The 115,089-nt window shown below is 31.5% G+C and overlaps 2 protein-coding genes across 2 annotated transcripts; both read right to left on the bottom strand.

Annotated features, from left to right (window-relative positions):
- Positions 1-15,261: 15,261 nt before the first annotated feature.
- Positions 15,262-18,024, bottom strand: LOC128200146 (uncharacterized). Its single transcript, XM_052892550.1, has one exon. It carries the CDS (start codon positions 18,022-18,024, stop codon positions 15,262-15,264), a length of 2,763 nt encoding a protein of 920 aa, XP_052748510.1.
- Positions 18,025-18,167: 143 nt separating this feature from the next.
- LOC113519045 (peroxidase-like) lies at positions 18,168-112,717 on the bottom strand. Its single transcript, XM_052892549.1, has 14 exons — positions 112,587-112,717; positions 110,920-111,059; positions 110,408-110,572; positions 109,168-109,352; positions 108,667-108,850; positions 106,898-107,098; positions 106,085-106,229; positions 105,042-105,198; positions 103,798-103,965; positions 103,418-103,616; positions 101,810-101,922; positions 59,307-59,525; positions 20,048-20,245; positions 18,168-19,169 (listed from the first exon to the last, which is right to left on the bottom strand). Exons 1-14 carry the CDS (start codon positions 112,715-112,717, stop codon positions 18,168-18,170), a joined length of 3,207 nt encoding a protein of 1,068 aa, XP_052748509.1.
- Between the last annotated feature and the right edge of the window lie 2,372 nt (positions 112,718-115,089).

Below are 115,089 nucleotides of genomic sequence, written 5' to 3'. Positions count from 1 at the left end.
ACTTTTTAATATTACTTTTTATTACAGGGCCATTTTATTTTGTAACGACTTTTTATGCAGTGTAATACAAACCAAATTTTATATTGTTAACATGGCTGGTATTCAAGATAAACTTTTATGTTTATTATTAAAATCATGTGGTGAAAGTTTCTCATTGAAATTTGATTTAATGGTAAAGAAATTGTTTTCGAAAATACTAACGTATTTTTTCAACTGACGTCGAAAAAGAAGCCTTTCAATTCGGTTGTATTATTTTTAAGTTTGTTACCTCCTAGCTTCGTTAGTTGTAAACCGATTTGAAGGATTCTTTTTTATCGGAAAAGATATACTTAGCCCCATAGAAATTTTATCAAAATCAGTTCAGTAGTTTAGTTTTTAAATCAAAATAAGTGGTGTTGCCGAAATTGAAATCGTTTTTTTTTTTAATATAATCCTCAATTATTTACAATTTAATTTATGAATCAATATAAATTACAGTCGACGTAATTAAATTCAACAAATGTGTAATTGAAAAATATTCTGCATTTTTGAGATTTAATTCACTGTACAGATCGGAAACATATCGGAAATTAATATGGATAAGTACCCAATAAACGTAATAGGTACAATTCAGTAAATAATAAGAACATTATGTATTTCTGAATATTTTTACGGATCGTAATAATTTATGAGCCCGCACGAATTTTCCTTTATAAGAGGAGCATATAGTCTACAATTACCACATTGGCCAGGCGGTTTGGCATAAAGTTATATTTTGAGTTTTCCCTTATAATAAAATCCATATTACTTGTATATTACAGCTCTACAGTAAACTATGGTGCATTATGCTGTTTCCTTTTATGACATTACAGAGACGAAACCAGAGGGAGACTTTGCACAAAAGTCGATTGTTTGGGTACCTCTATCCCATTCGTGTTTCAACCGTAAAGCAATTGTGTTTGCATGGCTGTGTTTCGGTTTGAGGGGTGGGATATGGCGTGAATTTACTGGCTACGGAGGAATAACACCTGAGTCCTCAGGGATGGCAACGCATGGGGGGTATCATGGGCGAAACAGTATACTCTGTTATGTCCATGGTACTGCTCATGTCTATAGGTGACGGTTACTACTTTCACTCAGGTGGGCCGTCAGCTTGTTTGCCATTCTAAGTTGTATAAAAAAAACGAAAAGAAGTGATGACACATTATATACTTATGTTATCTCAAAATGGAAATAACATTTTAATGGAATGCGTACAATATCGCAATATAACCTTTAAAGTACCTTCCATATAATTGTAATGATGTTTGCTACTGAAAGTATATTTAATGTACTTTCAAAAATTAAGGAAACCGCCCAAACCAAACATAACCTCGACGGCACACAAACTTGAGAGGTTTTCCTATTCATTTTTGATCATTATGCGTAAATATTTTAGAAGGACCGCCTCGGCTTACATACCTGCGAGTTATATATGTATCCCAATATTCAGAGACATGTAATATAAAAATATAATAATTATTGAATTTGTTATATATTCCATTTATATTATTTTATTGTTCAATATAACAATACTTATACGACGTAAAGACATGTTACTCAAGATAATACTATACCTACATATCTTTGGAACGTACTAAGTTCCTTTAATACCAATAATTAGTTCTATCAATTGAATTTGATCCTATATTAGTAGGACATGTAAGCAAGGAGATTAATATGACTGTGTATTTTCTATACCTACATTTAATTAATTTATACATACCTAGTGTAGATTTTAAATAAAAATTCTCTTAATTGTCAATATATTTTTATGGGAATGGGCATTTAATGTTATAATAAGATACCGCAGGTCAAATTGGATCTGCTTTTTTATGCATTGAAAACTGTTATTAAAAACATTTATTGCACAAAGCCACACTAAACAATTACTTAAATGACAAACGTGTATGGTGTTAGTCGATTATGCACAGGCTTTTTAATGAATGATAAAGTTATACATAGCGCTTTTAAATAATTATATATGTACTTATAATATACATATGTTAAAAGAGATTTAAAAAAGTAACTGTTGAGTTCGTTGCGGGTTTTTCTCAGCAGATAACACTTTTCCGATCTTTGCAGTAGATTTAAAAAATAATGACTAGGTATTTTAATAATGCTTGTAAACAAGTTTATTTAAATAAACAGAGAAGAATAAAGATGATTTGAATTTGAAATTACATGACAAATATATAGGCCTCGTTGCAACAAGATTATATTTTTATTTTTTATTAGTGTGCCCGCTTGTATCCACATTTAAAGAATTAAATAGACGATCCAAAATATCATATATACTTTTACAGAAATGGAAATAAACCAACAAACCGAGTGAAGTTTTATGATCTCATAAAAACGTGCATTCGGGTCTATATCGCGTATCTAAAATTGATTTTATTCAACGTACTTAGATATTGAGTGAGTTATATTTTACTATTTGCAGGTTTTATCAGCGTACTTTTTATAATTTTATACATACTTTTTTTTCTTTTCATTTGCTGATTATTATTTTATTTATTTGTTTTTGTAAAGAAAAAACAACAGCTAGAAAATATCATAAAAAAAAAATAGTAAATCAAAAAGCCAATTACAGGTTTTCACAAATAAAATCAAAACTTAACTAATGGAAATGACATCGCTAATACTTACAATCAATTAATTAAACTTAGAGTACAAACATTATAGGTGGACAGTTATACAATATGAAAAATTGAAATCACATGTTCAAAGACGAACCATCAAAGAACCACTGACTTAGCACACATTTTGCGGATTTAATTTAGAATTAAATAAATCTAAATCGACATCTTTAGATATTTTATTAAAATTATGGTTAAAATTTGCTTATTTTATTACATTTAATATAATACTAGATAATATACATAATCTAAACGTGACAACACAAAAATTAAAATGGTTTTGATTCAAATACCTGAAGGGCCGAGACGTCGTTATATTATTTAAGTAAATTTAATCAACAAAATATTACGTAACAACAAAGACTGTCGAAGGAACTTTAATAAAAGGTAATAAATAAAAATGTTATTATATCAACAATACTGCCAATTTTAAGGAAAACCACCAGCGGAATTGTATGATATTCTCAGGAGCGATGTAATTTATGTGCAATGTTTTCATAAGGAAAATGTATAGAATGTCTTAAATATGACGAATATAATGAACTCAATATTTGAATAGGCATATTTGTCAACCGACTTAAAAAAGAAAGAGGTTCTTAATTTGGTTGTATTTTTTTATGTTTGTTATCTCATAACTCCGTCAGTTGTAAACCGATTTGAAAAACAATTGAAGTTTTCTTTTATGGAACAAAATTTAATTATTGTTTGAAGTATCCCACATTTTTATTAGATATTACGTATTTCAACTCGTATGAAGGTTATGCCCTCTGCAGCCAAAAGTTTCTTTCATTCATCCAGAGGAACTGGAATTTGATCTTGAGATCTCCAAACCGTAATCAATAGGGGGGAAAGAAATTATTAGTAGTGCGGACTACCCGTTTAATTGCTAGCAATATACCTTATCAGGTCGACCTCCACGTGGTCCCCTCTGGAAATCATCGTGCTAAATTCCAGGTGTATTCATCACGGTGGGCTAATTAACCTGCTTTTATCGTCACCTATCATCCCTCACTGGTGTCATGCCTGCGTGCCCTGCGTATACCGTTAGCGCAGGTGGAGTTACCATTTCATTATCACCCACTTAAAAACCGTAGTCAATAAATACCCGATTGACTGAGCTAATATCACCGCTTATGTTTGGAATATACCTGAAATTAAACAACACCGGATATTTGATTGATCTGAAATAATAACAAATTGAAATTTAGAAAATGAATTTCAGACTCAACTTGTTTATTTGCTAGTATTTCATATTCTGATAGTGGAAACAGTCCTCGCTCTCACAAAATGAGTTGAATCATACAGGAAATTAAGTTCATTGACATTGAGTTCATTGGTATAATCTCTTTCGTACATTGACTAACCTGGGTTTATCTACATTTTAATTGGTTTTCAACAAGCGTCCGACGAAGTTTATGGATTAAGCTGAATTATATACCTTAGTACTTGATAGTTCAATGGTTTCACTATTACTTAGAGTTGTATGATGTATATTTTTAAAAATCAATAATAACAAACAACAAAATATATACCGTTATAAAAGGGGGACCAAAGGAAAAAAACCATGACGGATCGAAATGGAAGAAAAAAAATTCACCAGTATTTTCCAGTGAAACTCCAAATTTGTTCTGAAACTGGCAGAAACCGAAATAGACAGTTCGGTGGAATACTAAAAAAAGGATTTACATGAAGTAATAGGTATGTCTTATGTTATTGGCACATATAAAAAAGGTTTACTTTACCATAATAATAGTTTTGTGGTCTGTGGCCCAATTCTCGTAAAATATCTTTTAAATATTGTTGAAGCCGTTCGAAGCTTTACTTTATTTGTCAACTAAAGAATAAAAAAATATTCTAGTTATAATTCTCTGCTGTCAAGTTGTAACATATAAAAATACTTTAATATCATCTGATATTACTATATCAAAGAAATAATGGAATATATAGGAATATATAGATGTAGAATTAATATATCTATATTAATTCTTGTCACAAAGTATATGAATCTATACATATGAATTAATTTCAAAGATTTTACGCATATAACAAAGTCTTTTAAAACTTGACTGTTGAATTGCTTTATTGGTATTTTAAGGTTTATATTAAAACCTTAATTTAGATTTAGTTAGCATCAAAACCTTTAAATTTTGCACAATACAGTATTCTATGAATATGTTCTGAAATAATTACAATACAGCTTTTAAAGTTTCGAATATTTTTTCCCGTAAATGAGAACTAGCCTCATAATGTAAAATAAACTTACAGTGAATGACAGTAAGTTTATTTTGAATTAAGACTCTGTTTTCAATTCCACCATTTTAATGAGAAACTGTGACTAGGCAGATGTAATTTTAATGAAAAATATTAAATAGTTCTGAGAATGGAAAAATGTTTATTATTTATTATACGAGACTGGATAGAAACATGTCAAAAGATAAAATTGTTTGTTCTATATTTAAAAATATATTAGGTAGTCATTCGTACGGTGTTGAAGATAGACACTTCTTTATTAGGCCGACGTAAAAAGGATACTCGGTGGCGTTATTCTTTTTGGCAGTCAGTTTGTTTTTAGATTTATAAATATTTTAATATATCGCAGTACCTACTTTTTATTTTGTTTAATCGTTGTTACAGATAAATATAAGTGTAAACATCAAAAGCTAAAGTAGATTCAGAATAGACATCTTCAGCTTTGTTTTGGTTATAATTTTTTTTATTTTTTGGCTGTAGATTAATCCCCTTAGTTACAAAAACTAAAACCTAGAAATTTACTTTATTTATTATACTGTTTATTTTTCACTTTCATTCAAATTGAGAATTTGGCTCAAAAAAGAGACAAAATAGTTCAATAGCTAAAATAGGTTTATGAGACGTTTGATGTTTTTGTGAATAAAGTGAATAAAGTGCAACAAAATTTTGACTTCATTTTTACATGTATTTTAAATGTAATACTTTAAAAGTTTAGAATAGGCCACCTTTTCCTTTCCCATTGATGCCGTAAGAGGCGACTAAGGGAGCTTACGGTGGAGGGATGGGTAGCAGTGTTCCTTGTCAAACATCGCCAAAAGCCTTACTGCGGTTGCCAACTCGCCTGCTAAGCAACTACTGGCCAAAACCAGGGGGAAGCTATGATCAGCAGTAGATAGTTAACGGCTAAAAAAAGTTCTATTAATTTGGACATGCCTATAAACTATACAGAGTCTAGAATTCATATAAAAGAGATATATTTAACTAGTATTCCCTACCAATAATCTATAACCTATAAAACGGTTATATAGGTAGTAAAAAAAGCTAGACGTATGAACAGTAACTTAGCAATTTATTACGACGTATATGCTCGATATATGCAAATGGCTCAGTATCGTAGCTTGTGGCGTGATATGAGAGAGACCTATGCTCAGCAGTGAACAGTGAATAGTAGTGATGATGATAAGCTGCACGAATTTTTTGCATGCAAATCTATATAATGAAAAAATCACGCGTCTTGATGGTAAGTGACTACTGCATCCATGAGTACCCGCCGATATCGTTTAATTTAGTTTCGGCTCTAGTTTCGCTGCATAATAGAATAAAAAAAAAAATCAAAACGAACAAGGTCGAGAAAATTATAGAGTTCATTGGGGCATAAAGCCGAAGATACAATAGATTGTTCATATAGCTCGAACCGATATTTGATGAGAAAGAGGTAACTTCTATAAATGTAGAATAGTGCAACGAGCTTATATGACAATTACAAAGATGATTGATGCCACCTGCACGAGTATTTATCTAGGCAGTTCTGAAACGTGTGTCAGTCTATGAAGGAAATAGTATTATAATTTATAATAGTGAATAACTTAAATAATTACGATTAATTTACGAACGAAGTAAAGGGCGTTAGCTAGTTATTAAATACTTACAAGCGACACTTATGAAAATACAGCTCTCGACTAAATGCCTTCAGCTACGATTACTTAAAACGGCAAGAGATAATAAAAAATCCGTTATATTTTGCACAGCGGTAAAGAATATCTCGCAAATTGCCCTCGGAGGCATTTCGCGATTTCAAATTGTAGGCATTATGTACGCGAAAACGTCGCTATCTGTGTTATTACATTCCGCCGTAAGCCCCTCTTGGTGTACCGAAGAGCATGCCACGCCGACATATTGCAATATTTGGGAATCAGCGAAAATATTGCATTATCATCGTAACAAAATTGAAGATGAAATTGGAATCGAATAAACAAGGGATTCAGCGAGGCTTCCACGTTCGAGTTTCCTCGATTTATCTGAAGTTATTAGTTAGATTGCGGTTATATACTTATGTATATTATTTCGAATAGGCACATCTGGCTTTCAGTTCACAGATGTAGGTGGAAACAAATGACGCATCTACCTTAATTTATAGAATGACTAAATATATCATTACTAGGTACACTTATTATTTTATTACAAACTTTTGTGATTTTACAATATTTATTTATTGATATAAAACTCCTTCCACACTGAGTCATTTCCATTAAATTATTTGATTCTTTTTTTTCTATATAGTATAGTAAGAATATATGATATTATCTCTTTTCCTTCTTAAGATCTTATAAGAAGCAGCTAAGAGAGTGCAGTAAAATATACACATAAAGTGTTGTATTTATCAATTATTGTAGTATAAGAAAACGTAAACTTGAAATAATACACTACGCTACACCGTCTGATTACTGTAATAGCGCTAGGTTCATATACTCTTCTTCTATGAGAAACAACCAGCAGCATTCGGCAATTCATTGGTTAGGTACGATAAAGATGCCATTTTGTTACAGAACCCTAAAATTGTCATACTTTCAAAAGTACTTATACAATTTTCATCTCTTTGATTTCCATTGATTATAAACGTAAATAATTATTATTTTTTCGATTTTTATTCAGAATACGTTTCTCTTATAAGCGTGATTTGTTTCGATCTATACAAGAAAAATGTTTAACACCCAGTTTCCAATGTATTATGATATAAAAAAATATTCGACAGCGACAAGAACTTAATTGTCCATGAAAATGAAAGTTACTAATATCATTTGCGCTTGTCAACTAAGAACTTACAAATTCCATTTCGTTGAAGTTATGACTATAATATTAGTCAAACTAAAATATTTAGTTTAATATTTATTTATTTAAATAACATATTTTAATAAAGAATCTAGTAGTCAACCTTGAGAACCCGAAAGGAGAAATAGCTATATATCTAAATTTAATTAACTCTAATATTTATTGTTTTGCATACATGCACTCCAATTTCATTTAGGTAAGCAGACAAAATCATGGATTTTAAGTGGCAAGAGGTCTTGCACATTCGTTTCTTGTTTCATTTACTTTTAGAACTTATCTCATGCGGGGAGAAAGAGATTGTTAATAAAATGGGGTGTAAAAACCTCATTGCTAGAAATATATTCAATCATATCGACCTCCGAGTGGTCTCTTCTAAGAAATATCGTGAACTCGTTAGGAAGGGCATAATAATCTGACTTCATTTACACTCCAATCATCATTCATTGATATTCCGCCAGCGTATATCGATAGCACTGGTGGAGTAACCACTCTACTTTCATTCCAAAAAAAAAAAACTCGTCTTATGTTTAAACGCTGGTTGGAATAGTTATGTTTACTCATTTTTTTTATACAACTTAGAATGGCAAACAAGCTGACGGCCCACCTGATGGAATGTGGTAACCGTCACCCATAGACATGAGCAGTACCATGGACTATTAATATATCTTTCTGGAATTAAATATTTTTAGTAGACTGGTAGTGATATCACAAAAATTAATAAATAATTTAAATGAAACCTTAATTTTACCGAGTGTCAAAAATCCACAGAGTTTCACCTTCCAACAGCATTTATTTACTTTGATGTAAAGTCAAATTTAAAATAACGTTGAAACGAAGTTAAAACAAATTTTCACCGCAATATAATAGGAACTCTTTCATGAATACATAAAAATGAATTACTGAATGCGATTGCGACCACGAATGTAGAGTGAAAATATTTTTATGCGACCAGAAATTTAGCAGACTCGTCTCACGAGAGCTTCAATGCACTGTTGGTTATTTATGATAAAAGTTCCGGCTTGTGTTTAACGCATTTTGTATTACAATGCGCAACTCTATTTTATTGTTTTATTATACAAGTGCTTGCGGAATTTTGGTCTAAATAAATAGTCTAAGCAAAAGCGAAGGAAGCGTCCATTAATAAGGAAGTGAGCTGGAAGGTGGTCAGGGGTCTGGAAAATTGTCACTAAATCTCATTTACAGGGTGGGGGATTGACCTGATGTTCGTTTTTTATTATCCTCTACTACAACTACAACTAAGGGTGTCCCTTAGGGGTCAAAGGTTTCTGGGTACCTACTACTTTGACAAAGACCTCTGATATTGCTTACCAGACGACGGCTTTACCTTCTAAATCATGACGCAAGTAATAATCAAATAATTCAAACATGAATTTAAAATTTTAGACGCTTTGGCTGGGATTAGATTTTCGGATTGCGATTACAGTATTATTTCACTGGTATAGTAGTTCCTTATTAATATTATAAATGTGGAAGTGAGTTTGCTTGTTTGTTTGTTTGTTTGTTTGTTTGTTACCTTATAGTAGTTTAATGGTTTAATTAATTACTATAAAATTTGATATACAGCCACTATATTAAATGGAAAAAGATATAGGCTACTTTTGTCAGTAAACGTACCACCACGGACTACCCAGTTCTCAGAGTAAAAGCAAAATGTATTATAATGAAATGAAACATATTTAAAATGTACAATATATACAACATGTATATATTTACATAGATATACGAGTATTGTACAAGTACAATATATATATATGTAAATATATAGATATATAATTTATTTGCATTACTTACAGCACACAAATAAAAACAGATATAGATACATTGGCGAAAAAAGAAAGAATACATATACAAAAAAAAGGAAAATATATAAAAGAAGTAACAATTTTCATTTTGTGCGTTTACTTGCTTTGCTCTCAAAAGAGCAAAACATGAATATTCTGTTGTGGCAGAATGTAATTTACCTATGTACAGGTGAATGAAGTAAAATACATATCTAATTAGGAGGTTTATGAATATTACGTAAGTGGCAACTAGCAAGTTTGATTATTGAAGCAGTTGGGTCATTCGATAGTCAGTAAATTGATTTTAGAGATCCATGAAAATTGTTGCTGATAATTCGCAAGCAGTATTCCAAAGTCTAAGGCAAGACTTTGCCTAGAAGCATAAGATTTTGTACAGGAATTCTTTAAGTAACGTATATCTAGCACTAAGAAGGGATTTGCCAGAAGTTTCACAGAAGATATCGAGTACGCGTGAGCAGTCTCGGGTAATAGATAGTAGTATTTTTGAAATTTTTAAACAAGCAAAAGAAAATATATTTTATTATGCACAGAATATTTTATTTTAGCGACTGTTAGTGTTATTAAGTACAGTTACAATGGTTTAAACATCTTTGCTTTTCCGAAGAGAGCGATGATAGTAAAATGCAACGCGACAGAATTAGAATTTATTCATAGTTATGTAATAAAACAGGTCTTTCCTTCATTTTCATAAAGTTTGTGGTTATAAAGTGTCGGTATTTGAGCGGGGGTTCCGGCGATTTGGCTTGGGGCCAGCTGTTATATTGCTGGCCAGAAGAGCGCTAAAAGCCCCCTTTATTTTGGCTTATTGCGTTTTAATAAAGGCACTTAGATTTTTCGGGGTCGCTTGTTCTTTTTGTTTTTCTACTAAGCGAATTTTAAATGCAATCATAATGTTAAAATACTAATATATTTTACGTTTACGTAAATATTATAATAATAAATCCATTTAATTGAGTACATTTTAATTAAATGGATTAGCCTATCTTGACTAAATGCCTACTCTACGCATGATCAAGAACAAGACATTTCAACTTGCTATTTCGTTTTTTATAGAAATAGTAGAGGAACGTCAAGCAATTTTACGTTAATTGTTTAGGGTGTTGGAGCCATTATTTATATTGTCAAGAATGTTCTATCCTCTCTCTCTCTCTCTCTGTGAATCTCTCTATTATAGGCATACAGTAAAAATAATCAATTCATTTCAAATTTTATAAAATTTATATATATATATATATATATATATATATATATATATATATATATATATATAAATTAATATGCTTATCCATGTGATTTTTTTTCAGAAAAACAAAACATGTTTTATGTCTTTACACAGATACAAATTAAAGATAGGCACCATTACAAATTATTATGCACTTTATTTTGTTCTGTCAAATATTCGTAAGAACTTTTATGTATATAATATATATATATATATATATATATATATATATATATATATATATATATATATATATATAATTGACTAGTAATTGTGTGTGTGATTAGTATTATATGTGTGTATGGTCACTATACGGCCACCACATTTAGTCACACTGTCATCACGTCAGTATAAGTACTTCGACGTATTTTCTCGTCGTATTTTGACCGGCCCGTTTTATTACATTGGGAAATTCGCCAAGGACGACTATGAAGTACAGCAGAAACCGTATAAATATAAATAAGTACTTTGTATTCCGTTCAGAATAAACAAGTTGGATAAGATTATGTTGTTAATATCGACATTTATGGGAGTTGTGAGCTTATGTTTTTTTACAGAATCTTGAAGCACATGGGACATTCTTGTTCCTTTTTCCTTTACCATTAACTATTTAGCAAGCAGTTTCAACTAAAGCAAACTGATAAGTTGAAAGTATAGATTTTAGAAATAAAATGTAAATTTTATTAATAAATGTATTTTTTTTATTAAAATTTTCCAAACTATTGTAAGTTCCCTAGGTATATCAAATTGTAGGATAATGTCAATACTACCCAATTTGTAGATTTTTTTATAGAACTTAGAATGGCAAACAAGCTGACAGCCCACCTGATGGAAAGTGGTAACCGTCGCCTATAGACATGAGCAGTACCATGGACATAACATAGGTTGATGGATTGTGTTAAGTTGACACCTATTATAAGACATATGAGTATCAAAGACAAAACATCATACAAAACGCTTAGTATCTATCTGTTGAAGTAGTTTAACTTGGTATACAGCAGTAAAAGAGTTCGGATATATTCGTATATAAAGCCTATTTGCCCTCTCCAATAGTACAGCAGTAGACGGCATAATGGCTTATAGAACTTAAACACGAAGGATCTGAACATCTGTCGGCAGAATTATTTTTAATTTATGTGAAAAAGTTTTTTATTGGCAAGTTTTTATGGTTGACCCATGCAGGATATGCTTTGTTAGCATAGCAAAGAAGTCGTAAATTGTATCAGTGTATTTTATTGTAGTCAAGAATGATATGAGTTGCTTCAAGGATTACTGCCAATTCTTGTTTGTAAGATTTATACGAGAATTAGGAATAATACGAAATGCCAACTTGTAAAATATAAGTCAAAAAGTAATATATTTTCGGAAAATATAATTGCTTATTCTCTATAACTAAAAGTTCATAGTATCTAGATAGACAATATAATTATTATACCTTTACTAGCTTTCATCCGTGACTTCATCCGTGTAACCGGATTGTCTATTGATCGGAATAAAAAGTAGAAAAAAAAATATCTTTCTTTGTCCCATATAGTACGTGATTGCTTAAGTTGGTAACAAACAAACTCACTTTGACATTTATAATATTGGTAAGAATTAAAATAAATATAAGATAAATGCATAATTAAGGTTACATTGCAACATGCATATCCACATTAACTCTTGGAAATGAAGAGAATAATAAAAGACAGAGAGAGAGAGAGAGAGAGAAGTATTTTGTTTTCAACTTAACATAAATTTAGTCAGTTATTTAAGTTATTAAATTTTTTACGTAAAATAATATTAAATTTATAATGAGGAACTCTTACTTTTTTATATCATTTACTCAGTTCAAACTCCTAAGTAAACGAAAATATACAGAATTATTAATATAATTTTTTAAACTTTCTTTTAGGTATAATAATAATTACAGTTAAGAACAAACTTTCTAAAAATAATATTGTAAGAGAAATTTTCAATCATCGGAGTTTGAGATATTGCAACGGAATGTCGACCTTAAAGTATTGGAAATTATAATTGTATTGTAACTGAAGATGTTAATTTGTACCTTAGATCCCGAAAGACAGTTTGTTGATTTAATCTTTGGACCCTTTTACCTGAACCCATTAATCTTTCGCTTTCTTGTAACGAGTTTCCGATTCAAGAATATTTTAATTTTACCAAATTGTTTTCTGAAGATCTATTGTTTGGCAGGCGACTCATTTTTTCCTTATTTTAAATGAGTTGAAAATGAAAAATGCATCTACAATATTGTTATTATACACACAGCAACATCAAACTTTTGATAATATAATATATCCATAGTTAAAGGACGAAAAGGGGTAGAAGTGTAAGTACATACATATGTATATACATTGTATAGGTTGCAATAATTCATATTATGTATAGTAGAGTGAAAGTTTAGTTTAATCTGAGCCATAATGTTTTTATAGTAATAAAAAGTTACTTTATAATTGTTAGGTATGTAAGTTGATTACATATTAGTACCTATTTTGTAAGGTAGGTTTTATTTCCCTCCCAAATAATGTGATTCGTACCAGACGTGTCTTTTATATTAATAATGTTTGATTGATTTTGAAATAAATTGAATGTATTGATAAATTAAACTAATATTACGTAGAGGACATATACATCATCTTAGAAAGCTACATTATCAGAGAGATATACATTAACATAGGCATTATTCCATTAAAAAATAGATTACTTCTATCTATCCACCTGTGCAAAGCTGGGGCGGGTCGTTAGTAAAATATATAAGAAAACTTATATCGAAAGAATGTAAGCGAAGCCATAGGAAAAAGCTAGTCTAGTATATATATACAATACCTACGAGCTTATCATGTTTCTGTATATATTCATTACATTTAGTACTTTAAATCCTTGGATTAATCGATTTCGCTGGAGGGTTAGTGTCTCAAGTTACGTAAACCATATTCTGAAACAATTTGTACTTTGAAAAGCGATATTGCCACAGCAATCGGTAACTGAGCACGGGAATCCATAATAACCTTCTAATGTTACATTTGAGATTTGTTTATAATTCAATTAATTACTCGAAGCTGTGTTTATTTTAAGTGATACGTAATATGAGTACCTAATTAAGTAGTGGTAGTTGATCAACCTAATTTACTTTATTACGTATAATATAAATAGCGATTCTGTTTAAACAGAGAACAGGAAGCGATAACAACAATGTGTAATTTGTCTATATACATGCACAATGGGAATTTAACGAACTTACTGTGTTTGTCGTTTCCGACAATTGCTTCGACTTCATCCGGAAGTCTTCTTCGGGGGCGTATGGCGATTTGCGCCACAGCGTCTCGCTTCGCACTCGTTAATGTAATTTATCACATGTAAAAATATTTTCAATTTTGTTGTAAAAAAACGGTTATTACACAAAAAAAAAAGTGATAACAAATATAACACGAGAATAAATACTAACCAATTCAAAAAGAAATATAATATAACCAGAGAGACTTAGTACAAAAGTCGATTGCTTGGGTACCTCTGTCCCATTCGTGTTTCTACCGTGAAGCAGTTGTGTTTGCATGGCAGTGTTTCGGTTTGAAGGGTAGGATATGGCGTGAATTTACAGGCAGGAATAACATCTGAGTTCTCAGGAATGGCAAGGCATGGGGAGTATCATGGGCGTAACAGTATACTCTGTTATGTCCATGGTACTGCTTATATCTATAGACGACGGTTACCACTTTCCATCAGGTGGGCCTTCAGCTTGTTTACCATTCTAAGTTGTATAAAAAATTAGGAATTTTTCTTTTTTGAAATATTTTAAAAACATTTATGTATTTAAAATTAAATACTTGTAGTATTTGCTGCAATAAATGTCAGTTTATTTAAAAAATATAACTTTAATTAATTTATTTAATACTGCAAGTATTTGTTGCAACAAATCTCAGTTTGTAGGGACACCGTTAAGCGGTGGAAATACGTTTGTCCTTACTTCTGATAATGAGGATGAAGCGATTACAATATTTAAGAAGGTACGTGCACTTACTTGAAGGAATCTCATGCGCCGCACTGCTTTCCACCTTTGACTGGATGCTGTTATAAATTCTTGATTGGTAGGCCTACACAAATCTTTAAATACACAATATTTTATCTGTAATTTGATGATCTCCTAGATCACTGTTCGGTTATGCTCTTGATTCGCGACGGTACGTGATCTCAAGCCGAGTGCAAGGACAAGTTCACTAACTGCCCTCCAACTTAATAATAATGTAATCGCTTCATATCCGCGAGGTGTGGACATTCGATTAAGAATCGAATAATCGATCGATTGAAGCGCCGTTTGGGACGATACATAATTCCGCCCACCAAAATTCGATAGTAATTTTCTTAACAAAGACAAAAACGATACTATAACTTAAGATTGAATACAACGATATGATACATACACTACTTGTTCATAATAATATATAATTAAATAAATAAATATATGATAAACGAGAATAATTTACTAGAATGGTTCATTTGGTAAAGGACATAGCTTTACTAGAGGTCTCTTGATCAAATTGTTCTTGTCCGTTTTTATAGTGGCTACACGAACCTGACCATCTGGTCCAGGATGTAATTCTACAACTCTTCCTATTTGCCAGTGCAGAGGTGGATGATTATCATCCTTGATAATGACCATTGAGTTAAGTTCTAATGGTTTGGAATCTTTCGTCCATTTGGCTCGTAAGGTTAATGTATGTAAATATTCATTCCTCCACCTATTCCAGAAAGAACGTTGAAATGTCTGAATTAACTGCCAACGATCTAGTCTATTGATATTAACGTGAGTTGAATCCGTATCCGGAACGGACGTCAATGGTTCGAGAGTTAAAAAATGCCCTGGCGTTAAAACCTGGAAGTCGTTTGGGTCTGAACTCATTGGATACAAGGGACGCGAATTCATGACCGCTTCGATTTGAGTAAAAAGAGTGGTGAGCTCTTCGAACGTCAATACTTGGTCACCTACAACCCGATATAAAAGTGTTTTTGCCACTCTCACTTGGATCTCCCAGACACCTCCGAAATGCGGTGCAGAGGGTGGATTAAATTTAAAATCAATTCGCTCACTTTTAGATGCAGTTTCGGTGAGAGACACTAGTTGATTGCGAGCACCGATAAAGTTTGTTCCACAATCCGCATGTATTGTCGAACACCTGCCTCTCCGAGCAACAAAACGGCGTAAGGCGGCAATGAATCCATCGGTAGAAAGAGTGGATACTGTTTCCAAATGAACAGCCTTCGTAGCCAAACAGATAAATAAACAAAGATAGGCCTTGTCTATTTTAGCTCCACGATATGGTCCGGTTTTAATGCGAAAAGGGCCAGCGTAGTCAATTCCTACCACAGAAAAAGGTTTTACTTGATTTACGCGATATTTAGGAAGGTCACTCATGAAAGGTTGTAACGGTTTAGGTTGAAGTCGAAAACAATTAAAGCATTGCGATAAACAGCGTCGAATGACCCGTTTAGCCGATATTATCCAAAATTGTTGTAATATTAAGTATTGTGTAGTATTTATACCACAATGACAATTGTTCAAATGAACCGATTGAATTAATTTTGATGTAAACAAATTATTAGATGGTAACAATGCTGGATGTACCTGTTCGTATTCGAGTCCAGAGCGAGAAATCCTACCGCCCACCCTGAGCACCTCCTGGTTATCAATGAATAGATTGAGCTTACGATACGATTTAGACAACGATTGTCTAGAACGAATTTTCTCAATTTCGATAGAAAACGACAAGGATTGAATATATTTTACGAGCATAAGAAGTGATTGGTGTCGCTCATCGCTTGATAACACTGAATCTGTAGTATCAGATTTTCGAATGACTGCATAGGCAATTTTATCAATAATAGCATCTAATGATAGATCGCTATTGAGTAATTCCTCTAAAAAAGGATCGAGATTTGGATTAATCGATGCGGTTTGTTGAATTAATAACGTGGTGTTTCGCCTTATCTCCGAAGATATTATGTTATCATCAATGTCAGTGATAGATGAAGAAGATGATGGCCACTCGGTGTGTGGTTTACGTAACCATGTGGGGCCCGCCCACCATAAAGTATTATCAACAAGTTGTTGAGGAAACTGGCCTCGTGAGCAAATATCTGCGGGGTTGTCATGTGTGGAAACGTGTCGCCATTGATCAATAGGCGCTATACTTTGTATGTGGCTAACTCTGTTCGCAACAAATGTAGTCCACTTTGATGAATGTGCTCGGAGCCATGACAGTACAACAGTCGAGTCACTCCAAAGAGTAATAGAGAAATTGATACGCGGCATGTATGTCTCCTTTACGAACTTTAATAAGTCTACTAATAGCATTGCTGCACATAATTCCAGACGTGGTAAGCTTAGTTTTTTCAAAGGAGCGACGCGAGCTTTGGAACATACAAAATAAGTATGTATACGATCACTATTGACTGTAACACGTAAATAAATGACAGCGCCATAGGCCTTCTCCGAGCTATCGCAAAACCCGTGAAGCTCATACGATATTGCGTGATCAACAGTACAACGACGGGGTACGATTAAATTTTGAATGGATGGTAACTGTTGTACATAATTTGTCCACATACGAACAATATTGTCAGGTGGTGTTTCGTCCCATGCTACGCCAGCTACCCAAAGTTGTTGGATTAAGATTTTGATGTGAATAGTCACTGGAGAAAGAAATCCCAACGGGTCGAAGATGCGACTAACCTCACTCAATATGGATCGCTTGGTACAAACTTTGTTAAGAGGTTGCACGTGAAAGACAAACGAATCACGCAGTGGATCCCATTTAAGACCGAGAACCTTGAGTGTGCAAGATTGTGCATCGATAAAAGATTTAGCTTCTACAAGACAATGCTCTGGTGGAATTTCTTCCAGCAATTCTGGTTTGTTACTAGCCCATTTTCTTAATTCGAAATTGCCAGATTTGAGCAAAGCGATAACCTGCGACTTCAACTCGCGAGCTTGGAACATAGTATTGGTACCAGTAACAATATCATCAACATAAATATCGCATGTGACGGTTTCTTTTGCTAGAGGAAACGAATCCCCTTCATCTCTCGCGAGCTGCTGAATAGTACGACAAGCGAGATAGGGAGCCGAAGAAACACCATAAGTTACGGTGTTTAATCTATATTCAGATACGTGTTGGTCTGAGTTAGACCGCCATAATATCCGCTGGTATTCTCTATGGGCTGGAGCAACAAGAACTTGCCTATACATTTGGCGTATGTCTGCCATGAAAACAATAGCATGTTCCCGAAAATGTAAAAGAACCCTTGTAATATCAGTTTGACACTTCGGACCAACCCATAGAGATTCATTTAAAGAGTTACCCCGATTATCCTTCGCAGATGCGTCGAACACTACGCGAAGCTGTGTTGTAGGACTGTCGGCCGTATAATACAATGATGCGGAATATAGTATTTACCGCGACGATTTTCTGAAACAGGTACTAATGACATGTGACCGCTTTGAATATAGTCTTGCATGAAATTAACGTATTGACATTTTAGGTCAGGATTCCGAGACAGACGCCGTTCAAGTGCATAAAAGCGCCTCTCCGCTATTTCACGAGATCCCATGAAAACAGGTTCACATGAGTTTTTAAACGGTAAATATACCTCATATCGACCAGACTTATCTCGAGTTGTGGTTGCGACATATTCTTTCTCACAAAGAATATCTTCAGGAGTATATGAATTAGCTTGTGATACACTATCGAGTTCCCAAAATTGTTCAACCAATTTCACAAGACGTTCTGATTCAACATTCGATTGCAACGCGGCCAATGATGAACATGATAACAAAGTTTTGCCTAATAATAACCAACCAAACACTGAATTAAATGCTGGTGGCTGCGATGGACCGCCCTTAATGCGTTCGGTAAGGAGCGAATCCGCGAAGACGTCTGCACCAAGTAACAAATCCACAGGGCCGGGTATGGCAAACCCAGGATCAGCTAGATTTAATGATTCGATGTGTGACCACCCAAAAGTGTTTAGTTTCGCAATGGGTTGATCACAACAGATCTTGGGAATGACGTGCATGTCAAGTTCAAATGACACTTCAGTGTTATTTGCCGATAAGCTTCCAACTACACAGCGTACTATACCGCTAGTTGCCGCCGACACGTCACCCAAGCCTTTAATTGAGTAAGAAGAAGAAACTAAATTAAGATTCAAACGATTTACTGCTTCTTCAGTAATAAAATTATTCTGACTGCCAGTGTCAAACAATGCACGAAAAGTTTGAATGTTACCGAGACGGTCCTTTACCGTAACAATCGCTGTTGCTAGCAGCACAGTTGTATTGACACTCGAGTTATGTGTCAATAATGATGCAGTATTGACCGATTTTATTGTGTCCTTATTAACAGAGTATGATGTTTACGCTTACATTTCTGACAGGTAAATACAGAGGCACAAGTTTTTAACTGATGCGAAGATTTCAAACAATTGTAACACCATCTTTTGTCATTGACTATTGCCATGCGTTCGTCAATAGATTTATCGATAAATGATTTGCATGAAGCAATCGAATGAGCCTGGCCACAATATGGACAACCTTTTGTTGAGCTGGCAACACTAGATGATGCACTAGTACCCTTGGATTCATTAGTTGCAACGAGTGTGTGAGAAACATTTACACGCCTTGCATGCATACCGACATGAGTATTCGACGATTCATGATGATTGTAATGCGGTTTATTTGAGTCGGTAAAGTGTGTATCACGACTGTGTGCTTCGCATTTCGAGTGTAAGAAATCTCTAACTATTTTATAAGAAGGTATTTGGATATGTGAATACTTTTCCTCAAACTCACGACGTGTCTTAGTATCAAGTTTCGATAATAGATGATAAATAAGAACAAAATCCCACTCTTGAACGGGTAAATTTACCTGTCATAATATATTTAAGTTCTCATCGATCATGTCTAGTGAGCGACGAAACTCCTTTACGTTATTAATTTTAAATTCCACATTTAAAATTTCACGCCAACAGGTAAACGCTAAATCACGCTTGTCCCTATAACGATTAACTAGTGCGTTATATGCGTCGATATAATATTCACCGGCTACAGGGTAGGCTCGTATCAACGCTAAAGCATCGCCTGAGAGTGACGATCTCAAATAATGAAATTTTTCCAAATTACTTAATGAGGTATTCTCGTTTATTAAAGAATTGAATGTATTTATGTATTTTGTCCAGCATTTAATATTGCCTGAGTACGTGGGAAGAGTGACCTTGGGTAATTTTATATGTGAAGAACTGTTCTGTTCCGGTTCATTCCGTACCTTAGGTTTAGTATATGTACGTTGCAAGGCTAGAACATTAAAATACATATCATCAAAACTCTCACGAACACCCTCATCATCGGACTCTGAATCATCATGTAAATCCAGAATAAGGAGATGTGCATTCTCGAAATCGGTAGAAATTTTCTGTAATTCATTACAGTACGATAAAAATAAATCCAACTTAGTTGCATCTAACTTCGCGTCATTGCCTATTTGCAATGCCTTAGATAAACGATTAAACGCGATAGTACGTTTTCTTCTTAATGATGGCAAATCACGAGTTGTGTATTCTTCATACTTCGATTTACTGCGCTTTGACAGACTAAGTTTACGTTTATTTGTATTAACAGACATCGTGCAAAAACGATCAATTTATAAGTTGTTTACAAATTTAAACAATGAAGAACAAGTCTATAAATAGATCAAAAATATCAAAAAATAAAAAAAATATTAATAATTTGAGGGTAAATGTTAATTTCTATAGTCAACGGAACTTTATGTAGACAGAATTTATTACGAGAATATTTTATCAATAGAATATTTATAATTCCACAACAGATATTAAGTTTATTTATATATATCTATAAGTTTTCAATATTAAATTCACTATAAATATTACTAAAATATGCACTAGTTACGAATGAAATTCCTTTTGATAATAATATTTTACAATAATATAACTTGTAAACGAATAAATTTACAGAATCGATGAAAATATTAATATTAAGTCACTATTAATGTAATAAGAAATTTGTCTGTTTGTTTTGTTCACTAAAGACTTAGAATATTACAGTACTTATCCTATGGTAATATGTATTCAATAACTATTATGAACCGATAAGTAGTTATATAAGCACGAATTAAATGAGATTGCTTATATGATTTCACAAAATTAGTAAATACCTAGACAATAGATGGATGATCATTACGATTTACGTTTAATGTTCGTGTAAGCCGATAAATTATAAAAACACCGATATAAATAAGATTGTTTTTATGATCCTACATAAACATTAAACATCGATACAATGAAAACTAGGAGGAACGAATAAATCACTATAAAATAGTAAAATTAAGCCTACTCAATGCACTGGCAATGGCAAAGTTACAATTCCGCGCGGACTACCCACTTGTTTCAGGAATGTGAATTCCGATTTCTAATTAAGGTTTTAATGATAAAATATGATTTAAAATATAACGAAATTAATAAATATGAGTATTAATTTATATGTAATCGGAATATGTAAAGTCCCAATGCAACGATAATGATCTATACAGCCGATATTTAGATATTACGAGATTTATCTCCCGGGTTTCGGCACCAAAAAGAATGTAGGGACACCGTTAAGCGGTGGAAATACGTTTGTCCTTACTTCTGATAATGAGGATGAAGCGATTACAATATTTAAGAAGGTACGTGCACTTACTTGAAGGAATCTCATGCGCCGCACTGCTTTCCACCTTTGACTGGATGCTGTTATAAATTCTTGATTGGTAGGCCTACACAAATCTTTAAATACACAATATTTTATCTGTAATTTGATGATCTCCTAGATCACTGTTCGGTTATGCTCTTGATTCGCGACGGTACGTGATCTCAAGCCGAGTGCAAGGACAAGTTCACTAACTGCCCTCCAACTTAATAATAATGTAATCGCTTCATATCCGCGAGGTGTGGACATTCGATTAAGAATCGAATAATCGATCGATTGAAGCGCCGTTTGGGACGATACACAGTTAATTAAAAAAAAAACTTAAATAATTTCTTGAATAAAGATAATAATTAATAGACTTTTTTTGTATATATTTTCCATGTCTGACTCTAATAGATTATATTATTATATTCTCCAATTGGTTATTTCTTAAGGTAAACGAGACTATCATAGGAGATGCTGCAAGATACAGCCAGTACAATATGTAGAACATTTTTGCTATCAGCTTTTGCGTTGCAGTTGTATGCAATCTACGATACTACAAACGGATTTTATTAGCATGTAAATTTGCTCATCAATTAGGGTACCGCACGCCTCGTGTTTCGCGTACATTTCATGGGAATTTGCATAATGAAATTGGCCCCGTATGCACCGACCTTACCGGTATTACGAGATCAACCATTTTTGTTTTTACATTTACCCCTTAATTTGGTAGCATTAATTTTATATTTTGTGAAGACTGTTAAAATTTTTATATAATTTGTATTTATACTTTTTTTTTATACTATCATAGTGGAAAACAAGCATACGGCCTATTTGATGATAAATAGGGATACTGTAATCTAAAGATGCTTGTAACACTATCGACCCCTAAGATTTTTTTTACGCTCTTTTTGAAGAACCCCATACTGTAGTCTTTAGGGAAAACCTCGACACGAAGATCCACAATAAGAACGTTCGCGGGAAGAAGCACGTCTGAAACCTTTTTTTTAGTTCTAGAGTCTGAGGATGAATTCCCTGCCGATAGAGGTGCGATTATTAAAGCTGGCTGCAAGCATCATATTGAAGAGTTCTTTAGAATACAATCCGTTATATAGATGATAGAAGGTGCAAAGAGATGCAGTCTCGCCTTGAATTAAGGGGCTCGATTCCAGCTGTTAGCCTAAAATCGTCAAGAATTTTCATAGGACGATCTGAAACTTGAAATGTTTACTAAGTAGATGTATAACATGTGGGTTGGGTACTGACTTTTTGATAAGAAAGGAATTCCTAAAGCTCCTATAGAAACCGAAAACAATGAGAAATGCCATTAAATTCACGGTAATCATCTAATCATAAATTTAATATAAACAGGTACATTATCATGTTTAAAGGTCAAAGTAAATTTATTATAATAATGTAGACAAATTTAATTAGACAATATTAATTAAATTGTACAAGTACTGTGGGTACTATTGTCGGGCTATGCTTACATATCTTTGGTACGTACCTACATGGGAATCGTGTTTCTACCGTGAAGCAGTCGTGTTTGAATGGCTGTGTTTCGGTTTGAAAAGTGGGATATGGCAGTGAATTTACAGGGTACAGAGGAATAACACCCGAGTCCTCAGGAATGGCAGCGCATGGGGGTGTCATGGGCAAAACAGTATACTATATTATATCCATGGTACTGCTCATGTCTATAGCCGACGGTTACCACTTTCCATTAGGTGGCCGTCAGCTTATTTGCCATTCTAAGTGTCATAAAAAATATAATTAATTGTTATTTTTTTACAGACATTAGTTTAGCTTTATTGACAACAAATACTTGTCATTTTTGTTTTGAAATCACTTATTTATTTATACAATACATTTTTACCGTATTTATATTGCCACAACATAAATTACCTTATTGGAGAAACAAAATAAAACGAATGTAAGCGTTTAACGTGTTATCTACGTAATATAAAAGGGTTGTTTAGAGTATAAACCCTTTTAATAGCTGTTAGGGGAGCATGTAAAGGACTTGTGTTAAATTGTTATACCCCTAATTATTTTATTCTTCTGGTGTATATATATATATATATATATATATATATATATATATATATATATATATACACTACACCTTAGACGACCTTACTTCTGTAGACATTTATACAATTTTTTTTATATGTTTGCGCATTCAATTCCTGTACAATGAAAAAAATTTTATTTATTAGTATATATATAATGAACTGGGTGTTTAATAATAATTCTATGTAACTATTCACAAGAAATTATTTATATCTTTCAATTGTCTAATGATACAAGCTCAAGTTTATTTCAGCACAGAATATTCATAAATAAGTTTGGGATTAGATGATGTTTCTTGATATTTGCTGCTGACAAATAATATATTTTACTTAGAACTGCTCTATTAATATATTTTTGCTCTATTTTGCAACAACTTTCTTACATGTAATGTTAGTGTATGGACTATAACTGTACATATAGCTCAATCAGCTTTATTAGTTATATATTATTGTACATTAATATATTTTTTAATTATAATATCCTTTTTTCCACGCACAACCACTCTTTGGAATCAATTTCCAGCAGCGGTATTCCCGAACCGATACGACATCATAACTTCAAGAAAAGAGCATATTCCTTTTTAAAAGGCCGGCAGCACAGCTGCAATGCCGTTGGTGTTGTGGGTGATCATGGGCGGTGGTAGTCACTTACCATTAGGTGAGCCGCATGCTCGTTTGCTCTCTGTTTTGTATAAAATAATACTAGTCTTTACCCGCGCTTTCGTCCGCGTAACTGCCATACGTTTACTGACTAGGATAAAAAGTAGCCTATAATCCTCTTAACCCTATATACCGAACTTCATAATAATTGTTTAAGTCGTTAAGACGCTCTCTTTCACATTTATAATATGAATTAGGGATTATCAGCAGCGTCACAGTGTATGTATCATACAGTTAGTAAAAAATGTAAGTATATGTTAATAAAATTTGAATCATTCATAACTCATTCAAAATTGGTATTTTTAATTGATACAATGTGTGATACAACATTGTTCTACATAGCACTGTTAACGCGCATATTTTTAATTGTTACGATCTAGTAAGTTCCAGTCTTACTTTAAAACGACTTACAACTCATATAACTACATTTTAGCTTAAGTACTCTCTATCTATTAAGTACATCAATTTACGCGAATGAGTTTGTGATTGTGTGTGTGATATAGTATTGGAAATAAATACTATTATTATTTTTACTAATAATATTAGAGAAAGTAAATTTGATTCTTATCATTTGGCGCCATAGCAACCTATTGATCATCATATTAAATTCTGGCATGTGTAGTATTTGGAATGGAAATAGGCAAAATTTATCTTGACCTGATTTCGTCCACGAAATTGTAGGTAAAATTTAAAGTAACTGCGCTACTGCTGATGACAGGTCTTATCTTACAAAAGGGCACATTATAATATAGCCATCAAGAAAGAAAACGCATGACGTATGGAAAGTGAGTTTGTATCTTATTTGGAGCCTTAGCAACCTACTGATCGCTATGTTAAATGTTGGCATGCGTAGGATTTGGAATGGAAATAGGCAATTTTTATCTTGATCATATCCACATGATTACATCTATGTAATAATAACTGAGCTACCGCTGGTGATAATTCTTGTCTTACAAAAGGAAGTATTATAGACACCAAGAAAGGAAACGCAAACAACATTTTAGGATAGCCGCCATTCCCCTTGATCTGTGCACGATACATTGACTCTATATCCGCCCGATGAATATGACATCTATTTATGTGGGTTGCATGTCCAACGTAAGATTGCATGTAATCTGCGGCCCCTACTATTAGTTCTTCTTTAAAGTTGGTTCCATGCAGCAGAGGTTAAACAAATATGATGTGGATTTGGCTACAGTGACGGATGAAGTGGTATTTGCGACAATTGCGATTCATCGAAGGAGATGGAGAAACGGAATACGCAGTGGGTATTTTGACACAACCTTCTATCATTTCAATGCGATGAAAAAAAGGAATACTTTCTCGATACTATGGTGAAAAAATGTAATACCATGAGTTTTTTTTTTACAACACAGGGAAGTTGATTCCAAAGAGTGGTTGTGCGTGGGAGAAAGTGCCTTAAAAAACGCACGGTGGAAGACCGCCACTCGTTCAGATGATTGGGATGAAACTATACTTTGTGGCGGGTTGTACGGTGGTGAAAATCAGCAGCAGGTATCAATCCGAACAATTCCTCAGAACACTCCCCATGATAAATTCGGTAGAAGATGCACAGAGATGCAACATCTCTGCGCAGTTTCAGTGGGTGAAGTCGGACAGTGTTTTAAAGGAAAAGAGTCCCACAATTGTCTATTTAAATTTGAACAGTTCTTCTGATTAAAGAGCATACTGAAGAGTTCAAGTTCTTGTTATTTTTGTATTTTACTGACTGTGCCCTGGGGTTCATCTGCATAAATCGATATATTAAATACTCTATATGTCAAGGTAGAATATTACTTATCCATGTACTTTGCGTTAATGATTCAACTAATTGTAAATATAGCATCTATTTCTTTTAAAGCATACAGAAATACTTTCCCGATAAATAAAAAATATTATTAAATTTTTATCGTGGTCCTAGTAATGACATAAATTCATTCACTCATACAATTTACGATTGACGTAATCAATTCAATAAATAACAATTGGTCGTTTCAATGATAATTACTCGATATCTCTTTTTGTTATTGTATCTGAAAATCCAATTCTGAAATCGTCCTGTCAATTTCTGAATCGGATTTTCGTTTTCATAATGTTATAAATGCGTAACATTTTTCATGATTACAATTTTTATGGATGTGTTGGAATGGATGTAATGTGTGGGAATTGTATCTCCACTGAGTATTATCAGTGATCTTTCTTTATGTGAACTGTAGATATACACGCACAGACACAAACACACACGTAAGTTCGTACCCAGGCACACACACGCACTCAGTTATTTATATGTTTGGTACAATAGATTTATGCACTATTATGCATTATTTATATTGCATATAGACTATTTTAGATTGTATATAGTCATCGCACAGCGGTAACATATCTTCATATCGCTTACTTATAGGATTGTGCTTAGGAGGCTGAGGAGGGTAGTCTTGCTTTAATACGAATAACAACGCAAGAGGAGTATACATATATACATAGATCTCACAGTGTCTCACTACGATGATAATGGCGGTTACCGTTTCCCATCTAGTGGGTTGTGAGAATAAAATACCCATATATAGAATAGGATAGAAATATTCTGTTTTCTCTAGGTACATAAAAGGATACCATATCTATTTATGTAGTAAATTTTATTCTAATCCATTCATTTGTTCAAATGTATATCTAAACATCTTCATATCTTTACAGGTTTTTATATTTATAATTATAGTATTTTTATTACTTATTTTAGGGTGGTGTCCTCTGGTGGTAACAATTTAGGCCGATTCCTTTATAAATGTTATAACTTCTGAATTTTATATTAGTAAGTATTATCTTTACTAGTAGAAAATTTACTAAACGTCTGAAGCTTGCATATTTAATTTGTGGAGTTTCAGCGTCGATTAAAACTTGTACGGAACCTCGAGATTTTACGTCTAGAACTTGTTAAAACAAGCCCGAGGGTGAGGCATCATGAGGTAGCTCTAATTTCACTCCAATAATTTTAGAGTCTTGGGTTCCATCAATCCCTTTATAAAGACCTGTATATTAATATCTATTGTTTCTAATTCCGGGAAGGTTTTTGAAGACCGATATTTGTTTGCTCAAAGACCATTTTAAAGGTACACTAATTTTCTATCAAAATGTCTGACATGGTTCGACTTTGAAGCGCCATTATTGCTAACTTTAAAAGTAACATTTTAATTTGATATTACAGAGAAACCATTATTCTGAAAACCGGTATTAACTAAAATTTATAATTGAAATAAATCAGTATTATTTTAAGTTTAGTAGGTACTTGATGGTCTGTAATATAATACAGCCCAAGACCTTTATTGTTGTTTTAATAAAAAAAAAATTGATACGACAAAAAATAATAAATAGAATAGATACTGATAGATCTTTGCTATGAACAAGGATAAATTATACTATTTGTAGTAAACAACTGGGTATCAGCGTTTTATCCTTGCTTTGTTTTAAAGAGACAAATTTTAATAAAAATTTTTCCATTGCGGTATAAACTTCACTGTACAAAATGGAATGGAAATCTTAGCATCCATTTAATTAAGTCTACCATTACCACTCTACTCTGAAAGTCATAATTTCCCCTTTTTTTTATTTTATACAACTAAGAATGGCAAACAAGCTGACGGCCCACCTGATGGAAAGTGGTAACCGTCGCCTATACACATGAGCAGTACCATGGATATAATAGAGTATACTGTTTCGCCCATGATACACCCCATGCGTTGCCATTCCTGAGGACTCAGGTATTATTCCTCTGTACCCAGTATAATCACGCCATATCCCACCCTTCAAACCGAAACACAGCCATGCAAACACAGCTGCTTCGCGGTTGAAACATGAATGGGACAGAGGTACCCAAGCAATCGACTTTTGTACAAAGTCTCCCTCTAGTACGGATACATGGGTCAAAATGACAAAAATTTTGATAGTGGGACGTGCCGAATTAATAGCACATATGGGAGATTAAATATTTTTTTGGAGAAATTATAAGATTTACTGGTAGAACACTTCCTACTACTAGTACTGTAGTGGATGTCGCTCGCTGGAGTTAAGTGATTTTAGATAATTGTAAGAATTTTACTCCCATTACCATCCAACAAGCCAATTTACAGAAGACAGATCCTGGGGTAATTGCCCCTAGTGATGATTCAGGGGCAAAGGGGTTTTTTTTTGATGAGTTAAAATGGTATGGTAACCCCGCCTGCGCTAACGGGATACGCTAGCGGAGCACCAGTGAAGGGTGATAGATGAGAATGAAAACAGGCCAGTTGGCCCATCATGATGAATTCACCAAGAATTAATCATGATAGTTTCCAGGGGGAACCGCAAGGAGGTCGACCTGGTTGGGTATATTGCTAGCAATGGGATTCTCAGTCTCCATTTCTAACAATCCCTTTCCCCCCGGGGCAAAGGGGTTTGGCCTGAGACCCTCATCTCAGGGTGAGGCTCAGAAGGCTTGGAGGACTGGCATAGTAACGAATGCCTCTAACGTAGCTTATCAGACGACAGCTGATAAGTTACGTTAGACGTAACTTATCGTTTCTACGTATCACGTAGCACTCTAATGCACGAAGCAAGTTATAATTATTTTTAAATAAACCAAATATAAATTTAAAAATTCAGACATAGGTCTGGAGAGGCTGGAATTTGCTCTTGAGATCTCCGAGAACACTATCCTATTTAGATACTAAATTTAGATTCGAACACTGCTTCGAATCTAAATCATAAGCAATATAATAATATTACTGACAATGAAAATGTTGCATATTGTCTTTTCATTATAAACACATCCTAAATAAACTGGACCTTATGTTCAAATTAACTATCACTTTAATAAGTACAGAAGCTCATGTGTAGGGTACGATAATTAAATAAGGCCGCCGACGGTAAATTGTGGGTAATACGAGGAGTTACTAGTTAATTATGTGTCTCATAAGTGCTTTGATTGATACCCATAATATTGAGGTTGATCAAGTTACAGTTAGTTGGAAACTTGGTGTCAAAGTTACTGTTCAGGCTGGTTGGGTTCTCTTTCATTTGATTGGATACGACAAGTTGACGGTTTTAGGTAAATTAAATAGATAGATACTTGTCCGATTTGTACCATAAAGGTATTTAAATAAGTTATATCGTTTAAATAAAGGAATAGTTTTGTGTATTAACGTTTCAAGTAAAATCACGGTCACTCATTGCAATGAGATTTTCACAGTAATTAAATAATTTTATAAACGTGAAAGTGAGTGTATTTGTTACTTCTTACGACCTTAAAGGCTAAAAGAATCACTATGAAGTTTGCTAGACACGTACTATATACGACGGGGAAGGTCTTTATTTTGGTCAGTGAACACATTCTGCTTACGCGTAAGAAGTAGCAAAAAAAAGCTAAGCTAGCTGAAAATGTGAGTGGTAATTTTGAGACAAAGTAGAAAAGTGGGATACCGAGATTTGTTTTACAAGTGTAATGGATGTACTGGTCTTAGATTATATAGATAGAGCATCGAGCTTCAAAAACGGGTCAACTTTTTGTCAGTTAATTGTCAAATTAGCGGATTCGTTTTTTTTAATCAGTGTTCTCTATACTTACGCATACAATGTATCTTGATGTATTATTTAATAAATAAAATGAGTACGAGTATTAACGTATTATAAATCATGCAAAATTGTATGAAAAAGTTGACCCGTTTTTCTTGAAGCATTTGTACGGAGACACTCTATCTACTCGTATATAATTTAAGGTACTGGTGTATTTATAGTCTATGTGAACGAAGTCACAGGCGCAACCAGTTTTATTAATATAATACAATACCGTGACCTAAATTAAATATTATTCATATGACAACAGTTGATAACACCTTCGGTCCCGTCATTTACATAAAAATCGCATCAATCGTCCGCCACAACCTCTGGAAAAAAGCACCTCGCCTTTCCTTTAATAAATAATTTTATCTCTTCTAAAGAATGACTAATGAAGACGGAAAGAATCCCTAAGAATGGAAATAAAAGATTAAAGTAACAATCTGCTCGGAGAGAATTTATGCTTTAGAATGGCTAATTCTCATCACTTTTTGTGTAATTTTATTAGTAGTCAGGCAATGTACATACAGATAATCTCTACTTAAATCGAGTTTAATTAAATGTTTTATACATGTTTAAGTAGATTACCGACCTATTAAAATACCCGTTTGTTGTTTTAAGGCAAAAAGTTATGGTTCAATGGTTTGAAGATAAAACAACGAGTAAACTGATATATAATCTTCTTGAGAATAATTAGGAAATTAAAAGAAAGGAGATGGTATATTCATGGTATATATGAGGTTAAACACTGTCTCGGAAGATTATGAGATAAAGAGTTAGGCAAACTCATCGTATGAGTCACTTGATAGCTATATTTTCTGATGAAAAGTAATAACCGTAATCTAGACTGATGAATTGTATCAGCATGCGTTACTATTCTTGAGTATCACGGTAGCTTTTGTACTTTGTTATTTCATTACCATATTTTACTTTACAAATTGAAATATAATCATAAAAGTACAGTCGCTAGTGGAACAGAGGGACTGAAACAGATAACTAATGTACAAAATCTATCTATCTATCTGTCTTCATGCTAAGTCCTTTGCTAAGTAGGCAGAGAGAATCGAGTGCTAAAAATTTTTATCCTTACATACATCTCTTGCTTCCTGTACTTTCATAACTCGTCTCATGTATCCACACCAGTTTCAGAGACTTTTGATTCTTCCTTCAGAAAGAATACGGTTTATCTTATTATAATACGTTAGTGTGGGTCTCCTCGATATTTACATTCATCCACATTCACATTGTATATCTGTTTTGTTAACCTTTTACCTGGCATTATTTCCACATGCCCGAACCATCGTTGCATGCCCTTTCTCATTTTAACTTTGACATTTTCTTTCAGACCAACTTGCTCACTCTTTAATTACTTACGAATGCGGTCGACGAGCTTACCTGCAAATTTTGTGTAATGCTCGCATTTCGACGAAATTTATTTTAGTTTTATTCTTTTTCTTAAATACTCAACTTAAACAACAATATTAATGTTGTACTAAATCTCTTTATGGTAAATACTCGTATTATACACTGATATGTGTACAGTATAGACATGAATTGTTGAACTATAAAGTTTTAATTAGCCAATTCATAATCAGGTAAACAGAATCTGAAATGAGGGCACCAACCCCAATAGAACCCTGATCGTCCCTACTAAATGAGGTCCAGTGATGCGTATTTATGTTCATCTCTCTGCTCTGATGTAGTGGACTACCGTAATGGAGCGGGTGCAACTGTCGCCAGATTAATAGCCACAACGTGACCTCCGGAAGTTATGGCTTTTTGAACATATGCGACAGCTGGTCACGTTGAAAACGGTTATTCGTTGAATACACTTTGAACAATTTTAACGAAATATAACTTTTATATAATATTAACAGTTGCCTGGCGGTTTAATGGCTAACATTGAAACACGTGAGTGTTTTTCTAACCAATACTTCTATGATGATAAACATTGGCAATAAACCGTTAGAATCCATTATGTTTAGCGAAATTTGGGTGAAAGATCGATTAGACGGTTCACCACAACAGCAATAATCGACAAAAAGTAATCTTTGTGTGTCAATTTAAAATTGTTTAGTGATGAAGAATATCAAGAACAAATCATGCTAATACAAGAGTTGACGATAGGTTATCATTTACCACTACGGTGCCGTCGAAAATACATCAGATAAATATGATATATGGCACAAAAATCGTGCCATATATTAATTTATTTTTAACTTGCTGTATCTCACGGCTTCGCCTGTATGATTCATTATATAAAGTATTCTATATGATATGTTAGGATATAATTTATCCGGGTACTAAATTTCATTTAAATCTGTCCAATAGTTTTTGCATGAAAGATTAACAAATATGCATCTAACTATTTTAAACTTTCGTACTTATTATATCAATAGAATTAATAGGATATTCAAATAGGTACGGTACTAGACATATAATGTACTAAGAATATGTAGATGAAAATATTTCGCGGCTAAAGTGGTTTGGATATCCAATCCCTATTTCAAAGGAGAAATTCAAATTCGGTTGACATATTTCGTTCTGTATCAAAATAGAAATGCCTATCGAATTGCTTGATTTTGTTTGATCGCTCTACTATTTTATTGAATTAGTAGATTGGTCTTATAAAGGACACTAAAAGGTAAAGGTCTCTAAAAGTAAATACCAAAATTACCAATAGGTAATAATTATTGGTCAAGAATTATATAGAAATTGAAAAAAAAAAAAGCGGATTTGCTCCAGTGGAATTGATTTCTGATATGTTCTTGGGAATTTCTAAGTCGTACCTAAGTGGATACATACACACATATTATATATAATGTATAATATGTGTGAATGTATACATGTAATAATATAATATAATATACATAGTATTCTGAAGGTAATATTTTAGAGTTACACTTGAAAGCATTGGGGATTTTAAATACATATGAATACTAGCCAAAAATTTCGCATTTTTAACTGACTTCTACAAAGTAAAAAGTTCTCAATGCGGTTATTACTCGTATGCTTTTATGTTTGTTACCTCCGAACGCCGTCAGTTATAAAGCTGATTTAGAAAATTAGTTTTTATATGAATGGATATAACTTTCAAATTGATCTTATAAAAAAAAATATGAAAATCAGTTCAGTAGTTAGTTTTTAAATCAAAATAACTGGTATGAAAATCTGTTCAGTAATTAGTTTTTAAATATTTCATTTTTTTTTTGTTGCTATTTTGTTTTTGTCTTAACTATTTATGTTTTTTGTTACTTGTGTGCTGTAACAAACATTTTCTTAAATTAAAATTGTCTAAATATAAAAATGTCCTATTTAAGTAACTTAATAAACTTATCCGCGTGATCAGCGTCCCTCTTAAAACATCTCCAAAGTCTAACTGCGGTTGCCAATCTGCCTGTTAAGCGTGATAATTACTAGCAAAACCTCCCTAAGGGGGAGGCTTATGTTCAGCAGTGGACATTTAGAGGCTGATATGATTATGAAGATGATGCAACACATTAAATAACTTTTTGAGCAATGAAGTGATTCAGATATTATTTTATATAGTAGCAGATATTGCTTACGAGGAACCACTGATGGACAGGGAAGGATACTCCCTTTGACGGTATCGCAATAAATGTGTAAATAAATAAACAAATATTATTATTGCACTAGGTTTAGATTTTAGGGTTCCGTACCGTTAGGGTATAAAGGAATCCATACCATAAGTACGACTTTGTTCATCCACTCGTTCGTCTGTCTGTCAGGAGCAATTATTAATATTATCGACCTGAAATTTGGAATAATTTTATATATTGTTAGTTAATATATTGCAGTAGAAATAATACTTTATAGTTAGGGTGTGCAAAAGGGGTACACAATATCCTTATCTCCCAAGTTTGAGACGCGAAAAAATTCAAGTAATTACAGTTTATAATGTGTGAATATTATTTTTAAAACATTTACATTATATTTTTATTTTTTAACAATGTCTATGTGTGTGTGTGTGTGTGTGTGTATGTCGTTTCCAACTATAGTTTCAATTTCATTTGAAAATCTTTTTCAGAGTGAGTACGCTTTACATTGCATTTTACAGTGTCTTGCCTCGCAGTGTATTAACATATATATGAATAGTACAGATAAAATAAAAAGATGTTTCTAACTAGTATCGTTTTTGAGAAGTTATCAAAAAATCTCAAAAACCCAACATAGTTAAGCCGTCCTGTTTTAAATTAAAACTAAGACCTAAATTAAGAAACTAGGATTTTTATTATTAACAATAATAACTAAGGTGTCTATTTCACATTAAAAATGCATTCAAGATTATTTTAATTGTGTACAGAACTGTTTGGCTTTTGAGTTAAACTCTATCTGTGGGGTTACTCTTGAAATAAATTACAATAAATAGATAATAAAACTGAGACGTTTCACACTCTCTGAATTGCAACATTAGCGACATAATGGTTCCGTATTGTTCACTAAAATGCATATTGTAATTTGCTAATGCAAACTATTGTAAACCGATCCCAATTATAACGTGATTCCTAATTGTTATTTCATGAGTGCAGTGTAAAATCGTCATTAGCAATAGACTGAATTGATATTAATATTCAAGAGTAAACCTGCTGACCGGTTTTATTCGTAGAACATTTAGAATTAGATTGGTTTTGTAGAGAACTTTTTTAAAGTTCACAATAGTACCTAGGATACATATCGAAATTTGCAACAGCAGACATTCTGCAGTCCTATCATTCTCGAACAGTCAAAGCAAGCCAAATTGCTTTGAAAGTGGAAAATTGAATTTTCTCACTTTGTGCTATAGGTAGATATTTTGTACTATCAATGAATTTAATGAAGAAAAGGTTTCATTAGTAACTTAGGAAGGATTTGCTAATAAATTCTAAGTAATATTTCTTATAAATATCTCGAGCTTCAAGAACCAGCTGCCACTTTTAAGATATAGTTGTTATGTATTTCCAGTAAGTATCCCTTATATTTATAAGGATTTAGATTCTGTTCTTGAAATGTTAGTTATCAACATATTTATAATAAATATTATTAAATTTAAACTTTTACGGCTTATTTAAACTACATCATGATTATTTTTTTTATACCACGAAGATGACAAATAAAAAAAAATACACAAAAAAGCACACGATGACATACAGCCCGTCTGATGGTAAATGGTAATTTTCAATAATAGTTTTCAAAATGGATGGATTGACTGATTGACTGTCCCATATAGTGGTAACCGCTAAATACAGTGCCTTGAAATTATGCTAATAGCTTCTTATTATAGCGTAGGTAAATAATAGGAAGGGTTTTTAAAAATTCAATCCTTAATGGGCTAAAACTTTTGAAATCGATACATACGAAGTCGCCGGCAAAAGCTAGTCTGTCGAACATAGATAACAATAAATTTCTGTAAACTTATACACGCTATACGTTAACTTAACCATTTGTCATTAGGTAAGTTTAACACTATTAAGACGGTATGAAATCTTGAAATTATTACATTGCATTAAATACTAGAAAGATTAAAAGTTTTTAAAAAACTTAAGTTCCTTTGTCGGAAGCGGGTTGGAATTTTGCATAAGTCTCATATCAACGGTATGCGACTCCTGCCGACGCTAATAAATCATTTTTCACCATAAAAGAGGAATATTAAATCGAAGGATGCCTGCGAAAATGAAGGGTAGGGCGATGTGAAAAATTGGATCGTAAAAAGGCAATCCCCAATGCGCCGCAGCGATGAAAAGCGAGCTATTTTCAATTACCAGACTTCTGTGGCGAGGTGGAGTAAGAACTGTCCATAATTCATTAGATAGTTGTGACAGTATAATTTTTTTTTGTAAAAAAATTGTTTATTTTGTAAAAACATTTTCTTTGATACGAACATTGGTATTTTATTAAAATTTTATTCATTTTTAGCTTTTTCCATTTGTATAATCCACGAGTCTATCTGAGTGAATATAATAATAATCATGCAGCATATGGTCTAATTATCTTTCAAGCTTTATTTAAATTCTTTTAAGTGTTTACGCATGCAATTAATATAAATAATAATTTAATATTAATAATTGAAATAAAGTTAGGTAACAATTTTTAATATCAGTAGGATATACATATTTTACTTAATAATCTCAGGTCTTTTGTCTTTTATAATTACATATATCTATTAGGAAACTTAGATTAAAAAAGACACTATAGTTTTGTTAAAGAGTATGGTACTATTTACATAATAAGTACTCAATAAATATCTTAACATCTACAAATTTTTATAATATATTCTAATAATCTCGGTGGTATAATGTTAGGTAAATGAGGTCTAGAATCGACTCCCAGTAGGATTAATTTAGGGGAAACGAACATTTTTGAACTGACCTCGGTCTGGGTTTTTTTTGCTGGCTGAAAATGGTATGCTAATGGGATACGCTGGCGGAACACCAGTGAAGGGTGATAGATTAGAATGAAAATAGGCCAGTTAGCCCATCATGATGAATTTATCAGAAATTACCATGATAGTTTCCAGGGAGAACCGCGAGGAGATCGACCTGGTTGGGTATATTGCTAGCCTCGGTCTGGGTTGTGTTCACAGATCTTCGTTGCCTAATATCATAGCTTAAGGATTAAACAATTGGTGTGATCGTATGGCATTTATTATTACTATATGATATTAATTTGCCGGATTTCGATCTCTTTTTATATGTAAGTTTAAATTTCACTCTCGGTAAAGTTTTATCCGATCGATTATGTTACTGTCTGGGAGAAAAGAGGAAGGAAGATTGTCAATTATGAAAGCTAGCATCCTCACTGCTAGTAACATACTCAATCAGATCAATTTCCACTTGGTTTATTTATTAATTGCATCTACAAATAAACGTAATAACTTACAAATATTTTTCCAAAATAATAATGTTGAAAAATTTAACCTAAAAAATATAGATATGAGTAAATACAGTCATAAAATTAAATTCTTTAATATTATGAGGGCGCTTTAAGATACTTAGTATTAACTTTAAATATTTTTATAGACATTATTTTAATTTCCGTGCGGTTATGATGGAATAAATTATATCAAAAGATATTTTTCGTTTAAAATAAATGAAATTCTTGATAGAATCATATTTTCAGATCCTACGAGATGAACTAATAGTGTTAAAGTTCAACAAAAGAATGTCGAGGCAACGAGAGCTCGGCTCAGCTAAGTTTAATCGCCTTAGGTCCATTTCACCTGAAAGTCTGAATCAGTTACATTAACGTAGATTTTCCATTTTGTTTGATCTATTAAGAAGATATTAGAATTAGTTAGTTCTTTACATGTTACTATTTTATTTTTCAATGGATTTCATATTTCTAATAGTATTCGGTTCTCGATTGAACTGTATTTGTATCGATTTAAATATCTCTTTCGGCGATTAATAGTTATTATAATGTTATGTTGCGAAGATATTGAGCCTATCCGATTGAGCTAAATATTTGGCACATCTGTATGTCGATATAGAAATGTCAAATTGCGAACTAGGTTTTATCTTACTCATGGGTTGATCCTTTCTACACAGATACCATTACATGATTTTTTTATATATTAGCTGTTGCTCGCGGCATTACATGCATGATGCCGTGTTTTCTCTTCAATTTGAATTTATAAAAATCTTTTCTTAACGGATACGTTATACAATTAACGTTACCAACAGCTTTCTAGATTTAATAGTTTTGCTTATGTGTTGACAATAGTCCGGACTGGTGGGGGGGGGGGGGGGGTAGATATATATATATTATAGATATTTTACTTATTATCCCTCACTGGTGCCCCGTTGGTGTATACCGAAAAAAAGTAGTCCGGAATAAAGAATTTATAAGTAAAGACGTATTTTTTTTTTCAGAATAATCATAACATATATATAAATTTTTGATACTGTCCTTGGGCGGGTAGGTACAATGTCATAAAATTATTGCATGTCTCACTGAAACTTTGTTAGAAAGTCGGTAGACGAGGTAATTTTGTAACAAAAACTTTATGAACATGCAAGCGAATAGAGCTTGCATGTTCAAAAAGTTTGAGTTGGCGTGAAAATTAGTCGTCAAATCAGATATACGGATGTTATTAGTAATAAAACGTTATGATTAATTTAAAATAAATGCACTTTTATGACTACAAGTTGTAATACAATTACATTATTCAATAAAAAAAATTAATAATTATTATGGGAGTTATTCAATAGTTAAACTGTATATTTCTATATATATTGTTTCGTGAAAAAGAAAGTTCATTAATTGACAATATAAAAAAAATACGTTTCAGTGTCTTTAAATAATAATACAGTATATTGTATTTATAATATGCTCTCTCTATTTCACTTTATCGTTCTGCTTTTTTCCAATTCCTTTACTCTTGAAGCTTCTCGACGCATTCGGTAGCGCATTCTGGAATGCGCATAACATAAGACTAGTGTCTAACAACTAGTGTTTACTTTTAAGAAAAAAGTCTACGAATATCTTTTTTTTTATACAACATAGAATGGCAAACAAGCTGACGGCCCATCTGATAGAAAGTGGTAACCGTCGCCTATAGACATGAGCAGTATCATGGATATAACAGTACAGTACTGTTTCGCCCATGATACTCCCCATGTGTTGCCATTCCTGAGGACTCAGGTGTTATTCCTCTGTACCCTGTAAATTCACGCCATATCCCACCCTTCAAACCAAAGAAATTGTGAAAGCAGTTCATCATCTTCATCATTACCTTTGATCTCTATCGTTGTTTATTGGTATTATAGCATGTAATCGTGTATGTATGTTTTATATTTGTATATATGTTTTATGACATATACTTATATATGTAAGTAATATTTGTTTAATGTATTCAATTATGTATATTTATATAAACATAATGACCATTGTATGTGTTATATAATTTGTAAGTCAATATGGATATGTTTTTAACTGTTTATCTACAACAATTTTCAAATTTTTTACCGTATAATTACATTTTTGTTTTGCCAAAGGTTTACTGGGAGAAAATACTGTATAGTATTAAGTCAGCCTTTTATACCAGACATTTTTTGTTGACCACATTACACAAAATAAAGATTATAAAAATAAATAAATAAGTGTATAAAATTTTCCAAGCTATCCTTGATGTATAAAAAAAATATAATATCCTTCTAGTTACTTAGAATTGACGGGAATTTATTAATATGAATAAAAACTCATGACTAGTAGTAATATGTATTTGAAATCGAACTCTGTACCAAATCGACTAACCAGTGTAGTTCACGGTATTTTATTAGGCTAATTTTGTCTACAACTAAGGAGAGGTAATTCAGAAGTGGATCGTTAATGGGGTTTTTATAGTACGTTAGTAAAAAAAGCGAGTTGAGTTTAGGCATCTACGAGTATATACTCGTACTAGTCGTTATTTGTAATCATAAATAATTTGTCCATTATTACCAATTGACTTAACTTTGTCCCCAAAACAAACTTCATTTAAAGTTATCACCCTCAGTTATAGAATATTTTATTTGATTTAGACATGAAAATTATTACAACGTTGTTAAGCAAGTTACAATTAAATTTGCAAACTCCATCAATTAGATTACAAAACGGGACATACCCACATAGAGGCGGGTAGCGGTGCTTATATCGGTACTGCTACTTTGTTAAGACCAATTTAGCTATAATAAAGTCATTATAAATGTTCATAGTAAATGTTCATTATTCATCATGACTTCGAATTGCAATTGAAATTGACTTGAAAATTGAATTGAAAAGTAAACGTACAAAGATTTTAAAACTTCTATTAAAAACTTACAAGAAACTCAGCATATATACTATAGGTAAATAAATCTCTCATGTTTCATATTGTTTACTAGATTTTATTACGAGCTTAATGGTTGAGGGATGGGCATCAGCATCCCTTTTAAAATATCACTGATCTAACTGCGGTTGTAAGGGGGGAAAGGGATCAGATATATCAGATCGACCTTCACGTGATCCCCTTGGAAACCATCGTGTTAAATTTCAGGTGTATTCATCACGATCGGCTAACTGACTTGCCTTTTCATCCTCACCTATCATTGCTCACTGGTGCCCCGCCAGCGTATACCAATAGCACAGGCGAGGTTGCCATTCCATCATCATTTATTGAAAAAAACTGCGGTTGCCAACACGCCTGTCAAGTGTGGCAACTACGGACAAAACTTATAATAAATAATGTTCAGCAATGGACAGTTAACGGTTTATATGATAATATAATAGAGAGATTATTATTAACATACATTCTTTATTCATAGTCTATAGATGCTTTGAAAGGCAGAGAACTAAATTAAAGGCGTAGAAATTATGAACACGATGCTCGCTAAGATAGGAATTTCTTTAATCAGTTATCTAGTTTCAAAGGAAAGTTACTATGCACTTACTTTATAGTTGATAAAATATATATAATTTAATAGAATAGAATAGAATAGAAGATTTATTCGTCGGAGAATACGTTTTTATATGTTTCTTTTTATCATTTGTTTATTAATTTACTACATAAACCAACTTTTTAATATTATAAATGTGAAAGTGAGTTTGTTTGTAGCGCCCTAGCGGCTTAACCAATCACTATGAAATTTGGTATACACGTACTATATGCCATGTAGAAGAACATAGTCTACTTTTAATCCCGGTTCCGCGAAGGAAGTTAGGGGTAAACCCTAGTAATAAAATAAGGACAAAATTTTACTAATATAATAAGATTATAACTGAACAATGTCTACATAAAAGATATTTGAAAAAAAAATGTTAGTGGTTTTAATAGGAGAAAAAAAAGCCAAAACGTAATTTTTAGAAATGTTGTCTGTTTGTCTATCTGTATGTTTGTTTCGTAATCATGCAAAAACTACTGCACCAATTTGAATGCTGTTTTTTGTTGTGTTTTTAAAGGTCTAATCGATGTACATTTTATTTTGATACAAAGTCTAAAAGTGGTATATTTAATTGATTTTCAATTTTTTAAATCCGCGCGTACGAAGTATCAGGCTAAAAGCTAGTATAGAATAAAATATTACTCTGTTTTAAAATTATTTATCATAATCAGAAATATATAATAAGTATAAGTTTTAGGAGCACAGCAACTGCTACAAAGTCGAGCGATTAAAAGGTTAAATGTATTTTATATTCTTTTTCATAAATATATTATAAGAGATAAAGTTTTAGGCAATCATAATTATGTTAACGATTAATTAAATATATTTGAAAGATATTTATAATAGTAGAAAAAAACCAACGACTTTTGTCGACTATAGCTGCTGTAGATAGTGTATAACACTCCACGTGATCACATATTATCAAGTATTTGACAAAAATAATCATTAGAAATAGATATGTCTAATGAATAAAGATTGTGTCCCACAAAAAGAATCGACTTCAAATGTGGCAAAATCATTTATTGCGATATAAAATTAAATTGATAAATCGATTTTAATAAAACTTTTATGGAACTAATCTGTAAATATAATCTTTCATATGAAAAAAGAATTTTCAAATTGGTTTAGATGTGATGGAGAGGAGGAGGAGAGGAGGAGGAGAGGAGGAGGAAGAGAGGAGGAGGACGGATGAGATAACAAATGAAAAAAATACAACTGAATTGAGAACTTTCTTCTTTTTGAAGTAGCATGATAATACATTAAAAACATCTTTATTTTTTAAAAAAAGGTTAAAATGTTATTCAAACGAAATTACGCGGGTCTGCTTGTAGCCCATAAAAATCTTAAGCACCCAGATTTTATACGAAACGATTAAATACAAATAAAAAAGCGTCCATTGTGTATTTAATTGAACTGAATGTTTTTGTTTTTATTAATGGATTCTTTAAATGAATAAATAAATGTCATAGAAACAAAAAAAAAAAAAAACGTTATGCACTATCTTGATATCGTGTAGTGATGTAAGGATTATGAATTAGACATTCGACTTTTGAAACTGCCATTTAATTACAGACTTTATATTTTTTTTTAAGATACACAATATAACATTGTTTTAATATTTAATCATTATGGCTTTATATACTTTGCGCTTTGCATAATGTGATTAGGTAATTGAACTAAGTTTACCGGTTATTTATAAGTCCGGTGATGAGTGCAGATTTATAAGGCTATTTTATTTTCTAAAGATATTCTCTTATCGGTAATATTTCATTCCGAGAAAATATGTAATCCAAAATATCCGGGAGTACCTAGAAGTTCTCTTAAGGCAATTTATCGCTGGGACTGTTGTATCCTTATTTATTGGTAAAGCGCGTAAGGGGCATTGATCGGGCTATTTATTTATAAAGAGGTTACCATCCTCGACGAAAAGACTGTATACATTTTTGGGCAAAGATTTTGATACATTTAAATCGGATTTCTTTTACGTTTGTTACAGAATAAATGGATTATATATACCTCCAATGTTTTTTAGATTTTATATAATATTCAAACGAAGGGTCATAAGTTCTGTTACTAGCTCAGTTGGAGGGATTCGATATACTCCGAATGAAAAAAGGAGATCATCATCATCATCATCATTTCAGCTATTATCTGCCTACTACTATACATAGGCCTCCCCCATAGACTACCAGGAACTGTCCTGAGCCACCTGCATCCAATAGTCACTCCATCTAGTCAGGGGTTGTTCTACACTGCGTTTGTCCGTACGGGGTCCCCGTTGAGAAACCTTTTTTCTCCATCGGTTGTCGGTTCTTCGAGCTATGTGACTAGTCCATTGCCACATTAGCTTGCTTATCTTTCGGGCTATGTCAGTTACTTTGGTTCTTGTGCGTATATCTTTGTTTCGAATTTGTATGCGGTTAATCGTGTAGGACCATGTTACGGTACCATAAGTCATTACTAGCAACGCGCACTGCTTAAAGACTTCCGTCATCAAACTTTAATGTATTTTAGATGAAAATATGTTGTGTAGTTTTCCAGACGCTGTCCAGCAGAGTTCTACTGTTCTTAATCGTAACTGGTATAGATGTGACATGGACGTTAGACATGATTTTATTCTTGTCCATGTTCATCTTAAGATCTATCTGTTGAGAAACACCATTGAGGTCATTGAGCATAGTATTCAAAAAAGGAGATAATCTATTGGAAAAATTAGATATTGGGGTTAAATTACTAAATAATGTTGTATGAATGATGTATTAACATCATTATATTAATAAGTAATTTGTCTTTTAGTCTAATAAATAAAATAGAATTCTGGATATGATTTACTTACACAAAATTTATTGAATATAATAAAGTATTAAAAAACTAGATCATTTTGTGCTAAAAATAAATGAGAATAATGATATTATTTCCAACCACTCTCGAAATTTGTTCTTTTGAGATATTTGTGAAGACGTCTTTTGTTTTTCCTTCTAACGACAGATCGTTGTTAATCAATTTGCTGTTGATGGGGGAAGGGATTTTTAGTAACGAAGTTTTGAAATCCTCATTGTGAAGCTAGTAATATATCTTATCTGGTCGACCTCTACGCCCCAGGAACCATGGTTAATACCTGTTGAATTCATCGTAATGCATCAATTGACCTACTTTCATCTACATCTATGAAGTGTCTTACTGGTGTCTCACCAGATGAATGATTTTAATTTGTCATTAACTGCCGTAGATATGAGTGACTTTATAAGGAGAAAAAGGAATAAAAATAGCATAAAACAAGAAGCCTCATTAGAATTTGCCGCCGTATATTCAGCGAGTTAATGAGTATGTTGTGTTTTTAAAAAAGTTTCATGTGTCGCAGTCGACTGTACATGTATATGTAGGGAGTCGTCTAAATGAAAATATGATGATTTTAAATTTAAATTTTTTTTTGCGAATAAATTTAATAACGAAGGTATTGGTCCTTCCACTTACGCAATTAACGCGTTTCAGATTAGACAGCATTGACATTAATCTACAACTCGATTATATATACATTGGCAACGACACTTGTACAATCTATGTTCAGACAGATTTTAAAATCGAAAAATCTGTCGCGAACTTACTATAAATGTCAATAAATGTATCAAACATTATTTTACGTCAGTCACTAAACTTGGTACGAGAACAATTTTGGAATTTTGGAATGGAATAATTTTAAAGTTTGTTAAAAGTAGAATCTAGAGTAAGATGCCGAATTTATCGGTGGTATGCTATTCCTTATTATGAGCGTTGTATATATAAGTACTATTTACTTATAATCGCTGTTATTGTAATCCGATCGTAAATTTAAAATATGTGTACCTAAATGACGCGAAAGTTTATTGAGCTAAAGCAGATTTTAAATGATAATCATTTTGAAAATGTTGCAGGGCTTTTTCGCGAAAAATAGCTGGCATATGTATGTGAAGATCTTAGTCAATTCACTCCTAAATAAGCATCAAGTTTCACGCGTTATTAGCTACCTATATATTACTATGTACATACTTGTAAGACATCTCGGACGCCTCGTGCTCAGTTCAGAATTCCGCAGCAGCACTTTTCATTTTTCGGCCCACAATGTCTACGGTACACACGCGCGCCTTTTATGTCGCAAGCGGGATGCGATCCCAGTTTTACTAGGATTTAATATCTAATATTAAAATTGGTGAATATATTAATTCGAGAAACAATATTTAACAGCGGTAATTAGGGGCAAAGTACACACTTGGTGGGTCTTATATTAATATCAATTTGAAGAATGCAATGATATGCGAGGCGATTTTTTTCATGGAGTATTCAAAAGCGATCGAATTTTAGTATACATTTCTCACCATTTTCATGGAAGTTGTATATAACATGTGTACGAAGGTAGGCAAAAGGAAGAAGTTGTGAAGTAGTTGTGTTTGTATGGTTGTGTTTCGGTTTTAAAGGTGGGTGGGATATGGCGTAAATTTACAGGGTACAGAGGAATAACACCTGAGTCCTCAGGAATGGCAATGCATGGGGATATTATGGGCGAGACAGTATACCCTATTGTGTCCATGCTACTGCTCATGTCTATAGGCGACGGTTACCACTTTCCATCAGGTGGGCCATCAGCTTGTTTGCCATTCTAAGTTGCATAAAAAAAGAAGAAAAAACAAGGTTTATATTAGCATAACAATGATTCTAATATAAAGTTTTGTATATTTGTTTATTTTCTTTTTCTTTTCAACCTTAAACAAGTTAAATGGACAGATAAACAAATGCCATGATTCAATAACAATCTAAAATAATTTTAGTAAACTATTATAATTAAAACAAGTCGTTATCAACTGAATTAAAACTTTTTTCAAAAGCTATATAACTTGTCTTTCTTTCAGCGAGGAACTGCGTAGTTAGCATTCACTGGTACTGAATGGATTTAAATAATCACAATGGTGTACGGCGCGGTCTTTTGCAGTCCGAGCAATCTAAAGGCAACGAGTTTTTTAATCAACTGTAGAGTAAATAATTTTTTTATCAATACCAAGTTTTATAGTTTTTAGTGAGATATTAAGAGATATTTATCAGAGTAAAGGTATGATTTTTTATTTAGAATAAATAAATTAAAAAAAATCAATTAACCAATTTTTTTAATATTTTTACCTAGAAAACTACATTATTAATGAGTTAAATGCTATGGATTTAATTTTTTGAATGATAGAGACCTATTTATCCTTGATATGTCGAGGCGGGTTATTAATATAAAATTATACATTATTTAAGATATGTATACTGGATCCTGTATGTATATATGTACTGTAATATATATAAGATTACATAGAAAAAATATATTTACGACTGTAATTTCTTGTGGAGTAGTCAGCTATCAGCTATCTCTGAACGCGAAGCTCAATTCAGTTCATTATATAATTTTTGTTTATTTATTTTTCAATTTCAATTCGTAGAAGAGTATGTTTTTGTAAATAATATCAACATTGTTTGTATTCCATATTACTGCTATTGTCTACTAGGTATTATTTAAGCTTCGCAAAATTTTGTGTTCAATTAAAACAACAAGCCTAATGAAAATTTATCAAACAAACAGAATAGATTTTTACATAATACTTTCGTCAAACTCGTTTCCTCCAGATAAGATTGAAACCGCTTTTGAACAACGCTTTTTTGTTTGAGAAAACAATGCCGACTGTTTTAAGGGCTCTCTCTGTAATACCGTAAAGCTAGCTGTCCGTTATTGTTTGTTGTTTGTTCAGCAGATCTTACTTGAAACTCATTGGATCATTTCTATTTGAGTAGATAATCTATAGATATGTATTTTTCATTCTTTTTGAAAGATAATACATACATACATTATCTGTCACGCCTGTCTCCCATTAGAGTAGGCAGAAACAATGGAACGCTTCGATTTAAACAAACCACTTTCGTTTCTTCCACATTCATCAATCTTTTCAGACACGCTGGTTATGGGTACTTTTAATTTGGTCCTTCTTCGTAATATAAATAATTCTAGGTGATAATCCCTACTAAATAAATAAAATTATTCCTAAAATAATTAAACAAATATGGCAGGTTTAGTTAGAAGTATTTTTTTGCGATTGGAAAAGAAGTTAACAGCATATTCGATTTCTTATAACTGTTAAATACTTTTTTTTAAATATAACCTCCAATAACCTTTACATTATTATTTATAATAATAAGACTCTTGAAAATCATTGAATTGTGCATTTAAATCGTGCACGCTTTGAAGATATTACTTCTCATAAATACGAAAAACCTATTTTAACTTATTAATATAGGTTTTTTGTATTTTTCGCTTTAGCAGGAGCAATTATTAGATTTATAATTATATTATTTTTTACTGCGATATATATAATGATTTTATTTTTAATTCCAATATAGATTTGTTGTTTTAAGCACTAATACCGATTTCTGTAAATGCTTGACACCATATCGAATCGAATTGTCGAAACCTCTTGCGACAGCTGTCCAATGGACGGCTCTGATTTATTGGCAACGGAATTAAAATCGTTCCGCGTTCCATTTTAACGATGTTTCACGATAACTTTTTTAGACGAGATGTAATCAATTATTTTTGTGAGTGGCCCCCGTTTTTAATAACTTCCGGGGTTAGTTATTCAAGGCTTTTAAGTATTCTTGTATTTTTTATATTAACACTCCTGTTTATTTTTAAATTAAACGAATACTCTCAAACCTTTGTTCATTACTTGTATTTAAATTTAAATGAGCGTTTACCTAAACCGATTTCAATAAAGTTTCTATGGGACCAATTTAATTGAATAATTTTACCAAATTACAACTGAAGGAATTATAAGGTATCAAATATAAAAAGATTCTTACAGCAATGTATGTAAACCCGTATTTAGTCTATAACATTGTATATTTGAGAAAGTGCATGAGATATTTGCCAAACTGTATTCATACTGTAGAAGAACTGTGAACACATTCCGCCTCGCTTATAGAAAAATACAGATTTGAATCTCATACATATTCTTTAATAAAGTTTCACTTTTCATAATAATAAAGTGATCCCATAAAATGTTCTATATCAGCTTCAATTACAGAATATAATAGACAAATTACAGGGCATGGAAAATAAAACCTTAGTTATCAGAAATAATATATATATATATATATATATATATATATATATATATATATATATATATATATATATATATATATATATATATATATATATATAGGGTAGGTACTACAGTATTCAATGGGTGATAACAGAATGGTAACCTTGTCTGCACTATATGTTGTGTATACTGTAAGACTGATTTGAGAACATCCTTCTTATTGAAGTCGTTTTTAAAAATTAGTTTTTATACACATGTTACAATAATAATGAAGGTTATGTCTCGTAAGATGGTAAACGGTTACGTTGTCTATAGACATCTGTAATAACAATGATGTATTATCCGAGTTACTGACCCTGAAAAAACCTTAATATTATTTATTTATTTTATCAACTACGAGTAGGTGAGCTTTACAGTTTCCCAATATGATCACCCAGGAAAGTATCAGTACAATAACACATACTTTACAATTGTAATTAAAAGGCATAATATTAATAAGATTGAAATACTATAATAACCACTCAAAAATGGGAGAAAGGGATTGTTAGTAATGGGGTTTAACTCCACACGGTTCCCCCTGGAAATCATTGTAGTAAATTCTAATGGAATTCGTCACGATAGGCTAACTGGCTTGCTTTCATTATCATCTATCATCTCTCACTGGTACCCCGATATCGCGTGTACCAATATGCGCGGGGTTATCATTCCATTATTACTTATTAAAAAAAAAACACTAAACAATAATATAAATAACATTTATATCTTAAATATCTGAACATGAATACTCTGTGGTCATTCGACGAAACTCCAGCAAGTTAAAGGCATCTAATTATGTTATTATTGTATTATTTTTGGTCTCCATACTTTAATGAATCTCTGTAGGAAGCTCATTTTACAACCAGAACGTTCGCAGGAAGAAACTCATTTGAAACTGCATTTGTAAATATTGCTACGTTATTAAAAATTTTATCCTGTGTACATTTCCTGTAGAATTAATACAAGGAAGAAAAATCTAAATTAAATACCTACAGGCAAGAAAAATTAATAAAAGGCACAATTTCTAAAGTAAGATTTTTTTTATGCAAAAATACTGATGACCTTTGATGGATGGAGTCTTGCGGGAGACCAATTATTAAATATTATTTTATGTTTAAATATTTCATTATTTGCGATATTTTAAAGTAAAGATTTCTTTGTTCTTAGTTATAGAGAATATATTCCATGAATTTTTTTTTTATTTTCTTTTTCTAATTAATTGGGCAGTAGTTCTATGACCATGTACAACCTCTTTCCTACAATCTTCACAGTACATCAGATCTATAAACTTTTTATATACCTATACCTTTTACATATAGTACCTATTTGTAATTAATGTACCACCAACACGCTGTAGTCGTAAAGGTTGCTCCAAGTAGTTCAAGTCGCTTTAATTAATTTTGGATTACAGTATTGGGAACCAATGATTGTAAACAAAACATTGTCGATACATTAAACTTAGTCAAACGTACGTAAACTTCAACGTCACAAGCATTAGACAGTCGTAATTGGAACACGTCTAGAAGGTAAAGTTTCTGTAAGTAGCGAGGCCACAGCCTGGGGCTAATAATTTCAAATCAGAGCAGTTAAAGTTCTGGGTAATGTTGGGCCCTCAGGGCGAGCGATTGAATTGCCTCGCTCTTCAATTTCTAAAGGAGTTAATGCCACTTTCCGTTCTACTCTGGGGACCTCAGTCGTGGAGAGGTAGGTATTTAGTGTCAGATATGTCCAACGTTAGAAGTTTTATTGAGATGTCTAAATGCATTCGATTTAGTTTTCATTTTCTTAGACGACTCAAAATTGAGGAGACTAATGGCCCACCTGATGAAAAATGGTGGGGAATATTGCTAGTAATTTAGTAGTAGATTGGCAACTACATTTAGGATTTGGAGATGTCTTAAGAGGGACGCTGCTGACAATCCCTCGCCCTCCTTAAGTCGCCTCTTATGACACCTACGAGAAAAGAAGGGGTGGACCATTCTATTCTATTCTATACAGCTGATTTTTGTATAAAGTTTTATACAGAGCAGAATATTGTTTATGTGAACTTTTTTATACATTATCTTTAGTATTGGTGGTATATTGTGGGTCCCATGGTCGGCATGGCCAAGTCGTCATAGTGTCGTTCATGCCAATTGATTATGGTTGCCATTTGCCATTATATTATATAAAAAATATGGTTACATTAGACAGCTGCCATTATTTACAAAAATAAATTAACAAGCATTTAAAAAAACAATTGTACTATATAGTAATTAGCGATGTATGCTGGTAATAAAGGCATGTATTATATCCATGGTGCAATGTTTAATAAATATCAAAGTCAAGCTTTTGATATTTATTGAATATAGTTACGAAATTTATAATATTGGTAACATTAATGTTGTGAAACGATAATTTTATCTGAATAACAATAATATATCGATACAAAATTGTGTTTATTGGTGTCAGTTGGGTCGAAAATGTAGCCAGAAGGCAGCACAGGAATGTATTGCTCCCCGGGGATGCGAAATGCAGTTTTGTAGTTTTATATTCTTGAAAATAGTGTTCACTAGGGTCACAAGTTGACAAACAAACCATTCTATATTGTACTTAAATTGACGAATGGACTACTATTATAAAAATGTAGGAGTTCAGTGAAATGAAATTAAACGAAATTTGCACTTTATTACGTAGTATTAGGAGAGAGATTTGGTGAAAAATTCTTTCTTCCTAAAGACACTTTATGTTTTGCGAACGTTACCCCGGAACCTCGCTTCAGGCGAGGTCGTCACTCAATTTTTATAACATCCTTCGAACACTGTTTACTTTTATTATGAAGATACAAAATTTGTATATTTTATTGAAAGAACGGGGTTTGGTTCAGACAGTTCTTGGTATGCAATTGCATAAAGTATTTTAGTATGTACAATAAAATAATCTTGGCACGTTTTAGGTAAGTATGACATGCATGAATTCATTCACATAATGTAATGGTTTCTACATGGTATACAGATTTGATTGAAATTATTAAAAACCTTGTATCGAAATAAAGAAAACTATTAAGTGGTCGAGAAATAGATAGCAGCATCCCTCTTAAGTGTAAGGGAAGTTGCCTTATATGCCACTTATGACAAACGGAGGGATGGCCCGTTCTATGCTAGGACCATAGGACAATGTAAGGGAATTATTTATATAAAAGGGGTGTATGACATATTCAACCGAATTCTAAGAAAAAGATCATATACCTAGGCATAATTTAGTTCACAATAAATTCAATATCTTGATCCGCTGTAGTTTTTACAGCGATGGTTACGTTCCGCAACTCATGCAACTACGTGACTAGACCCCTGTTTCGAAAATAAAATAAATGAATTCCTGCCAGCGCCCACTAGGCTTTTACTGTGATCGTAAAAATACCTGGCGACAGCGCCCTGTTCATGCCTAGACTAATATTTGTTTTATAAACGGTATCGTTTGTTTTACCTGCACAGTTTTCGGTATTCCCCGATTGATGTACGAAATACGTGTCATATTTGTATTGGAGCCTCTAGTCAACCGTATATATTCTCAAAAACATCGCAATGCTTTTAGATAAATAGCACTGCAGCATTTACGCGTTGCTTTCAATTTTTCGGCTTTTAAATATATCAATTTTATGTATATCAATGAAATGCCGCGGCTTTTTTCCAGTAATTAGGAAAATCTTAGGTGTTAATATAGACTAAGACATGGTTCATCTGTGTACTATAGGCACTAAATTGGCGAGATGTTAAAGCATACTTTTTCGTTTATCAAATAACTTTAAAAAAAGGAATTTCTCAATACGGTTGTGTTTTTTTTTATGTTTGTTATAACTTTGTTAGTTGTAAACTGATTTGAAAAATTCTTATTTTATATAAAAAGATCTATTAATAAATCATTCCAATAGATATTTTATCAAAATCAGTTTAGTAGTTTAGTTTATTAAAATAGGTTTTTATTTGTGAAACACAATTAATATGGAATAATAGGAAATAATATATTAATAAGGAAGTCCGGAAGCAATAAAGATGTAATGCCCTACACGTTCTTTTATTTCATAAACACTTCACTGGTTAGTTGATTATAATTGTTTTGTTTTATTCCACTACAATTATCTTGCGTGAGATTTTAGTAATAGTAACTAGTAATATGGAGTTTCGCAAAATAACAAGTAGTTTAGTAAAATAAAAAACACACTCTTCTTAACAATTTCAATATATTATTTTTACATTATTTCATAGTTATCATTCAGTATATATTTTATACTAGTTATTTACCTCGAATTTTACCGCAGTTTACAATATATAGTATGTCAAAAGTTTTAAGCTAGCAACAATAACAGAGCTATGCATGGACAGATTATTTAGACCAGACTCAGACAATCAGGACAAAGTATTTTATATGTATATTGAAATACTAATAAAATAAATGTATAATGAAACTACACAAAGCGATTAAATTCCTTAAATGAAACAGTTTGTATTAGATAACCGCATGAATCACTATATATAATTTACAGGTGTGTTTATCTAAATGTTCTTGTGGGCTCAGTTAAGTACTTACTGATAAGGAAGTTGTACAACTTAATTGGAGAGTATTAATATCAAGTTCGTGAGATAAAGTTGGCGGCGAACTAATCACCTCGCTGGATAGAACCTTTGTAGGCACTGTTTTGAGGACTCTAGCCATTATTGTAGTGAGTAACTTGGGAAGTGTTCTCATGCCTACAAAATTAGGTAGCTGTAGATGGTAAAATAATATATGTATGTAATATTGCGAAATATATAGTAATGTAATATTATTATTTTATATAAGACTGTGTTTCACAAAAAAAATTTAATTGTGACACAACAAGTTATTTTGATTTAAAAGTTACTGATCCAATTTTAATAAAAATTTTATAGAACGAGTCAGTAAATATAGATTTTTGGATAAAAAAATACAACTGAAAAGAGAACCTCGTTTTTTGACGTCAATTGACGTTAATAAAAATATAAAACTTAATAAAAATATTGGTTTTTACTCGCGACTTCGTCCACGTGATCGGTATTGACCTGCATAAAAAATAGTCTATAAGGACATAGACTACTACTTCATTGAATAAAGTATGTTAATACCAAATATAATCATTGGTTGAGACATCAAGAGGTAACAAACAAACTCACTTTCACATTTATAATCATCATCATTACCATATCAGCCTTTAACTGTCCACTGCTGAATATAAGTCTCCCTTGGGGGGTTTTACGAGTAGTTACTATGCTTGGCAGGCGGATTGGCAACCGCAGTCAGGTTTTTGAGATGTTTTAAAAGGGACGCTGCTGCCCATCCCTTACCTTCCCATAGTCAGTTCCTACGACATCCACGGAATAGGAAGGGGTGGCCTATTCTATACCGGGACCACACGGCCATATATTAGTACACATATTTATAATATTAGTAAAAATTACCTCAATATTTTGATTTTATAGTTGATGGCTGCCGTTTGATCTTCGACAATACAAATATTTTCTATTCATAAGTATATTGGTCTGAGCTGTCTTTATGTATTATAAGTAGATATGGAATTTAAAAAAATATTAAATATGTTTATTAGATGTTGATTTTTTATCTGCTATAGGCGAACTATCATGACGCTTGTATTCTAAGATATATATATATATATACTTATATAATCACACAACGTTTTATTACTAATTTAGTCGTAGCTCAAATTCAAATTTATCAAATTTCAAATATATTTTTTAGATGTTGATTATTCATCTGCTTCGAACTAGATGACGCTGTGTGTCCTGAGCATTATATCCAGGATTTGTAAAATTTGAAATTGATATGCATAAGTGAGCAAACAATGATTTATGCGATTCTGATTTATTGATTCCATTTCCGAACTGATTCTCTCCTACGTCGGTACTGCGGTTATTAATTTAGTCATAATATAAATTCTAATTTATTTAATATCAGATAACAAGATACATTTTGTTACTGACTTAAAATTATGTTAGTAAATAAGTATATAATTTAATAGACTACATACCTGAGAGGTATCCGGTCAAAACAGCAACGAAGGTTATTTTGTGTTTTACTCATCGTCCTGACGAAATGCCTCATCACAGGCACAGCTATATAAATAAAGTCGCTGTTTTTTTTGGAACGCAATAGTTTTAGTTCGAATTGACAACTCGAAATACTCATTAATCACTCGAGAATACACACGTCAATTTGTTTCGAACATTACTCAGTTAATAGTTTCACAAGGTTAGTTTAAACTGGCTCCTTGCTAATGAGTTTCCGTGACGACATCTACTCGTAAGTGAACAAGTTAGCGTTTATAGCTGTCTACCCCACATAAGTAGTAAGTATATTTAGTATATAGAATAATATGTTCAACGTATCGCAGTGTACCGACTTAATCGATTACAGAATTACTCGATTTGTCTAGACGGTATGGATTTACGAAAATGCTCGACTAAAAAGCGATATTGAAAATGGGATTCACTCATTTCCGATATGTTAATGCCAAGAAAAAATCATAGGAATGCTGGAAGAGTTCCATTAGCTAGTATGCAATAACTATATGTAACTATATGTATGCTTTTGCTTGCAACTTCGTATGCGTGGATGTTCGAAGTAGGTGACTATTTCGAAATTAGTTATTAAGACCAATTTTTAAGTTATATCTTCAGAAACACAATTGTTAAAATCGCATCCATTCCATCCGTCAATGCAATTAATATTCAACATATAGACAGACATAAATTACATTCTGATAATACAATTTTTTTTAGGTTCTATTGATCCTATCCCCTCATATATATTTTTCTTATATATGTTCTATGTACAGATATCATCTAGTTACAGTTTTATTATATTAATATGATACTTGCTGTGTGGCTTCGGCATACAATGGGCTCTTCTTCCATCTTTTCCTATGGGTGTCGTAAGAGGCGACTAAGTGAACTTATTGGTCCAAGGATGGCCAGCAGCATCTCTATTAAAACAACATCAAAATGTAACTGTGGTTGCCAATCTACCTGTCAAGCATGGTAACTACTGGTAAACTATCTTTTATGGGAGAAGTCTAAAGTTAAGGTAAGTTCAACAGGGGACAGTTAACGGCTGATATGATGAACGTTCTTACTGTAGAATAAATTTGCCCACTCACTACTTCCTATGCTACTGTGTAGGTTGACTGGAAGAAATCTCTTCTAGAGGTAAGTTCGTCTTTGCTAACATTGTTATTAACTTAATGTACACTGTATGTCTTAGTATTAGTATTATTATTATATATATATACTTAATCAAACAATGAAAATAATATCAGTCATTCTGTACCACTAAGCATTACCATTACTATAAAAACAAGTACAAGCAACATTGAACATTGTGGATTTAAATCTGAAAAATCTTACAAACAATAAAACCAGTAAGAATGGCACCGTATAAAAGTTTAAATAAAGGAAGCTCGAAGTTTACACCTGCCAACATTACAGTATAAAATTGCACCTCACATACTGTTGCGATCAAGGAGTTAACAGTGATAGAATAGTTGCAGTGGATATTTCAATGCTACCTTTAAGTTCATAGCTGCAGACATTCACGTCTAATATTACATATCTCATACTATTTCGATCGAAGACTTAAAGTATATAGAATAGCTACAATTAACATGATAAAAATTGTTGTGCTATTCTTTAAAATGCAAATTTGAAACAAAGCTCACTCTAGTGGCTGAACTCGCTTCGATAGCGGATATAACTCAACCTTGGATTGGAATTCTCTACAGTTTCAAGTCCAACGATGATGTTAAGTGAGTTAAAAAGGAAATTTATCTGTAATAATTTTATTTCGGAGTTTTTACGAGTTCCAAGATAGTTGTTTGTTATTGATTTTATTTTCTTATTAAACTTTATTAACTAGAAATTTTTTTTCTTTGTTCAAAAGATCAGGAAGGTGGTCATGTTATCGTTTCTTAGACTGAGACGATTTCGATGATACTATCAAACTGTAGACACTCATTTATCGGTAACAGTATTTTTTTTCTAGATAACGTACCTCAATTATTACCTATATATCGTTAGCTTGTTTGCCATTCTAAGTTGCATAACAACAAATTTTAATATAAATTTGTTTATCTACGTATAATGAATAATTTTATATAAATAAAAATTAAACATTGAAGTAATGCATGATACTTAAAAATGTTGATTTACCCATTTAAAAATCCTTTTTTTTTTTTTATTTTACAACCGGATAGGTGGAAAATACTGGGAAATAAATCATGTAAGCCATATTATAAATATTTATTTTTATAAACGTGGGATTTTTAGTTTTTTTTATTTATTCATAAAGTATATTTTAAATATCTAGAATACTAATATGACGCAAAATGATTTCACTTTATAAAATTGCAGTGTAGATCTTTAAAATATTTATTGACCACTTGACTCATCTAGTCTGAATAATTCGATGTTTCAGATCTAGCTTCGAGCTCACAAAGGAGCCCGATATAAATTGAAAGCAACGAACAGAGAATATCGTGAGAAGATACGCTACAATATAATTTAGTCTACTAAAAGTGCTAAAATACTGAAACTAGTTTCATTGCTTGCTGCTGATATACGTAAGAAGTTAACATTTTAATTTTGCGTACAACATGCATACCTATGTATGTACATAGGTATTGTTCAATTCAAATAGCCGATGTACCACAGGTTTTTTTTATACTACTTAGAATGGCAAACAAGCTGACGGCCCACCTGATGGAAAGTGGTAACCGTCGCCTATAGACATGAGCAGTACCGTGGACATAACAGAGTATACTGTTTCGCCCATGATACCCCCATGCATTTGCCATTCCTGAGGACTCAGGTGTTATTCTTCTGTACCCAGTAAATTCACGCCATATCCCACCCTTCAAACCGAAACACAGCCATGCAAATACAGTTGCTTCACGGTTGAAACACGAATGGGACAGAGGTAGCCAAGCAATCGAATTTTGTACAAAGTCTCCCTCTGGTAAATATAATATAGCTGTATCTGATGATTTTGCCCGTAATTCAGTATATAAAATATCCTATGTTCTAAGTTAGAAATATAACCGACTTGTGTGCCAAATTTCATTCAAATCAGTCAATAATTTTTGCGTAAAATAGTAACAATCATCCATCTATTCACCTTTGCAAACTTTCGCACTTATAATAGTAATGGGATAATATCGCAATTAATCGATATGGCATTCAGAAGTAAAACTAACTTTTATAAAAACATGACAGGCATACAAAAATTATGTCGTCAGTTATGACCAATATTATATTTAACAATAGGCCCTACGTCACATTCGTTTCCTAGGTATGGTCAATATTGGGTTCCTATAGAGATTTAGGGCGAAAAAAGGCCATCACCCATTACGATATTGCCGATACTAGTCGGATATCTATATATTGGATAACTAGCAATTTAATACATGTGTTGACGTTTATATAGTATCACACTAAGAACAAGGAATTACAAATAAGGAATGATAAAAACTGTAAATCATATGATTGCCTCCTTTCTTCTCATGCAAATATAATTGGTAAAAGAGGACGAAAGATACACCATCAGTTGCTATTTTGGTCAAATCGTAGTTGATTAGTGTATAGAAAATGTTATAAGGTCGTATAACCTTATCAAATTTAGATACAACCTGGTTGCGTACTTTCTACATAAACTGTGTCGAATATATAATCTAGTAATGTAAAATTTGTCATTGATAAATAATTTACATATCAAACATTTTCTATACACTAGCTTGCCATGAATTGAGAAAAATAGCAACTGATGGTGTATCTTTCATCCTCTTTTTACTAATTATATTTGCATAAGAAGAAAGGAGCAACCATATGTCTTGCAGTTTTCATTGTATCATTCCTTCTATGTTATTCCTTGTTCTTAGGTACCTCATCTCGTGCACTTATATGTTGTCTTGTATTTCTGTGTAAAATATAATATTATGCATAACCGGACAGTGAACACGGGTATGACAGCTGACAAGAATCAATGATAAAGGAAAACATTTTGTACCGACCTCAAAAAGGCAGATGAATGCATAGGTATGACGTCGACTGTTTTGTTTCATTGAGACATGAGTACTCTATATTCACATTGATCTATTGGCATATTTTATGTCATACGAGTATGTACTACTTGAAAAATTGGCTATTTTTTGTTTAATAATATCTATATTCCACAGCTTCGTTCGTAATATTGAATAGTTTACATCTACTTTCCTCAAGAATTGAGCAATGAAATGCGAAAAGATTTTTCAAATTTGATTTACCAATCGCAAATTTTTACAACTATCGATGTAAAGATTAGCTAGTTCTAACAAACACTTTCATTATATATATTAGTATAGATAAGTAATATGAAGGCGTTCTATGGTGTGCAGAATTTCTCAGTCCTATTTATACGACTACACTATAATTACCAATCTTCATGTGAGAATAATAAATGTTTTAAACATTAATTAATAAATCAGATATCGGATACTCTCAAATTGCATTCAATCAATCAATTGACTGAGTTTACATCACTTTACTAGTCTTAGTTCATATCCTTGATCTCTGTAATATTCTGCCTTCAGATTAATCAATAGGACGGCTTATTCTAAATCAGAATATTATAGGAGATTAATTTGTGTATCTGCTAATGGTTTCCTGAAATAAATACAATAGATTCTCACATAGACCTCACCGCAGTTCCAATAATAGGCTTAGACAGCAATTTTTTTATATTAAGTATGGTGGTTTTATAGTATTTATTAAATCGTTTTTATTCTTTAAAAGTATTTGTTTTTTAATTATCTTAAAGATTATAATTAAGTATCTAATAAATGATCTCTATAGGGAAATGGTAGACATAGCATATCGGTTCTTATAAATAGATTTTCTGTCGTGTACATTTAGAGATTAAACTATTTTAAATTAGTCGAGATAGAGTTGCTGAATTTTTCGTTAGTTCTCGATCGACTGAATATATAGTTCAAAGTATAGATAATTGATGTTGAAGTTAAGTTTTCAAATGGTGATCTCGTATAGACAAATCCATTATAGACTCAGTAGTTGGTGCGAGGACCTTAATGTATTGTAGAGTACTATAAGCAGGTAGTTTGGGAGACTTTCTTAAGGAAAAAAATATGGAGAAAGTTTACGAATATGCGTAGTAGTAAGTAGATAATGAATGCCTTAATCTAACCTGTATCCTAAATAGTTTTATATATACAATATATTGGCTAAACAATAAAATATTGATATTATATTTTTATCAATAAAAATTTAATCTTAATGAAATACTAATATCAGAAGATAACATGATTAGAATTCGTTTGCTCGCTAAAGTTTACATGTTATAATAATTGTGTGTAATTTTTAATTAATAATTTTTTTAATTACTTTTAATGACATATATTTAATAAGGCTACAATATTTTTACATATTTTTTGTATATACAAATCAAACTTAAGTGTGACATATGTCTCGAATAGCTACCTACTCTTGATAACTTCAGCAAGCAAGTACTGACATCTGCACTGCTCATAAAACCGGCCATTCGACTTCGGAACAACTACCAAGACTACTAAATAACTAAACTACTAAATAGTAGAACGAGATGTAGTGATACTATAAAATAGATTTGTCTCTTTCCTTCAACATCCAGTGCGCAATCTTGATCTTTGATAATGAAGCCTTTGTTTTAGTATACACAGATTTACGTTAGAAAAAAGTTTTCTATTAACAGTTATGTTTTAATAACATTATATTTTATTTGTAATAACTAACGGTTTAACTTACGTGTAATTAGATAGAAAAAGCTTGATTAGTTTCGGTATCAATTCGTGATCCTTAGTCATGAGCGACTGTGACGTGAGAACAAGCCTGACTGCTTACCCCGACTTGCTGAACGAGCTGTAAGTTCTTGTTGAAAGCGTGTAGCGGCATCGTCACAGATAAGAAAGACGGCGTTCGGAACTCTTCGGATATGATCGGCTGGTCTCCGTAGTCTTCTTCTTCGTCCGCCGTGTTATTGCCACTAGGTTTGTAGGTAGACCGTCGTGTACATACAGTGCTCCCAGTGTCGCCCTTCAACTCGACATTTTTAGCATTGATCTATTGTAATGCAGCTGTACTTGAATGGCTGTGTTTCAGTTTGTAGAGCAGTAACATAGCAGTGAAATTATAAGGTATGTACGTGGGATTAACAGTATAGTTCGTGGGTAGCATGGGTAACATAGTATACACTGCGATATCCATGGTGCTTCAATTAAATTAATTCAAAAATTAATTACTAATTATTATATACCAAAGCATAATTCAAGCATAACATCGCACCGTATTGAAAAGAATATTTTTCGTGAATAACAACAGCAAGTCCTTTACTGTCTTTCATCAAAACATCGCTGGAATACTTACCAAAAAAGAACTAATAGAAATTACATTAGTAGAATTATCAGAAAAGAATAAAGAGTTCGATATATTATGTTTTAGTGAAACGTTTATTAAACAAGGTAGTGAAGGTAATATAAATATTGCAGGATATCGTCTTCAAACGTCATATTCGAGAAGCCATCAAAAAAGAGGTGGAGTCTGTATATTGTGTTCTTGTCATATTTCGACACAAGAATTAACTTTTTTGAAAGAGTTTTGTGAGGATTATGTTTTTGAGTGTTGCGGAATAGAGATCTCGTATATAAAATGTATTGTGATATGCATCTATAGAACTCCAACATCAAATGTTACAATATTCCTTAAAAAATTTGAACAGTTATTAGAAAAACTGAAACACAAAACAAAATATAAAATAATTTTAACTGGTGACTTAAATATAGACACTTTAAAAAATTCAAATGACACAATTGAATTAAAAAGAATTGCAGCAAATTACAATTTTAAATTACACATAACTAATCCTACACGAAAAAAGGCATGTTTAGATCAGATACTCAGTAATATATCTGAAGGTAAAAGTGAAGTGCATAATTTAGGATTATCAGATCATGAGACTGCACAATCGCTTACGATTGACGTAATAAATAAAGTTGAAATGCCTAAATTCTGGTATTATAAAAAAAGGGATTACAGTCCAGAAAACATTTCCAAATTTATCGAGTGCCTACTTAGTCTATCGTGGACAAATGTCTATGAAGAAACCGACATGGAAATTGCATTTGAAAATTTCTATGATACTTTCAAAATGTTTTACTACTTATGTTTTCCCATAATAAAAATTAAAGTCAAGCCACAGAAAAAATATACAAACTGGCTAACAAGAGGTTTGAAAAATTCTGTAATTACTAAAAGAAAATTACGCTTTACATATTATAAAAACGCAAACAATAATACAAAAATGAAATATCAGAAATATTCAAAACTTCTGAAACGATGTATTAACCATGCACAAAAATTAACTAATATGAAATATATTGAAAAATCTAATAATGTATGTAAAACTACATGGGACATAATAAAAAATAGGATGGAAAAAAATCCTGCTAGTAATAATATTGACAAACTTATAATCAATGATGACATAATTGAAAATCCCACTGACATTGCAAACACATTTAATAACTATTATATTGACATGATAAATTCGGACACAACTAACAATGATGACATTACAAATATGCAATCAAACCATGTTAGTATGTTTTTATGCCCTACAGATGAGTCTGAAGTTATTAAAATCATTCAATCTCTGAAATCCACGAAATCGACCGGTTGCGATGAAATTCAGATAATGATATTAAAGGCATGTAGGAAAGAGATTGCACCAGTGTTGAGCTATTTAATTAACCTTTCATTTAGTACGGGAATTTTCCCAGAAGCCTTAAAAATTTCTATTGTACGACCGCTACCAAAAAAAGGAAATATCCATGAAGTAGGGAATCACAGGCCAATATCTCTCTTACCGAATTTGTCAAAAATATTTGAGAGAATAATGTTTAATCGATTGCTGAAATTTCTGGATAAATATAAATTGATCAAATCGGAACAAAATGGGTTTCAAAAAGGTAAATCAACAACATCAGCAGCCTTTTCTCTCATGGACAACATTTTGTCTTGTTTGGACAAACGAATCTATGTCACAGCGGTCTTTTTTGATATGAGTAAGGCCTTTGACTCAGTGTCCCACAAAAAATTTGTCCATAAATGCTACATGTATGGAATAAGAGGTTTGGTCAATAAATGGATAAACAGTTATCTATACAATAGAAAACAATATGTAGAAATATCAAAACTTGACTCAAGCATGGAAATTAGCAGGTACAAATCATCCATAAAAGTCAACAAAAATGGCGTACCACAAGGTAGTATTCTAGGACCCTTGTTATTCCTGCTTTACATTAACGATTTGCCCCATGTTACACAGTATAACTGTACACTGTTTGCTGATGACGTGTCCGTTGTGATACCATGCAATGATACTGAAACATATAATAATGAAATAAATGGAACAATAAGTAAAATAATAAAATGGTTAAAGAGTAATAACTTAAACATTAATTATAATAAAACTACATATATTCAATTTATTAATAAAAACGGGACAAAACAACCACTGAATGTAACTTTTGCAGGCAATATAATTAAAGAAAGTTCACAAACAACTTTTTTAGGTGTCTCATTGGATGATAAATGTTCCTGGGCTGATCATATTCATAAACTATGCAATAAAGTAAATTCATTCGCGTATGCTCTCTGGCGACTAAGAAGAATTAGCAATAAAGAAACAGCTTTACAGGCATACCATGGTTATGTCAGCTCTATTTTGAGATATGCTATACTTCTGTGGGGTAACTCGTATTATGCAAGCCGTGCCCTTATATCACAGAAACAATGCATCAGGGCGATCTGTAACGTTGACTCACGTACATCTTGTCGATCATTATTCAAGGAGCTAAATATACTTACTGTCCCATGTAAATATATATATGAGGTATGCATATTCGCAAAAACACATTTACATTTATTTAAAAAGAAAAGTGATCTCTGTAATTTTAACACAAGAAATCCTCAAAACTTAGTACTACCTTATAAAACTACAACTTTGTATAGTAGAAATGCCTACTGTATGACAATAAGCATTTATAATAAATTAACGGACGAAATAAAAACATTACCCTTAAATATATTTAAAAAAAAAACTAAAAAGATGGCTGATAGAAAAATGTTTTTACTCGGTTAATGAATATTTTGAATACTTTAAATCTTAAATATATGACTCAATTAATGTAATTTGTAATTTGTGAAATGACTGTAATTTGTAACCTGTATAATTTATTATTAATACGTAAATATATTGACATTTATTTAATATGACAATTTAAGTAAAATAGTATTAGCATAGTATAGTGGAACAATTAAATAAATTTTGTACGCCAGATTCTGGTGAAAAATGTGATCAATATTTAAATATTATATTCCATCTTTTATACCATTTTTCAAACAAAATAAAGTTATTTGTATTTGTATTTGTATTTGTATTTCATATCTATTATCTCCATTTATTTTCCATCTTGTAGGCTGTTAGCTTGTCTGAGTATCATCATAAATAATACTAAAACTGAGGGACATGATAATATATTTATTTTTTATTTTTATTTATTTACACTTTATTGCACCAAATAAAAAGAGAAATAACAAATACAGTAAATATTAATGAGAAGTGATACAAAAGGCGGCCTTATCGCTAAGCAATCTCTTCCAGACAACCTTTGGGTAGAGGACATTGAGAAAAAGACAAAGAGTAGGTGGCGCACTATTATATAAATATTATCATATACAAACATATATAGATACATACATACATATATACACATACATATATAATATATACACAATTAAATATATACATAACATACACATACTTAACAGCATACATACAACAGAAAAAAATGACGAAGGAAAACGAAGAGAGAATACAGGAAAATAGTACTAAAGTGAGAGGTAGTAAGATTTAACAGAGGTTTTGAAGCTAGTAAGAGTTTGAGCGCACCGAATAGAGGTAGGTAGTGAGTTCCATAGACGAACTGCCTGAACAGTAAAGGATTTAGAATAAAAGGAAGAAGAATGAGTGGGAAATTTAAGTCGGAGGTTATTGACACTGCGTAAAGTATGATCATTAGCCTCACTGAGAAACAAGAATCGGTCTTTTAGATAATCAGGAGCAGCAGGATTAAAAAGGATTGTGTAAAGAAGAGACAGGATATGCAGATTACGACGAAAACGGATAGAGAGCCACTTGAGTTGAGTACGAAATTGAGAAATGTGATCATATTTGCGAATACCAAATATGAAGCGGATACATAAATTTTGGAGACGCTCAAGCTTGTTTAATTGCTCTTCGGTGAGGTCTAAATAACATGAGTCGGCATAATCAAGAATGGGTAGGAGTAAGGTGTGTGCGAGCGCAATTTTGGTGTTAACTGGGTGGTTTGGTGTTAAAAAGTTGCAGCAAACATTTTTTTACTGAGATTTGTGGAGACCATGACAAAGTGTTATCAAAAATAATGCCAAGATTTTTTACTTTTTTCTGGTAATCTATCATAACCCCATCAAAAACCACAAGCGGAAGACTGGTCGAGGAAATTTTGGAAATAAGTATGGGACTCCCAATAATAATGGCTTGTGTCTTCAAGGGGTTTATAACAAGACCATGAGATTTACTCCAGGCAGATATACGTTCCAGATCGGCGTTAACAGTAGATATTGCTAAAGAGATATCAACCAGAGGGGCTAAAGAGTAAATCTGTAAATCATCTGCATAAAGGTGGTAGGAAGATTGAAGTTTCGAAGTGATAGTGCTAATAAATAAGGCAAATAGAAGAGGAGATAAGACGCCACCCTGCGGCACGCCAGCTGATGTATGGCACCAAGAAGATAAAACGTCATCAATGCGAATACGTTGCCGACGTCCAAACAGGTAACTACGAAACCAGTCAATTGCCGTTGGAGATATGTTGAGAGAGGTTAGCAATCCTAACAAAATATCAAAATCAACAGTATTAAAGGCATTGCTAAAGTCCAATAATGTTAAGACCGTTAATTGAGAATTCTCCATGCCAAAACGGATATCGTCAGAAATTTTAATAAGAGCAGTAGTCGTACTATGACCAGGACGGAAACCAGATTGAAGAGGATTTAAGAGATTGTTTCTTGATAGGTAAAAGTTAAGTTTTTGTTGGACAAGGCGTTCTAAGGCTTTGGATAGAAAAGGGAGTATAGAAATTGGACGGTAATCTGAGAACGAGGAAGGAAGTTTCTTTTTTGGTAGAGGGATTATGAAAGCTGCTTTCCAAGCTGAAGGAAAGAAACCGGAGGACAGGGAATTGTTGAAAAGTAAGGTAATGGTGGGTAAAAGGATATCAAGGATAGGTAAAATCATATTACGACTAATGCTATCTGTGCCAATGGCGTTTGACGATATAGACCGTAAACTCTTTTCAACATCACAATCGGTCAACTGATCAAAAATAAAAGGAGTACAATTAGGGGCGATAGTGGATGAAAGATAGTGCAATGTCTTAGATTTTACATTGCTGTCCATGACAGTAGAAGTACAAAAATGATTATTAAGACACTCAACATCAAGATTACCAGGATTATCGTTATGACTCTTACCAACCCCTAATGACTTAAGAAATTTCCAAACTTTTGCTGCATCACCATTTTCTACGGATTTATGAATGTGGCGTCGTTGAGCCTCCCTACACACCCTGTTGTAGTATATTGTCATTAAATATTTAATGATTTCTATAAGACACAGGCGAAAAAATGATTTATTATTTAACAGAAATTTAGATTATTCTTAGATCATTTAGTGACGTGATGTATTTTAGTTTTAGTTGTTGAAAGTATTCTCTCAAATAGGCAATATCTTAAAATAATGAAGTTAGGTTAAGATTACAAGGGATCAAGATTACATAAACTTTCTGATTGGGAACGGCTAAAAGCCCCAATTTAGAGCTGCTAAAAATACAAACTATTTTATTAAGCAGAAAATCCATATATATCTGGGCGCATAAAACAATACCAATATATATATATATATATATATATATATATATATATATATATATATAATATATATATATATATATATATATATATATATATAAACACATACATAATGAGTTTACTTAGCCATGGAATTTCATTCCCGACATTGTAGTGATCGAGTTTCGAAATCGTGGCATTGTACATGTTTAAACGGTTGAACGAATTTAAACGAAATTTAGGACATATATAAATTGTATCCTACAATATCATACGGTAATTTATTTATTAATTCACGTGGGAAAAGTCTACGGATACAGTTAGTATTATTTATTTTCGATTTAACTCCGACATTGATATAATAGTGTAAAACATCGAGGGAATGTTAATGCTTTTTACACAAGATATAATTTTATTTTCAGTATATAGCTAATAACGCATGACGTCTGACGCTTATGTAAGAGCGAATTGACCAACTTTTTTGCATACACACGTTAGTTACTTTCCGCGAAGGTCGTTAGAGAAGATCTGCACCATTTCCTAATAACATTCTAGTTTAAACTACTTATATTATTTATAACTATTTTTAATTTATTTTTAACAGTATTCTATATTTAAATGTCAAAATTGTTTAGTAATCGAGCTTAGTGATTGACGTATGTTCAAGACATTTATCAATATTTAAATTCGTGTTAGATTGTTTCGATATTAAACTTACTAAAGTTCAGAGCGTAGTTGAACTTTATAATATTGCTTAATAAGTATAAATTGTAATGAAAAACATATAATGCAGAATACTATTAATAAGCATTTTGTAGTCATTACAATCGCGCGGGTTACGGTTCACAATGTATATCGATATCGATTTATAGATTAATATCAATGCTATCTAATCGTTAAAAATCTTTATCTAATCCTTAGATTGAAAGATTATATTGAGTTGACATTTGTCATAACACGATAGATGAGCGGCGACATCCGGCTCCCATACAAAACGCTCGACATTATTCATCATCTTTCATTTAAATATCTATGAGTTTCCCTATTGGCCCGGCAGAGTCAACTGAACTCTAATGATATTCACGGATATATATAGACAACCTAATGATAACAGACAAACAACTTCATAGAACTGAATATAGCAGCGATTTATTGAACAAAGGTGCTGCCGTGTGAACTCGGCTTTAGGTATCACGTGCACCTCTTGATTATATAGGTATATCAGTATATTAATAGAAACACTTTGCTGAAAATAGTTTATTTATATTTGCCTAAACAGGGATATCAGAATACATATATAGTAATAACTCATTATGATATATATAAACCTTATTATATACATGACTATTATGACCGATTTTCAAGCAATTTCAAAATGAAGGAAATTCTCAATTCGCTTGTATGTTTTAATATTTGTTACCTCATAACTCTGTCAGTTGGGAAATTATTATTCATTGGATTGGTTTGAATTTTTACCTGATTGATCCCATAGAAATTTTATCAAAAACCAGTTCAGAAATTTTAAACCAAAATAACTAATTTTGCCATAATTTAAGTATACATAACTGTGGCACACAATCTTAATTATTGACTCTCGATACTTCGTCTGATATGTATATATATTTAGGGTGTACATATACATACTGTTTAACAATCAGTCAGTACATACAAATCGCCAGATAAAGACTATTTATAGGAACTCAATTAAACCAAACCTTCGACATCAAATACAATATGGGTGAGAGAACATAAGAGGCACTAATTTACCCGCCAGCCCCAAACGCGAACACCCACAGTACTAAATTATGGCTGTCGGATGCAGTGGTCAAGATATCTCTGACAATGACCATAAAGAGGGAACATCTGCATACGACTTTGAATATCAAAGAGGCATATTAACATATCTTGATTGCTGTCTACAGAACACTGACTCACTAATGAATACATAGAGCTGTAAATCAAGTGATTAGTAATTATTACACGTGGAAGACAGGAATACGTGTGTATTTTTAGATAAATCTTCTATCTAATTAAATATAATAAGGTTAAGTGATATAGCGAGTTTCATAGTAATAGAAATATTATTATCCATTTTCATGCGAGGTGGGTTGTTGGAATAGTGCTAAAGGCCATATATCTCTTGTTTCTATTCGCTAACGTAAATAATTCATGCTCGCCAATTCCAGTAATTCTTGACATCTCTCTCTGGTAGATCACGGTCTATATAACCATTAGAGTTAATTTTAGTCTCTGCTCGATATCTATATTCACTTATCTTCATCTACCATAAAAATCTATGTAAATCTTTAAATTTATTATTACACGATTTAGGCTATCCTATGTGACAATATGTCCTAATAAATACAGGATGTTATATCATCATCAATGATGATTCATCATGATTACATTAGCCGTTATTGTCTACAGTTGAACATAAGGAACGAAACCGTTCTTTATGGTAGTTTACAATTGGGGGGATTTGGCAGTGGTTGTCACATTTGGCAGGCGGGTTAGCAACCTCTTGAAACAGGCGATGTTTTTCAAAACCTTTTGAACTTGAAAAAGGTGATGTTTTAAGAGGGACGCTGCTGATTATCACTCGACTATTAAGTTCCCGTATGACACCTTCGAAAAAGAAAGGGGTGACCCATTCTGTGCCGGGGCCACACAGATGTTATATATTATAGAATAAATTTGCATAGAAAGCTACCATTTCGATCTATTATATGTGTATATACTATAGTAGTATGTGGCTAGGTTACTAGTTTATTTTGATGTTTTAAGTTATACAGTAATATTTAAATAAAAAATAAATAAAGACTGTTATAACCTAGTTCTATGATCAAACCACTTTACTGCGAAATTTAGTCTATGATTCTATTCTGATCTTTAAACATCTTTGCAAACTTTCACTTTTAAGGTATTAGTAGGATTAAGTACTATCTAGTTGATTCTTATAACTTCCACGACGAAGAACTCGTGCTCTGGGATTTATCAAGAATTTCTCTTAGAATAACTACAGTTGGCATTGCATTATTATGTACAAGGAATACATATATTCGTTTTTAGTTTTTGAGGTATTGCGATTTGAACGATAATGTTCATTCTAACTTAAGTATATAAATAGTTAGACTTAAGTATATAACCCAAATCATCTAGAATTAGGTTAATGTAAAAAAACAAAATTGCCAGAATAGAATCCGCGACGCATAATAGAATGTCAATGGCATTGCCATACAATTTTAATAATAAACTCGGTTCTAAATTTTTGTCAAACAAACTGTCAGATAAAGAAAGCATTTTACGAGTATAAATCTAAAAGCATACTCTTTCGTATAGATACTACTTAATAAGTCTAACTCAGAATATATTTAAGAAATTTATATAATTTTATTCATATATTTTTTGCCGCCTAAGTAAATTTTTTAATTCTACCATATACTTGAGCATGGGTTATAACTATTAAGAAGAGAATTCCTTAAATTCTCATGGAAGTAGAAGGTGATAGGTTCGCGCGAGCTTAGCCGCGGACAACGGCTAGTAACACTATAATGTAAAAAGTTTGCCGCCAACAGCGCTGGGGAAAGTAAATTGTGGCTGGTCCTACTGGCTTCGGCCGAATATTGTCAGGTCGCGATTTGCTAGTAATATAAAAGGTGAAACTTTTTCTGTTGTACGACAAGACTTGTAATACAAAACATAGATATTATACGGGGTGAAAAAAGGGAAAGGTCAAGAAGAAAAGTGGTAAGGTAACGAAAAGGAGTAAAAAAAAAGGTAAGTTTTTAAGATAGCAAACTTTATTGCAATATTATATACCAGAGAGAGACTTTGTATAAAAGTTGTTTGCTTAGGTACCTCTGTCACGTTCGTGTTTCTACTGTGAAGCAGTTGTGGTTGCATGGCTGTGTATCTGTCTGAAGGGTGGGATATAGCAATGAATTTAAAGGGTACAGAGGGATAATACCTTACTCATTAGGAATGGTAACGCATGGAGGGTATTATGGGCAAAACAGTATATTATATCCATGGTACTCTTCATGTCTAGGCGACAGTTACCGCATCCAATCAAGTGGGCCGTCAGATTGTTTGCATTAAAAATATTGTATTAATATATTATATGTTGTATTAAAAAATATATAGAAATAAGAATAACTATATTCACAGATTTTTTAAAAAGGTAGATCGATATGTAATTAATTGGATTTACCTATTTAATTAGTACACAAATAACAACATATATATATATATATATATATATATATATATATATATATATATATATATATATATATATATATATATATATATATATATATATATATATATATATATATATATCTTAAAACATCACTTAAAACATAACTGGCCAAACTCAATTACTGGCAAAACTCTATGGGGAAGGCTTATGTTCAGCAGTTGACAGTTAGCGGTTGATACGATAATGATAAACATAAACAAAGAAAGATATAAAAGAATACATATTAAAAAAAAGGTAAATAGACAAAACAAGTAATATTTTTTTCTCTTTTCGATCTTTTACACCTGAGCATGTCTGAGCTGAAAAGAAATCTAAAATTTACTTTTAATTAAATTTTTTTAAATTTTTTTATTCTTCTAAAATAAATAGTACTAAATAGGAAATATCAACTCTATAAGATATACAGTCGTATGAACAATGGTTCTAAACGCGTGAGTAGTTACGAAACCAACAAAATCATAATATAGATTTCAATCTCTTGATTGCGCCAGCTATTCCATTAGGTTGATCAGTCGTTGATGAAGTCGGCAACTATGTGACTTGTTAATTAAATTTATATATGCATTAACCGTATATTCCTAATGCATTTTAGAAGAGGAAGCTGCTAAGTAGTTTATAATATATTGGATAGCATTCACGTGACGTTTTAAAAAGTAATACATTTAGTTATAGTAAGTAGCTGGAATTCTTTTCAAACGATTTAAAAAAGAAGGTAGTTCTAAATTCGGTCGTATTTTTTTATTTTTGTTACCTCATAAATCCTTTAATTCTAAACAGATTTGATTTTTTTTTATTTAAAAGGATATATTTACAAATAAGTCCCATGCAGATTTTATCAAATTCAATTGTTTAGTTTTTAGATTAAATTAACAGTTTTTGTCACATGAAGTCGGTGTTTTTTTTCTGGGATACAATTTTTAATTATTCTATGAAACTGATAGTGTTTCTACTTTGGCGTTACTGAAAATGCCTGAGGGACCTACTTAATATTTATGATTTTCAAATGTTGGATTATGTATTTTAAAAATATTTTCATTTATAAATAACATGTGTGGAAAGTGATAGTCGTTCTTTATACTATAGTATTATTGTATTCATGCTGAACTGTGAGCAATTAAGGTAAGATATGTATATAGCAATGAAAGTAATTAATACTTAATTCAGTTGCAGTTGTGTTCATGATATATCCTATAACGTAATTGTTTAAAAATTCCGCTGCATATCATAACAAAGATTAAGTTTTAAAATTTAAGCATTAAATCTGAACTGTCTTTCCTTAAGCAATAATAACAACTAATAAACAATTCTGCTGTTATCTTGTCAAACTGATGCATACGAGTCACGAATTAGCGTGATCAATACGTAACTACCCTAATTAGGTCGCTGTATTCAGTTCCAGTATTCAATTTAGATGTCTAATAGAGAACCAATATGTAAATTAGTCATGTCTATTCCTAACGTTCAGTTGGCTCGTGTATGATGAATCAATTGAAATTTTGCCAGTATTCAGTGTTGTTGCAGTTCGCGGTGTTCCTTCAGACGTAACGTAATATACGAGTACCTATCTACAAGTACTGTTAATTTTGAGTGTGGATTTTGGTAATGTACATGTATTTACAGTTAGGTTCAATGAAGAGAAATAAATTTCGACTTAATTTGTATTTGGAGTTTCTAAATAAAAAAAAAGTAATGATTGCAATAAACAATTAATTATATTACATAACAACATGTTAATTATATTGTATAATAATAAATTAATTGAATTATACAATACTTTATTAATTAATTTACATAATAATCTTGATTACATTAATTAATGAAATAAAATGGTGGTATTTTCGAAAGGATTTTGTTATCAATCCATTCCAAGTAAGTAATTAGATAATACTAAGTAAGTAGTATTAATAAACTTTTCAAGTTTAGATTTATTACTACAAGTATATTTAAAACTAGCGATTCAGCCCGACATCGCATGGGTAGATAGATAAATTTTGAAAATAATATATGTGGGATCATATAAGCGCAGCCCCCTTGGGATAAGAGTAGAAAGCTGATGATGATGGTGACGATAATGAAGCTTATGCCTATGGCTGATAATTAGCTTTCTAAAGTTAAAAAAATTTTAAATTCCATTTAATAGTTTTTGAGTTTATACATTACAAACAAATAATCAAATCTTTGTTAGTTAATATAGTATACGAGTAGACTATGTGAAAGTAATAATTTTCCTAATAAACAACATTCAAATTTTCATACCATAATGAAAATATATTTAAACGGTAGGTACAAGCTAATATAGTGTAATAGAACATAAACTTACTTTATATTCTCCAGTAATTGTCAAAGAACATTTAGATAAGTCGTTTAAAAGTAAAACTGGTATATAAAGTCTAAAGTGTCACAAATAGCAGAAGCTTTTAAGGAGTCGAGCTATTAGTAGATTGACTATAATCATTTTACAATTTCAACTTTGTTACATTTGTTTAATACAATCATTAATTATTTATTTTGCTAAACGTTTTCTGTTAATTTTGAATTTTATATTAAAAATAAGTAGTTAAAAAAATAAAAAGTTGAATTTAAGGATTGTTTTAAGGAGTTAATTCACATATTTTATTGAAATCGTTATTAAAAAAAAAAAAACATGTGAATTAGTTCTTATATTTTGTGTTCATTATTATCAATTTTTTTTTATTTAAATATTAAACTTTGATACACTTAGGAAATATAAATTGCGGACTTAATACCATTTTACTCGTTTATAAACCAAACCTGTTGCCGTATATGAATTTTCTTAGCAAATATCTTGTTATAAGCTGGAGTTAACATAAGTTATCGATCACTGTTACTTAGTTTCTCACTGTGTACACGATGGCTGTTACATTTTGATTCATGTCTGAGGGTGGAAACATATTAGCATGCTATGCATCGACAGGCGCATCTAATATGGACGTTTTGTGGTCTCATAAGGAATTATGGTATACTAATATTATTATTAGTTATTTATACTAAGTCATGGTACAACATGGGTTTGTGTCTGTTATTCAGATGATGAAAATTTTGAATATGTAATAGAATCCTACCAGTTCTACTATCGTATTAATATTGTAAATATAAAAGTTTACACCAATATTTGGATGTTTGTTATATTACCTTACTTACTGTTACTTAATAATATAACAAAATGGCTAAATAGATTTGAATTAAATTTGGTATATGGATATGTTATATTTATGTATAACTTAATACATATAATATATTATATAGCTCATGGCATGAGCAGAAATGAAAGCCATGCTTTAAAGAAAGTGTTAAATATGAAAGTAAGTAAAGTAAGGATGTAAAGGAAGGATACGACCGAAGAAAAAGTGGATGGACTGTGTGAAAGATGATATGCATAAAAGTGGAGTGAGCCCGGAAATGACAATTGACAGTGATTTGTGAAAGAAGAAGACATACTGCGCCGACCCTAAATAAATGGAAAAAGGCAAAGCAATGATGAAGATACTTTATATAATATAACTGGGTTTTAGTGAATTATGGCGTTAGATTAGAAAAAAATTATTAATCTTACTAAACGGGAGAATTACCTTATTGAAAATAGAAAAATTAGGACATTCAGGATATAAGTTTCAAATTAGTATATTAATTAGTAGCAGTAGGATCGTTTGTTACGTAATTTTAGCCAAACATAGCGCCTCAGTGATTTATAAATTTAAAACTAGCAACATTTCTCTTGTTCGTAGTTTTACTTTGTTCGCTCTTTGCAAAATTTAGCTTGAATTTCTACTCACAGATGTTATAATGAAATGAAATTAAGTAAACAAAGGCCGCGTGAGAAGAACAGTTTGGGCATTCGTTTGTTCGTTTCACTTGAGATGAAGAAGGTTTATCATAGAATAGGTTTAGCGCAGAAAGTGAGCCCGGAAGGTATAAAAGAGGCATAATTATGATTGTATATCATAATTTCAAATAATATTTTGTTTTATGAAGCTGTAATTGTTTTTTATCTATTTGTAAAAGTTTATATAAGTTTCAAAGATTGAATAAACAGACTATAAATCGATTAGTAAATTATAGACGTTTTTGTTACAAAAAGTTTTTAGAATAGGAGTGCATATATATAAAGATAAAATATCAAATTCTTAAAGTGAGAAAAACTATTATTAATTTTTCTTTCATTATGTCAATATTGTTTCTTATTTTTTTTATTTTAGTGTACCTAATTTATTTTAAGTGAAAAATATTTATAAGAATATTAAGCGAAATAAGAAAAAGTGCTATATTTTATGGCACATAAAATTGAAAATATCCAAATTATATTTACGTGTCACGAGGATTTATAAAAGAAAAATGGCAATACGTTATCGCTTTTCATCGACGCGCGACGGAGATAAGTACTACGGTAAGCCGTCGCTTGACCTCGTTGTAATTGGCAATTAACACTCTTCTACGGACGACATTTTTTGTGCCTATTTGCAAAAATTAGGCTTCACTTAAGTAATGATCGTAAACTGGACTAATCGTCCACCGTTTATATTATTAGGTTAGGCAGTAACTGATAATGGAATGCTTAAGAAATATATTAAATATTAATACTATTTTTTATGGATGATAATGGAATGACAATATTCTTGCGCTATGGCGGGGCACCAGTGAGAGATGATAAGTGACGATGAAAGCAGATCAGTTAGCCCATCGTGACAAATTCCACAAGAATTAACCAAGATGGTTGCAGGAACCGCGTGGGGGTTGATCTGATAAGGTATATTGCTAGCAATGGGCTATTAAATCCCGATTAGAGTCATACTCTTACAAATGACTACAAATGTATTTATTTTATGATAGCAGTATGTTCGTCTTTTGTTATAAATCGGACCTATCGAAAGTATTTCGTAACATTATTTATTCATAATGTAAATAGGGTTTACTTTACTTTCTTGAAAAAAAAGAAACAATTTTTATTTCCTAAATAAAAACATTTAATTAAAATATTAAATGTTTTCGTTTATTTGTGTTTAAAATGTTAATTTATTTTTTCTTAAAAATATGGATATTTAAATAATATTACAGTTTCTTCCATAAAAGAACAAATAAATAAAATACAGATTATGAATAATAAATTATGATTAGGTAGGTATCAATACATTTTTATTTTAGATTTATGCAAAAATTCAAATGTCTTCTATCTGGGTATGTTATGTGCAATATTCATTACAATGGTAACAGTCGATAAGTACCTTTGACTATGTTATCAAGAATTGCAGTCGCAGGCATATTTATTTTGAAAGACACGAATAATTTAAACGATGTGATCGATTTTCAAAATATATTTTTAAACACATAATAGTGCAGGGATTACATATAAATGCAAATAGTATAATATTTTAACTGGCAATATTAGGTTAACATACATATATCTACAATTTTGTCGAATATATCATAGTCGTGTTACCATTAATTGGTGGATATGTATTGCTAGAGGCTCACATTACAGTTCCAAATTACCTATAAGCACAAAATGGAGCATTCATATGTATTCAATTTACATAGATAATGTTATTAAATTTTAGTAGGTTATCGTGCAAGTAAGATTTGTCGCACGGTTAGCGGTTTATGTAATGCTATTAATAAACTTAAACTTGTGCATACTGATCCCTTAGATTATATAGATAGTCTCCATAGTATTGCTTAAAAAAAGGGGTCAACTTTTTCATACAATTTTGCCTGATAAATAGTGAGTGATTCCTTTGTGACTTCTATATTTATTTTTCTTATAAATTCTGCATCTTTTTAATGCGTAAACAGTCATTGTATTCATGAAATAATAGGTCAAGATACATTTTGTGGGTAAATATATAGAATACGGTTACAAAATACGAGTCAGCTAATTTGACAATTAGCTGACAAAAACTTGACCAGTTTTTGATGCTCGATGCTCTATCCATATAAGCTAAGACTGTTCCATATTGCGGGGTTTTTTGGAATGATTGCTAAAAACTCAATTAAACTGTTATATATAGTTATGGAGAGGGCTATACTCGGAGTTTCTTTGCGTGATAGAATCCGAAACGAGGATATCCGCAAAAGAACCAAACTGATATAAATGACATATCTCGAAGGATAAGCAAGCTGAAGTGGCAATGAGTTGGTCACATAATTCGGAGAACCGGCAACCGATGGCGAAGAAAGTTTCTTGAGTGGCGACCTCGTATGTGCAAACGCAGGGCAACCCCCATTAGATGGAGTGTTGACCTCAAATGTATTGCAGGGAGTCATTGGATGCAGGTGGCTCAGGAATATTTCTTGCTAGTCTATGGGAGAGGCCTATGCTTAGCAGTGGATTGATAATGACTGAAATGATGATGATGATGTCATTAATATCCTGTTTTTCTAAAGATACGATTTATTTTTACAAAATAATATCTTCCTAAGCGAAAATGATGCATCTGAGTAACTTTTATTTCCTAACGAAATAGAGAAGGGTCAGCAATACTTATTTATGGAGTAGTGACTGTCTTTTCGATACAAGTTACTTTCTCTCAAACCTTCCGTAAATGCGTAGTGTACCGTTAACATAGCCGACTGACTGCAGGATCTAATATACCTCAATCTACTCCAATTTCTCTTCAATGATCGCTCAAGCGTGAAGATTAAATAATTCATATGTGTAAGCTTTCTTACTAAAAATTCTTGTTTGGTCAGGTGACTGGTTTTCCGATTTCTGTGGAATTCTTTTTTTTTAATTTACGTGTAGTTTTTTTTTTAAACTTGGTAACACAATCGGTAGTATATAACATTAGGTCACGACGCTCTCTTAACTAGTATAACTAGATTGTGAGTTTTAAATTCCAAAGTTAGATTGTAGTCGTCACCAAACAGTTTGTCAATTTAAAAAAAATAATTTCCCATTAAATTCTTGTTGACGGAGGCAAATCTACTTAGAATACTATTTGAAAACTGCAGTGTCATGCTTCTATGCTCAGAAATTAACTAATAGATCTTCCCTGAAATCAAATTTGTCTGTTCATAGCTGGCAGAGTTCTTTATATCAGACGACACAAACCTGACAGGAAATCGGGCAAACAAGAGCCGAAATATAGCATTAATTGGGCGATACCTGATGACTTCAACGTAGTACAAGTGATGCCGCGAATCTTGCTCGATTACTTACTGTAAAATGTATATGATGCAGTCAAAAGTATAGTGTCCGAGAGCCGCACAAGCGCCTCCAGAAGCGTACAAGTTGCGGTAATTGCTCAGTGAAAAAATTTGCAAAAACTATTATTTTTCTAGATATTCTTTTAGGATCTCTATACCTATATTATAAATACTAAATCGCATTTCGTCATCCATTCGCGAGACCTTATAGGTACTAATTAATCACACGAAGATCTGATGTAGACCCATACATGTTGGAGTTGTTTTTTCTATTTAATTATACTGATACAAACAAAGCTGCTTGGTGGCTAAAATGAGATTATTTTTATATATAATAATATAACACACAAAGGTTTCTTACAAAATGAAAACTGACGTAACTTATCAATGAAATCGATATCAGCATAAATTAGAAAATCAATCTCCAGTTTGTGTGTTACGTCACTGAATCACTACAAATTCGCTTATAAATCACGTCATATACAGTACAAAAGAAGTTTGAAAATATTTTCAGTACACTTTCTTAGATTTATGTCCACCTATTTATCACATCGGATATGGCAATGCTACCTTTAGGTAAGACGGCCGTCACCGAACCGTTTCATTTAAAAATAACGTGACCCGCACGAAAAACTGGAGATTGAATGGCCTCTTTTACCCAAAGATGCCCGGTCCGAGGCTACAGGAAGGGTAAATTGGTACATTCGGAGGCCACATTTCGTAAGAACAGGTCATTATTGGGGTCTTGAACTTAGGACGGGAAGAGTCGATTTACCGACGGGTTCGCCCGAACGCTGATTATTTACCTAAGGCTAGCCTGACGTTAGGGCCCTTTTGTCTGATGAGTATCGTGTTTATGGCAGCATTTAGGCATAAATATGAAGGTAATTTTGATTTTATGACAACGATGCCATATAGTTAGAAATTGGATGTGAGATTTAGGATACTAGAAGTTTAATACTGGAGAATAATAAAAAGAACTTTCGTTGAAAAACTTTTAGAAATTATCCATATTGACATTTAGTACATATAAATTTTAGGAAAAAAAATGTTTTGTTTATACACATATATATAGAAGTAGGTATTGTTGTAGTATTGTAGTTATTTATGTTATGTATTTATGTTTCATTTTTAGTATTTACTCGTTTAAAAATGAAAATATAATGTATATATACCCCTTGGAGGAGACAGAACAATATCTAACTCACATCCTTTATCCTTTTCAACCGACTTCAAAAAAGAAGGAGTTCTCAATTCGGTTATACGAGTATTTATTTATGTTTGTTAACTCTTATAGTACATGTACCGTTACTTATAAAATGATGTAGATTTTTTTATCTTAAAATATATACTTTCAGATTGGTTTTACAGAAACTTTATTGAATTCGATTTAGTAGTTTAATTTCTTATATAGCAGTTATTTTTAAATTGCTTCTACCACAATTAAAGTCGGTTTTCAACACAATTTTAAAGACTTGGTTATATTATATTAATAATCAAGAATTTCTAATGAATAGAAGTATAACACAAACCGAAACTAAAATCTCTCACATTAGACACATAACTTCCAAGTAAAATCCTGAAACTTAAATCATTTGCGTTTTCAACAGCAAAGTAAATTTAGGACCGCACCTTTTCATTATTAAGTCGATTCACAAACAGTATAGGTACAATTTTAAGCTTCTACACAGTTTAAACTTACTAGTTTACTTAGAAGTTTGTACTAATTTGAACTATATAGAATTTGTTTTGGACCAATTCATTATTAATAGGAATTTGGGAGAATTTGTTGTAACTTCTGATTAATATAAGTTGTCAAGTCGAATATTGTATAGGTATATCAAAGTTTCAACTGGCCTATATGCGCAAGACAAAATAAGATACGAGTGTGTATTATGAAATCAGATAATATATGGACCTTTGACACTTGGTTTTTTCTACATATTTCGTAAGAGAATTAAAGTTTTTTTTTTTAAATTAGTCTTATTTAAGTTTCACAGCTCTACTGTATTCTGAACTTATTTCTCAAACAAATTTCAAATTATTTACTTATCTCGCCTACATACGGAAAGACGTGAAATAATTTAGAGAGATATTTGAAAATTTCTGTCGACTTACATTGTTTGAATAACATTAGTATAGTATTTAATTATAGTTATATTCGATAGCCTTGTCTTCGTAAAACAGTACGTAAAATACCTTATGCGTTATTTTAGGATAAAATCTATGCATGTACTAAGTTTTATTCAAATCTGTTCAGTAGTTTCTTCATAAAAGAGTAACAAACATCTATCCTTACAAATTTTTTCATTGATAAGATTAATAGGACGTTTAATTTTTTTTTATACAATTTAGAATGGCAAACAAGCTGACGGCCCACCTGATGGAAAGTGGTAACCGTCGCCTATAGTCATGAGCAGTACCATGGACATAATAAAGTATACTGTTTCGCCCATGATACCCCCATGCGTTGCCATTCCTGAGGACTCAGGTATTATTCCTCTGTACCCAGTAAATTCACGCCATATCCCACCCTTTAAACCGAAACACAGCCATGCAAACACAACTGCTTCACGGTAAAAACACGAATGGGACAGAGTACCCAAGCAATCGATTTTTGTATAAAGTCTCCCTCTGGTAATAAACGGCGTATGAATTTCTTTTTTCTGAGTCCATATTAGACTCATAGGCATAATTAAGAGGAACCATGGTCATGCCTACCCTAGAGATATCTGATGCCCACCCCATTACGGGAGTAGAGTTTTCAGTTATGTGCAAATTTGAACTGAGAGTACATTATAAATTGTTTATGGAGCTAAGCCGCCCCTGGAGAATAATCTTAAACATGCCAATGAATATAGTTTTACAATATCACATCATCTATCCATCAAGCTATCGCAGACTTCACAATTGGCTGAATAACATTTTAGATAAATAATATTTAATAAATTTGATTTTATTAAATAAGCTGTTTGTTGACTAAATGTTAAAACCTTCCCGCTTCACTCGGGATACGATGTCACAAGGTAACTTAATAGGTTTAATTTGACGACGGTACGGTTGTTAGAAGACAAACCTAAACTAAAACAACGGAGAGGAGTTCGCCCTAAATTATTCTCGTTTCATTTACTGTATGTGTTTAAAGCGACGTTATAGGGTACTTGAGGACACAAAAGTGTATAGCTTTGTATAGTATCTTGTATAATAAAACTGCCTAGTAACTTTCATACGATTCCCCGATTTTTTTATGTGACTCTTACATCGCCAATTCTGAAACGATTTTAATAATTCATTATAGAATCGATAAGATTTGTCATTGTTCCGTATTAATTCTGTGCTGATTTTAATCTTTCATTTTTCTTTACAATAAATGGCCCATTCCGAAACTGTATTTTCGTAGTTATTCCTATAGGTTTGTTTGTTCTGAATTCAAATATTTTTAACCTAAATAATCATCTCTCATTAGTAAGTGCTCGCATGTTGTGTGTTACAATTGAAATTTATTTTTAATATATAAAATCGAGTGTATATGTGATGAAGCAAGTGACAGATCTTGTATGTAGTCTAAATAGTTAAATGGATTCAATGAATCAGGTGTTGATTAATTTTAACTTATGCATTGTTAAATACACTATCGGGACTTAACACGATGAAAAATTTACAGGTAAATAGAACCTACATTCTTATTTATTTATTGCCTACATTAAGCCTCGATAGTGTATCGAAATCATATGTTATTAGATAAATTTTTACTGTGGAAGTATTGACAACACTACATATATGATGACTATTTTTATTTATTTATATTTTATAATACTGAATATACTTGGTATATTGCCAGATCATTGATTGTTAGCTACAAAATGACTGAATTTGGCTTTATTCCAAGACTTTGTATTTGTTTCAAACAGTATATAGGTATCGTCCTATAAAAAAAATGTTTATTCGCATGTAATAAATATCTTTTCAGTAATTAAATTTACAAATAAAATTTTGAACGTACAATTTGCTACCAGATCACTTTTTAAATAATCATTTAGAAATATTAACATTATTTGTTTTTGAGAAATGATAGATAAATCAAATAGTACGTCTACGTACTTTGATATGTATGATGTTTAATTCTATTTTTTTTTTGTAAATGTATAGAAAATACAATAGGTTCTCATGAAAATACATTTGCAGGCATAGATTATACAATATCAGGTAAATAAAGTACTGAGGGGTATCCTAATATGAGGGCCGAACAGTCAGTTTTTTTTTTGATGGGTTAAAATGGAATGGTAACCCCGCCTGCGCTAACGGGATACGCTGGCGGAGCACCAGTGAAGGGTGATCAATGAGAATGAAAACAGGCCAGTTAGCACATCATGATGAATTCATCAGGAATTAACCATGATAGTTTCCAGGGAGAACCACGAGGAGGTCGACCTGGTTGGGTATATTGCTAGCAATGGAATTTTTAGTTTCCATTACTAACAATCCCTTTCCCTTCGAACAGTCAGTATTGTCTATTATAGTATTATATTGTTTGTCCTAATGTATATTACTTTAACATTGTTTGTCTTTCACATAATTCTAATATAAGGGTATAATTATACTCGTACACTCAAATGTGGAAAAGATCCCTTTAACATACTAATAACATTATACACAGTTTACTTAACTTCGGACACTTCGTCGGTTACGAGGGAAATTATAGTTTTATGGATGGCTAACAACTATTTCTCTGTTAACTACGTTTACTCATTTACAGTCGAGTTTTGGTAGTCTTCAAGTAAAACTCAAATAACCATAATCGAATGATTTACATATGTGTGTTTAGGCATGTTTAAAACTTAGATTTAGTACAACGAGTTTCGTCGTTATTTCTTATTAATATGTGATATTTTTTTACTACAATCTTGATAAAATAATAAATAAAATCTTTTTAATTCAGATATGTATTCACAGCTTACATTATAATTCATTAGCATAAGTAAATAAATATAAATGTTCATTTATAAATTAATAAAATTAACGCCTGGATATAGGATTATTTTTTCAAAAATTACTGAGTGCTGGGAGTATGGATATGAGTCTATAATTTATTGTTTGAATTTTTATTCCACTATATGTTTTTATAAGTACAAATCAGAATATAATTAATTATATTTGGTAATTTTTTTACAATCAATAGTTCCTTTGTTTTTTTATATACAATTTAGAATGGTAACCAAGTTAATGGTCCACCTAGTGGTAACCGTCGCATATAGACATAAGCAGTATCATGGACATAATAGAGTATACTGTTTCGCCCATGATACCCTCCATACGCTGCCACTCCTGAAGATTCAGGAATATAAAAAATGTGTTTATATAAATTGTTGTTCTGTAAAAAAATTGTTACGAATGAAATCCTTTTATTTTTGAGAGAAAATCCTAATTAATAATGATTATACCGCTATATTCGGGATATTGGATGTACCGTGAAGATTTCAAGGGGCTTATTTGTACGGGATATTGAATAAAATCACCGTAAAGAGTTTTAAATGACTTGTTAATTTTTTTTAATAATTCACAAACTTATTAAATGATATTTGTTCCTGAAGACAATCGAAGTGATAACTGAAATGTTCTGTTTCATTGGTGGATTTCACTTCTTTGAAAGTATGATAATAAAAGATACATATATATTATTTTTTATACAAAAAATTTGTATGAATGATCAGCTTCATGTTATATTACATTCTCTACCAGCTAACCACTATGTAAAAATAGAAAGCATTTGAGGATAGTAGTGGTAAACGTGTGTAAGATAAAACATACATGTATATCAATAATTTATGTTGATAATTTCGGTTTTATTTTATATTATGACTTGAGATCATTTAATTTTGCAATTATTGTCTGACGTAACACGACTGAATAAATTTTAATATAATATATTATGTTTTATAATAGATGATTTAATAGGTATAGTGCTTGAAATATTCTGTATATTGTTTGTGGTATGTAAACGTGGGGACAGGCGGTCAGCGCCGGGTGTTCCTAAAAGCCTGTCACGGTCTTTTAGCACTGAACTTTGTCTATATATTACCTATTTTACGTTTAAGTATTTATGCTGTTTACAATTAAACCCTTTGTTTTTCATTTTATTTCAGACTTTTTTATTTATATCGGAAATATTGTGAAATTTGACTTTATTATAATTGTTTAAATTTACGATAGATTTTGATTTGTGTTAGTATGCTTTTAGTATTACTATATATCTCTCTATTATTTCTTTTTACAGTACATTCATCATCATATCAGCCTTTACTGGCTACTCCTGAATACAAGTCTCCCCCTTGGGGGGTTTTGCTAGCAGTTGCCATACTTCGTAGGCGAATTGGTAACCGCAGTTAGGCTTTAAAAATGTTTTGAGAGGGACGCTGCTGCCCGTCCTTCGTCCTTCCTTAGTCGCCTCTTACGACACCCACGGGAAAGTAAAGGGTGGCCTATTTTATGCCGCGATCGTACAGCGATGGATTAAAATATTTCAATTCAGTTCATTGTTTTATATTATTTGCCCACATATTACCGCAGTAATCCATTCAAACGGGTATCATAAAAAGAAAAGGGGCACTCGTACAGCAATAAGTTGTCATGGGGCACATCACCACGTATTCATAAGTCTTGTCATAAATAAGAAATGAGATTTTCTTTAGTAAATCGTTTCAAAAACGTGATGCCTCCGTACGTGACGACACAAAGGTTTGAGAATGGGGCGTGGAAGCACGTCAAATGTGTCACGTTAGGTTCACGCTCCAAAGTTTCTTTAGAATAAGCGCGTAGCCGTTTAGATTTTCTTGAAAGGAAAATTTTATGCCTATTTTAGGTTATTATTTAGTTGAATGTTGTATTAATAAAATTATAATATAATACATTTTAAGTGTGATTTTCTATCATATATTATGAAATTCTGCGAAAAAGATTAGGTTCTATTTATCAAATGATTTACAAAGTCAAAGTGCTAAAAGAAAATAACGCCTCAATTATTTCGTTAGCTGTTAAATAGAGATGTATAATTTGAGTATTTGTAATTTATGTATATTTGTCTATATTAAATTGAAAGTTAAAATTAACGTGTATTTGTGATTATAATAATGCCAGACAAAAAATACCATAATATGATAACATAACCTTCAAAAAGAGTATATTCCTTTTTAAAAGACCAGTAGCTCACTTGCAATGTCTCTAGTGTTGTGGGTGTCCATGAGTGGTGATAGTCACTTGCCATCAGGTGATTGGCGTGCTCGTTTGTCTCCTGTATTATAATAAAAAAAGTATCTACTCTATGCTAAAGATTGCCAGCTTTCCGACTGATCAGACTGTTCCTTGTTGAAAATTCAGACGATTTCATAAATAATGAAAACTAGAAATTTACTTTTTAGTTTTTGATGTAATAACTTCTTATTGTCTTCGCTGTAAACGAAAGTCGGCGATCAGTCGCCGGAAATTTGTTTTGTCCGTCATAAGCCTGAATAATTGTTCTGCATTTTTAATATCAGTCCATTTTCTGGATATTACGAAGCTTAGGCGTCTTATTTAAAATCTTTATATTTAACTTTTTACAATGATTAGTGCTTTTAATTTAATGTTCTATACTCGTTTAGGAGGGAGTATTCCAACTAGATACAATGAAAAATTTAAGAAATATTTAAATGTCTAATTTAATAAGCTACAGCGATTTTAAAGTGCTAGTAAATATTTTATTGTCTATATATATATATATATATATATATATATATATATATATTCTAGAATATGCGTCGTAACTAGTCAGAGTAAGAAGAACAGATAAGATTTATTTAGGTAATACTTTCGTCGTCTTTTCGTCGTATAAGAGTAAAAACTTAAACTTGTTTAGCCGGACTGTAATTGCACCGAGGGCTCGCCAAGATAAGCTCGTTTCTTTTTAATTTTCCTTCTGGAAATTACTTCAATTCCCCCGTTGAATAAATGAGGACTGTTGCACTACCTACTTTAGCTTTTTAAATTTATTTTATTACCGCGAAAGAGATCTCGGAAAGTTCTTTGGAGCTGTTAGTATAAGGTTTGATTAACTAGTACATACAACTTTGTGAGAGAAAATGCTGGACAACGCAAGTGAGTCTTGTCGTACTTTTGGCACTACCGGTTAATTACGCTAATGGCGTCTACAGCAGTCTTGTAATACTTTGTTTAGTTATATTTAAGTTTAATTTCTGAATTTTTTTATATAGTTAATATTTTTTACATAGAGTTGATAAACGAAAGCGCGAGTGTGCTATGGTAAAGTGACTATACTGGGAGCAGTATTATTGGACCATAGTAAGAAAATATTTCTGTAACACAACATAATGCTAAATTTAGAATTATTTCACTGCAACATGAATAAAAACACATTATTTATATTTTTGATAATTATACTATTTTATAACATAAAATGTACAAAGATTGAGTAAAAATTCAATTATCACCAAGTGGCGATAATGAGCATATTGTACTTTCATGCTACCTAATACCTATATAATAGTTACGATACATCTGTTCAAGTAAAAGAGTTAATGATGATGATGATAAAGATGGTTATGATGGTGATGGTGATAAAGATGGTGGTAATACTGGTCACCATCATAGTAATAATAAAGATGACCTTTGTATATGGAAAGATCCAACGGTGGCATGCTGAGTGATAATGTGGTTGGATCGTATGTATAAGATCGAAGCTCGACTCTACTTGTATGCTGAATTGTATCGCTTAATTTAACCACGACTGAGTAATCAAATTGATAATCAAACAATCTCCACACAAAAAAAAGGAAGTTGATAGTACATCATTGACATAGACTTAACACATTACACTGTTAAATAAATAGGAATTCTACATACTTATATTTACAAAAATGAATCATATTAAGATTGCTTCGGTTATTCTTTTAAATTTCATAATACTATTGAATTTGAACAGGAAACCTCTCAAGGTCAAGTTATCTGCCTAGTTTATAATCAAAAGTTTGAACACTTTATGAATGGAATATTTTAATTACACATTTAGTATGAACTAGCTTTTGCTCGCAACTTTGTACACGTGGATTTTGCTATATGTGACCATTTGATAGTGACAGATGTCCCATCAGGATAAAACTTACAACAAATTTTAAGTTATACTATTAGAAATACGTCTATGAAAAGGGTAATTCAATTTGGTGTAGTAGTCTTTGCATGATATTGGAATAAATATATCTACTGTCAGACAGATAGGCAAAAATTCCAAAAATTATAATTTTCGCTTCTGTTGTTAAAATATCTCATATCAAGTTTTTTTTTAAAATATCTTTAATGACAGACATCACACAATTACAATTTTATAATTCATAATATACTAGTTTTTACCCGCCAATTCGTCAGGCTGTCAGGTCGACCTCCACGTGGTCTCCTCTGGAAACCAACGTGTTGAATTACAGGTTTATTCATTACGATCGGCCAACTGACCTGCTTTTGCATTCTCACCTATCATGTCACTCTGGTGCCCCGCCAGCGTATACCGCTAGCGCGGGCGTTACCATTCCATTATCACCCATTAAAAAAAAACAAACAAAATCACTTTTGTCATTTGTGATATTAGTAAGCATTACTGAGTTATTTGTAATTTTGAATAATCGAATCAGATTAATTTCCATTTCTGACTTTGTATTCAATTTTAAAATAAGTATAATTACTTTTTTCATTTGACTGTACAATATATCCCTTATATGAATAATATGTTTGTCCCTCAAATTATGTATATTTGAAACAAACACACGTGAAAATGTTCAGTGGCCCGTGAAACATTGGGAAATGTAACGGTTGCAGACATTTACTGGAACTGAAACTTACAAGTAATTAGACAAGGGATATTAGCAACAAAGGAACAGGTTCATTTAGGTGGATTTCACAACATTATTTTGATGTTTACTGCAAATTTAATATACATATTATATACCATAATAGTATATGAGTATACCGTAATAAAAATTAAGTATTAAACAGGGTCGAAATTACTCGTATTACCTCTATGTTCAAACAAGATCTTAAAGAATATATATATATACAAACACATAACTACATGGCAGTAACAAATCTATCTTAAATAATAAAATAGTCCATAAAAATAAAAGTTAAACTAAATAAAGTATAAACACAGTATATACACAGCATTCAGAGAGTTCATTTTCATATTCGAATAATTTAAGACGGTTTCATAGAATACAATAAGTAAGATTGCAACAAAATTTATAAAAGATCTTTATGATATATATATAGTAAACCTATGGAATTAAAAAGAATCATCAAACCCTATTCAAAAGATATTGCTTGTATCAACACATATATTTATACTAACTATTTTCCGCGACTTCGGCCACGTGAACTAAAAAAACATTAATCCGTACTTAAACTTATTTATACTATGCTACCCATAGCAGAATATAAATGAGACCCTTAACCTCCTTTTCTTATATTTTTCTTTCATTTTTTTCCCTTTCTTTTTCACCTTAACCGACCGGTTATAGGATCATTTGTGACAATCTCATACAGCACATTACAATTTTTAATGTATACTAATATTGTAAAGAGAAAAAGTTTGTAATGGATAAACTCCAAAACTATTTAATTGATTTTAATAATTCTTACATTTACAGAAATCTAAATTATCAACGAGTAACAAAGGCAAATATTATTTTAGAAAATTCGAATTATTCGTACGAAGACGGGCCGAATCGCTAGTTATGTATAAATTTCATCTGGAACACATTATTTTATTAATTTAAAAAATAAGTTACAAATATTTTATATAAAAAATCAATCTGTTACTATTTTTGCATTAGGTACAAAATAAGATGTGAACAAAAGCTAATGACGTCATAAATAAATAAATCTCATTGACCTTTAATAAAACGTTTACTTATTTTGGGTTCGCGTTTATAAAAAATAAAAGGGTGGATTTAAAAATTGTCCCAAATCAAACTCGGATTTTTTGCCCGACAGTGATGGAACTTCACATTAAATATGCGAGGTTTATTCCAATGCTTTTAATAATAAAATACGACATTAGGTCCTGTCTGACCCATTTCGCCGTTTATGAGTCGAAAATATCTCTCCCGGTTCATAACTGAATAAAAAACGGTCAAACGCGTATTGGGCACGTACCGACATGAATTCTCACTCACATTTTCTATAGCCTATTTGATTGCCTGTGCCACGCGGAAAAAAAAAATAGCAAGATAGTAATAGTGATGTCAAATGTTAAACTTTAACAATAGATTATATTACTACTGAATATCTTGGAAGTGGCTTTCCAGACAATCAACTGACGTAATAGTAGTAGACGAGGAAAGAAAGTTTTACAAGCCACGTCCAGAACCACGCAGTGTGAGGTGCATTAGGCAAGGCTTATGATGAAAAATTATGAAATTTTGAAAATGCTATTTCGAATATTAGAGTCGTTCAAATACCGTACAAATATTAAGGAATGAAAACTAAATACACCACGTTCCTTCAATATATTGACGTTATTATCCTAAAGTTATCTCTAGGGGGAAAGGGATTGTTAGTAATGGGGAGATTAGTCTCCATTGCTATCAATATACCCTATAAGGTCAATCTCCACGCGGTTTGTCCTGGAAACCATCATGACAAATTTGTCGTTGAATTCCTCACAATAGATTAACTGATCTGCTTTTTCATTCTCACCAATCATCCCTTACTGGTGCCCCGCCAGTGTATACCGGTAGCGCGAGCGGGGTTATCATTCCTTTTATCATCCATTAAAAAAGCTATCTCTGTACATCATTTGTCATTTCGCGTATAGCGTGTGACGGAAACGATATTTCAGCTCTTATCATTACAGAGTTCTTTTCAAGTGTGATATAAGTACTTACAATAAAATAATATGATATAACAATTATGATGAAGTTGGCAGCCGATTATGATTTGCGAGTATGAAGTACGTGAACTATTTTTATGGCCACACGCACCCATGGAAATATTTATTTCCTCATTTAGTAGGAATATTCAATAATTCCTTTTTAATGGATATTTACAAGTTAATAATAATCTTTAAATACATTTTTACTTTATTTATTCAATTTCCGTGTTACAATTAGATACAAGTGACCAAGGTTTATTAGTTGCCGGTCATGAATGGCACACGACATAAGCGCGCACTTTTAAAGAATGCATTGATTAAGCTGTTATCGAGTTTTTTTTTTTATATCTGTCATATATATTGTACAAAGAGTATATTTTTTTAATCGATAGAAATGTTAATACTAACAATCAAATTGATTATTAGAATTTTGATTACTATGTAAAATTGGATGCGGTACATACATACGTTACATGGTTTCAGATAATTCAGATTTTAGATTTCAGAGATGAAGCAAGCAGAAAGCAAGAATCGTTAAGAGATACTTTGTTTATAATGAACTAAAAATGTAAATTTTTTTTATAGTAAATATAAAATACTATGTTAAATACATATATACATAATTAGTACCATTCGGGTGAATTATAAAATAGATTTTGATCCATGGCTATCTATGCCTTAGTGGAATTGACTTATTTTTTTTTAATGTGTAAAAAATGAAAGAGTGATCTCGACATTGTTATTTATTAGCAGGGTACCAGTAAGAGAAACAGGTCAATTGGCCTATAGTCCCGAAAGTAACAATAATTAAACACGATTGTTTCTAGAGGAATCGCGTGTAGGTTGACCGAATACCTTATATTGGAGGGGGAGGAATTGTTAATAATGCAGACTACCCCATTGTTAGCAATATACCTTATCAGGTCGACCTCTACGTGGTCCCCTGGGGAAACCATCATGTTGATTTCCAGGTATGTTCATCACGATGGGCTAACTGACCCGCCTTTTCATACTCACCTATTATGCCTCATTAGTGTCCGCCAGTGTATACCATTAGCGCAGGCGGGGTATACCATTCCATTATCATCTATTAATAAAATATAGGGTATATTACTAACAACGGAGTAGTTAGACTCCGTTACTAACAATCCCTTTTTCCTGAATTTACTATGTGGGCTACTATGCAAATCAATTTTTTATTCTCTTGTTCATCACGGTTTTATCATTACCTGATCACTTTGATACTTTTTTTATAAGAGCCATCAGAGTTTTTATAAGTTAAATACTAAATTTTGTCTTCAAATCCCGAATGGTAAGTCTAACACTATCATATAAATTGATACGTGATCAAAATAATACGCTAAAATGAACTTTATTATTAGCCGCAATAGCACTGCTGTTTAAATGAGAGGCACGTTCTTTATATATATTATAATCTTTGTCAAACTTCACAAGGTGTCAGTGACCTGAAGTTGCTATACTTACATACTGTGTTCCGATTTTCATAACCTAGACAAATACTTGTAGTTAAAAAAGGAACAACAGGTAAAATAAATAAAAAGTCGATCAAAACTCGATTGCATTAGGCAGTCAGGTATTGAGTAAGGGAATAATATTATAAATTTAAATATATATATATATATATATATTATAAATTTAAATCATACATAATACATAAGAAAGTAGCAAACGACGTTCCTTTATTTTAATTTCTTAGAAATTTATTGCGTTTATTTGAAGAGTCAAATGGTTTCGAGCAAATACGCAATAAGAATTTTACAGTCGCGGTTTTTTTCCGCATGATGCCATAACAGAATTCTACGAAGCTTTGGTGAAGCATTGATAATTAATAAATTGGAGCAAAATAATCAAAGATACTTTATTTTTGATGATTTTGCACAATTTTTTGTAGAAAGTACAGTAAGAAAAAGTGTTGCAAAGGTTTTGTTTTTGCAAATTTTTTTCTTTGATATTTATTTGATTCGCTTTCATGAGATCAATATTTAGAGTACTAGAGGGAGACTTTGTACAAAAGTCATCTGTTCGGGTACCTCTGTTCCATTCGTGTTTCTGCCATAAAGCACTTGAGATTACATACCTGTGTCTTGTCTGGAAGGGTGGGGTATGATAATGAAATTACAGGATATCTTAGTTTTCAGTTTTGCGTTGTATGTTTTTGGGCAAAGAGTTGCAAACAAGCTGATAACCATCTATTGCAAATTTATCTATTGTCTATAGCCATGAATGGAAATCACAAAATATACAGCGCCGCACTGGATACATTTTATATATTATTATTATTGATAAGTTGTTATGGTTCCACCCTAAAATTTTTGTGTTATAAGTCACTTCTTAAACTGAGTCACGTCATTTAAGGACAACTGTGCTTAAGCAGCTGCTTAGCAAAAAGATGAATGGGCCAGAGGTACCCATGCAGATTTGTACAAGCTTCTGGAATTTTGGTTTTTTCCACTAATTTAATAGCAAATGTAACTAATTAATAGTCTATAGAACTAACTCTCAGCAGTATTATTTCCGAACAGATACGACACTGAAAAAAAAACAGCATATTCCTTCCTAAAAACATACCTGAAATCTCTTTGATATCGCGGGTGTTTATGGGCGGCGATAATCATTTATCATCAGGAAAGCTGCATGCTGTGTTATAAAAAAAAAGCAAGTAAAATTATTAAATTAATGACAAAATAAACTAAAATTATAAAATTTAGTAACAATTTGGGGCTAGATGGCATTGTGTAATTATATTTAAAGCCGTTTGTTTTATTCTTTATTTCCTTAAAATATTTACTAAAAATACATAGAATATAAGAATATATTCATGGGAATATTTAATTAGGTTTATAATTAAATAAGGTATTGAAAATGGAGATGTAATTGTTAGTTGCATAAGGTTGTTGGGAATAAATATTTTTAGTGTGTGATGACATATAGTTTGATTTTGTATCTGTCCTCTCGCAGTTATTGTCTCTCCATGCATATAGGTTAGGTCCTGGTATTTGAGAACAGGCAACTGGTACGTTTCTGAAAAAAAATTTATTTATTTATTTAAGACAAAAATATAGCTATAACAATACATAATTATACACTTAAATAATAATTTAAGAGTCACTAAAGTTTGCACAAATGTATAATGCAAGTGAAGGAAACACAAAAAATTAAACAAAACCATTAAAAACTACTATGTACTATATTTTAAAAATCTTCAAAATAATTACAGAAAAGTCCCAGAATCATGCTCAGCCAATTAAATACACGCTTGTGCACACATCAACACCAAACTATGCTTATTAAATAAAAGAATGTAGAGATGTTAGTTTGCTAAAAATATTATTTGTTACCTAATTCGGACCATCCAAATTATATCTTTTAAATTTGTCTTTATATAATTAGTACTCAATAAAGTATTTATATTCTGCTATTCCGTGACCATCCATATAATAAACTATATAAAAATAGATATATAGAGTAACTCATACATTTTCAAAAATAATTTGTTTTAAATTGTTATTAAATAAAATAGTCCGATTTCTGTTAGTATATGTATATATAATTAGTATAATTATATAGTTAGTAAAGTAGTGTATGATTACAAATATGAAAAGCAACAAATCACATATTGCGACAGAGAATAGACCAAATTATTCACGAACGTTGCAATTTAAAATCGAAATAAAAAAATTGGTGAAAAAGAGGAAACCAAGTAAAATCGTTTGTAAAAACGATACCAGTCGACAATGCTTCTGATTACGTTACCTGGAATTCCAAATGATAGCATTTTTTTTATTTAAAAACGTAAAATTATTCTGAAGTTTGTTAAAGGAATAATCGGAAATAATTACAGTTGTTAAAGGTTTATACAAATGTTCCAGGAAAAATGAACGATGTTTCTAATTGTAAAATTTATAGATATTTATTATTATATATCCTTTAGAAGCAGAGTTATGTGATCTGGCTTTCTAACTACAATACATTCGTTTTTGTCTTCTATATAGTAAATTCTTAGCATTGCTTCTAAAGTCAATTGCAGTATAATTTCAGCATTTTATAAAAATTAAATTTAAAAATACATGACAGATAACATACGAGAAAAAGGCATCTGTCAATCACACATGTACTCGCCAGGAGTTGTGTAAATATTCAGTATTTCAGTATTTTAAATTTAAACATGGAACATAAAGTTTAAATTACAATGAAAAATATTCTGACGCAGAAGCTACCTATTATAGATTCACTCTTAGTTTCATTTTAAAGTACTTTAAGCCAGCTTGTCCTGAATAATAAATGGGACGTCTGCATGTAATTGCATTCTACCATTCCATTATACTGGTGACTCATTTAAGCGTTAGAGCAAAAATTTCTCCAACAATTAAATGTGAAATAAAACTCTTTAATTTGGAATAAAACCACAAAATAGTAGTCTACGTTGGAACTACGTAATTTATTGATGTTGATAGTACTACTCGTAGTTTGGGATTATGTTAATTTTGTTTACATGTACTGATTTAAAATAGCTTTAATAATTTATTATAGTATTTATGATGGCCGAGACCATTATTCTGCAAAAAAATATCACTATATATATTTTTTTAATATTCTAGTAAAGTTCTAAGAGAGATAACAACATTTACACAATAGTGACTCATGTCTTTGTTAACAACTAAGAAAGCTTATTAGATGATGTTACTGAACTATTTGGTGGCCGAAACAATATTGCATCTCTCTACGGAGGAAATCGAGTTATGTCGCCATGTTGTCCCACTACCAATCTCCGGTAACTTGTGCCGGAGGCGTTATCAGATATTTAAACACCATTTAGGCAAAACCGTACAATGTATCGTCACGTTAAAGCGTATACCAAAGTTGGTTAGGTTATTTAGAACATAGTAATAACTGTAACTGAAATTTCTCTTGTAAGTTAGAAATAAATATTTTTATTCATGTGAACTTAAAATTAAGCATTTTTGAATAGTAATTTGTTTCATGATTCTACCGTCCATTCGAAACGCAAATTCAGTCAAGAAGAACGAATAAGAAATTCAAATGACGTTTTTTTCAAAAAATACAATTACATAAATTATAAATAAATTTTGAACAAACAACTAAGCGGTATCAGTTCATATAATTTAAAATATAAGCATATAATTAGAACAAATTAATAAAATAAATCAGTTGCAGTGACCAGAGTAAATCAGTATCTACAGGCATCACTCGTTTATGAATATGACCGTTGAGCCAGCCATCATTTAGGAATTTACTAAACCGGTTCCCCATGCCACCACCTGTCAGGACACTATCATCAACGTCTCAATAACAACAATAACATATCAACAACAGGTTGTTGTTGACATGTTAATATTTTGAGTTATTGCTTCAGTTGATTACATACATTTTTTGCTTGTTTTCACATGCTGTTGTATAAATCAGTTATCAGAAAAGAATATCAAGTTATTCTTCATTATATTATATCAACCATTATCTATCACTGCTGAACATAGGCCCTTCCACATAAAAGGAATTTTACCCCATAGGAGTAGTTGCCATGTTTTTGGTGATATTTTAAGTGAACCACAAGGTAAGTAATTCTTATATATTTATTAGACACTTGACTGTTTAATATAAGACGGATTTCTTTTATAATTCCAGCATATACATCAATAAAGAACCAAGATTTTATTTAGTAAAAATAAGAATCTAAATCTTGATTTGAACAGAGTTTATGGATTGTAAAAAGAATTGTCAAAATTAATTTATAATAGTTAATTTCAAAGAAAAGTACATATTGCGTAACACTCATAAAAAATAATGAATTCGGAATATCTAAAAAATAAAACAAATTTATATAAAAAAAAATATTTATGAAAAATTGATTCAATTTTGACGTATCTTTCTTAATCAATAAGAGTTTATGGCCTAAGATTTTGGTATAATAATTATGACACATTTTATATAAGAAAATAAAAGTACATAAAAATGATATAAATATATAAAAAAAGTACTTAAATAAATAAACTACAACCTACGCAAAGTTTGGGGCATAATAAAACTTGTAAGAAATTAAAAACAAACTCTGTTCAGTAACGTAGCCAAGTCATTGAACTCTAAAAATATTGTAATAACAAAATATTATATATATATTTAGTATGATTCTTGCTTTATTACGTGATTCTTGCAATTTTATAATAAAATAGAACAATTTCACATGTTGTTTGTGTTACAAGAATTTACAATTATTTAATAACGTCCCTAAAATGTACGAGGTCTGTCCGGAAAGTTCGTATAAAAGTGTTCTGGAATGCGAGAAAGAGGAGTGGGGAGGCCAGGTAAGCGCAGGACCCCTTCCTTATGTCCCTAACAATGCTTCAGTTCTGGTCTGACTGCCGTGCGGTGCGAACTGGCTTGTCACGCCATCTGTGAAGTTACCTCTTAACGAAACCCCGTCGGCATGGAGCCCGCTTCCGTTGAAGAGCAGCGCGTCGTAATCAAGTTTCTCTCGAAACTCGGCAAGAATGACCGTGAAATTTTTGCCGATCTCAGAACAGTTTATGGGGATGATGCTGTGAAGGAACCAACCGTCCACAAGTGGCTAAAAAGATTCAGAGAGGGCCGAGAAAGCGTTCAAGATGACCCACGTTCAGGACGTCCTTCCACTTCACAGTTGATGGAAAATTCTACGTCGATGTGCTCAGACGCCTCAAAGCTCGTGTGGCACGAGTTCGTCCAGAATTGGCGCGAGAGGGGCGTTGGATTCTTCACCACGATAATGCCCCTGCCCACACCTCTCTTGTTGTCCGTGAGTTTTTGAGTAAAAATTCCATTACGGTGACCGAACACCCCCCTATTCGCCGGATTTGGCCCCGTGTGACTTCTTCTTGTTCCCAAAAACCAAATTGGTACTTCGGGGGCGGCATTTGGGAGACATAAATGAGATAAAAAAAGCTACGACGGGGCAGCTGAGAAACCTACAACCAGAGGACTTTCAAGGAGCCTTCTCACAGTGGAAACGGCATTGGCACAAGTGCATTATGTCACAGGGGGAGTACTTTGAAGGGGATAAAATTGATTTACCTGAATAATTGTAAAATAAAATTTTTAAAAAACTTTTATACGTACTTTCCGGACAAACCTCGTAATTGGCTTTCATAGAATAGGTTACGCTAATAATATAGTTGTAATTTATTTTTATACCTACATTAGTTTCGTACTTTTATATACGTATTTTATAATATTTCAAGTCTTCTTTAGGAAAAGTAAGTAAAAAGAAGTTAATTAAATTTCTGTTAAATAATCTCTACTAGTAATAATTGTAAAAGCAAGTCTATTTGTAACCTTTTTGTACCTTAACAGCTTACCCAATTGTTATGAAATGTAGCATATTTGGGATGAAAAAGGAAATAAGCTTCGTTATTTTTAAAACTTATGTTAATTGTTTAATACACACTATGTTTGTTAAATTTCCGTTGTGCATGCATATAGACATATGTCGATAGATAGGTTTTTCTTTATCTTAGTCAACCAATATGGGTGCTTTTTAGTATACGTAATCCCAATCCAACTTTGGTGGGCTTTGAAACTATGCTATCAACTTCCGAGTTGTGACGGTTCGCCTATAGTACAATAGGTTTAATACCATATAAGTACATAGAAAAGAAACAGGGGTTCCTATGGGTGACCGCTGCGAAAGCTGAGCTATTTAATATAAACAAACTTCAAAGTCAAGGTTCACAATAGTATACAGAGAAGACGTTATCATATATGAAATATTGACACAGAAGGGAAACTCCTTTGATGTGTTTCCAAAGTGTAGTGGATGTCACAAGAAAATTAAATAAATTAAACAAAAATATATTATATTTTATATATAACCAAATTATAGTTTACCTTTTAATCATCAGGTGTAAAAAAGATACAGACAACACAGTTTAATAAGGTTTATGAGAGCCTTTAAAGTTTTATAAATTCGATAATCAATTTAATATAAAATACCAAAATACGTTAACATATAATTAAATTGAATTTAAAGAAAAGTTCAGTTCGAATAATAGGCTAAATCTGATTATTGAAATATCTACCCTTCGGTGACATAATCTATGACGTTATTAGAGAAAGAATAGAAAAAAAAAGAAAAAAGAGACGGCAGATCGGCGGGCGCGCGGGAGTCGCTTTTTAGGAATTGCGCAATAAAAAAGAAAAAGAAAAGAAAAAAATGGCGCGGGAGTCGTGTTTTAAGGAACTGTGCAATAAAATAAAAAAAATAACTAGGATATAGATCTAGGAGGGACTGGTTCGATGAAGGGGTTTGAGATCTTAGTGTATCACTATATTAAGTGTGTGAAATTAATCAATAGAAGACTGGAGAATCCGGTGAGCTTGTTCCATTTATTACTACGTAGTTAGATTTTTGACTGTGATCACAGGCAAAGTCTATACTTAATATTTTTCCCAACAACTATTAAAATACGTATTTAGTCGAGTCCATATACCTTTAGGTAATGCGTATATCGTTAAATGCAATCACATTTGAACAAAGTTTACATCAATATAATTTACGTACTTACGTTATTCTACTCATATACAAAATCCAATTATATGGTCGTTTGATAGAACTTCATCAATTTGATTCAATGTTCTAATTGTCCAGTTTTGGAAAATACTTATTGAATCAACTATTGAACTATTACAATACTAACTAGTTTCATATCTAGTTATTATAAAGTATTTATTTATTGAGGATAATAGACTAAAGTGACTATGGTCTGGTCTCATTGCTGGGGAAACAGCCATTGATGAGAGAGAGGGGTTATTGAGTGGTGACCCTGTAAATGCAAGTGCGGTGTGGGCTACCTCCATTGTTTGGAGTGACTGTTTTATGTGTATTGTGGGGCCGTTCCTTGTGTCAGTCGGTGGAAATTGCCTGTGTTCAGTCGTGGGTTGGTGATGGTTGAGACGATGATGATGATGAAATATTTGTATTTATTACACTATTACAGTGTTGGTTTGGAATATCTGTTCATACTTAACGCTTCATGGTGATGTGTTTTTATACCATTACTCGGTCGACCAGATTAATGATTCTTAGTCTATATTTGATTATCCATGACTACATGTGGGGATTTGTTTTACACCAGATGTACAAAGAGACAGCTTAACTGTTGCAAGTGATATTATGTGAATGTAATACTTTTAATACATTATTAATTGTGTTACTAGATAAATTCATGTGACTGTGGGGTGTTTATGGTAAACAAGCCTGTATTGTTTAAATAGATATTTTGTCTTGATTTATTATAAACTTTAATATTGATTTTATTGTAGTAACCAAGCTGATAATAACAATTCTGTATGTATTACTGGTTTCTAATAATATTTAATTATGCTGATATTATGGGTGTGGATTTATTTCCTAATGGTAATAAATGTACTAAAGGATTCTCTGACTATAGTTATTCTTAACTAGGTATGAGGTACAGTATAAAATTAGTATTAAATGACAAGTATAAGTTATGTATTTTACTCATATTTAGGAGGAAAGTTGTCATGGCGATAAGGTTTATATGTGTGTTGTTTGTTCATGTTATATTGACTAGACAAGTTCAGACAGGGTTAATATTAGTGAATATTTACTGGATTTATATTTAATATACATGTTTTGAATATTTTATGGGAATAGTATGGAGATATACAAGTAGTAAAATATAATATTAGTATTTTATAAATTTAATTATTGAGTTATATGTTTATGTCAGACTGTATCCAAGGAGATATTATCCTATTAATATCAAGTTAGGACAATTACTTTAAATATTAATAAAGCAAACACTAACACTGATTATTTACTTCTTTAATAAATTTACATTAGAGGTTAGAAATCAAATAGATAGCATATTGGGAAAATCTTCACCACACATGTATTTGAGGAATGTTCTTGAGAATTAGTACTGTATGTATATATTATTGCAAGTACAATTGCAATAAGAATGTTAAACTTCTAATCTTCTGTTCATTCTTGAATTTGAAAGTAAGCTTGGCTACTGATATGAATATAAAACTGCAGCATTACTGGATACTATTAATTATTTCTGGTGTAAACCATGATTATTTATGTCACTGATAATTTAGTTGTATATTACGGTTGATATATGATGATTTTATATTTAATTATATTAAACAAATACAAATAAACAAACTTGCTAGTATTTGTTACGTTGACAGTTGTGATAGATAATCAAAATTCAATTCAATACATCAATACGTCATTCAATACGTCATTAATGTGACAGATGTCAAACAAAAGGAGATTATACACGTTATGATTCTATATCTAAGTCTATAGAAAATTTATATAATTTTCTGTTATTTTATAATAACTGTAGGAGAAATATTGGAATTATTTATATGAGAAATTTCACTTAAATGATATGATAATTATTTAAAGACCTAATTTCTTAGGGATTTAATCATGATGATTTAAACACTAAAACACTTGTTTATCTGAGAAATCCTCTTAGTAAATAGGTTTACTAAGACACTAAAAGGTAGTAGATATAGTATAACTATAGTACAGCTACAAAAATTGTATGGGACTTACTGTCCTTTCTATACAAATATATATTTAATCTATATCTTTCACATTATAATTATGCAATATATTACCTCTACTACTACAACATACACAAATAGAACTTATTGTCCTTCCTATATACCTATATATAATAATTGACCTGGCACTTTAATGTGTAGTTTATCAGTACTTATGACAACAACCAATTAGGACTTATAGTCCTCTCTATAAAGCTACATAATTATTTAATCTGATTATTTCACAATGTGATTAATCAAACCTCTACAAATATTACAAAAGATCTCTATTACTCTCAACACAATAATAGCTTGTTGGACTTAGTGTCCTCAAACTTATAGAAAACCCAACTGGTTATTTCACGAGACGTTGTTAACTTGTGATTAATCAGTGTCTTTTAAAGGACTTATAGTTCCTTTAGATATATCTCTCTGAATAAATAATTGGTTAATTCACAATGTGGTTAATCAACAATAATATTATATATAATTGACTGGACTTATAGTTCATTCAATAGCACTCATTACTTTTAGTAGCTCTCGACCTATGGGTTGGACTACTCGTTCTTAGGCTCCGGCCTAATCAACAGATTTAACTTGAACCTTGAGTATTCTTGGTATTAAGTAAATAATATTAAATTGACAATGCTATGTTATGATATAGCAATTATCAACATTATATGGCTTGGCCAATTCCAGGGTGTGGAAGGTATCCCCTATCACACAAATCTTCATCTCTATCGGACTGTCTTCACAGGTGATCTCTAATGTCACATTATAGGGCCGAAGGGTTATGTCCCAACAAAGTAAGTTCTGGTGTCTGGGTGATCTCGCTTCTTGGTCTGATCTCTTGTGGAGCCGAAGGGAAACCCCCATTGAGTAAGCTCGTAACAGGGTGACGCTGGGAAACAGTTTCGTACTGTTAGTGGGTGATCTCTATGTCGCCATATAGGACTGAAAGGGTCATCGCCCATGAGTAAGCTCTCGTGTCGGAGTGATCCTGGGATTTCAGTTCCGATCCTTTTGCCTCTGGCAAACACCAATTTATACTGGAAGCATCGTGGGGCTGGTGGAGCCACTGTAATGTTGAAGTAAATGTACTTATGTTTGGTTTGGAACTGAGAATACTCATGCCCTTATTACCATCAGAGTGCATTAATAAATAGTAATACCCTTCCCTACCTTTTAGGAGGAAGAGTTATAGATAGTTGGAAAGTCTTCCACTGGTCCGGGCGTGTGAGGGGCCCGACCGCTCCCCCCATTTTTTTTATTATTACAGTTATTCTGTGATTTACTATTAAATTAATATTACTTCCTAGTTACATGAATTATGAGTATAATTAATTAATTATTCTTAATCCTTAAAGACTTATCAATCATCTTCATTATTTAACTCCTATCATATACCAATTAAAGAACCTTTTGGTTATTACACACACAACGGGTCCTACATTACTAGACGATCACACATTTATTTATCTGGCCAGATGATCAAGTGTTCTACTATAAGATCTGTTCAATATTATAAGTTTATTATAAGGGTTTATATGATTCATAGGATGTTTGGGGTATATAAAGCAATATAGGTATGAGGTTATATTGAGGGTGTTAGGCCTTTCTTTAGGGTAGATTTTCATTATATTTTCATAGATTTCATTAGGTAAAGCCTTCGTAGGCTTTTCTTAGGCTTTGTAGGTTTCCCACGTGTAGGTTAGTTAAGAGGGTAATTATTATAAGGGGTGCAAAGGGGGGGGGACCATCACAGAGTTCCTAGAAAAGCCGATATTCCCGAAAGAAGAATTTTATAAAACACTTGTTGAGGATGTCAACTTCTCTGAAGACTCGAAACCAAAAAAGTTCACCGAAATTAGACAGAAATTGCACTTGTCAATAATTAAAGATTGTGTCCCTAAAAAAAAACGATTTTAATTGTGTCCAGATCAAGTATTTTGATCTAAAAATTTAACTAGTGAACTTAAAATTTCTATAAATTCATTCAATCTGTAAGTACATATATCTTTTAAGATAAAAAAAAAAGAATTTTCCAAATTGTTTTTTTCGTTTCGTTCGTTCGTTTAATTTGTTTACAGCTGATGGAAGTTATGAAGTAACAAGCATATATATATAATTATTTTCTAAGTAAATGGTTATACCTAAACTAATCTAATTTTTAAAAATTATATCATCTATAGAAAACTATAGTACCTACTGGCATATCTTGGCGTAGTACCATTGAAGGATAACAAGTGAGATTAAAGCCGATCATGATGAATTCATTAAAAACTTACCACGATCGTATCCAGGGGGAATGAAAGTCAAATTCTTATGGTATATTGTTAGTAATGGGCCTATTAAATCTCATTACTAACAATCTCTTTCCCCTCAATAACATGGGCTGTTGTTAATTTATAAAAAATACCGTGTGAAGCCGGGGCGGGATGCTAGTTTGAAATAAAATGCAAATACGTACTGGTGACCATGGCCTGGAACGTAGAATGCGCGCGGCTGAATGAATTCGATACCGGCGTTGTCACATGCAAACCGCGCCATATTGCTTTTTCTGATCTCATGTAATTGAGCTGCAAATATTTAAAAACGTCAATTCCATTGTTGAACAGCGATCAACGGACCGAATGGTTATTCGAATTCCATCGCATTTGAATTCCCACCACATACAGGTGTAATATTACATCACACCTGCTCGGAAAACATTTACTCTTATTCCAAAACAGGAAGAAAGCATTATTTTAAAATAGCCGGAGAAAAGATATATTAAAATCTATTATAAATATGTTATAAAGAGAAGATGAAAACTTGTATAAAGATGTTTCATTACACAATTTTTATTTAATTTCTTATATTCTGTACTGTAACGTAGCCTATTTAGTTCAGATTTATTATTTAATAAATTACGCGTCAAAATGAATATTCAATACATAAAAGAAAAAAGTTTTAATTCCAACTTTCACTCTGTGAAAATTGTACTGTACAGTGGAATCGTATATTTTTATATTTACAACGTCAAAATATCAAGTAAATACGTGAAGATTTGCGAAATTTGAACAGCAATTTTCACGGTAAAAAAATTGAATCTCGATTTGTTAGAAAATATTATTAAGACGTAATATTATTCATTATCTATTTCAATACACATTTTTATGTAAATACATTTATTCATTCAATATAATCAATTAATTAAACAGTCTTAAGTAATATTAAACTGCTTAATGGTCGATTGAATTGAAGCAGTCATGTAAGAAATATTTATAAATTATCATAAAACGTAGACACGTAAACGAAAACGTAGAAATAAGTTTTTGGAATTTATTTTGATTTTTTTTTGTTATTTCACCAAATTAATGATTATTTGTCTATAATTTATTATTTCTTTTTATTTATTTAATTAGTTAAAACTTTGCTAAGATCCTGAGATAGATAGATAGAGACTCTTTATTGTTTCCTTCAAAGATTACAATAGTAAACTTATAATAATTATAAACAATTACAATTACTGATTATCTGAGTGCTATTGAGAGCTTCATCATCTTACTTTAGTCATAGTCAAGTGTTTCATCATGTAGTCTTTTGACTCTCATTAAATAAATATTAATATTTACAACTAGTTTTTTACCCACTGCTTCGTACGCGTGGATTTCAGAAGTACGAGTAAATCAATGAAATGTATTACATCTAGATAGTGTATCTAGACAAAATATACACCAGTTTTTAAGTTAGATATTAGGTATACATTCATTCATATATGCAAGAAAATCGCGTTCAATTTGATGCAGTTGTTTTTGCGTAATGCCACAGCAAATAAACAGATAGACAGACAAAGACAAAAATCTTAATTATATTGTTTTGGTTACTTTTGCACTTATTAAGATTCTATTATATTCTTAAAATTTTTCTTAAATATCTTTCTACATATGTACATATATCATCTAGTTATAATTTTGATATATTAGTAAGATAGGTCTGGACTAATAATATGTTTCGAAAAATATATTATTTACAAATAGATAGATTTCACATATAAATTAGTAAGGTAATAGAAATATTACATATACTTACACAATGAAAAGCTGTGGAATTGGTCACCTCTTTCAAACCAAAATCGGTCGGCGAATCTGAATATTTGAAGTTGCTTTGCCATAATGCAGTATAGAGTTGGTCCTATATGGGCTTCTTGGACAAAGTTTTCGCTTACAATTCCAACGAACAAATCTACATCATCTACATTGTTGTAAAGTGTCTTCAGAGTTTCCATTTTCTATGAAGTTAAATAATATGATGTTCATAGGTACGTACGCAACTCACATTCACGTTTACTTTTTAAATAGTTTAAAAATAGTATGACTAATATCGTGTAAAATAATTAAATGGAAATCATTTTATTAAGAAAACAAGTAAAATAAAAAAAGAAGTTAAGATAAAACAAGTGAAAAATATACCTCAATATTCATAGCGTCTAAAAAGTCTTCAAATTTTTTAGCCGGTGTCATACCACATAACTGTCTGTATTTATTATATGGTGGTACACTCATATCTCTGCCCCTTTGTATATCCTCGGCCATGAGATCATGCGCTTTTTCTATTTTACTATAGAAATTCTCTGAAATCTTCAAAGAAAAGAAAAAATGCAGTCATAAAACTTTCGTCCATTAACATTTTGTACAAGTCAGTTTTAAAAATGAAGTTTTTAAAATGTTCCAAAGTTTTCTTAATTACCAAGTTGGACTCGGGCGATTTTCTCAACATTCAGATATACTTCTAGATATTCTACATACGGACTTTGTTTTAACTTTTCACTTTCAACTTAACCTGTTATGGAGACTAAGAGGACTCTGTCAAACTGGATAGCTGATTAGAAAAACCTGATACCAAAACACTGTCTTTGCAAATGTTAAAAATCAACATAATATTTCATGTTATTTTTTCTCTTTAAATTATACTAGTGGTCCGTCCCGCCTTCGCACGGGTGGACATTTTTACAACATATTAAAAAGTGGTTATTGTGACATAACGATAATAGTTGGACATATAGTATCAGGTTATGGAATGAGCTCCCTGCCGAGGTTTTCCCGAGAGACTACAGCATGGGGTTCTTCAAAAGGGGGGTAAAGAGGTTTCTTCAGGGTCAGCAACGCACTCGTAATACCTCTGGTATTGCAGGCGTTCATAGGCTACGGTAACCGCTTACCATCAGGTGGGCCGTATGCTTGTTTGCCACATCAGTGGTATAAAAAAAAATATAGTATCGCGAAGTTTTTTGTAGTTATTGATATTTTCTTCAATATTGTAGAACATACTTTTGTTCTATCACCAATAGTTTCCGCAGCGTACGCAACGCACACTAAAATTTTAGTAACGCAACGCAGCGTTACTAAAGTTTTAGTAAGAATCCCTTATTCCTTATCTTTACAAAGTCTCCTCCTATAAGGGGAGTTTTGCCCGTAGTTACCACGCTTGGCAAGCGGATTGGCCACAGCAGTTAGGTTTTGGTGATGTTCTAAGAGGGACGCTGTTGCCTATACCTCGATCATTAAGTTTTCTTAGCCGCCTCTTATGACATTCATGGGAACGAAAGGGGTGACTTATTCTACGCAGAGACTACAAGGCGTAGAAAGATATTTATTTCATAGTGTAGATGTATTCAGCTACGTTTATTATACATAATATATATTTTTTTACATACCTCAGGATCAATAATATCGTCAATTTTCCCAGCGTTTTGAAAGAACGTACCACGGTTGACTTCTTTAAAAATCTTATCATTTTGTATTGAATCATAACTAAATAATGTATCACTTAAGGTCAAATCTCCAACAAAATGCAGATTTTCGTCATATTTTCTAAAAGTAAAATGCGGTCATATTATTTAGTAGCGTAGTAATATAAATGTCAAATAAACTTATTTTGCGTTGCATGATTTATGATTTATTAGGGATGAGAATTATAGTTTGTCGTTGATGAATGTAAAAATATATATGTATACATATATATTCTTTGGAAACCTTCAATATAGGGGCATAATTTAATATTATTACTATGACTTAGATACATGACAATGAGTCTTTTTTTTATTGGATGATAATGGAATGGTAACCTCGCCTGCGCTATCGGTATACGCTAGCGGGGTATCAGTGTTTGATGATAAATGAGGATGAAAAAGGTCAGTTGGTCCATAGTGACGAATTCATACAGAATAAACCAAGATGGTTTCCAGGGGGAACCGTGTGGTGGTCGACCTGATAATGTGTATTGCTAGCAATAAGGCTGATTCGATCCCTATTACTATCAATCATTTTTCCTCCGACAATGAATGGTTAGACGACAATATTTCAGCCTCTAGAACAGAGGCATAATTTTCATCTGCTTGAATATCAGCTAGTCTGCGAGTTGCAACCCGGAGTAACTAAGTGGAACTGGAAAGAAAGGGTTTGATAGTAATGGAGTAACTGCCTAATTGCTGGCAATATACATATCCTATTAGAAACTATTCGCGGTTCTCTCTGTAAACCATCGTGGTTAATTTATTATTGAATTCGTCACAATGGTCTAACCGGTCTGCTTCATCCTGACCTATCACCAATCACCCGCTAGAGTATATCGATGGCGCAGGAATTATAGATATTTTATTCAAATCAGTCAAAAAAAAGCGCATTAAAGTAAATACTTATACAAGCTTTTACTTAATTTGCCACGTTAATTTCTCTTTCAAATCAGTTTACTACTTACTTGATACGGCCATCCCAAAAAGTGTGGAAAAATCTCATTGCAAGTTCGTATTCGGCGTATACCAATGGGACCGCATCTTCGTCGTATGCAGTCACGTATTCAATGTGTTTCGATATTAGACCATGATTTATCATATTTCTGTATCCTGTATTCGAAAATGTACAAAATGTAAACATTTATTATTCATAGTTTTCAGAGAAATATTGAATTCAATATACGTAATGTAAAGAAGAACTGCTCCTTTGAAAAGATGATAAATTTTCATAAATAAATTTTCATTTTAATTAATGAAATACTATAGATTATACTATGATAGACTATATAAATAAAATTAATTAAGTCATTTGAGAAAGGGTACTTTTTTAATCGTAATAATGGAAATAAAGATTTTAGGAAAAAAAGTGGAAATTAAACAGAGCAACGTCTGTCAGCAGGCTAATTATAAACTTTTAAAAACCTGACAGGTTTAGGTTATGAGACTACAAACTGGCCTGTTTTGCTTGCCCAATTTACAGGGAAGCTTAATTTAATCTCTTCAACTTTTAGGTTTTAAACACTCATAATAGCCCCTCAGAGAATCTATTAACCTATTTTACTATATTTTTTTTTATTTTTGCATGCCCTATGCAAAAGGTAACACTGAAATCTACCATTATTGGTGTTATTTATGCTTATATATTACTACTTTTGCATCGAGTAAGCAGTCAGCTTTCTCTTGCAATAAATAAATTAAGGACTTGTGTACATATACAAATGTATAAATTGTGTACATATATAAATGTGTGTATAAATACAGATATATAATTCATATACCCATAAGTTCCGGTAGGAGTTCGTACATAAACATATTAGCCGCTGTTGCAATATTGATCATTCTTGCCACCTTGAACAAACGATCGTCTTTCCAACATGGGTTAATTTTGTGGAGTGCTTTGGCCAATCTGTTGTGCTCCCTTATAAAGAAAAGGCTGAAAGTTGTCGTTCTGAGGTCAAACTTGGCTATTTCTGGATATCCTAAAAAAGTAATAAATATTTCAATTATTATAGAGAACAGTTATAAAAGTGGTTTTTGATCTGGTCCGAATTTGCATAGAATCGAACAAAAGATGCAGTCGAATTTAAACTCATTTCTATTTAGAATTTCATTTTTTATAGAAATTAAAATCATAAATAATATTAATATTTATATAATTTAAGTACAAATAATTACAACATTAAAAAAATATGCAAAAAGTTAAGTAATATCATAGTAAGTAAATAAAAATCGCAAGATACTTAAATTTTCTAAAAAAATATGGTATAAAAAATTTAGTAAATTATTTTTTTATATTGGGTTGTATTCAGGTTATTTTGACAAAATCTTAATTCGGCATTACACACTGTCTTTTCATATATGCTATCAGATTGCATAAAATACAATACACATAAACATTGTATTTGAGAAAGGTTCAGCTCATTGAATAATTCCAATTTACAAAGCAAGGTATCTTAAATTGAAGTGTTTGGATAAGGACCCTAATAGTACAATTTTGGGCCCAAATTCAGTCCAAATGTGTTTATGTTGATTTCTACTTTACTTCTCGATATATTTCAATTCAAGTCCACTAGAATACAAAAAGATAAAGACAATGAAAGTATCTTAGTAGATCGTTTATTCATGGACAGAAGTTTACACAATCATTACACCATTCCGGCATGATTGTGTTGAGAATAACCGTGTCGTGATAAAGTTTTCCATTTTCTTCGGAAAGAATTACCATAGATTCTATTTTCACGCTTTATCAATTATTCATATATTCGAATAGAAAGTGTTTTGTTTCAACGATCGACTCAGCGTTTGTGGGCAATTTGTTACTGTAAAAACAAGAGATAATAATGTCCAGAAAAGGACATGGGCTGGCAATTTGATCTTTTACTTTATTTTAAGGGAAGATGAGGTCTGATATTTTCGTGTGAATTTAATTCAGTAAAGATATAGGCTTCCAATTGGGAGGCCTATGTTTAACAGTAGACAGATAGAGGTAGATACAACATTGTGTCTATAATATTATATACAAAAAATAAAAATTGTAATAATAAAAATATTTTCTACCTGTTGCTGTATATTTTTATGATAGTTTACTTGTTTTGCATGTGTTTTCATATTTTTTTATACTTAATATATTAATAGCTGTTATTAGTTATTAAGAGATATAAATTTTATTTAATCTGATAAACTGAAACAAATCTTATATCTAAAAGCTAGATTTGCTAACAAAATGTGTTTTACACGGCAACTTTCAAAAACATGTATTAAAACAATAAAAAAAAATGCTTTTTAATATCTCTTATAACTTTTTAAATGATACTTAATAGGTTTTATCTTTTCGTACTCTCTGAATGAATGAGAATAAAATTAGGTACACAATTATTACATGTTAATTTCAAGCCCCTATCTCACTTAGTTTCATATCTTTAGTCATTGTTCTCTGGGACGACATATTGTTTGAATGAGGTTATTTTAAATTATTTACATATTTGATATTATTTTTATATATTAATTAAATTAATGTTTTACTTATTAAAACTCGAATCTTACTTACCGAATTTATAACAAATCGTTTCATTTTCATGATATTTAACACATAAATCTTCAGTCTTGTTATTAGGGTTTGCTATTTTCTCTTCACGGAGTGATCCATTTTTAAATTCCCTGATAGTACTAAGAGCTTTTTCATCCACTCCATATATAGTTGATAGATCTATTGTTGGTGTTTGGTAATTGATCTAAAAATTTATTTATTGGTTTATTTATGTATAATAGGTACTTAATATAATATATATGCTTCTTGCTTTTAAATCATGCATATTTTTATTTGCACCGTCAAATTGCACCAAGCTATACCAATTTATAATTACAATACATAAACACGAATAAAAAGATGAATATTTTAAAAGAATGCTATTTTTTTTCAAAACTAGATTATTTTATTTTTTATTAAAAATAATTAAAAATATAATAATTATTTATTACGCAACTTTTAAGAATATTTGTCTTTAAATTTTTTTTGTGTTATAAAACGTACAATTTAAGCGGTACTTACCTGTTCTGGATGTTTTATTTGAGGTGTACATCCTATATCTTTGAAAGTTTCGGCACGAGAGAAGTTTAGGCACCGTATATTTGTTACCTTCAGATAGGGATCGTCATCGGGGACTTCTATGGGAGCACATCGGGGATCTGTTGCTTGTGTGTTGCAACAGTCAGATACATGTTTCAGATAGTTGACTGAAATAATAACATATTTTATAAACACTTTAACATTGTTGTTCCAAAATGTATTAAATAAAATAACATTGTGTTTGTTATACAACTTTTACCGAAATTCCACTTGATGGATGCTATACATCGCTGTGAAATTGTTTTAATAAACTATGATAAAAAGTTATTTAGACATAAAGTGAAATGTTCTAACTGATCAAATAAAGCTGAAATGAATTGAATGAGATTTTGAAGAAAGATTTCTTGCAACGTAACGTATTTTTCTGCATAGATATTCAGATAATAGTGACTATTTGGAGAAGCGTTATAAGTGTCATTTTTTAAGATTCTGTAACGCGAGTCTATTTATATGAAATCTGAAGTAACTCACTTATGCTGTGGCTAATATTGCTAATTCTTTTAATTTCATAATTCAAATTTGGTATTTCGGAACTTATATTTACAGTTTTTTTTTTAATATCGCCAGAGACAGGAACAAATGAAGTAGCTATAATATATTATTCGTGAGGTACTATTTATTGAAGATTATAATCCTCGACTATGAATATATCGAGGAATGAAGAAGAAAGATCTCGTATTCTAAAAACCTTAGAATATATAGATAGAATGAGCATCGAGCCTCGAAAACGGGTCAACGTTTTATAAGAATTGTCAAATAAGCTGAAATGATTTCAATTATGTGTATCATTTATATATATATATATATATATATATATATATATATATATATATATATATATATATATATATAGGTATTTATACATTAAAAAGATATAGATATACAAAAATAAATATAGAAGTTATAAAGGAATCACTCAAAATTTATTACGCAAAATTATATAAAAAAGTTGACCTGTTTTTCTCGAAGCTTGATCTATATCTATGGAGACATTATTTATATATTCTAAATTTAAAACATAGTGATAGTTACTATTTAAGGGTATCATATCAACTTATCCATTATTTTTTTATTTACAATCTTAACAATAAGTATGACTTACTTATAAAAAATAGAAAAAAAAATATTTGTATAAAATAAACGTATAAAAATATTTTTTTACATGATATATTCAGTGTGCTGACATCTCTATTGATGAATTCCAAGAAATGAACTGCAGCTACGTTTAAGATAGGATCATTCACCCGTCCTTTTGACAGTAATGTTGTCCTGATCTTGCGGGCCGACGGCAATGGTTTTCCATTAATGTCTTTGCGAATTGTATTATCTGCAAAAAGCACTTGATTATAAAAAATTACAAGTTATCAAAATAATTATATACTTTTTTATTAGATAGAATAGAATATCTAATTAATTTTTTTATATAATAGATAGTATAAAAAAATTTAATTTACGCTGAGTTAAAAGTTTTATGAATTCAACTGTTGGCACAGACTCATTCCTTTTATATTTTGTCGTTGTTGTTTTTTTCTCGGGTGTGATTTATCGTACATATTACCTATCTATTGTACATATTAACACCCTTGTTTGAGAGGTGGTTAAATAATTATTATATATAGATCAAGTTAAGTTATTGTGATTAATAGAAATGTAAATATACTATGTTCAACTTACTGGCAGTATAGTCTGGTTTAAAAAGCCTCAGATAAGGCCCTCGAGCAGATCCTGTTGACGGATATTTATAGTTGTTACAGGTACCATCAATCCGACTGCCTTCATGAGGTGTACAGGATTTTATATTTATTGAACATACCCTGTGAAAATTATTTTTACTCATTATAGTATTAACTATTACATTTTGCATAAACCGCGCGGTCATAACCGATTTTGTGAAAGGATCAAACATTATTTTCATATTTCGACTTAAGCTCCTTAGGGGATTTCGTTCAATTTTGTATACTCGTGATAGTGCTGTGTCATAGGGTATTGGATTATCGTTCCCTGTCTGTTATACTACGCAGCAAAATCTAAATTATTATCATATTTTATAGGTAAAACTGAATATTTTTATTAAAGAAATATATATATATATATATATATATATATATATATATATATTATTTCTTTATTATCTGATATTATTTTAGTATCTTTTATTATTATATTCTTCTATAGGGTATACAAGCCTCCTCATATTAACTAAGTGCGTCATATTAGTAATTAGTATGTGATACTAAAGATTTTTGTTCTATTTTGACTCAACATATTTCATTGCGAAAAAGTCGAGTTTACCTTTTAAAAACACTAATGAGTTCATTTATCACTTTATATTGCATTAACTTTTATCCGAGATTTTGTCCGCATAATCAGGATATGTTGATTGATCGGGTCAAAAGTATATGGCGTATTTTATTTTCTATTCCAAATATTATTTGTATATCTAATTTCATGACTATTGATTGCTCTATTAAGCTATCAAGAGGGAATAATTAAACTTATTTCAATATTTATAAAATTAGTAAAAATTTCTACGAATTTCATAAGAACATATAAAACATAAATTTCTTTATACTCAGAAATAAGAGAGAGAAAAATCCAGAATGAAAAGATTAAATACTACAAAAATATTCCATATAAATGGGCCTGCAATAGAGAGGTATTTATTGAATTTATTGAACATCATCTCTTTTTAATTGAATGATGTGCATTAATTCCTTTCCTCGAGCTCCCTCTGCTTAATTGCTAGATAAGGAAAAAAGGTGGATTATATAATTATAGACAATGCTATTAATTAATTAACAATTTATTATTTAACACCTTAGTCCTCAGAAATGGCAACGCATGGGAAGTATCATGTGCGAAACGGTATACTCTGCTATGTTAATGGTACTGCTCATGTCTATAGGCGACGGTTACCACTATCCATCAGGTGGGTCGTCAGCTTGTTTGCCATTCTAAGTTACATAAAAAAAATAGATAATGTTAATAGTAAACGCGGTTTTATAATATAAAATACTTAGTTGTATGTTAGTCCAGTAGATGATATGTCTGCATATAAAATTCTATTCATATTTTTTCCAACAATTTAAGAGTAAATAGTAATAAATAACTACAATCATTCATATTGATATTATTATTAAAGATTTGAGAAATAATATAATATCTAGAGTTAATAGACGACTCATAGAAGTTTAATAACTAGAGTATTAACTTTTAAATTTCTTATTAATATCAAAACAATTATGACAGATTAAATATTAGATATTCGCCACAAAAATAACTGCGCACCTACTTATTTATTATAAGTACAAAGACATTTTACGTATAAAAGCAGAACTTACTCGGTAAGACTCGTCGACTGAAATTCTTTTGCCTTTTTGTTATCTTCGATTTTTTTCCCGCTGTATCTATCGAAAAGTCCCGCCTCAACTCTTAGCAACAAAGAGGCAAGAATAAAAAAAACTAAATACATTTTACTTTTCTAATATCAATTGAGTACTACTCCCTATCTATTCAAGTAATAAATGAATATAGATAGAATATACGAAGGTGAAAATTACGTTCTGCTACAATTGGTTTCCTTCGAATTAACAAATATTTCGGAAATGGAAAAAAAAAAAATTGTATTTTTATTAGCTTCATATTTTCACAATGTTTGATTACAACCGACATTTTATGTAACGGTCCATTAAGTAATTGTATGTACTTCTTTTCTACGAATGAATATCAAGGTTTTTAATAAGGTTTAATAATTTATTGTATGTTTTTGATACATATATATTGGGTGGGAGAACATGGCACACACGTTTCAAAGGCCTCACGTGTCATTTAGACATGCTAGTTTCAGAGAGTCTTGACTTTTCCAGCACATAGTCTAATCCACTCATCATATTCAACTGGTAACTATATAATGTTAGATAGAAATATAACTGTCTTGTTTTTGGTAATTCACCAACCGGTCTTTTTGAAGTTTTGTATTTTTAAGTGTTTTTTTTATATTCGATTTTCCACAATTCTTTTTTAGTACTTCTTTTTTTTAGAGGCGCTAATTTTTAGTAATGTGGACTACTAGTCCCATTGCTAGGGTATGGGTATAGGGTCAGGTCGACCTCCACGTGGTCTCCCTTGAAAATCACTGTGCTGAATTCCAGGCGTATTTATTACGGTGGGCCAATACCTGCCTTCTTATTCCCATTTATTATCCCTCACTGATGTCCCGTTAATCGTATACCGTTAGCGCAGGCAATGGTAACCCCCATTACATTTTCATCCATTAAATGAAAAAATGCCCTATATTCTATATCAGTATACATATTCTGAAAATAAAAAAAAACAAATAAAATGAATTATTAGATGCTGTAATGGGCAGAGGCGGAGTGACCCAAGTGAATTTATGTAAAGGATGCTTATTTCACACGCAATAAAGATGTCAATTACTGAGCAACTTTAAAATGGGTAAAGTTTTATTTATATTGTGAAGATGTCAGGGTCTCGACCGCTCAGTTTTCCTCGAAAAAAAAAAACTTTTAATGAGTTTCTTTTACTTTCTAAGCAGGTACTCCCGGAGGGTAATGAGAGGACGTCATCAGTAGATATAAATATCCACGTAAATTAGTTGATGTCAAATAGAGCTGAATTAAGTGTAATGTATTAGGCTTTATAAAAAAATGCTTGCCAACTGTTACTAATGTTATAAATTTAAAATGGAGTATGTTTGTCATGTTTCTTGACATTTTAACTACTTAACCTTATTGTCTTGAAATTTGTTATATATGCGAAAATAATAAATAGCCTCAAGAAATCCCGAACATGCTTAAACAGAGCATACACCATTTTCCGTTCTTAGATGTATGATTATAAATCTAAAGATTACAATTACACAATAAGAAGATTTTTCCAAAAAAATATTTATCAGTTACATATTTTTTTTGTGGGTATAGATTAATTATTAATTTGATAATAGAAAGCATCCGTTTTCCTTTTCCTTCGGCACATTTCTTTGATGTTGAATAAATTGTGAATTAAATTTTAATTCTGATTCCATTCCCTATTATATTTCGGTTCGTTATATTACGTAGATACTTATAAAATAAATTAGATGTGTACACTGTCGTCAAATCCGAAATAAGGAAATAAGATCATCGTAACGTCTATAATCTTCTTTTCTCTCTTTGAAATTAAATTCATGTTATGCTAGCTCAGCGTTCTAATTAAAAATATTTCGAATATTTTTTTAAATCCACAATAAATGAGAAATCTGAGAGTGTGTGTGAGAGAGAGGGAGAGAGAGAAAATTGTGTCTAACATTTTATTATGTTTGACGGTATCACTATCATCATCATCACTATCACCATCACTTCACTATCACTACATAGTATAAAACAAAGCCTGCTGTCACTGTCTGTCCGTCCCTATGATTGCTTAAATCTTTAAAACTACGCAACGGATTTTGAAGCGGTTTCTTTAATTAGATAGAGTGATTTAAGAGGATGGTTTATATGTATAATAATAGTTTCTAATGTGATATCGTATTTTTTTATACCACTGAGGTGGCATACAAGCATACGGTTCATCAGATGGTAAGTGGTTACCGTATCCTGTGAACGCCTGCAATACCAGAGGTATTACGCACGCGTTGCCGACATTTGAGGCAGTCAAAGATTACGGCCTTTTATGTTCCATTTATATCTCCTATGTTGATATTCGCAAAGGGAATCAAAACCTATAGAGTACTTCTCGTTGATCTAGAATCATGAAATTTGGCAAGAAGCAATGTCTCCGAGCACAAGTAAAGGAAAACATCCGAAAACCACAAATTTGTAGTTATTTCACAAAAAAAAATAT

This window comes from Galleria mellonella, unplaced genomic scaffold (assembly GCF_026898425.1).
Source record: "Galleria mellonella isolate WM207_F2 unplaced genomic scaffold, CSIRO_AGI_GalMel_v1 utg159, whole genome shotgun sequence".
NCBI lineage: Eukaryota > Metazoa > Arthropoda > Insecta > Lepidoptera > Pyralidae > Galleria > Galleria mellonella.
The sequence above is the reverse complement of the archived record's forward strand: the minus strand, read 5'-3'. Positions and strand labels throughout refer to the sequence as shown.

Coding starts and splice junctions, on each gene's coding strand:
- LOC113519045 (XM_052892549.1), bottom strand. CDS start 112,717: ATGTATTTAGTTTTTTTTATTCTTGCCTCTTTGTTGCTAAGAGTTGAG. Junction 109,353..110,407: donor CAGCACACTGAATATATCAT/GTAAAAAAATAT, acceptor TTATTATTTCAG/TCAACTATCTGAAACATGTA. Junction 106,230..106,897: donor ACTCCTACCGGAACTTATGG/GTATATGAATTA, acceptor TTTCGAATACAG/GATACAGAAATATGATAAAT.
- LOC128200146 (XM_052892550.1), bottom strand. CDS start 18,024: ATGTATAGGCAAGTTCTTGTTGCTCCAGCCCATAGAGAATACCAGCGG.